Genomic DNA, 144179 nt, shown 5'->3' on the forward strand with positions numbered 1-144179 from the left:
ATTATCTGCCAATAACGTCCAAGACTGGCACGGGATGCGCAAGGAGTATAGAGAGGGTAAACCGACCTATGGCCGTTACGTTTGTCTCTACAAAAAAAATATTGAAAACATTTTCCTTTCTCTACAATGATGATTCAGTTCCATGTTCTTTTTATTATACTTTCAGCTACAATCCTTTTTTTACTTTGTCTTTGCATACACTTTTTCTTCGCATCTAATACAAAAATTATAGTTTCTCCTGATTGTAAACTTACTTCTTAAAATCCCATAGAAGATGAATTAATTAATGAGCTTTTTTTATGCTTGTATTGTTGTTTTGTCACGTTCAATTTCCTTCAAATTTTAATAAAATTTTATAAGGGCATTCATTTTTATACATAAAAATAGATCTGCATAAATATATAATTAATATTCTTTACATATTAGAGAGACAAAAAAGTATAAAAATTTAAAATGTATTTTTACTAATGTAACAAGTTTTCATGAGGTTACATATTAGAAGCATGTTAATAAATATAACAACATTAGCATATTTCTCTGGTAACAACAGAGAAGAAATTTAATGAGATAGCTTTTTGGATAGACCACCTACATGAAATAATCGATAAATAAAGACACAGAAATATAATTTGAAAATAAGACAAAAATAACACTAAAGAATACAGCATTAAACGCTTCGGACTATTTCATTAGAAAACTTTATTAAAAAAATTACAATACATATACCAGCAACTTGCTTTGAAAGAAATATCAATGTATATACATTGCAAATGAGTACACTCAGAAAATCAAAATAGTTCTGAACTGTACATTCAATAAAACAAAATTTTGTGAATGCCTTGCTTCCGTTCCAGAAGACTTTTCATATTTTATTGCTGACAAATGGATAGATTTTCAATGAGAGGATATTGATTACAAAGGATATATTACATGTGTTCAATTTTCTAAAAGAATGAAGACCATTAACAATATAATCATGATTTAGTTAATCCATCGTATAAAAAATGGTGAAGCAATATGATAATGAATGCCCAGAAAATTCTTATTATTTTTTAAAAAATGCTTACATTGCGATTTATTCATATACAGCTTGAACTTGACAAGAAAGTATTTGAATGTTGCGCAGTAGAAGAATAAACAAGAAAAACAAATATGCACCAGGCAGGAGAAGAGGAAAAATCAAACAAGGAACTTTGACGACAAAATCTAGAATAGGACAACAAATATGTTTTAAGAGGAGTAAACATCGGAGCATAATAATGATGGACTGATGCCAACTGTGATTTTCAGACTATATGAGATAAACAAGAAGAACGAAGTAAAACAATAGTGCTTCATTATTTTCATAATACTCATGCGAAAAATCTGACAGAATTTTTAATTTAAGAAAATCAGAATTTAATTATTTTTATCAATAATAGTTGTGTTTTGTAAAGAGTGATTTGAGCTATTGCTTTCTTCATTCTTAGATTATCTCCTGAAATATAGCAATCTTCCTGATATCAGAATACTCGACGTATGTGAAAAATACATAACATAAAAACTAGTATTACAATATTTTTCTGTAGTGAAATGATCTTTTTATTATTATTTTTAGTAGAAGACATGGAATGACCATATTAATAAATGATCTTTAATTGATTTATTTGTTTGTATTTTTCACTGACTTTCTTTTTTCTAAGTACTAATTGAAGAAAATTTCCTTTGTTTGTTTATAGTTCTGTTGTACACTTTTGTATTTTTCTAATATCAATGTTATTTCGTTCTCTTCCTAATGAACCATTACACATGAATACGCTTTTTTTTTTTCCAAAATTTCATGTCTTGCACTATATTTATGACTTCCTTGTTGAGTCTTATCTGATTTGATTGTTTTTGCAAATTTCTTATAGTTGGGTAACGTTTCCTTATTTAAGTGTACGGCTCGAGTTAGCCATTTATTCGTTTACGTTGATTAATTTTCGATCATTTTGCCTAAGTTTTCTTGACCAAATAGTGTTCCTCATGTTCATCCTCACAAATTTTTCAGATGCGAGATACGCATATAGTGACACTGCAATTCTACCTGCAGATTAGGTTGGAGGAAACATTCTTATCTGTAAATATTTGTGAAAAATTGTTCAACTAATTTAACTGACTACATAAAGAGAAGTATGAACTTTTATTGCGTTTATTAATGTCCTATTAGTTTTTTCATTAAGTAGCGTTAGAATTTGAATGCTTTAAATAGTTTCCTTTGATCGCAATCCTTATGCGCTTAAGTGGTAAAGTATTCTATCATGGATTAGTTGTTCTTCATGTGTAAAACGAAATCAGAACTATCAATAGCATTTATAATAAAAATCTGCAATATTATAATTTACAATTTATATAATATACATAACAATTTTTTCATTTTTTATTCTATTTTAAAACTACATCCAATTAATATTTTCAATGATTAAAAGTAATAGTAAAAAGTATAAATAGCCGAGTCTATGTAATGTTAAAGTTCTATGATTAAAGGTGATATACTTTGCTTAAGACTGATATCAGGAAGCCACCTACCTAAATTTTAGTTTTCTTTGGATAACTTTAAATGGTGGAAATAACTTTTTACCTGTTATTTGTCTTTTAGTTTTATATTTAATTTGCATAAAGACATGTAATGTATGTAATAAAGTATTAATTTATATTATAAAGACGATTAGCTCTTAATTGACAAAAATAAATTAGTTTTATAATTTATTCTATTGATACTTCACTTTTTTAATAAGTGTTTTCATTATTTGCAAAAATATGATTGACGATGCAACAATAAATTTAATCGAAAACTAATGTTTCTCATTTTTCTGATTAAAAATATGATTAATTTTATTTAAATTTTCGAAGTGACATTTCGTATCTGTTTCACACAGTAGCAAAGATAAGATTAGGGTTTTTAAATCTCACAAACAATTATTAATTCCGGATATTTTCAAAGCTTATAAATAATAATAAGATTATTCAAATAATTTATTGTATTATACAAACAAACATATTCAATGATCGAAGTAATTAATTTGACAGAAAGCATTATTTTCACTAAAGAGAATATTCACAAAAATTTTATTTACATTTATTAAATTTATCCAAATAAAAAAACTACATTTAATTAAATATGCACTGTGTATAAGATTAATTAATTATATGGTACCTGTAATTGAAAAATTCGTGAAGTTGAAACGACATCAGAAATGAGACAAAACACTGTTTCAAGTTTCAATATTAATAAATGCTTTAGGTAATGTCTTATGACTCGAGGATTAATAAAAAATTAATTTATATAATAATACTGAAAGTAAGTTATATACAGTGGACTGAAAAAATCGACAGTAGTAAAATACATTTTTTAATGTTTTTATCTATATTTTTAAGCCCGTTTACATTTTTATATAGAAAAGTTACAATCTTACTTTAATAATGCCTTAGTATTACTTGTGAATTTTTCATATTACAATTAAATTATTAAAGTGATATTAACTATGCAAAGTAACGTTTACCGCACGACAAAGAAATTTTTATATGTTTGAACACGATTAGTGATTTGATATATATAATAGTGATGATGATGATAATAATAACAATAATAATAATATGAATCAATCAATTTAGTAATCCAATAAATATCCCACTAACATACTATGGAGTATTTTTGCATAATTCTAAATATTCACTTTAACACTATTATCAAGGTTAATAAATAATTTCAGTGAAAACCTAAAAATTCATGTAAATTAGCTAAACTTTTCCTACAAGCGAATTTAAAATTAATTAATAAATAATGTCGTTGAATTTTCTGTATACAGTATTCATAATTCTTTTATCGTATTTGAAAAGACGTGATTCCGTGTAATTAAAGTTACAGTACCTTAGATAATTAATTTTTTAATTCACTTACTCTCTCCCAATATTCTGAAAGAAGTGTAAAATTGACAACTACTAAAACTCTGGTTTATTATTATTCGAAGTTAAATTATTAGACAGAAAAGTTAAATTACACGACATTTGTTTGTTCATCACTCCAGTTACTTGCACTACAGAAGAAAATATTGAGTATAAAGCACTCGCCATCTGTAATCAAAGACAATTGTTTATTGCATAATAGATAAGCATTAACTTACTGACTTACCCGAATCAGGAAATTTTTTCGAATGTAGAAAAAGTCGCCAATAGAAATTCCCATTTTAGGTTTTGCAAATCTTTTCATAAAACAAGTAATCTTAAAATAGAAAATTAAATAATTAGTGAATTAAGATTATAATTAAATAACTATATTTCACTTATACGTCACCTTAAACTTGAATTCAACTGACAAGTTGTTTGAATAAAATCTTTCTATGGAAAGGAAGTTATCGTAGATCTAAAGTAAACAATAATTATTTAGCAATTGAAGCTTTATCACGTATGTTTAAAATTTGCCGTTTCAGTAGAGTTTCTGCACAAATAATTTTGGCAGCTCGCAAATAATAATCCGAAATATGGTATCTCTACATTGTTATCTTCGAAACTTTCAATTGTGCTCTTCAAACAATTACTAAAACATTAGTATTATACGTAGAAATTAAAAAGTAAATATAAAATATTGTACATTATACGGCAAAATAAAGGGAATGATTTTCTGCTCTAGAATTTACATTAAAAAGAAATATTTAACGGAAAAACTGAAATCGTTATTTATATTTTCTCGCGTAGCAAGTGTAATACGTTTACTGGTATAACTACATTTTTTCTGTTTTTATTGGAAAACATAAAAAACGTGACGTAGCGTAACGTGATATGGCAAGTGGAACACAAGAGCGCTCTACAAAGAAGAAACGTATCCTATGTGAAACCTCCACGATTTGTTTTACACATGTGACAGGAGCACGGATAATAGAATACGGCCACTACGACAGAAAAGCAGAATGAAAGTACGAATGTTCACTGGTATTATCGTAGAATTCAGAGAAAAAAATTAGACAATCAAACGATGTAATGTATTTCGACGTGCGAGCGGTTAAGATGTTAGCCTACTCTCCTGGAAACTTGAAATTCAATTTGGAGGAGACTAAAAATTCCTGGAAATTTTTCAGGTAATTCGGTCAAATATGTCGAGCCACGTCTCTCATCATCAGGCCGCCCCATTGTGCACCTAGTTGAATCCATAATGAGCTTATTGCAGTAAATGTACTACTAGGTGATCACAGGGAGATACAGTTATAAAATGTAATGTGGATTTGAATATTATCAGTAATAAGCAATGTAAATTTATACTGTCTATTGTCGAATCACGAAACTATAGACATTTTTACGTTAAAATTAGTATTTCAAGAAATGCTTTTAACATAAAACGAAAAATTGTTTATGGAAAAAACAACTAATCAGACAGAAGGATTCGTTGCTTTGAATGTAATCGAATTTTATAAAGAATACAATTTTAACTGAAAATTGTATCTGTGGGTTTATTGACGTTATCATATTAATAAAGTACTATTGCTTCTTCACTCTGATAATGCTTTTTGTTTCGGTTAATGCTTCTTCATATACATTAAAGACGGCTGATTGCACAGACTTATCACACATTGTAATAAGTCTGTGTAATTAGCCAACTTCGGGCTCCTTCAGGAAATACTAGTCTTAAGTTATTTTTTTATTTAATATATTTGCAACGTATTAAAGATAAGACATTGTTTCATGTTTTCATTCATTACAATTACTAGTTTAAAACACGTTTTTATCTTTAGGGCTCATGATCAGTCAATTAGATATAACCGTTAATCATTGGCCATGAGTTCACGCATCACAAACTGGCAGACTATGCGGAGATCCCAGATTTCTTTACGTCTATAACATTTAAATGCAAATAAGTATTTTAAAGAACGTCTTTCCGCGACGCATCCCATAGACAGACCACATACATATCGCATGGCTACATACATTTAAATTAAACGTTTCTATTCTCAATATAAACGAACAACGATAGAATAATGCAGATCGCAACACAAAAGCAATCTGCAAAAGGAAAGTGCCTATTGGAAAAACTTGCATTACACAAAAATTACATAATATTCTCTACGTAGTTAAATAGTACTACCATAAAAATACAAAATAATAATTACCAGAGATGTCAAATAAGAAAGGCCCCATGATACAAGAAAACATCCTGTTAAGAACATCATCGAAATGCCGCCGAAAAGTACTCGAATTACAACATCGATATCGAAAAACATCGTGGCAAAGCACAGAAAGCATGTCTCGTATGCAAAGTGAGCGTAGATCAAAGCAAAGAAATTTTCCCATTGCTTGTTCATAATTTGAAAAATCTCCCAAATTTCCGTGTGCTTTTCGGAGATTTCTTGTAATTCTTTTTTCAGTGATAAAGAAGTAGTATTTGTTTGTTGTAATTCTTCAGATAACATTATAAGCCTTTTTCCTATGAATATTAAAGCCACTATGAATATAAGAAGAACTGAAAATATCTGTCCTATGAATTGCAGAAACAGAAACGACAAAAAAATAGAGCAGAACGTCGCTTCGAAATCACTTCCATCGTATCTTTTGACAGTTGGAAACACGATCATTGCCATGTTATTAGAAACAAACAATTCTATGAAGAATATGCTTACGAACAGTCCTAACATAGGCAATTCCATTTGCAGTGGCAAATATTTTTCACCTTCGTACGTGCTTTTCATGAAATGAAAAAATACTTTGTTTCGCTTCAATATTGAAAATTGAATAGCAACGTAGATATTTAGATTAATCATTACCATGTACATTTCTCTGGCATATTTTCCGAATGCGTATGTGGAACGGTAACAAAATAAATTTTCGTTGAACGTTAACGAAAATCGATAAAACGAGGAAAACCATAAAAACAGTTCAATTATTTTCACATAAAAGTCATAGAATGCATGTTTCTTATTTTGTGGCTTTTTGTGATTTTCTTCTTCGAAACAGCAACATTTTTCGAAGGGCTCGATGCCAAAAACTTTACAAACAGACAGTACTGCTTGAAAGTTGTAAGTAAAACAACGATCCGATCGTGTCCAAATGCAATTTCTATTGTTTTCATTATTGAAAATGTCTATGTTTCGAATAACGTTGTTGAATTTTGAAATACAATTACCCATTATTTATGTTAGAAAAGTTTTTTAAAACGTTAACAGAAGGATTAAAGAAACAGAAGTAATAAGTGTTGATTTGTGTTGATTTGTGCAATAGATTCTTTGCGATCAGAAAGTTAATTATATCTATTATTTTTATGAGCTATTTCAGAAACATGTCTACATAACTGTTTTTATTTAAGTTGTTCTTCATTCGGACTTCATCAACTGAAATTTCTTATAGGAATATTAGATAGAGGCAACTCTGCAAAAAAGAAAAAAATCGTTACTGTTTAAATTTTTTAGATTAGAGAGAAAATATATACACTTCGTTAATCAAATTATATTTTCAAATGAATTGTTATATTAATGTAATGTATTGTCAACATATATGTATATATATATATATATATATATATATTACTAAAGTCTCTCTTTAGTGAAATGATTGTAACTGAAGTCTTATAAAATTGTAGTTATATCTAATATAATTACTTTAGATTAAAATGAAGAGAGAGAGTAGCACTTAGTATTCTTAAAATTATAAAAATTTTATCTCGTAAGACGAACAGCTAACCTCTTTTGTCTAACCATCTCTTTTGTTATAAAGTCATTAAGTCTATTTGTGCAAAGCATAATCCAGATCAGTGAATGCTTAATAACTGTAAATTAGGTTTCTGAACATTCTTAAGATGAACATTTTTTTAGGACAATATACTATTAGAATTCTTGAGAACTTTCTACAAGATTTTCATTGAAAATGAAGACACCTTCCTTTCCAGCCCTTAACAAAAAAAAACTTCAACTAAAGAACTCACGTTAGTTTAAAGTTCATCGAGTCACGTGCCAATAGTAGTTTCGTGTTGATTTGGAAACGACCTAATTGGTAACAGACGTTAATCAAAATAATTCCTACAACACAACAAAGATATCCACTATCAACCCAATATTTTCCTGTTTCCAGTGTTTCAAACAAATTATCAACAATAAAAGAACTTGAAGTCATCCCTACAAAAATTTTGATTAATTTTACTAATTATGATTGTTTTATTTTATATATATATTTTTTAACATTTTGCTTGATATTATTTATTTTCACATTATTACTATTAAGTACAAATTTTAACCAATTGTAATTGCGAAAAAATTTCATTATTTTTATCTCGATGTATAATTACTTGATTAATATCTTTAATTAATCTACTTATATTATCAAAGAGAGAAAGAATTATAAGCATATATTCTAAATAACTAATTCCTCAACACCCATATACTACTAGACCTACATCAACGATACCAAAATAGACATTTTTGTTACTTTTCTGAGAAAATCGTGCCTTTTTAAATTTAGTGTGATTTTTAGAATAAGGGAGTAAATGTGAGATTCGTCCTATAAAGCAGTGGCGCGCCGTCATTGGAAGCGATGGAAGCGCTGATTCCACCTTCCAATGACCTTCCCTTGTATTTTATAAAATATAAATTTTCATATTTTAACGTACTTTGCATTAATTAAAATTAATATTTTATTATAACCGCATTATGTATCTTTTACAAATATCTATACTACACGTGAAAAAAACGATAAGATTGCTATTGTATATTCGAATAATTCGGTGGCAGAAGGAATGTCAAAACCAGGTCAGTTTCCAATCAGCCAGATTATATAGGCATTGACGCAGGCGGTTTACAGAGCACCAACTTCACCCGGTTTAGCTGGTAGAAGCAACACATACATAAAGCATCTAATTTTATATCCCAGACCGGTTCTGAGCTGCAGCCGCCTGCCTGTCAACTTCCAAGCAGCCAGATTATAGGCATTGGTGCATGCGCTTTACGGAGCACCAACGTCACGGTTTAGCTGGTAGAAGCAACACACGCATAAAGCTTCTAATTTTATATCCCGGACTGGTTGTGAGCTGTTAGCCGCCTGCCTGCTAGATGTTCGGCCTCCTTCACCCGATTATGTGAATCATGAGTAGACTAGATCAACAACGGACAACCCCTGGCCAGCGGACCAGGTACGGCTCGCAAAAAGTTTCTATCCAGGCCGCGAGATCTTTAATAGATTATTAAATTGGAAAAATAATTAATAGTTATTTTTTTAATTCTTTGTAATTTTCGAAAACGATAAGAGAAATAAATGTAGTAATTAACTTTTTATTTATTTATTTCATATTTGCAGACTAAAAAAATTACGAGTCACAAGAAAGCGTCAATTAACTACTACGGCCCGCGGAAAAAACGTAAAATTTATTCTGGCTCATGTTATGAAAAAGGTTGCCCACCCTAGACTGGATTTATAACTTAACCCGACCGATAGGAGTTTACTGGCACGTTTTTATGATAGTTCTGTATAGTTAACAGGAGTTTAAAAAAATCCATTAAAATATTTGATATATTTATTCCGCGTTTATTCTGCTCTCCTGTCTTATATTACTTACGGATTTCAATGTTAAACCGATGATATTACGATTTAGTACGTCCCATCTGTAAGGGGATGCAGAAAAAACATGTACAGTTCTAGTAGTGTTAAAAAATTAACTGTTACTTTGGCAGCATCATTTACAACCAAATTTAATGAATGAGACGTACAATGGTACAAAAACAGCTCTAGAATTTATTTTTCTTAAATTTACGATTCATGTATCGGTTGTCATAAAAATTTCTTTTCACTTCTTTCCCAAGACTGCAGATATTCAAGTACAAAGTAACCAGTTTCAACTTACTTTTACTTAAGTAGTTAAATAATTAAACGATTAGGGAATTAGAAACATAAATAAAACCCTGATGAAAGAGCCGAAATTTTACTTAAACAGAAGCTTAACCGAACCAATCTCTTGCCGAGTATAGTGAGGTCTGATTTCTTCATAATATTAGATGTAATAAAGACAGCAATTTTTCCAGTTCGACGAGAGTGACCGAAAAGTCGTAAATTTTGGAAATTTCCGCGAACACTCGGTCCTAAAACGAATTAGTTAGAAAACAAACGACAGACAATCTGTTAAGTTTAACATATTTAGATTTTTACAGCTATGGTGAGAAACGTTTAAAATCTACAAAAACCCTGTCGCGTCCTTTGATATATACTAGTGATGCGACAAAAGAGGCATTTGACATTGACCGGTATCGGCACCCTCGGGATTTGGCACGCACACAGCTACCTGGACCATCTCTGATTCCATTCATTAGCCACTTGTAGGGAGCTATTTCACTAACTTGTAAGTGGATTGTTTTAAGATTTAAAAAGTAAAGAATATTTTGTTATTTTTATGTACGTTTCTTCACAAAGTTATATTTAATTATAAGTTTCTTTAAAAGTATATTCATACAATTGAAGAATTTTTTGTACTAGGTATGTGTATTCGCCACACATTTTGTTTTATCAAGTAAGTTTTTCTGATAATTTTAATTTTAGCCTTTATATCGTGGCTAGTGATTCAAAAATTTATTTTAAAAAAGTTTTGGCTCAAGACCGTATAATAAAAAAGAAAACATTATTAAAAGAGAAAGACCAATGCCTAAATTAAATATAAATAGTCAGCAAAAAAATTTCGACATTTTGACAATAAAATTTATATCGAATGACGATTCTTCCGTAAAATTGAAGCAATTTGGAAATCAAAATAGAATAGAATTTAACATTGGTAGACAATATAAAACAAATATTGAAAATTATAACATATCTATTAATCGTAATTATCTTATCTAAATTAATAGATGTTATATGTTTTTTCTCAAAGCAAGAATTGGCATTTAGAGGACGTAGGGAATTTATTGAATCTAATAACGGAGGTAATTATATTGAACTCTCTTATTTATTAAGTACGTCAGATAATCTATTAAAAATACATTTAAAGAAGTATACGGTTTTTACTGGCTTATCGAACAAACGAATACGAACGGGTCCTGACGCGCAGTTAATTGATTGCCCATCTAAGTCGGCTTCTTACAGAAACACAGCTTCCCTATCATCAAATGTCACGGCACCCCACTGCTATAAAGTATATTTTATTATTTAATATTTTTATTCAAAATTTTGCCTTTATTTCGAAAGAAGTTTCAAGCGAAAATGTCCTGATAACGGAAGTACACAGAACTTTTGTTTCCCATGTTTTTAAAGTGAAATCCTTTATTTTAAAGTAAAGAAAAAAGCAAAAATATGACATCTCTGTGTATTAAAATACTGCTTTTCTTAAATTCTTACTAAATCAATTAACAAAAGAAACGAAAACCTTCTATTTTTCGGTTGAGGAAAAAGAAGATGTTTTGTCTATCTTTTGAAGCAAAGGAAGTTGGATTTCCTTTCGTCAATCTTTTATCATCACCGTTATCACTAAACTTTAGCATCATCAAAAGATTCACTCCTTGTGAACACCCCTCATACATCCTGTGGGCATATTAAAAATCCCTCAATTTATTGGAAAAGTCATTAAAATATACCGAATTCCTCACTTAGATCAGGGACGTTGTCGCCGATCCTTGAGAAGAGAACACACATTCCAAAACTGGAAGTTGTCACTCCAGTCTGCTATTGAAGATATCTGCCATTTCTCTAAAAAACTGCAACTGAAATTCTGTTGTTCCAGATCCATAAAAACCTAATTGATAATCATCAGATTTTGATGAGGTAGTATATAAATGCGAGATTATTGTAAACTCTCTCTCTCTCTCTTTGCGAGATAGGTTTTGAATAGATTAATTTGTAATTCATTTAAATTTTATTTTTAATAAATTCTTGTTATTGTTCTAACATGATCTCATTCTTGACTCGAATCCGAGCAAACAACCCTTCCACTTACTCGTTACCCTCCCACTCGAAATTCCTCGCAAACGAATATTAGCGTGCCTAACATTATAAATATTTTGGTGTCAGAAAAAAACAACTTACAGGGGATACTCACAAACTCCTGTTTTCTCATTAAAATCTTAGAAAGCCATCATTTGACTCTGCTGGCCAGTTTTCCCAACTGGACAGCCAGCGGTACAGGAGTCAAGCCAAACTCGATACCCCGGCTAGCCCCTCACAATTGTATAGATCTGCAATTCGAAAATTGCAAACCAAGTAGTACTATAACTAGATAGTTTTAGATCGAATTAAGACTGTTAAACCAAAAAAATTGAAATACTTACGAACATTATTCAGTATTTATAGTAGTTTAACTAATATTTGAAAATTTTGTAATACAGGAACTACAGCAAACTCGATCAAGTAACAATATAAAACGAAGACTTACAAAACAATATCAATGTCGCTCTTAAACGATACAAGTGAATAAATTTCAATATTGTGTTATATTCCTTTTTCCTCTTTATATTGATTTGCATGCATCGATACCAATAAGCCAATATCACGCATAAATTTCTCAGATGTAATTTATTATGTCTGCAAACAAACCATTGCATGCTCATTTGTATGTTAGTATAGAAATGAAATAACAGGAACAGAAAATTATACAACAATAACTTTTACTTTATGACTGAAATGAAAACACTTTGAATGATCAATACTATAATAAAATGTATTGCATCGTCCATTAACAAATATCCGTTCAGAAGGAATTAATATTTCTAATATTTCAATCATCCTGCCAAGTATCTTTATATATATAGTACAATTTATAATACAGAAACATGATTTATAAACGTAAGTTTTACCTCTGTACATTGTATATAGGTAGTAACAGAAATTCTTTTGAAAATTGCTACAAGATTCTTCTATAAAAACGTGTAATATTTCACGAAACAATTCACTAATATGATATATTAGGAGAATATTTGTAATTATTTATTATCTATTCATGCATTTATTATTTATAATATTTGTAATTATAGAAATATGGATAATTTAACGAATAGAAAATCTTTCCATTTTTAATTACTTCTCATAAGTAAATTCTAATTTTATATACAATAGAGCTACTCGACGATGGTCAACGAAATATGTTGAAATTTGTACAATTAAAAATATATGTTTAAATTTATTTAGGAGTTTTAGCACCTGAACTTTTACTGCTATGATTATGTAGGTATATCTCTAACCAATTTTAATTCGTTAAAAAAGAAAACAAGTTAAGACTGAGAATACTATTGATGAGAATAGTATCAGTCAACGTAGACATAAGCCATTTAGATCTTAAATCGCTACCAACTCGTATAGTAAACAGTAACTTAACCAATTATACTTCAGAAAACGTTTTATATCGATGTTATCAGCCAATAATCTGCCTTTTTACCACTAACTGTTGTAGAGTATTAGGGGGATGTGTTTACCGAAATATTTTTGGAAGGGGTCGGTAAAAATACGGCTAAAATACACTTATTGGCTTAAACAAAGTCAACCCACTTAAAGGAAAGCGAATCAGAGCTTACATTTCACGAGCCAGATACGCCCTACTTACCGCTAATCACTTTACAATGATAGGGGTCGGTCTTTTTCAAAATATTTATGGCCCGTAGGTGGTGACTAAACATTTATTGGTTGACACATTTAAAAGACACATACAAGAAAGCGAATCAGAGCTTAGATGGCTACAGACTTCATTACAGTTTGTACTAAACGCTTCTAAAGTTAACGAATTTTTTAATAAAAATTTCTGAAACGTAATACGTTTTTGTTGTTGTTATAAAATGAATACAAATGATTTATTTTGAGTAGTTTTCTTTATTGAAAATTTCAAAAAGCTTTAAATTGCTTACCTATTATTACAAATCCACGAAATAAACGTTGATTTTTATACAATTGATTTTTGAAAATGGGGTGCAGGTGTACCCCGCGCGCCCAACCATGCGTAAAACTCTCGCGCGCCTAACGCAGGGATTAGCTAGGTAATGTACACATTAAAAACTTTCGAGCTTTAGCGGTAACATATACATTCTTTCAAAGGATAGAAAACCTAACTGTAAGGCAGAGTTTCTCTAACTTTTTGGTCCGCGACCCCCTTTTGCACTTATCAATTTCAAAGGACCCCCAAAGAATGAGTATGTGTAGAAAAACATTTCGGAGGGTGGGGGTCAATTTAAATTCAGAAGGAGTTAATTTCTTTTGTTTAATTAATCTATTCCATGTTGAAATTTCTCTCCGTTGCGTGTCGCTTTGCGTTGAATTTTTGTCAATGTTCAGACTAACGAAATTTTTCTAAAAATTATTTCTTTATTTTCACAAACAAAATAAATATATTGAAAAATATAAAAACAAAAAACATTATATTTCGGAAGTTAATCTAGTCCCAAGACGTTTCGATTTAGCACAACATGGTCCTCAGAAAAACAAGCAAAACTTACCACTCACTACAGGAAAAAAATATCGTTCAAATACTGGCAGGTCCTTAAGTACCCTCTCATAGTCACGCTAGTGCTGCCAGCTAAAAACGCATATCAACTAAAATAATATCAGAGTATCCCGAGACAGAGCCAAATATTGCAGCTCCACGGCACTAGCAAAAATTCGAATTTGCCAACTGAAACGCTTTCGGTTGATCGGTTTTCGGATAAACGACACTCTACTGTATTTCTAACTCGACTTGCCTACAGATGCAACGCTGCTAGCGAACACCGTTCCAAATGACAACGCTGTTCTATCATAGTTTAGGCGGAGAGTGGAACTCGAAGATTTCCCAATAGCGCACAAATTTATGAATATTATATTTAGGCTAGTATTTAAATATTTATATTGTTTTTATTATTTATATGTTCAATTTATTTAAGTAAAAATTATTTTATATATTTTTTATTTCTATTATTTCTAAACATGAATCCATAGTAAATTTATAAAATATTTGAAAAAAAATTGAACTGACATCAATTTTCAGCGACACCCCAAATATTTTTTACGACCCCCATTTTGAAAATCTCTGCCCTAAGGCATAGCCTTTCAAAAGGAAAAATAAAGAGTTTAGCTGAAGTGAGAAGGATGAAGGAAATTATCCTCACTTTCTCAGCGGTTTACTTACAACTAAATTAAACACCAGAACACTTACTGAGCTTACTGCAATTTAATATTCGAACGTTTTCAGCGTACTTTTATAGGTCATCCTCAGGAAATTATAGTTTCATAACCGAACACAAAGCCTTCGAATACTTGTGAAATTTAAAGTTTTCGAAAATTTTAAAAAATTATTACATTAAATGGTTAAATATTAAATAGACAACAAATTCCTAATACATTATATAACCGAACAAATGTAAAAAAATACTACAGTATATCGAAAATACAATAAACTAGTTAAAACATAACTGCCATATCCTTTTACGAGTTTTTAACTTCCATTTCTTTTTCTATTACGTATTTCCAGGCTATTAGAAGAGAATTGGCGTTTTTTGAATTTAAACAATTATTATTCACTCTACTCTTATATATCTCTATTTTCTCCATACCTAACGCAATTGTCAGAGAATGGACTCTTAGCTATTCCCGCTTCATCCCATTTCAGGTTCGCTCCTTCTGTTTGTGACATGACTGCCAAAACGGTGTTATTATGTCCTTTATTCACGTCATATTTGTGCTCTCTTATACGTATTGCCAAGTTTTTTCTAGTGACCCCAATATAATCTTTTGTCACTCCCAACTGCTGATTCTCAAAGCAATTTTCTTGACCCCCACTTTATCTTGCATCTTCACTTCGTCTTTATCATTCCTTAGTAATCTGTATATGTTTGGCGCACATTTATATACAATTTTCGTGTTTTTATATTTACATAATTTTTCCAACACTCCTTCCATTTTCCTATTGTTTGTGAACTCGTGATTCTATCTCCCCTATTATCTCCTCTGCTTCCATGTTGTCCTGTATCTCTTGACCAATCCCTCGATTGCGGTTGTTCTGTATCCTTAACCTTTTGCCACCTTCTTAACTCTGCTAATTTCCCTAAGTTGATCTTGTACGTTGGGTCAATACAAGAATGCTCTTCTAATAAGCATCTTAAACGCTGATATCTTATACCTAAACGGATCATTTGACCATGCTGGTATATACAGTGGGGCAAGCCTGGGTTTTAAGTACACAGCCATTTGTATACTGCCTAGTTTAAACAGTATACTAATGTCTAAAAAATGTAGATGTGTATTCTGTTTCAGCTATAGCCTTAACCCATGACGATTGTTATTTATTGCAATTAAAAATTCCTCAATCCTTTGTTATAATAATTAGTAATTTGTTGTTATATAGTGTATTAGTAATTTGTTGTTCATTTAATATTTAACCGTTTAATATAATAATTTTTAAAAAGTTTCGAAAACTTTAAATTTTACGAGTATTCGAAAGCTTTGTGTTCGGTTAGGAAACTATAATTTCCTATGAATGGCCTATAAAAATAGGCTTAAATTGTTTGAATATTAAACTGCAGTAAGCTCAGAAAGTGTTACGGTGTTTAATTTAGTTGGGTGAAGGAACGAAATGAATGACAGGAAAGTGTGAAAATATGAGAACCAGAGTAGCCACCAGGTCCCGTTTATTTATTCAACAAGAGTTACAATAGAATTACAATAAAATACAATACACTTGAGATCAGTAAACAAGCCTCAGCACTTTGAGGTGGGGAAGTCTTAAATCAGCCTTTGGCTTTGAGGTCCCCCTCAAGGCTGCATATGTATAGCCCTTCCTACTTGGTGAGAAGGATGGAAAAACAATGAGAATGCTCCCTTGGCTTCCGTGGTAACAATTAGGAACCGACATACAGTACACGAAATGGCTGGAAACTGTGCGACAGATACAATGCTCCTTGCAGACCCACAGACGCGAGTAACAAAATACTTTCCCACTTACTCAGTGGGGAGAATGGGATAGGGGAAAGCGGGGCTAAAAGTTTCCGGGGTAAATTGTTCCGATTGAAATAGCTTCATAAGGAAAAAATATATATATAATTAGTAAATATGTCATGAAATCGAACGTTTCTGCGCACCGACGGCAGCTATCTTAATCAGGCCAGTGACGTCCGGTACATTGGAAAGAGAGCCTGTACGTCACTGATCCACATAAGTAAATATTTTCGTGTTTGATATTTTTGGTATATCTGGCGAATTTAAATAATTAGCGATTAGTTGTTTTTGTATTTTTATTCAAAAATATATCGAGTATCTTGATATACTACGCTAAAACTGTATATGTCTCGTAACCTAATCTAGTAGTTGCTGTTTTGAACCCATGTGTTATCGGGGCTAGATGTTCCTTTCTTTGGGGGCATGTTGTGACCTTGGAACAACTTGCCCCAGTTCATCTGTACCGGTAATGCAGTAAAAATAATGTTATTTTCCTTTTGCAGTATGCGGACTTATATTCGAAAAACAACACGGGGTTCTGTACAGTTCTCAGGAGTTGATGCAAAGAGCTGCAGGTGCAGTTATTAAAGATGGTTAAAAAATAAAAACTGTTGCCAGAGAATTAGATATTTGTCATATGACGTTATATAGATTTGTAAAGAAGTTGAAATCTGGACTAGAAAACGCTGCGATTGGCTACAAAAAAAGTAAGATTGGTCTTTATTGAATAACAGGAAAACAAGTTAGCAGAGTATTTGTTAAATGTAAGCTTTACTGACGAAAGACAAATCTTGGATCAGCCAGGGTCATCAGGAGTTGTAAATTTGCCTGCAACTTCTGGTGTTATACAAGAACTTGGAAAGGATGTTCCTTTCTCCCCTTTTCTTTAAGTAAAAGTTATAAATGTTGAAACGTAAAAATGTTTTCTTTATAATAAATTTAAGAAAAACAACTAATTATTGATAAGATATTATTGATTAGTCTTTAAATACATACTTAGTTAAATAAATTATTGTTTTTTTTACATATTACACCTTCCATAGATCTTGTAACAACTTGCCCCACCCTGTTAACAACTAGCCCCGAACCAGGGTAAGTTGTTACTTTCCGACTTTAGGTATTGTATTATTAATTATAAAAAGACTTACAAAAAATCAACCCCAAAAACTGTATTTATAGCAAAGTTAGATATATTACTAAATTTTAATCTCTTAATACTTATGCTAGAATTATGTTTCCTTAACAAAATATAAGGTTGATTAAAAAACGGAACTTGTAGCACCGCTTTCCCCTACCAGAATTACAAAAAAGTACATTACATACAATGAGCTAATAGGAAACACGCCTCAGTACTTTGAGGCAAAAGAAAACCCTAGGACAGATGTTGGCTTTGAGTTTCTCCAATGATATATATATATAGTGTATACAAAGCAACATTCCTTACATTGATAATTAGCCTCTGCAGAAGGCATTCCCTGAACAAGGAGTAAATGCATGTTCGTTTTTTCTCTTTATGTCTTCAGCAGAAGTATCTAAACTGAACTGGTTTTTGGCAAAATCTTATTCCGCATCAATTGTATGGTCTGTGTAGAAATTGTGACATTAATCTGTTTAATAGATACAGATAAAAATCGTTCTGCATAAGAAAACTTCAAATTAAATACGAAACTCTGAATATAAAAATTAGATTAATATTACCTATGGTATCGAAGATGGCGACGGGGAAATTTTTTTTCCTAGCGACTCGTCGGCGATGGGGAAATTTCTCCCCTCTCTACTTTCAAGATGGCCGCGTTTCCGGTAATCTCGAATCAGATTCTCGAGTGATAATCTCTACTGGGGGCGTACCCGTACTATCTGTCGCATTATGCAAATTAATACTAATTTTTCGACGAGAGGAAAGTTTCGACGTGCGGTACGTCTATCGAAACCCGAACATTTATTCGTAAGGGAAGTCTTTTTTTTTTGTGATTTAGGTTTGTATATTTCGAGATAATTCGCATTTTGTGCGTTAATATTATTAACGATAGCTTTGTTATTTAATTTGTAGTTTTTTTTTTTAACTCAAGATATGAGTGATATAGATATTAATTCCGAAGAATTTTGGGCGGGATGTACTTCCCAGACTTTTTTCCAATTGTTGGAACACGATTATACTGAACTTGGACTTGACTCGCGAATAGACAGAGGGTTTAAATTGGCTGTCAAATTGGGGTTACAGCACACTGTAGACATTTGTTCGAAATGTTCCAAACCGTGCAAAGAAGTATATCGCAACGACAGAAAATCGTGTGCGATGAGATGCCACAAATGTTGGAACTTCAGCTCTGCCTTCGACGGTACGTTTAAAGGTAAATGTGGAAACTTACCGTGGAATTCGATTTTGTCGTTTATATGGCATCACCTTGCGCTCGATTGCTCTACAAATATTTCTGCTAATGCCGCCGGAATATCTAACAAAGCTGCAGTCGATTGGTCGAACCATATCAGATTTGTAATGCTAGTAGCACTACATAATATTCTATCGTTCAAAACAGGAGGACCAAATAAAACTGTCGAAATAGACGAGACCGTTATTTGTAAAAGAAAATACGAAAAAGGTAGAAAGCTTAAAAGCACAAAATGGGTCGTCGGAGGCATTTGCCGAGAAGATAAAAGCTGTTTCGTTTGCCAAGTAAACGACAGGTCGGAAAATACTCTCAATTGGATTATATCGAAATTTATTAATTCGGGCACTACTGTATTGACTGACGAATGGAAAGGCTACTACAATATCGACAAATTGGAAGGAATCGAAATATCACACAGGACGGTTAATCACTCTGAAAATTTCGTCGATCCAAAAACGGGAGTCCACACCCAAAATATCGAAAGACTGTGGGGATATTTGAAAAATAAAAAAAACCTTCCAAAACACTATACAGAAGACCTTTCCGATTCTTACATGTACGCATTTATGTATAGAAAATACCTGAATTGGCCTTCAAAAAAACTAGGAGATCGTTTTTTTACCTTCGTTCGACATTTACGGAATATATATCCCGGACGTGGAAAGGAACCAATATGGAAGGAACCCGCGACAGTCCCAGCAGCCCCTATAGCGGAAAAACGTTCGGAAAAAAAAGGAATGCGGGGGGGCAACTAAGAAGATTGCAGAGAAAAGTACTACCAAAAAGAAACAGAAAAGAACGACGACATCAAGTATTTCCGAGTCTTCAACATCGATTTCAACAAAGCGTCGAAGGACCGCGAAGGACCAACGCTAATGTAAGTTTATTTATACCATCTATATATATATATATATATATATGTTTAAAATAGTTTAAAATATCTTTTAACATCTAGTTAAGTATAATTTATTGTCGTCGTCGTCGTCGTCGTCGTCGACGGTCGCCATCTTGTTTGCACGTTAGCTTGCGTGCAGACAAGACGGCGACCGGAAACGCGGCCATCTCGAACGTAGGGAAAAAAAATTTCCCCGTCGGCGTCTAGTATCTAGGGGGAAAAATTTCCCCGTCGCCATCTTCGATACCACGGGTAACATTAACCAAAAATTATAAATTACTAAAAAAATATTAATAAAGAAAATAAAATCAATTTTAAAATTCTATATGATGATTATTTCTATAAATGCAAAACTCATTTAATTGTTTTTTTTTCGTTTTAGATATATACTTTAAAAATATATTATTCGAAAGATACAGAGAACAACTAACTACATCAAACTTTCGACTGCATATTTCAGAATATTTACATCAGCTCGTTACTGATAAATATTGCGTAAGTTTTCAGTAAAATATAAAAAAAATTTTTATAGTGTTTACTTCAATAATTTAATATGAAAAATTTAGCCAACGCATGGCCACGATCAATTTCTTGTCCGGCATTTAACTTTAATGCAATTCTTGCTGTTTGCAAACTACTGGGCATCGATCTAGTAGAAGAGTGCTGTTGTGTAGAAAATATATACAATACAAATTACCACAGAAGATACAAAAAATTGTACAATTATTATAGAAATTATGTTGAATTTCTATTATGGTCATTGTCAATCCTTATTATCATTGTTGCTCTAAACGAAAACTTTATTTCTGCTCCAAGCCGTCATATGTTTGTTATATATGAAAAAGAAACGATTATTATCGTTTTCATTTTAATCTTATACGTCGTTCTTCAGTTTTCAATTTTAAAGAGAACGACGTTCTCAGCTCATATCATGAAAAGCATTTACCAGGGTGAAGAGAAGTTAGCAGAAAGAGCAGAGCTGTATTATTTAGGTACTTTGATATGTGTGTTTTTAATTATTTTGGTTGTTTCTAATGAACTAATCTTTATCATTTATCAAACAATTGAAGAAGCAAGCAGAAGTAGATACGAAGCGTTTATTTCTTCCGTTGCCATTTCAGGTATTTTTATAATTATTGTAGGACAAATATTTTCAGTTCTTATCATATTCAGTATTAATTGCATTATACTTGCGAAAAGTCTTATCAAACTATCTGATGATTTGGAATTTGCAAAGGCAACCTTTACAACGTTAAAGAATGAATTGCAAAACATCTGTGAACAACACACGGAGATTTCGGAACACATTCAAGAAATAAGCAAGAAGTTAACTGTTCTTCTTCCTTTAATATACGTCCATTTTGTGTACGAGACTTGTTTTCTTTGTTTTGTTTCTATATTTTTTGTCATGGACATTAAACTTCGAATAATAGTCAGCTCTGTTGCAATCGTTTCTTGTGAGAACTGTGGTGCTGTGTTGGTTGATTTCTTCTTTCACATCTTTGGTAAGCAAACATTCAATAATCTTGTTTTGTTTTTCGATAAAAATAAAAAATAACGTAAGAAATTTTTAAATTGAACGTTTTACATATTATTTACTAATAGAAAGTTTTTTAAAATTAGTTACATATTAAAACTTATTATTTTTGATACTTTAAAACAGCCATATAACGTTAGGTGTGTGGTATGCGAATATACTTACTCAAGATATAGTTATATAATATAAAGAATTCTTTTACAAGAATCTTTCTTTACATTATGTAGTCACAACAATCACCCTTATACTATGTTTATTTTGAGACAATGAATGTAATTACACAATTTTCCCAACAAAAATAAAAAAGAAACGTAAAATTCTATCCTATTCAAATTAGTTGAGTGCGACAAGATTATCAAACACGAGAAATGCAACCCATCAAACAGACGTAAATTGCGCATTATTTCAAATGTTCATAACAATTTCCCTGTTGCGTATTGCGAATAACATCATAATGTAAGGACTGCCGTAAGTAAGTTTTAGATTGAATTACATTGTATGGATCTACAGGTGTTTTTCAGTAGTTCACCTATTACACTGGTTTTATCGACACCGTGTCGTCTATACCGCTATCAACTTACGTAGTTGAGACAGATTACAGACAGTTAACATGTGGCCAATATTTTCCACGGGAAATTGTTGACACGACCAGATTACTCTTAAATTTGCTTAGAGAGATTTAATATTTTTAAGTAAATATAAAATGTAATACATGGCCGACGGTAATACATATAACTGTTGTATAAATATATAAAAACAACTTCAATTACTATGCCTTTGTGTCTTTTATCATAACTTAAATTTATCTTTGTATACTAGTACATTTATCAATTAACAGGACTTATTATACTGGAATATTATGGATGCAGATATTTAGTCTTACAGATCAGAAATAATATTTTTTATTTAGTTCACCTGAACACATACACTTTAAGCTTGTGTTTCGGACTTGTTTGTCCCTCCTCAGCAGGCATTCAAAAAGCACTTTCTACAATTAACAATTAAAATGTTTTTTTTGTTACAATTATAATTCAAAATTAAAATAAACAGATTAATTTAAAGACAATAAAATTATTTTAAATGACTACCCAAAATGTTTATTAAATAAATGGAATAAAAAATTACGTAATGACAATCAATCAAAATCAATGGACAGAGAAAAAACATTTGTTAAATTAAAGTATGTACCAAACTTACTTGAAAGAATTAAAAAAGTTGTAAAAAGTAGAATTAATTTAATACCTAAAAAAATAAAAAATAAGAATAAAAAAAAATAAATTCAAATAAAAAATATTTGTGTTATAGAAAAGAAGAAAAATATGATATAACAGAGGAAAAAGGTGCTGTATATTCATTTAATTGTAATTGTAACCCAAAGAACACATATATTGGAGAAACAAAAAAAAAAAAAAATTAAAAATAAGAATAAGTGAACATATTAGAGCAATAAAAGGAATATATGCAAATTCAGCAGTGGCTGAACATTGTAATATGGACGGTTGCGAAATTGATTTAAATACTGTTAAAATAAGGAAAAAAGAAGAAAATAATTATAAACGTTAATTATATAAACATATAAATATGATAAGACAAACAGAAAGAATAAATAACAATACCGGAAGGGAAATCCACCAATCCTGGAGAAGCATTATAGAAGGAAAGGGAAGGGAAAGTATAAAAGGAGAGATTGGAATGGAATTGTAAATATAGATTAAGTGAAAAAGAATAATCAGAGATGCAAGTTGTTAATGTAGAAATTTTAGATGAAATTACAATTATAAATTTAATAATATTAATTATGATGTATAAAAAATAGGTATACGGTTAGAATTATATGGTCGATGTAGATTACAAATATATTTGGATTTGTAAAGATGTTCGGAAATACAGAAACTGTAAGAATTTTATTATTTTATTGTAGGGAAATTAGTATACAGTCAAACCTGTTTTTATGCGGGGGATAGGGACCACATTAAAAAAAAAACGCATAAAAAAAATCTCACGAAACTTCACGAATGGCTGTAAATGATAGTTTTCGCGACACAATTAAAAAATATTTTTTTTATGCGGTCAACAGGGACCGCATAAAAAAAGTCTCACATAGAAAATAACTCAAAACCGTACGAAATAGAATTTATTGACAACAGATGTCAGCACTTGACTGCATCGTCTGGTCTATCGTCTGTTTTACATATTTTTGTCCAGGTGGTGTTTTGTTGACTTAAAAAGTAAATTATTTCATTTTTCGCATATTCATGCAATAATATTACTATAATAAGTGCATTTATGCTATAATAAGTTTATTTAGCTATAATAAGTCAACGTGAGACATGACGAATCGCACGAGACTAGTCGCCAACTATATCGCACAAATTAAAAATTCGCATAAAAAAAATCGCACAAATAAAAATCGCACATAAAAAGAGCGCATAAAAACAGGTTTGACTGTATTTATTTAAATTTTTAATTTCAGTTTTTCTTAATTTTATACGTTTTAACGAAAACAATTATATTTCTACAGTATTTCTATTATACTGTCTACTTATTTCGATAACATTTTATATTTATTTATTAATTTATTTTAAAATTTATTTCAGTGTTATTTATTCTACACTACGGTTTTAATAATTAATTATTTCAGCTGTCACTATTTTAATTTTTGAATAATTATTTTTTTTGCAAAAACAAATTGTACGCATGTGATAAATTTCATACATTCTGTAATTTCTTACATAGTTTTTTGCCGATATATTTAATAAAATAAAAACTGAATAGTGGCATATTGCCAAAAGTGCATATTCATTGCAAATTATATAAAATAAACCGACTTTTTCATTTAAAAAAATGTTTCTTTCTGATTTGTTTTCAACAGCAACATTATTTTCCCAAAAACTATAGAGCTACATTGAGAAATCAGTAAACAGTCAAGTATTTAATTCCTTTTTGAAAGCAGCAGGCGATTTCATTACAAACCCCTTCATTCAATGGAGTTTTTGAATGTATTTGCACTACTAATGAATGGATATACACTTCCAAAATTTAGATATTTTGAAATGCTCTTTTTCAAACATTTCAATTTTCACCTCCACTAGAAACAGGATTTTCATTACAAATAAATATGTATTTAAATTTTAGGACAATGACACTAAAATTGATCGATGATGCGAAAATCATAAATTTCCTAGTAACTCAGTTTTTGTTGTTTTCTGAAATATATTTTCATTCAATCCTTATATACTGCCCACAATAAAGGTTAAGTATCTCAGAGTTTGTTGTTTTGTAAGGCATTATTTTCCCATTAATCCTCATATACTGTTTACAATGAAGTTTTAGTAAGTCAGTGTTTGTTGTTTTGAGAAGTATGATTTATTTCACTTAATTTTCATGTACACAGTACATGAGGATAAAACAATACTTAGTATTTATTTTTGTAGTATTGAAGAAATCGTTACTGCTAATTTTTGAAAAACATATTTTTTTTATATTATTGTTGGATTTCAATTAAATGCTTTATGGTGGTTACTCGAAATTAACTGCTATTTATACAATGTTCAAGGAAAATAGTTTGTATTTAAAATATTTCTTCAAACCTAAAAAATAAGTCAGGCATTGTTCGAAAAATATCCTTAAGTATTTTGTTTTTTTTTTTTTTTTTTTTTTTTTTTATCTTGGAGAAATGGGTCAAGCCAACATTTTCTGAACAGCTTTCTTAACCCAGAAATATATAGGTTGAAACAATTTTTTTCTGTAACCTTGAGTTATCAGTTAACTAGTGTTTTGTTTTTTTTTTCTATTAGCAAGATATATAAGTTAACATAATTTTTTTTATTTACAAGGAACAGGATTAGATTACGTTTGCATATTCGTAACTATATTTTAATCTATAATATTGACATAAATATGCAGGGATTTTAATACTCTTTTAGTCACCGATCGTTCTTCTTGAAAAATAATAAAGAAAAAAATGTTTCAAACTAATTTGTAAGTACTGTGTGTTTAATTTTAATATTATCATTTTTATATTTATTAATAATAAACTTAATTACAGAACATGGTCCTGATATCAATAAATAATAAATTTTTTTTTGTAAATATTTTAGTTCAAATTTCTTAAAATAATTGTTTAACAATTCATGTATTCGGATATGAAGAACTTTAATCTATCTCATTTGTATAAGTGAATATAGTTTTTAAAAAACTAGTTTGTTACTACATAAATTAGATTAATTCATAATTAGAAACTTTAACTGACTAATGTCAGAAAAATCAAGAATACAAAAACTTTTTAAAAATGTTCAATGGCTTACAAAGAGAAGGCTTTAAATATACTTTTATGGTTTTTTGAAAGTATATTTAACGGAAATGTACTTTCAAAGAACATGTAAAAGTATGCTCTAATTATAAACATTGAATATTTTCTACTCTAAGCGGAGAAACAGCAATTTCTATATTTCACCTTACCTGTATATATGCAGATTTTGAATCAAATTTAGAAGTTTCTTCAAACACATTAGATCCTAACTCAAGTTTTACTAAACCTATTCAAATTCATATAATGTATACGTTATTCAAGTGTTATTATCGAAAATAGTAATACTTTATTATATACTAATTGCTATTATGGTAAAGGTGCTGTATTCATTTTTTATTTGATATTCAAAAAAGTATTAAATATTTTATTGATTAAAATAAATCGTTATGTAGAAATGGATATAGATACTTTTTCTAATAATTGTAATGAAGAATTTCAGGTGATGTTATCAGATCACGAACATTTACAGGAAAATTTGAAGGATAAACACGCTAATTGTAATTTAAATTATTGACCAAAAATTCATTCATTTACTTTAGATTATTTTAAATTTGTGTACAGTTATCAAGTTATAAATTCTTTCTTACTTAAACAAAAATGTAAAAAATTAAAATTATTCATATATGGAAATACTATTTGACATATCAACAATCATGTTAAGTGGGATGTTATAAGTCAAAGAACTGACTTGATTTGCAAGTTCATTTCTGAATTCGGATATGTTTTAAACTGAGAATTAATATAAAAAATTAAATATTGTCTACTTTATTTATCAAAAAACATTTTAGACACACGCAAAATTAAATTTAGTTTCAGAACATCAAGTATTAGACAAAAAATTCATAAATAGTTTTCTAAAATATCTCGATTGGAATAAAATAAGGAAATTTCAAATTCTCAAAGATAAATTTGTTAAGAAGCATAAACTTAAATTAGATATGAAAATAGTTTTAAAATACCAACTATTTAAAAATGACATTCTGCATGAGAACCAACCAGTGGCCAAGCAGTCTTCGTTCCCTGAACATTGGGAGTTCAGTCGTTGGTTTGCCTTTCGCTCGGACAGGCTGGCCATGTGGAGTCTTTTAGGTTTTCTCCATGTCTATAAAGCCTAAATAGGGGCCAGTTTCCCTTAAAAAGACCTCCCGGGAGGGACCCCACCCTACACAGATCACCCAAGTGTTACGTTGTCATAAGTTAAAATAAACAAACATTCTATATGAGCTAAAAGATCAGGTACAGTACATTAAGATTTACTTTTTTTGTTATCAAGTACTAAACAAACTTTAATTCATAGTTTTCAAAATTATTTTTCTTGTTGTTATGTTTTAAAATATCAAAAACTAGATCAGAAATATATTGTTAATAATTCACATAGTTTGTTAGTCAGTGTACTTTATCATATTTGTAACGTTCTTGGTGATATGACAAAAAAATTAAATAAGTTTAAGGATGAAATTAAAAGTATATGTTCTTATAAAATGTAAAATTACTTCTGTAATCCTATAAAATAAAAAATTATAGCAAAAACTAAAATATACTCCAAAGTGTAACGAATTACTAAAACTAATATTATCACAGTTTATCAGATATACTGCTATAATATTAAATAAATAATTTTCTAGTAATAGACCACAAATGTTGTTATGAGCTGTGATACAAACTTCTATTTATTATATGTTATCTGTAAAATATACATAATTGTATTACTACATTATACACAGAAAACAAATTAGAAAACAGTACATATTTCAATATATCTTAATTTATATTACACTTAATGAGTAAATATTGATGTTTCTTAAATAAGAAATAACATTTTTAAAACAATCCAATACACATATTTTTCCTGTCTGAAATACTAGATAATAGGAAAAATACATTGATTTTATTTCTATCAAATGTATTTTTTAAATATTTAATTTGAAAAAATATTTTGTTCCAATTTACAATAGAATACTTAATGCAAATAAAAATACTTTTATAAAATTTTTAAATATTTTCGTGCAATTCACCCAAAACAGTGATCAATAGCTTGTAAGTACCCCATGAGAGATCAGCACAATTGATTTTCTTAATGAAGAAATATAATGAAATTCAACAGCATTTAAGCTAATCTATATATATAATCGAGACGAGTTGATGATAATAATAATCAGTGCAGAGCTCAAACGGTTAGGAGTTGAAAGTTGAAATTTGGTACACAGTTAGGGTACGTCACGAGGACGCACACTAAGAAGGGATTTTTCGAAATTCCTCCTCACGGGGGAGAGGGACAGGATTAAGTCTTAACACTTCCATCAACAATGTAAGAGTTAAGTAACAATGGAAGTGTTAAGTAACAATGGAAGTGTCAACAATGGAAATGTCAACAATGGAAGTGCTAAGAGAAAGCGACGTGCAAGACGCATATGCAGTTTTTTCGTTTTTGTGGGAAATCGAACATATTTTTAGACCCATCTAAAAGTTCTCTAATTAGTCTGGAAACAGGGGTTTCAATTCTTGCATTCTGCGAAAACGGGTAAGGTTGACTATTACGTGATAATCTTAATTTTCGCTAAAACTGTTAAGAGTTGAGAGTTGAAATTCGGTACACAGGGTACCAAATTTAAGTACCAAAGTGTTAAGTACCATGGAAGTGTTAAATAACAATGGAGAACAAGAGAAAGCGACAGCAAGAAACGGGCACTGATTTACAGGCACTGAGAAAAAAAAAAGGAAAAAGAGTAATATGTTAGAACATATTGGATTTTCAAATTTAAACAAATTAGTTCGGTTTTTCTCGACTTTTCTTCTTTAGAACATTCGATGAAAATCAAACGATATAATCAGAACACGTCGTGAAAATTGAACAATATTTGAATATTCGATTTTGAAATTCGACCTTTATTTAGAATTATTTAGTTCGTTGATGAAATTACTCTTTTTTTGTGACTATAATGTAATAATCTTAATCTTCGCTATCGTTACTTAGGCCCGGCGTTGCTCGGGCAAATCTGCTAGTTATATAATAATTCAGTATCTCGTAATTCATTGCACAATAATTTGCATAAATAATTGCAGCCCGGTTTTGTGACAATGCAACAATACCGGGCTGCAATTAACTCATATTTTTTAATTATTTAATTTCAATTATATGCTCTCCTCAAATTAATACCATATTGCTCCTGTACATCATACATTTATTCTAGCAATTGAGTCGCGTTTTTCATCTATCTAACTTCTTTCAGAAAGAATTTTGAATTCATATTACTTCACTCTGGAAACTGACGGTTCCTGTATAGTTAGTTCGGGACTGCTCTTCCAAGGCTAGCGACATCTGTTTTCCACTTTCATGTAACTATCTCTGTTCTCGAGCTTAAAAATGGACAGACAGTCAGACAGACAATAGCGGGAATTTATACATCCACAATATTTTCAATTTTCATCCCAAATTAAATAACCTGTATTATTAGTTTTTAAATAATATACTTTGTAAATTATTTATAATTTTAATATTATATTTTGCAAAGGTGAATAATGTTTTTAAATATTCATACCACGTATTATATACTTTCTTATAGATAAATTTATAATTTTATTTAATTAATATTCGTTTGCTTGCATCGGAAAAAGTAAGATTTTCCACAACATTCATTATAATATTAGCTAACGTATTTTTTATTTAAATAATACGAAAAAGGAATATAATAATTCAGTTGACTTCAGATATTTTATAACCCAATCCAAAATTCCTGCAGTAAATAATATATTTTAATTCAAAAGAAATTTATAATTACTTTTATATAAAATGTATAAATTTCAAAGAAATGAAATTTCCATAACAACAATTATTAGTGTTAATTAACTACGAATATAACATGTTTAATTATATAAACATGTTATATTCATAGTTAATTTTAAACCATAGAAGCTATACAAAGGTATAGCTTTTATATAAACTTAAATTTTCCATTCATTGTGAAAAATAGAAATTTAAGTAACACTCTATACATTAATAATCCTAAGAATTTATTGAGTATCATTTATATTAAAACAATACCTATTATTTAGTGTAATTAATCGACAATGCAAAACGTAAAAAGATTAGTTTTATGCGTGCTAAATTTATAAATAAATTATTAAATGAAATCACTAATAGGATGGTTTTAGCAAATTTCAAAATTAATACAGCTTTTTGCAATTGATATTGTTAATTATATTTGCGAACATCAGTTCAAATGTTAAGCACATTAAAGACAATAAATATCCAACACCCATAAATAACAATGGACTCTTAATATCTTCGATTGATAAAGCTTGAAATTGCGATGACGACGGTAACGATTCCACAGCATTGAATTGTAATAATTTTTCTATAATTCCAGCTTCGAACAAGCGAGTTACTCTATTAACAAGATACTGTTATTAAATTAAGAAAAAATATAAATTGTATTATAAAAATAAATATATAAATTCGTCTTACATATTGGTTAAATTCTTCTTGAATGGAAAATTTTTTCTAATTGGCAAGGCAATCTGCACCGTACGAAGGTAATCTTTTGAAATGACATATTTATGCATTTCTTCTTTACTGATAAACTGAACAATCACAAATTTAGGCATTATGTAAGCAAATCGTTCTTTATTCAATTTCACAATGGCTTTTGGCACAGTCATTAAATTATTATTTTCTATGATATTTTGTTTTAAAGTTTTGATATTTTCAGACTTCGACAGCTAGAATTAATAATTACCTTGTCACATGCAAAGCCATTAAAAAGTATGAATCTTGTAATTCAAAACACTTACCAAGATTTCTTTCCATGTAGCAAGTCCTTGGTATGTTCCGCATGAATACTTCCCATTTCGTACAAAAACGGCAAGTTCCGGAAAATCTCTTGGAAAGGGTTCAGTTAAAGGACACGTCATAAATGACATTAATGCTCCGCTGTAACCACATACCAAAACAACAATCGATAACCACCACAGGCCTATCATAAATCTGGATGCAAACCTTTTTACTGTTTCTACGTTTAGTCCTAAATGGCATTAAATATATATTTAATTTTCAAACCATTGTTTCACCATAATTAAAGAATTTTACCTTGTCCCAAAAATGTGCAAAATAAATTCCATAAAGTTCGACAACGTGTCCAACGTTGTCGAGTTTGCTTTTCAACTAATTCCTTCTGAAGAACTACATGTAGGGCCAGACCGAATATGAATACAGTCAAAAATACTGCAATCCATATCTATTACATCAACAATATAGTTACACCTTTAGATAAATAGGGTTCAACATATTTTATAGTTACTTACTTCTAAGGAAAATGGCTTAGTTAGAGAATTCCAATCAGAAACTTTATCTGCTGCTTTGATGATAAAAACTTCTGGAATGGATGCATAAACAGACGAAAAATCCATCGCACAAAAGCGTTCATAGTTAACTTCCATACCAGAAAAAACCACATCAGCTTTCTAAAATTATAAATTTAATTATTAAGGAGAAACGTGTTTTAAATTTACATCTTAATTTTAATTTTCCAAACAATATTTTTCCTATTAATAAAATTGTTGTGCACTACGAAATTGTGATAGGTTTTCTGATAAATTTTCATATTATCGTACGATTAACAGAGTATTGAAATATAAATGGAAAGATAAATTTATAAGAATAAGACACGTTTTGTACGCAATCTTATATTTACATAGATTCCAGAAGTTTCTCTAAGTAAAATGAGTTAATAAAGTAGACCCCCGTATAACACGATAGATACGTTCCGTGTTATGAGTCCATGTTTACGAGTTACTTAGATTTTACAAATGCATGAGCCAAAGCGATTAACTAACTTGTTATATTTAATTAAAATAACTTTCTTTAGTAATCAGGTTTAAGGCACTACATGACAACAATTTTTATGGCCGTTGCATAATAAATGTTTTTTTTTTTTTTTTTTTTACAAGAAAACACAATTTTCATACTGCGCTGATTGGATGGCCGCTGGACAGCGGTCATCCAATCAGCATCCTCGCTATGCTGGTAGTTCTCAAGTAGCTCCGCTGCTCGTCCACTATTGGTCCAGATTCGACTAATCCTGTCGAGACACGAGTCGGCCATGACAATCTGTCTCATTTTTTACAGTGTTATACGAGCCTCTTTTAGCGTGTTATACGAACACGATCACAATTTTTCAGCCGTGTTATACGAATCCGTCTTATATGAACCCGTGTTATAGGGGGGTGTAATGTACTTCAACGATCGATGTTTAGTTTATTGCGATAATTATCTATCACAATACTTTACTCAAAAGAATAAACTACTTTATTTGCAATTTGACAAATTATATTGCTTGTATAAAAGAATAGATTTTGGACGATTATTTTTAATAAGAGAAACAATCAGATGTTCGTCGAATGATTATTTTACATGTTAACTTATTTTAGATACACGTATTTTATATTTACTCACATGATAAGCAAGTTTTCCTGATATTCCTGTCCAGGTTCCGTTTTCATTTAAATATCCTAAATAATAATCTATTGGATGCACTATAAAATAACTAATTAAATTCTATAATTAGAAATTTATATGATGAGATAAAGTTTCATCTTTAATGTTTAATATTAAATATTAAAGATGTATTTTGAAGTTTTTCTATATCTTCTTATACTATAATAGAGATACGTTGATAATAATAATAATCACCATAACTTTTATCACTCAAACTGCACTTACTGTCATAAATCAAAATGCTCCACAAAAACCTTTACCATACAGCTTAATTTTGCTACCAACTAACGTTTCCGGAAAGCTTCACAGACCTTCTTCAGGTTCGAACACAAAAACTTCACTCAAAGTGAAAGTTGTTTTTCTTAACGGAAAAATTTTCGAACGCTTATCTTTAACATGGTCCGCGTTCGTGGGTTATGCAGAGGCTCACGTTCGAAAAATAGGCCACAGTCTCCCTTGGTTACCGGTGGCGACAGCAGCACTGGCCCAAGCATGGCTACTGCAATGCCCTCAACAGATGTGAGGAACCAACCTAGCTTTGGTGTTTCTGTGGCAATGCATGCACAGACCACAAAGGCTGGCAAACCACGCCAACATATAAAATAGACAATAGAAATGAACAAGTTTATCATGTGTACTTACTACACCATCACAAAACTCGAAACAAACATGACCATACAGACAACAACTACACCATAAATTCACACAACAATATTCTCACCTCACTCTCACGGAACAAAGAGTTGTTGATCAAAAAAGAACAATTATACACAACAACCTTATCCCACAAACAATACTCAAACAACGGGTTGCTGATCAAATACACCAACACACAGAAACATTTAACATTAAACAAGTTTTTAATAGATTTTAGAATTTAAAATTAATCATTTTGTTCAAGTAAGGTTATCATCAAGTAAGTTAGTTCTCCATTATAATGAGAATTAAATTACTTCCCTGAGCAACGTGGGGCTCATCTGCATGTTTATTATAAAATAAAATGTAAATAATTGGTTAAAACACTCTCTTTAATAACATATTAAAATAATTTAAAAAATATAATTTTATTTGAATTTGATAGTGAAGATCAACATTGCACATTTTTAAATTGTATGTCGTGTTCTCAACTTTATGAAAACAATAGGCCTACATATTTTCATTTATTTTTTAATTGTCTCGGATATACTAGCTGTTACCCGCGACTTCGCCTGCACGGATTTTGCAAGCAAACACCATTTATATTTAGTATTTCAACAACCATAGTAATTATTATATAACACCTACCAATGAGAACAATGAAAATTGCTGAGAGTCAAACTGTTTTCAATTTGATCACTTTTCTAGAACGTTTACAATCGTTCTATAATAGAACTAATATGCAATAGCAAATTCCAATTTAAAACGGTTATAACATTTGGATAAAAAATCGAAATATATAAAAATATTTATGACAATGTCTAAAATGTTAGCAATTTTATATACCTAAGTACTCAATGAAGTATAAACGTAGTTAAAAATTAAAAAATCGCATCTAAAATAGTACAGTAAAAGCTGTTCTTCAGGTTAAGCCTTAATGCTCTCCCTCTCCCCCTGCAAGGGAATTTCCTCCTTCTTAATGTGCATTTTTATGACCTACCCTAACTGTGTATCAAATTTCACCACTTTAGGTTAAGCAGTTTGCTCTCGGCGATGATGAATCAGTAACCCAGTCCAGACAACTAATTTTATATACTTAAATTATAAAAGAAAGTCTTAATAAGTAAAAATAATTTTATTAAGTGTAAAACACGTGTCAATGGTGAGATAAAATATTGCGAACAGATGAAATATTTTTAATTGTAAACATTAGTATGCAACGTACCTAAATTTTAGTTTTTCCTGGATAACCTTAAATATAGGAAACCATAATCCACCTATTAGTTTCGTTTTGGTTTCATCAAATTGCATAAATAATGGATGCTGAGAAAAAAGACAGGAAGATAAACCATTTATAAAATACTATATATATATAATTTATCAATATTAGTCAGCTTAATCTGTTATTTATCTAACTATTTAAAATGGGTTTGTGTATAAATAAACAAAACTTGTTATGTTCTTCTAATCTAACTGTTCATCAGAGCTCAAGAATTATCCAGAAGCAATGTTAATTGAACTGTAACTAGCAGGTAGGCCCGGCGTTGCTCGGGCAAAAGTAACGGTAGCGAAGATTAAGATTATTACGTTATAGTTAACCTTACCCGTTTTCACAGAATGCAAGAATTAAGTCCCCCTGTTTCTAGACTAATTAGAGAATTGTTAGATGAGTCTAAAAATATGTTCGATTTTCCGCAAAAACGAAAAAATCCGCATCTGCGTCTTGCACGTTGCTTTCTCTTCACACTTCCATTGTTACTTGACACTTCCGATGTCACTTAACACTTCCATTGTTACTTGACACTTCCATTGTTACTTGACACTTCCATTGTTACTTGACACTTCCATTGTTACTTGACACTTCTATTGTTACTTAACATTACGTAATACTTTCATCGTTGATGGAAGTGTTAAGACTTAATACTGTCCCTCTCCCTCGTGGAGAGGAATTTCGAAGAATCCCTTCTTAGTGTGCATTCTCGTGACGTACCCTAACAATGTACCAAATTTCAACTTTCAACTCCTAACCGTTTGTGTTCTTAACATATCCATTGTTACATAACACTTCCATTGTTGACGCTTCTATTTTTAACGCTTCCATTGTTGACACTTCCATTGTTACTTAACACTTACATCGTTGATGAAAGTGTTAAGACTTAATCCTGACCCTCTGGGACGGAATTCAGTCTTAACACCCCGTGGGGTGGAATTTCGAAAAATCCCTTTTTAGCGTGCGTTCTCGTGACGTATCCTAACTCTGTACCGAATTTCAACTTTGAACTTTTAACCGTTTGGACACGTCTCGATAATGTATATAGAAGCTTTAATCCTGTCCCCCCGTGGGGAGGAATTTCGAAAAATCCCTTCTTAGTGTGCGTTCTTGTGACGTACCCCAACTGTGTACCAAATTTCAACTTTCAACTTTTAACCGTTTTGGCTCTGCGCTGATTATTATTATTATTATTATCAACTCGTCTCGATTATATATATAGATTATATTGATAGATTAACAGAAATAAGATCTTTAGAATTTTCATCACTTTTAGATGTTAATAGTTTTAATATTATGAAAAAACAAATTTTCCAAGAGTGCTTTAATTTTTTCAATGAAGTAAATTTTATGGAAAATTATTTAGTTTATCTAAATTACGTAGCGAATCGCAATATTTTTATTCGTGTCCGGACTATATTGACAAGTAACTCTTAAACATAAAACATATTATACTTAATGTCGATCCGAACAAAGACGTACTAAAAAAATTATATGATTTAATATCATTAATTTTTACGGTACCATCTACCAGTGGGTCTGTTGAGCGCGGTGTTTCGACCACGAATCAAATTCATACATTAGCCAGAAACACTCGGTCAGAAGAAGGATTGTCGTCGCTAGCGTTGCTTTCGATAGAAAAAGAGCTTTCAAATACGTTGATGGAGTCGACGATCAGCGACATTTATAATAAAGTAATTAACGACTTTGCGGAAAAAAATCACCAAATAGAGTTAGTTTATAAAAAATTAAAAAAAAAAGTTTTTCTATCATTGTTTGTATCATATCAATTTGTATTATGTATTAATAAATAAACACACCTGATTTGTATTCGCGAGCTTATTGCTGTATTTTGAACGTTTTTAGCCTACTATAATAGGCTATCTTCAGGCTTTACATTTTTTGTTCCAAATGGCATCATTCGAATTTATTTGAATTTGTACTTTAAGTTAACGGATTAACATACTCTCAAAACCCGTTGCTAGTTAACGAAAGACAAAAACATAAAGTAAAAACGTAAAAATAAATAATAAAATACAATAACTGAATAATAACAAAACATTTTACATCCAAATTAATTAAGTGTGAATACTAATTCCTATAAACTCCAGCCCATATTTTTATGGATTATCAAAACCCATACTCTTTTCAATTTTGTACTTCCAAGCCGATGGTAATGCATTCGCATCTTTTGAGTTTAAGCATCTGTCCCTCATTTTACTTTTGTAATTTTCTATTTTTTCCATTTCTATCGCGATGGATGGTGAATGTCTTGTTTTAACTATCTTAACATTTTGTATTCCAAATTCTTTGCTACGTTTTGGTAGCAAAGAATTTGGGATACAAAATGTCCACAATCAAAGGCCTCATCAAGAGTTACAGGAAACGAAAAAGTACATAACAGCAACGAATAACGACACCACAACTTTAAACAAGTTTACATACAATGAGCAAAGAAGGAAGGTGGTGAAGGAATTGGGAAAATACAAAAACACAAACATAATTTACAAACGAGCACCCAATATTTATAGACTATTAAGAAATGATAAAGACAAAATTAGAATAGAGGAACAAACGGGTGTATACAGTATACCGTATGAGTACCAACAATTAGGAATTGATAAAGATTATATAGGAGTGACAAGAAGAAGCCTCAAAGTACGGGTAAAGGAACATAAATATAATGTGAGTAAGGGACTCAACAGCACGATTTTGGCGAGTATGGCGCAGGCGGACGGAGCGGTAGTCAAATGGAATGAGGCAAAGATAGTTAAAACAGGACATTCACCGTCCATCGAGATGGAAATGGAAAAAATAGAAAATTACAAAAGTAAAATGAGGGACAGATGCTTAAACTCAAAAGATGAGAATGCATTACCATCGGCTTGGAAGTACAAAATTGAAAAGAGTATGGGTTTTGATAATCCATAAAAATATGAGCTGGAGTTTATAGGAATTAGTATTAACACTTAATTAATTCGGATGTAAAATGTTTTGTTATTATTCAGTTATTGTATTTTATTATTTATTTTTACGTTTTTACTTTATGTTTTTGTCTTTCGTTAACTAGCAACGCATTTTGAGAGTATGTTAATCCGTTAACTTAAAGTACAAATTCAAATAAATTCGAATGTTACCATTTCAAACAAAAAATGTAAAGCCTGAAGATTACCTATTGTAGTAGGCTGAAAACGTTCGGAATAAAACAATAAGCTCAGCGAATATAAATCAGGTGTGTTTATTTATTAAAAGAAAATTATAATTAAATATAAGTTTGCAAAAACACGTACATGTAAATAACATTGAATACTCTATTTTTTAAATCTTAAACAATTCATTTAGTCAGATAGCTTTCTGCCAGTGGCTAAGGCAGGGATGGGCAACCTTTTTCTATGTAAGGGCCGCATTTTAAGACTTTTGAACTGATGCAGGCCGAATACAAGAGAAAGAGAAAAAAAATGTTGGTAAATCAGAATTATTTATTTATATATAATTATAAATTAGCATAGGTATACTTAAGTTAGCTTCAGGAAGTGATGTAAACGTAATATATTGAAAATACAGTCAAACCTGTTTTTGTGTGGTGAATAGGGACCGCATAAAGAAAACGAATAAAAAAGAAGTCGCACGAAACTTCACGAGTGGCTATAAAAAAAATAGTTTTCGCAACACAATAAAAAAATATTTTTTATGCGGTGACAGAAACCGCATTAAAAAAGTCTCACGTAGAAAATAATTCAAAACCGTACGAAAAAACTAGGAATTGCTTTTTTAACTCCTTGGGCCTTTTTCTTCAATCCCTAATGGAAAAAATCCTCTAAGAATTTTATTTTTTATATTAATTAATTATTTCCACTTAAATACGAATCTAACATTAAAAAGTTAAAAATCATCCTTAAAAAAATGATCATATTTGATAAATATAGTTGCAGGAAGTGTTATTTCATTTAACAAAACGTGAAATTTTATACCTGCAGTCTAAAGCTGGAGGGGAGCTAACTTACCGCATCTGTTCAAATATAACATAATATTTATGATTTTTATGCCATTAAAATAAGAGGGAACCGAAAAAAGGTATGAGAAAAAAATTTTACTGAATAAAAAATAAAAAAAACCTGCTGATGTCATAGAAAACAACCAATAGAGTTTTAAAAAATTTTACAGGAGTCAATTATGTTCCAATTTGATTGAAATTTTTATATACCGCACAAAAAAAATCGCACAAAACAAATTGCACAAAAACAGGTTTGACTGTATTTGGTTAAATATTCGTCACTGGTAGTTTTAAATTAGTTCCGATGTGTCTGTTAGCCGGTTTCTTGTTTTAATTTTTACTAAATTCATTGCAGGAAAAGCTATTCACATACATGAGTTGTAGAAAATAACGTTTCAGTTTTTGCTGCATACTTCCTTAAGCTAGAAAATTGATATACAGTAGAACCTCTATTATCCGGACTAATTGGGGATGAAGGTAGTCCGGATAAGGAAAAATCCGGATAATCGAAGAAAATAATAATTGACAGTGCATATAGTATGAATAATTTTTTTTGTCTAGATTTACATATAGCTTCCATATTAAATTATTTTTTATTAAGAAATTCAATTAACGATTTTTGTTTAAAGCTAGCTGTTCTTTTTGAAGCTGCTAAATCGCGAATACTTTTAAGACATATAGGTGGTCCTGAGTTACACTCGTCTTAGCTCTCAAACCACTTCATGGCGACATCTAAGCACTGAAAAGCTTCAGAATATGTAGGACCAATATCTCTTACTTCGCAATCTCTTCGTCTTCTCGATCTTGTTCATCTGAGGCAGATATTTTTTTAATTAATTCCTCATCATTCAAAATTTAGAATCCAGGATCGTTCGCATCGCAATTTAACCACTCGGTTACATCTTCTTCGTCACATTCAACACATATTGAAATTTGTGCTATTGCTTCCACAATGTCTTCTATACCACTTTCTACTGTTACTGGAATTTACTAATGGTCTTTTCAAAATTTTGTTTTATGCATTCCATCACGTACGTACTGTACCTGTACATAAATAGTGTCGCAATTCGCCAAGTGCAAATCAGCAAATTCGTAGAATTTTTGTTTATTTTGAACAATCCGGATAATCGAAAATCCGGATAATATAGGTCCGGATAATCGAGGTTCTACTGTATTTATTTACATTTCATGCGTCACGAGCCGCAAAATGTATGAATGCCCAACCCCGGGCTAAGGGATGGAATCGTTGGAAGGGTTATGATGTAGCTTCTACTAGCTAAACCGGGTGGGGTTGGTGCTCTGTAAAGCACATGCACAAATGCTATAATCTGGCTGCTTGGAAGCTGACCCAGTTTCGACAATACAGCGCTTCCATTCCGCCACTAATATTCGAATATACAATAGCAATCTTATGGTTTTTCTCACATATAGTATAAAAATTTCTAATAAGATACATAATACGGTTACAATATTATAAAATATTAATTTTAATTAATTCAAAGTACGTTAAAATATGAAAATTTATATTTTAGAAAATACAAGGGAAGGTCATTGGAAGGTGGAAGCGCTGCTTCCACCACTTCCAATGAAAGCACGCCAATGCCGTCCTGTTTGATATATCAAATGTTATTTTTCGTTTCTTAGATTATCCGTTATTGCGACCGTTGTTGGCTAAATTTCGGCTGGCCACCTGGCCGATTTATTAGGCTGTTGGTGCTGTTAGTTAGTTACTGGTTAGATGGTGCTATATTACTAGTACCGTGGTAATTTTGTTTAATTTTATTATTTCTTGAGTTATAGTGACGACAACGAACAAAGGGTCAAAGGACACTGACCTTGCCACGTGGTTGACCTACTCCCCTACACGACCCTGATTCGATCACTTATTTCGTTCGCTATAGCGCTGCTTTTGGGTCGTTCTGGTCGTGTAGTACACCGTTTTATTCAGGATTAATTGCTCTATCTACTGATATCGCTGTTTTTGTTTCACTTCGTTATTTTATGTTCCCCCAACTGACCCTAATCTGGTCTCTTGTTTTGGTGCATGTCGTTCTGCTTCTGGTAGCTAGTGTGCTAGTTATATATCGTTTGTTCCGGATTAATTTAAGTTTCTTGTGGTATTGGAGCCAGCCGATCAACAACCGCAAATTGATTCAGAGACAGTGAAGATGAGTGTGCCTCTTGAACCTACTGTTGTCATTGGTTCGCTCGATGATACAATCCTTGAAGAGGCTAGTCGCCAGCTGGGGAGGATAATGAACCTTCTGCCTGAAACTTACAGCAGAAACCTTAGAACAAAAGAGAGAAAGGAAGTTAGATTGAGGGTGACACGGTTACATTCATGCGTAGCCCAAATGTTTGGGATCCAACGTGAACTACGCTCGTCTCAGGAGCCCGCTACTAAATCCAACACTAACAGTGGGGAGATGTCCTACTCTGCGGTGGTGCAAAAAAGTAACTGCATACGTCGAAGCGATACAGCGTAGGTGATAAACCAGACCCTCGGCCAAAAGCTGATTAAAGAGAGAACAAGCAGCAGTCATGCTGTTCTAGTCTATGCAAAGGGAGAGAGCGACTCAGAATCCACGCTTGATATCAAGAAAGTAAAGGCTATCATTATGAAAACCATCAACCGCAGCAGATTAAAGTTCGGGTTAAATCTGTTAGTAATATCAAGAACGAAGGGATCTGTGTGCGTGTTGGTACACATGAAGGGGGTGAGACACTTATGAATGCAATCAACAACATTGATAGCTCAGGGGCAAAATAAAATGTACTGTTTCTACTGGCAGACAGCCAAGAGTTATCTTACTGAATATACCAAACTCGATCGACGACAACAATGTCATTACAGTGGCTTATGAACAAAATAAATGCCTACAAAAAGTTAGCAAGGAGTAACAGCAGAACAAGTACTACTGTACACAAAGGAAGAATAAGAAAAAACTGCCAACATGTAATTATTGCTGATGTAACTTTTCTGATTGCAAAAATGCAAATAGTGAGCTGCCAGATGAGAGGAAACTTAGGACAGATCATAATGCTTTTGATCCTACCTGTCCTATAACTAACAGAATAAAATTCAACACAGTAAGTAGAACCAATTATGGTCAGTAGCTCACACTCCATCACGACTCAGACCAACAATCAATTGAAAATTCTACAAATCAACCTGCAAAGGAGCAAGGTCCCATCTTCTGTCCTGAACATTTTCTGATTTCAATTTTTATTAAGACACATACGCGCGTACTCAGTATTGTCAAAACATAGCTGAGTGTAACATTTTGCAGCTTTTGTGGTATATAAATATAAATAAATAAATAAATAAATAAAAAGAATTAACATCTAGATGGAATGGTCGTATCATAGTTGTTACATGAGTTGCAATGCGTAATGGAATTACAGAAGATAAGAATAAGTAGTTACATAAGGCATAATTTATACAAAAGGACAGATTGAATTGCAGGTATTTGTTTACAGATCGACAGAGTAGAATAGATGGTGAAGATTGTTATGATACATGGTAGTGGCATGAAGTGGGGTACCCAGCCAGAAGGCCTGGCAAAGTTACAATATAGGGATTTCCAGTAGGCATTTCATTCCAACTGGACTTTAGGATAGAATGATACAATACTATATTAAGAATAGTTAAATTAAAATAATTTAAACTTAACCTAAAAAAATTAAATTAAATTAAATTAAATATTAATAGTAAGAAAGCATGGCAACCAAAGACAGTCAATGAGCCAAGTGTTCCTGTATGAGTAGCGGTAGATATACGTATTATTATTCCAGCATACGTAGTACAGATGGTGATATGTTGAATACACGTAGCAAAACAGCGATAGCATTGTGAGATGCCGTAATACAGAGAACACCTGGAATGGTTGTCGTAGAAAGGCAGTGCATAGTATAGTGTATACTGCACTGCAAATTAGAATACACCAGGAGACGTCGAATTGTCGACTAGCAAAGTTCATTTCATTTAGTTGTCCAAAAATTCTTGCAAGGAATGTGAAGTGGATGTTCCAAAGTTCCAGAGATCCTGATAGCATTTTCTTGGAAAACATTCGAGTAAGGCTCACAAACTTGTTGAGTCCTTAGATATAGAGCTAAAAGGGTTTCTTGAATTCAAAAACTAGAGTCTTAGAGCAGAGCATACCATAGGAGGTGTTCTTTCCAAATAAGTGTATTAGTAGAGTTCTGATACACTATATTTATGATCTACATGGTCTCAATGATTGTTACATGTATCGTGTTTATTCCAATTAAGTTTATTTATACAGTTTCTGATAGACTAAATTTATGTTCTTCAATTGGTCACAGTCAGTATCCACATATCCACATGTGTTTGCGAGTAGTACTTATCTGATGAACCCTGTACTTGGGAAAGCTACCAGCGGCAGAGAATGACTACAATAGCAGCAGGATGTCCTGTTGTTATTATGCATCAGTTGATCCTAATAAGGTCCTATGAAGGTTATTGTTGAGATCAACTTTCTTGGACGACAACAGAAAGAAAAGCATTGGGTACTAGTGTATGACAGTTTATTCAAATAGCAGCAATGAAACGTAGTCCATTTTCCATTTCATATAGTCGCAAGGAAATGAAGTCTACTCTACATAAAATGTGTATGACAGTTTATTTATAGTGTGTGAAAAATTATTCATATAGCAGCAATGTAACGAAGTCAATTCTTCAGGAGATGTTACACAGTCCGCGAAGTAGGAGTTAGTGAAGACCAAGAGAATGATGAATTAAATAATATATGTTGTATTGTGGAAATATAAAATAGAAATGGAATCAAGACAATCCAAGTGACCAAGAAAGTGTTGCACAATGAAGGTGGTGAAGAAATGAAAGTGGCCGAGATTGCGTTTACAATAAGAATTTTGGAGTTTGAAACACATACAACATTAAAGATTACGAGGGTAGTTTCAGAGTTCAGGCGCAGCAAGTATACTCAGAAGCAACGAATATAAAGATATATAATAGGAGGATTGATTTTAAACGTACTCGAATCAATCCCTAGTGGCACGTGCGGCAATGGTCTCGTGTCTTTTAATGAGTTTGTAGAAAGCATTGAAGATTTCCTTGTTTTTAATGAAGACGTCGTGATCACATGCCCAATCAATATTGTAGCTGTTTATAGTGATTTTTAGATTGAGACGTTCCGTTTTGAGAGAAATGCATTCGAATATATAATGGTCAATGTTATCTTGAAGATTACAGATAACACATAAGGCATTGCTTTTGTTCGTAAAACGCTGAAGGTAATTGGAAAATTTACCGTGTCCAGTAAGAAATTGGGTGAGAGGAGAACTTGGTTTAACCCATTTGTATGTATCATGGAAATTTTTAACATTTGGTACGAATTTGAAAGTAATGTTATTATGTTTTTGAGTCCAGTTATTTTTCCAACGGTGAAGTATATCATTGTATAATAATTTTTTGACACTTCTCCGGCAGATCTTATTATATATAGTGCAAGTAGTCATATCCCTGGCGGCTTCGTTAGCTAATTGATCCGCACGTTCGTTTCCTATTAATCCCTAATGTCCTCTTGTCCAAGTGATGCTATATTCATTGGTAGAATTGTAGAATAAGTAATGAATGCGAGTGGCAATAGGGTGCGGTTTTCTACTACGAAGAAGTTGAATAGCAGAATATGAATCACTAATTATATGGACGTTATTATATTTCTTGTAGAGTTCGATCCAGTAGGTAGCCATGAATATAGCTAGCAGTTCAGCCTGGAATACCGTACTTGCTTTATGTAACTTGCCTTTTACATTGTGTATTTCCATGTTGTGTTCGTAGACTACAAAAGCACAACCGATGGAGTCGTCGATTCCAAAACCATCAGTATAAATTTCAAAGTCGGGTTGTGTGGGAGGATCAATACAAAATAGGTCGTTAATGTATGGAGGTAGACTTTCAGCAATTGGACTATGATTTTCATAGTTTTCCGATCTAATTTCACCGGTAGAAGTGCAAATATTTGTTCCTATTTTCAGTTGGTGTATGTTGTGTTCGAGTTGGGTAATCTCTGTAATTGGAGGTTTTCGAGCTAGTACCTGTAAGCTACAAGTAGGAGTTGTCCTATATGCTCTCGTTATTAAAATCAGTGCTTTCCTCTGTGAAGATATTACTTTTCGATGTAGGTGAACTTTATGAATGGCGTTACCCCAACTACAGCAACAGTAAGTAATAATTGGGATATAAATTTGGTCATAAATAATATTTATAGCGTCTAATGTGAATCCCCAATTTTTCCTAGCAATTTGCGAGAAAGCATGAAAGATTAAGGTTGTTCTCTTAGCAATATACTTGACATGATCTTCCCAGCCAAGTCTAAAATCTATCCCTACGCCGAGATATTTAATGTTTTTTTCAATTTTAATCGGCATATTATTCATTTTGATTGAAGGTTTGCGAAGGTATAAGTTGGGTTGCCGTGGCTTGTTGAATACGATTCTTATAGTCTTATTCAGATTAAAGTTTAATTTGTATTGTTTCCCCATTGATATATTTTTTCGAGTATCTCGATGCCACGTTTTTCCAATAATGCACGAGATCTCCCACCAATAAAAATTAGCACATCGTCTGCATAGGCGGTAGCTGAGTCATATCCAAAGTTGTTTTGTAAAATAGCATTAAAAGTTAAATTCCATAGCAGAGGTCTGCAAACTGATCCCTATGGGCATTCTCGTACAATGTTGCGTTCAACACAGCATGCTCCATATTTTAGTATAGCTTTGCGACATTTGAAGATAATTTGCAAATAAATGATATATATTTGATGAGCAATCAGTTTTCCTTAGTTGAAGGAGTATGAAAGGCCACCAGGCACTGTCGAACGCTTTAGATATATCCAAACTAACACCGAGCACGTATTTATGGTTATCTAGTAGATTTTTGATATTTTGTACAGCATCGTAAATAGCATCTAAAGAGAAAATTTGCTGCATAAAACCGTATTGAATAGTGCCTAAGGAGTGCCTTGTTCTCAATATGCCAAGTTAAGCGATCTGTTATTAGTCGCTTAAGGACTTTACCGAAGACTGATAGTAATGAGATCCGCCTGAGTTCATTAGTCTTATTTGGTTTAGGGACAGGTACTAATTTTGCAGTTTTCCATGGGGCTGGAAATATCCCCAAGCTTAAACAGGTATTATAAAGTTGCAATATTTGATAGGGAATAAGTTTTCATATGTTTTTGGCAATTGTGTCGTTTATGCCATCAATTCCAGGGGATTTACCATCTTTGAGTCTGCAGAAAGAGTTGTTTATTTCATGATAAGTAAAATCTGGAGAATGAACATTATTGGTGTAGGGGGTTCTATCCAGTCTTAATTTCCTTTGCCATGGAGTATCTTCTTTAGCATTGTCATTAATGTGGAAGGTATTTATTTACCGTTCTAAGGTATCTAGGAGACAACGGTCAGTTATCAGCTGATTCGTTGATTCCGGATCAGCAGTAGTTAAAATTTGGGTTTTCCGTAGTTTGTTAGTGCATAATTTTGTTAGGTATTCCCATAGGTTGGAGGAGGCAGCACTATAGTATTTCCGCCAGGATAAGATCTTGGCATCTTTTATTTTTTTTTGTAGATAACCTGGTGATCGTAATATTGCTGTTTTAAATTGGTTCGGTGTGGCTCAATTCTGCATGATTGAAATTGCCTCCTTAGAAGGTTGTTGATTTTACGTAATTTTGAGAGCCGACTGTTCCACCAAGGGACAGATCTATGTTTAGGAGAGGTTTTAGGAATATACCTATTACAGGCATAATTAATTTTGCGAATGTTATTTTCAAGAACTTAAGCGATTATATCAATGGAGTCATTGAAGTCATATGCTAGCATGTTATTTAACAGATAATTTATGCTGTCCAAATCGGCGAGGGCAATGTTGAATCTTTCCTTAGTTGTAGTGGTTGCGTAGTTATCATTAATTTTTAGATTAAAAGAGATGTATGCATGGTCGCTAAGGTTACTTTTACGGTGTACTCTCCAAATCCTTGACTTTAGCCATGCATTCAGGACTGCAAACTGAAATGTCGATCCATGTGGTACCATGTCTGGAGACATAAGTGGGGAGTGAAAGTGGATTGTTTAGTAGTTGTAGATCGTTAGAAGCAAGAAATTCCTCAAAAATTTATCCACGGTTGTCTTGCTGGTTTCCTCCCCATGTAGGAGAGTGTGCGTTGATATCTCCTACAATACTGAATTTTGCATGTTGGAATTTATTAATAATATTCTGTATATTATTAATCATTAAATTCATGTCCTCATGCTGTGGGCAATAAATATTGATAATAATGTAGGTGTTGTTATTAAAATATAATTCGTTACATACAAGGTGTTCATTTGATACATTCATTCGATGTAGAATAGAGAGGTTAGTATTGACAATGCTGTTTTAAATTGGTTCGGTGTGGCTCAGTTCTAGCCCAAGGATATAGATCAGTACCTTTTAGAATCGGATATCGAGTGGGTAAACAAGCCGGGTAGTTCCGTATACAATATGGCTCCTGTATAAATATAACATCGTATTTGTGACAGATGGATGCCAGTTGAGATGTTGAAGAAATTCCTCTCCCCAAATTTATTTGTAGAAAACGTAAGTAATTGCAGTTGTTAAAAGCCATATTCAGTACGTTCGATTATTGTATTTTTTATTCGTTGATAAACTGGACAGGAGCTGTTTCGAGCATTATGGTTTATATCGCTGTATTTATTGTGGTGACAGTTAATACATCTTGGTTTTGTGGATCTATTGGGACATTGTTTATACGAGTGTTCACCAGCACATTGGCTGCAGGTAATTGTTTCTTGCTCACAATATTTAGTTGAGTGTCCGTATTTGCAACAAAGAAAACATTGTAATACTGGACAGAAGTCCATTACACGACAGCGAGACCATTGCAGATTTATTTTACCCTCCGTAAGTAAATATTTTCTTAACTGTGGCGAAACTTCCACCGCCCAGTTTATATGTGGAGCGTCTTTCCCTCCCATGTTAATTTAATTTTAAATTGGTCGCAAAATTCTTTTTCAAAGTAATTTTTATTTATTATATAATTTTGTTCGTATATATGGGTTAAGAGTTCCTCACGTGATAAATGTGCTGGAGTGGAGTAAATTACGATGTGAGGATTCCTTCTTTTTGGTCTCTTAGCAACCAGTTCCGGAATTGTTTCCTGTATGCAATTTTCCAGCTTGTTAAGATCGTCTTTGTTGTGTAAATGTATTGCAACACCTCCCCCGCCAATACGACGAATTCTGTCGACTCCAATGCCTAATTTAGATGGGTTAATATGTTGTTGAATGATCTTTCGTGTTTCTTCACTGTTTTTATTTTCTTCTTTATTGTAAATTAAAAGAATGTCTTTGGAGGGTTTTACTGGGGTATTCAAAGAAACAGGGTGGATAGTCCTTCCAGATTGTAACACCGCACTATATGTAGGGGTGATTATTTCATTTTTGTTGATATTATCAGCTTTCTCATCGATTTTCTCAACTTTATCTTTTATCTCAGTTAACATAGTGAGGATTGTGTTATCTTCATATATTTCTATTATGCGATTTATACAATCGAAAGTGAAATCAGTATGACAGGGAGTGGAGAGTTTGCATTTAGTATTTATAGCTATGTAACCATTAAGCTCAGAAATTACTCCATTGGCAGCCATATGGGATGCAGAAAAAGGTGAGTCATCAGATGCATTCATATTGTAGCGATATGGCAAAAGCAATTTACTAAGAATGAAGTACAATAATTGAAATCAGCACATAGTTCTGTTTCCAAAAATATATGACATGCAATACTTCAGAGGAATAGGCAAAGAATGAAAGCAGCTTCTAGTTTATTACTCGAAGTTTCCAGACAGAAGGTCAATGACTGTTGTCATGGAGACTAAAAAAATGGAAATAGAATACTTTCTAAGAATTTCCATAATTTAAAATCTAATGAACAGAAATTGATGAAAATTTGCAATAATGTTAAATAAATGGTGTAGATGGTGACTCCAAAAAATTATTTGAAAATAATTAATCGGAAGGGAAAAAACGGCGTTCGATTACCGACAGTAAATGACACCAAAAACCAGCGATAAATCGCTGAAAAATGAACCAAAGTTTACCAATTTAGGCGATAGTACTTGTTATTACTGTACGCAAAAGGTGTCGTTACGAAAATCGATTTACCGGCAGCAGGAATTCCGGATAAGCAAATATAGAGAATTTTAGCTTCTAATTCAAAAATTTTTGAAAAAAGTGGTTCTACTTGACATTATTTTGTTCCCATGATCTTCCGAAGAAGAAATTTACATAAATTTAACATATTCACAACGATATTACGCACAAAACAACCAAAAATATGAAGAGCACAATGACAGCAAACCTATCAGTCTCACTTTCGAACGTCATCATGATCTCTCCTGATCAAGATCGCCGAAGATCACAACTCTGACATTATAGCTATACAAGAGCCTTTCTTACCTTTACAGTGGCAAGCTTTTTCACTTCAGTGGCTAGACTGCCATTCCTCCTAAAACCGCTCCAACGACTAAAACTGATATTCTGATCAAAAACGCTAACTTGATTGTACAATTTATGCCCCACCTCTCAACTAATTTTCATCACTACTGAGTTTATTTACATCCAAAACACCATCATATTTATCTCGTCTATATACTGCTCTCCCCTTGAGCGTATTAAACCACTTCTCCACGACTTAGACAGAATCAGCAACACTGTGGCTGACCTGCCATGAGCCATTTGTGGCGACGCAAACGTTAAGTCCTTTCTTTGGCATAGTCCCTCAGAAGATCCTAGGGGCTATCTTTTTCAAGAGCTTGTTGCAGCCCTTCACCTAACCTCTTGCAACACCAGTACCCTTCCCACATACTTCTCATCAAGGGGAGAGAGTTGGATCGACATTGCACTGGCCAACACCCTGATGGCACCAATAGTCAGCTTTTTCTCCACGCTTGATATTCTTAGTGCAAGTGTCCAGAGGTATATTGAGACGCACCTTAAGATCAATGTGGATAGCAGTAAGCCGTCTACTAACAGCTACCACACTTAGTGGCCACTTTTTCAAGACTTAATCCGGGACAATTGTATTATCGACACTCCAATCATAAATATGACCGAAAGTGAAATTGACAACTGTATTACTATACTGAACAGGGTTATCCTCCATATCCATCAAATGGCAAGTAAGAAAATCACCAATAAAATGTCCATGGCCCCTTGGTGGGACAGTGAGCTGTCTACTCATTGCACAGAGGTTCATAAGCTTAGAAAGCTATACCGTCGGTAGAACAACACACGCTTAAAGGAGGTTCTTATAGCCTGCAACATCGAGAAATTTAACGCATATAAAACCATGATAAACCACAAACGTCATCAGTTACTGTAGCCGTTTTAATACACCTTAGAGTGAGCCTTACCATATCGCCTTTAAGAAGAAAGGCAAGGCGAACACACATGCAGCAGTCTTAATCACTGATGGCAACTTTACAAATTTTCTCTCTGACACCATGAGGGAGCTGTTTAGTTATCACTTCCCACATGACATCCAGGACTCATTCAACGACCACCATCATTCTATTTGCACCAGCTTCAGAGACCCTCCAGATGAATGGGGTGACAATCCCTTTAGCTATAACGAAGTCTCCCATGCGATAAGGCTAATAAAAATAAAATAAGCACCAGGAATTGACAATATCACGGGGGAAATGATTAGGGAAGCTTAGAAAACAATCCCCACTACTTTCATCACCATCTTCAATCGTTGTCTCTCGCTGGGTTACTTGCCTATGGAGTGGAAGAGTGCCTCTGTAAAATTTATCAGCAAGCACCCTGATGTCGTGCCTACTTACCCTAGGGGCTACAGCCCAATTAGTCTCCTTCCTGTCATGAGGAAGGTTCTTGAAAGACATGTCAATAATAGGATTCTACATCATCTAAGGACAAATAACATTCTAAGTCCTCATCAGCACGGCTTTACCCCTGGAAAGTCGACTATTACTGCATTAACTAAAATTGTTGATCACATTCATCAGGCAAAGGAAGATGGAAAACACACACTTTTTTTTATCTCGATTGACTTCCAAGGTGCCTTTGACAATTTATGGTAGCCTGTGATTCTACATCAGCTTAGTATCTACTGATGCCCAAGGAATGTTTTCCTGACCTGTAGCAGTTTCCTAGAAGATCACCAGGCAGACATATACACCACCACTTACTACTATATTTACCATGTCACTAAGGGTTGTCCACAGTACTCATTGCGGGTCCTGGTCTCTGGACAATCATCCACAATGATCTGTTTATTTCCCTTAATGGCTCTAACGACACTTTAGTACAGGGCTATGCGGATGACACTGTCATCTTAGTGTCAAACAAAAACAGTGGTTATCTTTCAATCCTTAATAATGATATTCTCAACAAAGTCTCGAACTGGAGCAATCGTGTAAAGCTCCCAATTAACTATAGCAAATGTTCTTACATCATTTTCTCTAAAAACACTCCTCCGCAAAAAAGCCCAAGGATACTCATTGATGGGAACTGCATACCTAGAGTGACTGAATTTACTTACGTAGGTGTTGTCCTAGAGTAACAACTCCAGTGGACTAGACATATTGAATCAGTTAGTGCAAAGGCTGCTTGGGTCTCAAATGCTCTTTTGAGCATTGCTAAAAACACCTGGGGTGTTGGTTACAAGGCAGCTCGCCATATCTATCTTGGCGCTATCGAGCCGATCCTTTTATAGATATACCCAATCTGGGCTTCAGTAGCAAAAAACGTGTATATTCAGCGATAACTCCTAAAAGCTCAACGGATCGTCGCCCTGCATATCTGTAGGGCCTACCGCACAGCTCCAACATCGGCCTTGCTGCTGATTGCTGGTCTCATGTCGGCGCACATTAAGATGAGGATGGCTATGTGGCTGTGGCATGCCTGCGACCACTTAACAAGCTCCTGCAACAGCTGAAATGACTTCCTTTCCATTTTTGACCAATAAACTAAAGAGGACCTGAAACACTACACGATAGAAAGTAATTCCTACGAACTTAGCAATAGTCAGAAGTACCCATGGCTCCAAGACCGTTCCTCTCAAGTTGAGAAAATTGACATTTCCATCTACACCGCCGGCTTACTGCATGGCAGCAGTGTTGGGGCAGCCTTTGTTCTTTACAATCAGAAATTATTCTACTCATAAGTCTGCTTATAAGCTTGGGCCCCACTGCTCGGTTCCGCAGGCTGAGATCCTAGCAATCACTAAAACCATGGAGCACATACACGAGAAATCGTTCCCACAGCAGCTGAACATTTTTGTTTATACAGACAGTTTGACTGCCTTCAACTCAATCTGAACCCCATTCAAAAGGGGCGAGAACGTCGTCAAGATTCATCATCTGCTTTCCGCCAACACCCACCACCACACTGTTTATTTCAAATGGGTTAGTCACCATTCCAGTGTTCCCGGCAACGAGACAGCCGATCAGCGGGCAAAGCAGGCGGCCAGCTCCACATAGGGTTAAGACTACAGTATGATACTCATTTAGAAAATCAGGCTCTGCGCTTTCAACCAGGCCTTATCTCTGGCAGAAAGAGTGGGACAACGGTGCTACTGGAAGGACAACACACCAATTCATCCCCATTATTAGTGTGAGATCCACCAGGGTGGTTATACGTGATTTATAGTAAAATCCGTCCACCACTTACTGGTCTCTCTGACCTAGATCGACCTCACTGAGTAGGATGGCTTCCTATATTAGTTTAGAATTTGGACAGGAATCCATCAAGATATCCTGAAGTAGAGAGACGCCTAAGAGCCCCTGTAATTTAGTTTTCTCCTGATACCAGTTAACCTAGGAAATTAGCGGGTTAACGCGCTTTAAATCTCGCAGAATAACGAGTGGGAGGGTCGCGAGTAAGTTTGGAATGGTGCTGGATGATTTGAGTCATTTATGAGTCAAATTAACAATAACAAAATAAAATTTAATGAAATTAAAAATGGAAATACAACAAACGATCCAACTTAAAGCTATAATAAGTCTATATTCTGATCGCGTGAGAGAGCGTTTACATAAATGACTTGCAGATCGTAATACCTTATTTAATTAGCAGACTCGATGTCCTCAATATATTCTATTTAAAGTTCTTACTTTTTCCATAAGCACATTATTTCAGGTCTGTATTCTTCTACTTAGCAATCAGGCATTTTATAAATAGCAGACTTGTATCATGTCTAATGTATGTGGAGATTTCCTCATAGCTTTCCTTTGAAACCACATTCATCGAAGATCTCCTAGTTCTATTGGAGGACCAACCCTTGTTTCTACTTCGGAGACTGTGGCTGGACTACCCAATTTGGGCGCAAATTTCGATATTATCCTTCTGCTTTACCGAATCAAAACAAGAGATTTTCTTCTTACGTAAAAAGAAAAGTTAGGTCTCGAATGACGTTGAAATCTGGTGATAACAGTGGTGATAAAAAGTGTTGGGTTTCCGTTTTAACGGAAAAGGGGGATAGTTTCCTCCCCTTCACATAATAAAATAATTCGTTTAATTCAATCTTTAAATTATTAAATGATATCAATCTTCAATCATTACAATTAAATCTACGTATGATAACATAAATCAAAAGGTGTTTCTAAAAATTAAAATAAACAACTGAAGTTCCTTTGACCAGTGTGCTTCTTCTCTCAGTAAATCGCAAACGTTTTCGAACCTCGTCGGGTTCTCCTCAGGCGTAACGGAATTCCGTGTTCTAAAAATTTAAATATCTCGTCGAAGTTGACCGTTGATTCAGAAAAAATTGCATTCTGGAGTGCTGTCGCGTGTAGTCGATGTCATCATATTAGACTTGAGCGTTGAGAGTATAGTGCTACTTCAGGGATATTTTAAGAAAGGCTTCCCAAGCTGATGATAAGTTGATTTCCTTTTTAAAATTGATACAGTGCATATTGCTTCGGGTGTTGAGTAATATGTATACAGCTTCGAGCCATTTGAGGTGATCTTCTCGAAACGTAGAGTGAATAATTCCGGCACGGGTGAATAAGGTTCTATCTCTGGGTTGGATGAATAGACTGCTATGATGTAATATGTCCGCTTTGTGCTCGTTAATCCTCGTTTGTATGTTGCGTTTGGTGGATACGATGTAGATGGCTTTGCTGTTATCTCTGTGGTCGGCGATGGGTACAGAGTATATTCCCGGAAGTCTGTTTTTATCCGAAGCGTCTTTTCCGTTCCTAAGCCACTCGAGAATAGTTGGGCATCTCCTAAAAGCTAAGCGGATATCTTTTTTCTTCGCTATTCGGTAGTATATGGACTTCAGTGCCGGATTGTAGGTGATTGGTACATATTTAGGTGGGGAACCATTGGAAGGAGAGGTGTGGGTGGATGGAAACCGTAGTGCCTCGAAGTTGTTTTTGCATGCAATGTTGTGATATCCGTGTTGTTTAGCTATATTTTTGATGCGACGCATTTCAGAGTTGAAGGCAGAGTGTGAGGAGGAATGGGTGAGTGCCCTTTTAAGTAATGCCATAAAGGCTACCATTATGTACTGTGGAGTACCGCAGGAGAATGCGGGTATATATAGAGGTTCGGTAGATGGTTTGTGATAGGATTTTCTAAATTAAAACTTTTGATAAATACAAGTTTAAAGATGGTGAGGGGGGATAGACTGATGGATGAGTAAGTTCTGTTTTCAACAACAAGGAAGTTTTAGACAGAAACGTCTTTCTTGCAAAAAATGTTGGTTTTTAACAAGAAAATCAAATATTATTTTCCAAGTAAAATTACAGTATTAAATTAGTTTTTTTCTAAATAAAATATAAGTAATAAATCGTATTCTCACATTAGTGAAAGACTGAAATGGAAATTCTTCATTCCAAACTACTGTCTAACCCAGTTAATCACTGGGCATGGAAATTTTAACGTGTACCTGAAGTGCTTTCACTTCAAGACAATTGAGACCTGTTTGTGCGACAACACCTCTCCACAGGACACTCTATGCGCAACAGAAAATCATACTGATGGGCCACGTCCTCAAATCTAACTACAGTTGGCCTTGCCCTCACAACAAGCTTCTGCAGGACCGTAACATTTTCAATGCAGTGAATACCTTCCTGAAGACGGCGGCAACTCTCGACCCATTCCATGTCCAGCATCAAAGAAACAATGACTGAGTTCCCCTTCTAATGGACTTTGTTTAACAGTAAGTTGTCGCTCTTTGGATGGTAGCTTATTTTGTAAATAAAACCTGTTGCTTGGTTACTGGTAATATACTGTATCGCTGTTCGAGTATGTAAAGTCCCAAAAACGGGTTGACATTAATCATTTATTTTAGAAAATTGTAAAACAAATGTAGAAAATTGTCCATTGTTAAAGGAGACAAAAACCGATCAAAGATCGGATTAGACGCGTTCGTCATTTGAAACCGCTACGCCAAAAAAAAGAAAGATGTCGAAAGGCAATAAGGGCCTAATGTAAAATAAAACGCGATAATTGTAATAATCAAAGGTGGTAGACGAGTGTCCACCAGCAGTATTAAACCTTTGATAAGTTGCTCGTATACGAAATTTAGATCATCAAAAATTTGGAAAAAGGAAAAGGTTAATAACGAAAAGGAACATCGCGTCGAATCATTAAATTTCAAAAATATCTCAGACCAGACAACAATGGGGAAAATATGACCGCAAGTTTCAAAGTTCCATCGATTCTTCCCATCCAGAAGAAACGGACGGTGTCAAGTAGATTCTTCGAAACGGCTCTTTCTCGTGACTCGAACAGGGGTCGTTTTTCGCATAGAGACAAGCGAGGAACGAATTGAGAAGCGGGAAAAAGGGGGCGTGGAGCCAATCAACATGAACAATACGAAAAAGGGAAATAGATGTAATCGCCGAGCTGGAGAGACAAGAGGTCTTTTTCCTTATACGCGCGGAAAGGCCGGATAGAACTGTGAATCCGTTTATGGTTAATACGCACAAAGACGATTTATTTTTCGTGCATCGTGTCGATCTGCTAATTAGTGCCACTAAGGACAGACCACCAGTGACAAGAGGCGACCATCTCCACCTGTTGCTGCCTCGGGGCCTACAGTAGAAGACATCAGGAAAATGCCAGCGTGACTGAGACTTTTCGAAGTTTTTATCCGTCTAAGAAAAAATCTGTACTAGGTGTAAGTTCTTTTACGTCTAAATAAACTACTTTTTGTGAGACACTTGTCGTCTGTGTCACCTCCCACACCAATACGCAAACGACCCTAGACCATCCTATCACGGGATTAACGATTCCTTCTAGAAGTCGGCTAACTTACAAGTACTCCTACCTCCCATCTTTATTGTGTACCTTGGGTAACTCCACTCTCCCTGCTTTGTTATCGTCGTCTGTGTCACAGGATGTCAACAGTATTGATGCTCGGGATACGCACTTTGTATTATTATCGCGTGATTCTCATATACCGTTTCTGTTAGTACAATACCCATGCATTATTGTATGTTTTATTTAATGTTTGTATCAACGTTCAGGATCCACTGTTTGTACTTTACAGTAATTATTTGTTGTAATTTTATTCCCTCTGTTCATTTTCAGTGGTTGTTACCTAGTGTTACAGTTTAATCATTCCATATCTTAGCCCCACTCATGCGCAGGCAAGAGCTTTGTTTATCACACTACGGATCACCGTTAACGCGCGTACTTGCTTGTTTTTGTATGTATTGCTTATCACTTAATGTTATACGACTGTTGCACTGTATATACACTGTATAGCCACTTCCATTTGCACCCGTGTAACCATTTACTTGTGTAGTCAAATTTATTTACTTACAATGTATCATATTGTTTTAAATAAAATCCTGGTGCAGCTGGTGACCACCCCTTTTCTTTCTCACTTCTCTTTCACATTTTCATCCCCTTTGGCCTCGACCACAAATAACTTTTTCTTCTTTCTAACACCTTCTCAATACTTTTCACCCCCTTTAGAGAAAATACCATTGAGTTCTCTAAACTTTCCATATGCACTTACCAACGGAGGTAGGACGGAGTCGTACTTCTTTTTATCGCCAAACAGGTCAATGACCTGCCCACATGTTAGAGGATTGCTAGTTCACGTTTATATTTAACGGTGCCCAAGGGGTCAGGATTAATTTTGTCAGATCGAGTGGCTGAGATGGGTGAGGTTGTCGGTAAGGCGATGGCGATATTCCAATAAAGACACTATTTACAACAAAAATAAAAAAATTTATTATATAACAAAATCGTCAGTTACACGCTCTAACCTCGAAAACCATTTGATTAGGCTTGCGAGCTCAAATACCGGGGGGCTGAGAGAGAGTTTACATTAAATTGTTTAAATCGTCGTCATACCTTTGGGATGTATTGACAGAGTGGCGTATCTTGTAAAGAGGCTCTTCGGCTTTGTCCGAGAATAGAGTGGCATGGTTCCAGCTCCCTGGCAGGTTAGACAAATGTTTTCGAGGTGGACGGTTGGGCGGGGTCGACCGGTACTTGTCTTAGCCTTCACACCTTTCCTTTTCGGATACTTGATGACAGACGCTCTTCCTCCTCGCTTCTTGTGTCACCCCCTTTTTATACTCTGAATCACGTAACCCGGTTTTTCAATCACGTACCTCCAGAGATTAGATCTCGGTGACACATTTCCGAGTTCCGGGAGGAAAGGAAACTGCACCGGGGAAGGAAATGTAGTCATCCTCTGATTGTAAGATTTCGACAAAAATTACGAAAGAGGGCAAAAAGAGAAGGGTTTGTTTTCTTAAACAAAGCTTTTCCCCTAAAAACAAAACCTTCTCTCCTAAGAAAACAGAGGGTTTTCTTAAACAAAACCCTCTGTTTTCGTTATATCCGACTCTCACACTTCCAATGTTTTCACAAATATCAAAATAGGATTAGAAGGACATAATTTTTGTTTATTATTTTACAAACTTCTATTAAATAGTTATATAAATAAATATTATACAGTTATTATAATATACAGTAAAAAAATGGATACCTGGATTCCAGCTACTCTCCAAACGTAAGAATTGTTGGACATGCCTATTAAAAGTATATATTATTATATTAATTATAAAAGAATTCTATAGTTATATCGGGTAAAGTTTTATAATATTATTTTATTATCGCATATTACAACTTATACAATTAATGATAATTCATTTAAGTATAATTATTTCTTTGTCATATGAGCGGTAACAACATAACATTGGGCAGTAGTTTCATAGTGGTGTCAACTTCTTAACTCTTATTAACTTTTCCAAAAGTAAATAAACCAGTATCTATACATTGTTATCTATGCCTATGACTATGCCTATTACCTATGCCTATTTTTCGAATTGTTTTTGCCACGAATCTTATTTTGTAACGTTTTATTAATTAGCTGATAATTATTGTTATCAGTTGAATGTATTTAATACTGATTTGAATGTATAAAAACAATAGGTCAAATTGTGCTATTGTTTTTTTATGGAAGTTTTTTTTAAATCAAATTAATTAAATCGTTCTAAACTTGTATTTGACCGATTTGAATCGGTAGAATTTTTTAAATGCTATTGGATGTTTTCTATGACATCAAGAGGTGTTTTTTTTTTGTCTTTTGTTCAGTAGAATTTTTACCTATACCTTATTTTCTGTTCCCATATATTTAGCATAATAATCGGAAATTTTGTGTTATATTTGAATAGACAGTAAATTAGATACCCTCCTGCTTTAAACTGATCTTTCCCTGAGACGTACATTTGATCCACCGGGAAAGCTGCCATCAGTTGGTTTCAAGATCATCTAGATTGTAAACAATGCAGACTGCATGTGTGAAAATTCTTGCTTTGTAAAATGATAAATATAGCTGTAGGGAGTGTTTTTCTATAAAAAAAAAAAAAAACATTTTTTCGATTACTTTGAACTTTGTATACATATATTTTTTTTACAAATAACTTTTTTAATGAAAAAAATAAATTAATTGCGGAGATGAAAAACGGATTTAATTTTAAATTGTGAATTGAAATTGAGATTGAAAGTGTTAAAAATATAAAAGTTAATTTTTTTAATTGAAACTGTTCAAATTGCATAACTTTTGTTTACTGCACAATGAAAATGTTTAGGTTTTCTGTAATATTTCGAGCAATTATCATTGTTCTTATCTAGGCAATCGATTTTTTTGGCAGTATATGATTGTAACGAATAAAAAATTAAACATAAATTTTATGTAACAAGATCGAACGAAAGACATTGTTGAATGTTCAATAATATATTGTTTCGAGTCTAAAATATAATATAATTAAATATTGCAATAATAAAATTGCAACTTTACTCATTTACGATCTAAAAGAAAGGTATTGTAAACAGGATCATAACAAAATTAGCACCTTGTTGACATTCACTTAATTTACCTTTCATACCATGAACTCGAAAGACAATACATTCTTCTAAAATTTCAAACAAACCCTATGTCAATCAGTGTGGCATGAATAAAATTTACAAAAAGTTCATATTTGAGGTGTTTAGTTTTTTGAATTTTTATCGAATTACATTACAATAAATACAAAAAATGCATTTTTCTTAATCTACACGTATTCTATAGTGTTAGATAGTACACAGATTGAATAAATTAGAAATGTAATATTAATTTATCATATGATTTCATAATTTAATTATTATGGAATAATAGCAACAGACAAGTAGGGCTGTTCTTACATAGAAAGCAAGCAATGAAGTTAATAGAAGTTGATTAAATTAACCAAATATCTAACTTAGTTTTTAAATACTTAATGAACTATCAATACACATTCTGTTGCTAAGAAATGTTTATTAAACAAAACACTAACGTTTTCAACTTAATAGAATAGGCCGTCTTCAGGTGTGACTGAATTCGAACGTATTAAAATACGTTCGAATTCAGTTACACATGTTATTATCGTGTTTAACACTTTTTTAATGATTCTGCAGATGCATCTTTTTCAGAATGGATGCAATGACACTTTCCTTGCATCAGAGTGTCATTCACAGCACGGTGTTTTGTATTGTGTTTTTCGACATACGTCTTGTACACCACTGGTACATTTTGGCGGTGAGTTGTTTAATTTTAGCTATCAGTCAGCCCTCGGATACATTTAAAGCCGACGTTTTCATTCAAATCAATGGCACGAGGTGCTCCTTGCTGTTTGTTTGAAATGGTGTCATTTGTCCAATCACAGAATATCTTTATCGTAGCTACATTTAAACAGTTCAAATACTGCACAATATCAGAAATACTGTCACTCTTGCTCTGAAAGCTGATGATCATTGCATTCTGTACTGTGATAAATCGCGCATTTCAATCATGACAGCAATATTTAATATATTTGCACATTACCTAGGTTTTACCTTATCTACGAATCAATTCAACTCGCTACACATGCTTTATCTTTTTTTCGCTGTACGCTACTAACAACAGAAGTAGAAAGCAGTCATATTAATATAACTTAAGTGTGTATTAGTGTTGTATGAGTGTTAATTAAATTATAATTTATTAATTTTGTTCTATAATTATACAATATAATAAACCTGCATGAAATATATTAAACTCAAAATTAACTTACTAAATACCTGTGTTGCGTATGTGGCGATATACATAGATTCAAAAATATAATAAACCATGTTTTCATTTGTAAAATATATCGAAAATACTAAATATTTCTTTATATGTAAAATTTTATAATTTATTCTATCAATTATATTTACTTTCTCCCGCATCTAAATCATAATTGAAAACTTATGGATTTTCATTTGAAGTATATAATGGAAATTTTTCTCATATGCTTATTGACTGTCACAGTCATAAATTTACATTTTAAGTACCGTACCTAAAATATAAATGGATATCGAAAATATAAAGTAATAAATATATTTTTGGAAGAGATCAATATCAATTCTGTTTAAAAGAAACATAATTCAATTTTTTAAAAGCCATAAAAGTAATCAAAGTAAATAAAATTGAAGGAAAATCAATTGCAAAGTAAAATTATAAAAATATAATCATTTTGCTGTTAGTGTATTATGCTTTCATTTAAGCTTTCAGTTAATTTCGTCGAATATTAAAAACTTTTTTCGATATTTTTTAACGTAATATTTTGAATGAATAGAAACAAGCAATCATTTATTGTTACATCGCCACAACACTAGGCTGCAATTTTTGATCATATTTTTTAAATTTAAATAAATAAAACGTATGTTCTCTCCTTCAAATTAGTAGTGGCTTGCCCTTTACATCATACTTTTCATTTAAAAATACAATCGTGCAGGTAATTTATCTAACGCCTTTCAGGGAAAAACTTTAATTCAAATCAAATGCAAACCGAAAGTCATGTTAAGTCTATACACAGTTAATCAGGGGCTCGTGTCCCTAATTGTTCTACTTATGTTTTTTTCTTTCGTCTATTTTGTCTCTCGAGATTCAGGAATGGCAGCAGACGAACTGACAGACAAACAATGATAGTGGGACTTTATAAGTAAAACATTTTTCCAAACTGCAGCCAAATAAAATCTATAACATTATAAACTATGCAATATTTGAAGGAAATAAAACTGTAATAAATATGTGGAACTAATCATAGATTCAAAAAGTTACTAAAGAAAATTGTGTACATGAATGAATTTAGATATTATGTTGCTTTTCAAAGAAACTGAAACATTTACTAGACAAGGAATAAGTCAAATTAAAACACATAAAGATGTCATTAGTTTAAATTAATTTACGTTCTTTGTTATGAAAATTATTTAAAATTACAGATGCTGGAAATATGATAACACAGTAATTTTTTATTTTTAAAATCGAAAGATAGCTTACATAGTTGTAAACATACATACGAAGATAAAAGAATTTATGCTTGTTATTTTAAAAATATATTATATTATATTTTTTTCCTTTATTGACGACATATATATGACCAATTTATTTTCCAGCCTATGAAATATAAAATTTGCTGGAACAGAAGATTAAAATCTGTCTGTAGTAAAAAAATAAAAAAAACATTAACTTGAATTTATTATGTATCTTATTCTATATTTTATTTATTTACTTGATAAGTAAAATATCGAACTTACATAATAAATTCAAACTAATAATTTCATTTATTACTATAGATCGATTTCAATTTTATGTTCCTGCAAAATGATTATTGAATAACAATAAAGTAGATTAAAATTGAATAAAAATAAACTTATAAATGTAATGAAACACATTTATATCTTTCTTACAATATTTTACTGGTTTTTCCAATATATTTGAATCGCAATAATATTAACGAAGTTTACGTTTTTAGTCATTTGAAACATTCTTTCCAATTTTAAAAAATATAATATGTAACTTAAACTTACTTTTATAGAGTTATGTCAATTTCGTTATGTACAAAATATTAGTTATATCGTGTAAATATCAAATATGCATTTAAAAAAATAAGTAAAATATGTGTTTATGAGTTATTAATTCTAATAAATTATTTTACTAATTTAAGATATTTTACTTTTATGGCTTCTATGAGTTTTTTTTTTATCTCTTCGCGTGTAGAGATACATTAAACTTAAAAATGTCACCAAGCTTCAAAATATACACGATACAAAAACAAAATATTTATGAATATTGTGGTTTCGTGTCGTGTATATTTTAAATTCTATGTCTATACTGGGTAAACCAATACTTATAAAAATTGGCAGAAATATTACTATATAGAAAGTGTTAGTGATAATATAGTTTGATAAATAAAGGTGAGAAGAATAGGTAGATAGAGAATAAATGTCTCATATATCCAGTAGACTCAGACATAATGCAACTTTTACTATATATTATCCTTTATAATAATTAAAGTGTTAGCCTCAAAAATAAACTTTCTTCTTCTCATAATAATTAATATAACAAAGGTTTTAATGTAATCTAATAACAGGTGAAGCCAGACTTAACTTTATCTTTGAACTGTGAGGGCTGGGGCAGTCATGCAACAGCCTTGCATATTTGATTCTTCATACTGGAATAATTTTCTTCGGATTGATAAAACATTAGCTGTTACTAAAATTAACATTGTGTCAACTACTCTAAAATAAAATATTCTTGTGTGAAATGCAAAAGGTATTTAATTCAAATGAATTCCAAAAAGTAATTAATATTAATTAGATGGAGTTAAATAACCTAAATAAATAAGATTAAGCAATTTGGAGGTCTTATCACACCAAGGCCGACAGAATGAATGACCAGATGTTTTACAAAAAAGTTAGTCTTTAATAATCACATTCAAATTTAGATAAGGATGCATTTCGGGTACAAGGACCCCTCATCAGCTTACAAACACATGGCACCAACATAATAATTAAAACACTAATAGTTAGCCAATACAAAGTGATATCTAATATATATAGTGCACTGTATTTACAATATTTAATGTAACCCATATACTACACAACTAAAAATATCGAGCATAAAATTTTAATACAATGACAATGTGATATATCACATTATTTGAGACGGTAAATGTCTTAGTTTTTCTTCCACATGTTCCAAATTCTGGTAGACGGTTCCACTATTAATAATAAATATTGTTAAGTATATTAAAAACCAAAAAAGATTTATTCATTTGATTGCAGTTGTCCACATAATAAAAAATACATTTGTGAAACTGGAAGAAAATTAAAGACAAGAATTAAAGAAAGTATATACGCCATTAAATACAATTTGATATCATCATCAGTGGCACAACATTGTAATACCGAAGGTTGTGAAATTTTAAAAAATAGTATCAAGAGTATTCTGACAGAAAAAAATCAATTAAAAAAACTACAAGAACAACTAGAAATTCTGAAAATACAGGAACACATTAGAATTAATAACAACGTGGGGCTGAAGCTACATGAGGTGTGAATTGACATCTGTTTTACATAACCTTGAAACCAAAGCTGAACAGATATGGGAGTATAGTCATGTGGGAACGCCGAGAGGTAGGACGGAGTCGTACCTCCTTTTTGTCGGCGAACAGGTCGGCAAGACCCACACCACTGTCAACGATGGCTAAATTTTCTCGATATCCCGACTTGTCGGGATCGAATAATTATTTGTCAGGTCGAGTGGAGGAAGTGTGTGGGGTCGTCGATAAGGTTAAGGCAATATTCGAAGTAACGGAACCATGAGGAAAACAAATAACGATTTATTTAGACGGTAAACAGATACAAAAGATCTAACGCGTTCCGTTTCTAACCGCGAGAGAGAGAGTTCACAAATACGGGGGGATCATACCTCTTCCTAGGATTAGTCGAGGAATTAGCTGTAATCGTAGCGTTAATCGTCTCTGTTCTCCGGTCGTGGAGGGAAGCGGGAGGATCGGGCGGGTGGCTCGTTGTCGGCGGGCTTCGGTGACTTCGTGTCACGGCCCTCGCTTCTCGGGACGGATCCTACGGGTCGGGTGTCTTGTGCGGACCTTCAGCGACCCCGTTCTTAGCTTTTTTCCCCCTTATATACTCCCGGTCTCGTCCGCTAAGATCACCAATCGCGACGGAGGGCGATGATTCGGGCTCCGTGACTCAGAAGTCGAATCCGGTGAGAAGGGAAGTGAGTTTGACGGCGGAAGACTGTACATCCTTTGACTTGTGATTGTTAACTTTGATTTTGATTGTTATCGTGATTTATCTTTGATTTTGATTGTTATCTCCCGAGGGGATTTAAACCAAAAAATTTTAAAATCGGACTGGCCGGTTTTTGCCGGTCGTCACAGTCACATCACATTGTAAAATGAATTGTAACAAGACTTCACACAGTCTTATGGATCAGGTGTATTTTTAAAGCTTTGAAACCAATTGTTTTAATAATAGTAAGTATATTGTTAGCTTCCCTCTTTTTCAGTTTTTAATATACTTAACAATATTTATTGTTAATAGTGGAACCGTCTACCAGAATTTGAAACATGTGGAGAAAAACTTAGACATTTACTGGTCCCAAATAATATGATATATCATATTGTCATTGTATTAAAATTTTATGCTCGATATTTTTAGTTGTGTAGTATATGGGTTACATTAAATATTGTAAATACAGTGCACTATATATATTAGATATCACTTTGTATTGGCTAACTATTAGTGTTTTAATTATTATGTTGGTGCCATGTGTTTGTAAGCTGATGAGGGGTCCTTGTACCCGAAATGCATCCTTATCTAAATTTGAATGTGATTATTAAAGCTAACTATATTAAAAGATCTAGTCATTCTTTCTGTCGGCCTTGGTGTGATAAGACCTCCAAATTGTTTAATCCTATTTATTTAGGTTATGTAACTCTATCTAATTTATAGTCGTGGGCTAAAAGCGTTGTTTATTATTAAGTAATTAATATATAAATCAGTAAATATATGTCAACAATAAGTCATTTTATGCTAATGGAATACGATAAAATATATTCAAATTATCAGGAAAATATTGTTTTAAATATATAATCTTGAAATATAATCAGGGAAAAATCAAATATTATTAATTAAGTTACGTAAAAAAAACTAAAATTTCTTATTTTTTCGCCATGTCCAATCAACAGAAACAAAAGTCTTTAATTGCAGAGAGACCTTTTTATTAAAAGCTGTAATTAATTGGTTTTATTTGTTTAAAAAATTAATGTTCAAGGAAGAAGTTTAAAATAATTTATTTCGTATTAATTATACATTAAACTAAACACCGAATTATATTTAAATTTTCGTGTACACTAAAATATCATAATAATTAAAGTTAATTAATATATAATTTATGTAAATAAACTTCGCAACGTAATATTTATCACGTTTGAGTAATTGTTACATAATTCTTTAGCATTTATTTTAGTAATATAAATTACTTAAAAAATATAAATGTACTTGAACCCTCACCTTTTGATATTAAGATACGTTGAGAAAATAGAAATATCAGACTTCCAGCACGTGTCTTACTCAAACCTCGGACATGTAATAACTGCAATATCACGTGATCTGTTCATTGATCGATTAACGCATCACGCATTAACCTAGAAAAGTTATTTGAAATGTATAGTCTGAATTGAAAAGTACTTTTCTATTCAGATTTTTTTATTTTTGCTGCTATTTTCAATTATTTTATTTTTCAGCTGTTGTGTATTTAGAATTTTTATCGATCACATTTAAACAAGCAATCATATTTAATAACTTTATTTGAGAAAAGAATTGAGAGAATAAGTACTACAAAAATATTAGCACCAATTTAATAAATAATAATTACATTCGTACATAATTACATTAAAAATAATAATCTCGATACAGAATAATAATATATTCACACAAATAGGAAATTTATAAAGTTAATAATAAAATACAAATTAACATAAACTATTTTATTATGTAACATTTTAAGATACAAAATATTCACTTTTATCAAAGTTATCTAGCGGTTCAGTCTGTCTAAACTGCACACTAGAACGATAACCGAGAAATTAAGTAAAATAATACTAGTGAAGTTCAACACATTCGCTTAATGCTGCTGCTATAAAAATATTGAAAAGTAGCAAGTAAAAGTAACGATAGTGAAGATTAAGATTATTACCTTATAGTCACAAAAGAAAAAGTATACTTACATCAATAAACTAAGTATTTCTAAAGAAAGGTCAAATTTGAAAATCGAATGTTCTAATATTGTTCGATTTTCACGACGTGTTCTGATTATATCGTTCGATTTTCATCGAATGTTCTAAAGAAGAAAGGTTGAGAAAAACCGAACTAATCTATTTAAATTTGAAAATCGAATATGTTCTAACATATTACTCTTTTTATTTATTTTTTTCTCCAGCTCCCGTAAATGTTGTATATCGCTTTCTCTTCTTCTCCATTGTTACTTTACACTTCCATTATTGACACTTCCATTGTTACTTAACAATTTGGTGGAAATTTGGTACACAAGGGACTAAATTTCAAGTTTTCAACTCCTAACCGTTTGGGCTCTGCACTGATCATCATTATTATCAACTTGTCTCGATTATATATATAGATAAGATATTAAACAGTAGTATTAACCACATATGGTCTCAACTAAGGCAAAATTCATATTCTTTTACTCCTCGTGCAACTTCTGTCTTTCTTAATAAAACATCTCTCTCATGTCGCTTATTGTTCAAATTATTAGTGACGATTCCTCATCGATTCCTATTGCTGCGATTTCTACATTGGATTTTTGTGACAAAAAAATTTAAGTTTAAAATCGTGACGAATTCCCGCTTTATAATTTATATACGAATGTACAGAAGATTTTGATTATAAAATATTTTCGCTACAATCAATCGTAACTTTTTGATTTGTCTTTGTAATATTTTTAAGGTATAAAAAGGTATAAATTATATTTATTTACAATGGAAAAAATATAAAAGTTACGTGTCACAATTCTTATAAAAAGAGCTTGCTACTTTTTATTACTAAGGGAAATCTATACATATAATCGAGACGAGCTGATAGTAATAATAATAATAATAATCAGCTCATAGCCCAAACGGTTAGGAGTTAAAAGTTGAAATTTGGTACACAGTTGGGGTACGTCACGAGAACGCACACTAAGAAGGCATTTTTCGAAATTCCTCCCCACGGGGGGGACGGGATTAAAGCTTCTATATACATTAATCGAGACGTGTTCAAACGGTTAAAAGTTCAAAGTTGAAATTTGGGTACAGAGTTAGGAATACGTCACGAGAACGCACGCTAAAAAGGGATTTTTCGAAATTCCTCCCCACGGGGGGAGAGGGACAAGATTAAGTCTTAACACTTTCATCAACAATGGAAGTGTTAAGAACAATCTAAATGTTAAGTAACAAGGAAAGTGTCAACAATGAAAGTGTTACGTAACAATGGAATTGTTAAGAGAAAGCGACATGCAAGACGCAGATGCAGTTTTTTTCGTTTTTACGGGAAATAGAACATATTTTTAGACCCATCTAAAATTTCTCTAATTAGTCCGGAAACAGGGAGACCCAATTCTTGCATTTTGTGAAAACGAGTAAGGTTGACTATAACGTAATAATCTTAATCTTCGCTATCGTTACTTTTGCCAGAGCAAGGCCGGGCCTACCTGCGAGTATTCGATATTTTTAATTTGCTTTCTTTGCAACTTGACAAAATATGTACGATTCCGTGCTGGAAAGCACGTAATCGTTTATTTATTCAGTGCATACAAGAGGTTCTTTTCAAACGCAATCTTAAAAGATAAACTTAAAAACTAATAAACTGCATTACAAAGTAATAAGCAACATTGATTTTAGTTATAAATATAACATTAATCTTTTTCCTATATATAAATATTCAAAATTGAATATATATTTATTTATTCTAATGAAAATAATCAATGCAAAATAATTAGGAAAATAGAATCGATCACTGAAAAAAGTGTTTACACAATCTTTCTGAATGTATTTTTTGAAACTATCTCCTTCTCAGCAATATTAGTCAATTATAATAACAACACATCTTAATATTAGTTGCCGAGTCTTTTCTCTTTATTCCAAACGTTTTCAGCCGAATTTTGATAGGCCATCTTCAGGCTATCATTCATCGTTCCAAAATGGAACCTTTCGTTCGAATTCATCTCATTTGAATTTCTAAAAACGTTAACAAAACTATTTGTATATTACATAACTAGAATAAAATAAAATAAACATGCTATAAACTTAACAAAATTAAATATCAAATTAAAAGAACCTAATATTATTAATAAATTATAACATATAAGTTTCAGTTTATTCTTTACGGATTATTAAAACCCATAATTTTTTCTATGTTGTATTTCCATGATGTTGGTAATGGATTTGCATCCTTTACATTCAGGTAGCGGTTCCCCATTTTAATTTTGTATATCTATATTTTTTCCATTTCCATCGCAATAGATGGTGAGTGTACTTTTCAAATAATCTTTGCCTCATCCCATTTCCCATTGCTCTATCTGACTCTGCCATGCTTGCCAAGATCGTGTTATTCAGTTTTTTATTAACACTGTATTTGTGTTCTTTTACACGTACCGATAGGTTTCTTCTGGTCACCCCTACATATTCTTTATCAACCACTATTTGTTAGTTTTCAAATGGAATTCTGTACACCCAGGATCGGTTCTAGGGTCTTGAGCGCCCCGGGCAATGTCCAATAGTTAAGAAAGTTCATTTGGGGTAAATTCAAATAGAATTTACCCCAAATGAACTTCCTTAACAAACCGATTTATAGTTTCTAATTTCAAAATAGAAAATTCGATATCTCGTAATATATATATATTTAAGGACCCATTTAATAGTAAATACAGTTGTTACTCACCTTTTACTAATTGCAAGTTTACAAACGGCAAATGATGCATCAAAATTTACACGACTTGCTCTAAATATTTTAACCGCTAATTAACGGAAAACAATGCAACGGATATTACTCGAATTTTGGTGATGTAGGCGAGCGGTAAATGAACCTGCTCCTAGATGACATAGTCATTCAGTTTTGATTATATACGCAATATTTGCACTGTGACAACATGCCCCCTTGTGAAAACTATCCCCGGTCTCCCCTACTATTAGCAAACATAGAATGATCAACATTAAGAATCAATGATAATAATGATCTTATTACAGTAATGTGTCGAATTATCATTTACTGTGTGGAATATGTATTATGTAATAGCAAGGTTGAGGACGAAGGTTTAAACGCGAATACGTGTACATCGGACGTTCAGCGCCGTTTTGCTGTAAGCCTAGAAGTTTGACAATGGCGTTTGAAATGTCGGCCATGATTCCATTGACTTTGCAAACATTATTGTCAAACGTCTAGGTTAGGTTTACACGAAAACGGCGCTTAACATCTGACGTAGACGTATTTGAGTTTAAAACTTCAGCCTCATCCTCGTTATTAGTAAGTATATGTAATGCAGAATACATTAACCTCTTAACAGTGGAACAGTCAGCCGTAGCACTTCCACTTAGTTGTGGAGCTAAAGCGTGGGAAATTTTTTAAGAATTTTCCCACGCGTTTTTCTCGTTTCCGTTTAGGAAAAAAAAATTTTAAACAGTTACGTCTAGTAAAGAAAAAATCGTTCTTTATTGTCATATAATATTTTTATATATGAATTTTTTTCGCGGTAATTTTTTGCAAAATTTTTTAAAAAAAATTTATAATAAATTCTTTTTTGATTTTCCATCCGTTACGATTTTTCCAAAAGTTTTGAATTTATTTTCAATTTTATATAATTTTTTAAAGTTTTAGGCATTTAAGTAATGACGATTTTTTCCAACTTGCGAATCAAATTCAAGAAAATGTAATTGACAGTTAACGAATTTCATCCACAACAATAGATGACGTAAAGGTTGTTACGTTTACAACTACGACGACTGGCGGCCTTTCCCCCCAGACTGAAATGTGGGTGAAGGTCGTCTCGTGTTCTACATTCTGTAGAAGTGACGTAATCATTGTAAATAAAAGAAAATTTCAGTATATCTTTTATTTAAAATTTTAAAATTCGTTGTTCAAATTTACACCGAAATATTAAAGCGGATTAAAATATTAGCATTTTGTAAATAAACTTACTTGACATATAATAAATTTGAATAAATTAATTTTTAAGAAACAACAAAAAATGTAGAAATATTTTTATATTCATCTTCACATTTATAACATATGTTATCGTCATTGACCGATATTTAATTTTAAAAACAATTTTCATCATTGGCATGCATCAGAAATAAAAGCATAACTTCCCTAAAACACACTTCACTGAGAGGGTCCGCTTCACTCTGAAAAAGCAGACAGTTTTATGTCAGAAATCCAATGTGTGACCTACTTTCTCTAACATAGTAAAACAAACTAAGTTACAGTACAACAATACACATAAACACAAATAAATTAGTAGCCCAATAATACATACCTTCATTTATATCCATATGTAATATCCAAAGGTCAGTTCTCGCAAATTGTCGAAAAAATAAATTATTTTCAACTTTCTTTCTGAATTTAGAACTAATTCACAGTAAACTTTACGCCTTTAAATATCCATTGCAATCAACGCAAAATGTATGAATCCACGTAATAAAAAATTATCGCAGTGAACTTCGAAAAAACGAGAAACACAGAAGCATTAAACCGCACTTCACGAACTGATCATATACAATAGACAAAACGAAAATGCTCTTGTCCAATGTCATCAGGTGACAAAAAGTTTCTAAATAAACGCTAAAAGTTTTAAAGAATTCTTCCACAAAAACCGATGAATTTAATTAATACACAATAACTAAATCTGTTTAATAAAGATTAATAATTTTCCATTATAATTATGCAAATTAGATATAAAAAAGATCATTGCGCAAATTCTCCCGCGAACCATGGATGACTCTTACGTCATCCTGGATTGAAGTTTTCCTGAAAAATACTAAAAATTTTATATAATTATTTTACTAATCCAGTCAAATTTAAATAATATAAAATGTCTAGATCTGTTTAATAAAGATTAGTAATGTACTATCACTAATATGCAAATTAGATATGACAAAGATCAATGTGGGAAAACTCCCGCCAAAATAAAAATAGCTTTCGGTCACGTGATCACCAAGAAATACGAAGAAATATGTCAAAAAGTTTAATGTTTGTGTACAAATTAATAAATTTTAACTAATGTCCTCGTTTAAAATTTAATGTTTCTGTAAAAATTAGTAAACTGTAACAAATTTCATCAAAGACAACAGAATAATTTTCAGCTTATAAAAACTTTACAATAAATGATTATTTCTTCGAAAGAAGTCGATATGCACGAATAAATAATAAATATGTAATAATGCTTTTATCCATTTTAAGTGGATATTGTAAAAATTAAGCTATTTAATTTGTTTGGCTTTTATAATTTAGTTTCCGAATATTTTACTGTGAAATTCCATTCAGTAAACAGAAACAAAGACAAGCTATTAATTATAAACAGGACAATAGAATAATTTTTACGTGAATTGAGTGTAAATACAGAAAAAAACGAATTATATCAAAGATGGGACGAATAAGCTGACATCCCTCGAACAGAGCTCATATACTCATTGTCATTTTCAGCCTGGTTCCCACTTCGACTGTTTTATCTTGGGAAAAAGTTAATTTTTCAAAATAAAAGTACTTTGTTCTTAGTGAAGAAAGATAAAAGTATCGAAATATAATATTCAGAATTAAAAATATTGATGTATGTCCATATTAGAAATGTATATTTTTTTCCGATATTAGAAATAATATCACGAGAAAAACATTATATAAATGAAATACGGCCATAAACAATTTCTTTCTGTCAAATAAATTACGGATTAAACAGGCTTATTTAGAAAAATTCAATCGCGAATAACTGACTTTAAATATACAGAGGATACAGTATGCTTGTTATGTGATAGTATCTGCGTTTACAAATTAACAGAATTTTCCATTTTTTTTACACATTATTATGCTATAATCTAGGAAACTATGTTTAATAATAAGACATACTACAGAAAGGGTAAGAAAGGAACGTCAGTCATTGTAACTAATGTATTATTGAAAGTTTCATTCATATAGATAATTAATTTTATCAAGATACATTTCTCCAAAAGAAAATTATCGATATTTATCGTAAATATAAGTAAATTTTATTATAATTTAGATAAAAACTCATTTTTTCCCCACGCATGGCTTCTTTCCCCTCCCTCTTACTCCTATACTTGGAACATTCCATTTCATAATTTGATGTAATAATAACGTTTAAAATGATTCTAAATAAAATATTGACACTTAAAGTAGGTTAATATAGGCCTATATTGTCACGAGTCTCAGGTGTATTCATAAAAATGTAATAATCTATACAATAATACTTTCTCACATGCTCCATGTGTTAAAGTTTGCAGCTGTAATTGAAGGTAATATATAAAGAAACAAAATGTTTATATTATCAATAGTTATAAAAGATATCTTATTTTCACGTAGAAAAACAAAATAAGACAGAAGAAACAGACAATCACACGATATCTCTATCCAGGACATTCTATAATTGATTTCAAATTTCTAATGTCGACATACATGAATATTTTTGTGTGTGTGAATATTATATTTCGATACTTTTATGTTTCTTCACTAAGAACATCTTAAAACATTAACTTTTTACCAACAAAAAACAGTCGAAGTAGAAACAGGCTGAAAATAACAACGAATTATAAGCTCTGTTCTGGGGATGTAAGCTTGTTTGTCCCATCTTTGATATAATTCGTTTTTTTTCTGTATTTACACTCAACTTACGTATAAATTATTGTATTGTGCTGTTTATACTTAATAACCTAACTTTGTTTCTGTTTACTAAATTGAATTTCACAGTAAAATACTCGGAAACTCTAAATTATAAAAGCCACACAGATTAAATGGCTTAATTTTTACAATATCAATTTAAAATGGATAAAAGCATTATTAAATAATTATTATTTATTCGTGTATATCGACTTCTTTGGAAGAAATACTCATTTATTGTACGGTTTATGTAAGCTGAAAAATTAAATTTTAAACATATTTCTTGGTGAACACGTGACCGAAAGCTATTTTTATCTTGGCAGGAGATTTCCTAGTGACCTATCTCATATCTAATTTGCATATTTGTAATAATATTTGTGATAATCTTTATTAAACAGATCTAGACATTTTATATTATTTAAATTTGACTGGATTAATTAAATAATTATATAAAATTGTCAGTGTTTAGTGAAAAAGCTTCAATCGCATTGACATCGTAAGTTTTTCCATGACGTATAGTTGGCGGGAGAATTTGCGCAGCGATCTTTTTTATATCTAATTTGCATAATTATAGTAGTAAATTATTAATCTTTATTAAACAGATTTAGTTATTGTGTATTAATTAAATTCATCGAATTTCATGAAATAATTTTTTAAAACTTTTAGCATTTATTCTAAAACTATTCGTCATGTGATAAAATTTTTACAGGAGCATCACTATATTAATCAATTGGCGGGAAAATTTAATAGCGTGCGGTTTGGTGTTTCTGTGTTTCTCGTTTTTTCGAAGTTCACCGCGGTAAATTTTTATTACGTGGATTCATAGATTTTGCGTTGTTTTTAACGGATAAAAGGTGGAAATTTTACTCTGAATATAGAACTTGTTTTTCAGAATATGCTACTTTACAGAAAGAAAAGTTGAAAATAATTTATTTTTTGACAATTTGCGAGAACTGATCTTTGTTTGGATGTAAATGAAGGCATGTATTATAGGTTTACTAATTTATTTGTGCATATAATTATGTAGTTCTAGTTTCGAGACATAGTTTTGTAGTTTTTTATAATATTACGATATACGAACTTTCGATTTTGTAAATTGTATTATACTAAAAAATAAAGTTTTTCGTTATTCTTCTACTTAATGATGTATTTATAATGTTTCTGAACTAAATAATACTTATTAAATTGAAATCCGAGCATTACAAATTACTATGAATATTAGAGAAGACCGTTTTACTATAAACTACTACGTTTTACTACAGCTTACTCCAATGTTGATTCTTCGAAAAGTAGGTCAGACAAGGACCGTTAGACTAATGACGTAGGCTGTTTACTTTTTCCGGTTGCATCGGTGCACTTTCGATAGCGTCATTTACAGAAGTCACACCTACTTTTTTCTGACGCGAGCCAATTAGGAATATTAATTTTTTTAACCAATCAGATGACGGCGGGAGATTTAAATTCGATTTATGTCGATAGATGGCCGTCTAAAATTTCATATTTATTTTAATTTTCTTTCTTTTATTGTAAATTCTCGAGAACTAAAGGATATTCCAAAACAAAGTTGGAGAACCCAACTACTCGTGAAAATTCTACGACTTCACGAAATGGTCCAGGTATTTTATAAGAATTTTTTAACGTCTATTGACGTCTCTCACCACTGCCACTCGATCGCCTTGGACGTCTATTTACGTCCCTCACTGTTAAGAGGTTAAAATATATTTAATAAATTTTCTCTAAAAAGATATCTATATATAATAAAAACTTCGTTTCATTCTACAAATTTTGTTGTTCATAAATGTATACATACATTCTTCCGTATTTCATTTCCTACAGACTTTCTTTCTAACTTTATGTACTTAGCAGTAATATATTCAGATATTTAAAAATTTGCTTTAAATTATGCTCACTATATGGAATCTCTAACAAATTATATACGGAAATAGGTTAGATTGAAATTTATTAAAGCCAACACTTCGTTTTTTCACTATATAAAGTAAGTATCAAAATCCACCCAATAAACGCAGGAGACTATTTTAAGAAACTGGAAATTGTTGCAAAGCACATTTAGTACGATAAACTTTAAATTTATTTGCATACTCTTATGTTTACGTATATAATTATTATATAATTATCTGAACAACATAATTATTTTATTAATAACGGTAATATAAAAATAACAAAGCATTGAAAAGATCTTGAAGCAAACAAAAATTTATTTCATATTCGTGGAGTAAGTACTTATGTACCAGAGCCCCTTTAGCCGTCATTTGAAAACATCGAGTAACGTTTCCACTTCCAAGGACGAGAACCTGCGGGTTGGATTTTGGGAAATAGTGTTGGTGTTATATGATGGTGTCATTTTACGGTAACGAAGTGTGATATGTGAATGATTGGATGCGACGAACTACAGACTAGATAATAATTCAATTGTGTATGTTATCGTGGGGAGGTGTTTGTAAAGGTGTGTTGTAATGAGACTGATGAAACCGTTCAATCTTAAAATAATGAAATTCATATTACTTCGTGTTCTTTGCCCTTAAAACAGTAAAACCCAGGTTGGGTCAGGAACTAAAGAATTTAATATCTTTCTATCTTTCCACTACTCTTCCAACACCGTTACACCGTTACATCGTCAGTCCTGTTTCTTAGATCTTTATCAATCATGTCCATTTACCTTTTTCTGGGCCTAAAATTCGTGCTGGTTAATAGATTATTACATACCTGCAGCCAAGAACATCTTATTACACTTCAAACTGGGTCGAACATAACTTGTAATTTGTGGTATATCTGTTGCTAAATACCTAGCAATTCTGTAATAATAAATGTCATATTAATTACGTAACAATATTAGCAAACCTTGGATTCGAGTTCTCGGGTTTCACGTTAAATGAAAGCTTGCTCCCGGGTACTGAACTATCACAACTACTGTAAGAATTTATTCCACTGAAAGTCTAATAGCCCTACGACATTCTAAAATAAAAGGTACTAAGTAAACGGCCTTACAATACAACAATCATCTTTTTTGTTTCTGTAATAATAATTTCAAAACAATTATCGAAACAATTGTTACATTTTCAAGTGAATTATACTAATTATTAATTTTGTTTTTCGTTTCAAAATACTGTATTTTTTTATACATTATTTAAATAATATAATATTAGTTTGTCTTCATACAGTTTCAAATACCTGACAATGGCTTATATAACAAAAATTTTACTTAACAGTTTGTAACCTACTTGTAAGCTTGTAAACTACTCTATCTTACTTGTAAGCTAGATGAAACAATATAAAAAGAGTGAAAGTTTTATGAAAAGAAAAGTTTCTGGTATGGTTAAATATAAGGAAAGAGGGTTTTAATAATATGAATAGGAAAAAATAAATTAATTATTATGCCTTTGTGTCCTTTTTAACTCTATTTAAAATTTATTTTGTATACTAGTACTTTCTATACTTTAACAGGACCTATTATACTGGAAATTATGGATGCAAATATTTAGTCTTACAGATCAAAAATAAAGTTTAAGTGTTCTTAAAACCATTCTTATATTATTCCTAAAACTTTTCTGCTTGCGTAGTTCTGATTTCAGACAATATAAATATATATTTTTTAAAATTTTCTGTGACTAACGAATGACAAATTATGCACGAGCATGGATTACTTGAGCATGAGCATTCCAGTAGTGAATCTTGCTAGAGGTGCTAAACTCGATCCTATTGACAATAAAAAGATATAATAAATTGTTAAAACAGAATTAATATCGCAGTATTAAATGGCACAAAGCCGGCTTTTGCGACATACAACTTCTACGTGCTACACTACAAGCATGTTTACTTGATCATTCCTATTATCTACAATCGATTCTCTTTAATCCAGGAAGGAAATGACAAAAAAATGAAAATAATTACTAATTATCGAAACTTCAGAATTTTAATAGGGCATAATCAAATAATGTTAATAATGAAGTACATTGAATAATTGTGTAGTTTCGATTTTTTTGCATATGCAACTCCCACCATAAGTATAATTCACATAATTCACTTTGAATTACCTTTATTGAACGGAGCAATAAAAATTTGTTTCGTATGTAAAAGTTATTTTGTAATTTATTCGGTATACATTTCACATTGGCAGACGTTTTTTTCTCGATGCTGTTTAAGAAATGTTTAGAAGTTACGAAAAATGATTACACAATTTATGTATTTGTAAATACAGGATGATCTATGTCCTAATTTTTATAATTTATTTTTTCGTTTGTGACGATCAAACATGCTATCAGTTTTTAAATAATCGTTCTTCAAATATTTTGCAATAAATAAAGACAATAATAATGTTTTTAAACATTTAAATTAGCTTAAAAAAGGCAAGTTTCAAACTGCACCAGACATTTCACCATGCACAGGCACGTTGATAGACTATCATGTTGCAGTTTCCACGTGGCACACTACGCTATAAAGCAGCTTGCCAATCTGTCCGCATGCGTAAAACAATGAACGCTATGATTTCAGCAAGAAGAAGCGACAGCCACGATGTATCTCTCTGCATGAATAAGTAGACTCTGGCTTTCACGATTACCCAATTTAACATCATACGATTTTTTGTTTCCGGATATTTAAACTAGTTAAGTAACGCTGTATCTGCGTGTAGTCGAAACGAAGTTGCTCGCACCTTTATTTTTTAGATTATGAGGGAAAAAGAAACAAAGAATCATTCGTTCTCAACAATATATTTGATTTCTACTGGATCATTTAAAGGTACAAATGTAAGGTCAGAATAAGCCATTAATTAATTGCTATGCCGACGTCTCACGAAATTTTATCACTATGGGCATTGGACTTACAGATTGACTCGTAGCGATCTTTATTGTAACTCTTTAAAAATACTGAGTCAGTTATTTTTTTCACTCGACTCAATGTAACACAGGTAAGACCGATAGCTGTCTCTTATTTCCCTATATCTATTTTGATTTTTGGAAGAGTTAATTCCTGTGATTTATGTATAGTCATGGAGTGTGCTAAGGTAAGGGAAAACTGTCTACGAGATCGCAATATACTGCCACCATTCGAAGAGCGTGTTATGGAGATTACTGGAAACAGATTACCATAGATAAATTCCACTAAAATTAACAGAAAAAGAACTGGAGGGCGAGCATCATAATGTAGCGTATAGTTCCTAGTGAACCATTGACGAGACCTCCTTGCACCCATAAGTTGACTCTCAGCATGATTCTGGCATTAACTGAGAGATTCAAATACTTGGAGAGATCACGAGCCGAGTCATCTTTGGACAAAGGTGGGGCAATATCTGAAGTGTTTTCAGATGCTATGTAAGCAAGAGGGTACCCAGTTGACTGCAAGTAGTCCTCGTTGCTTTGTTTAACTTGCTCGTTTGTTGGATATAGCCGTTTGGAACTGATCAAGTTCATCTCTGAATAAATAGGCTCGATTACTTGTCGTCAGAGTGTTCAGATCTGTATCAGAAAAATCACCTGAAGCTAGATGTTGTAAGATTATCTGCGCTATTTTGTCTGTGATAATTACTAAGTTCAAGGAACTTCTCAAAAGAATCAAATGCAAATGTAAGGTAATTGTACATTGTACATTACAATGTAATTAGACATTACATTGTAAAAAACACTCGAGTAGAGAGAAGTATTTTTAACAGGAGGAAGCTGACGAAAATCACTAAACAAAAAGACAAAGAATCCACCAAACGGCTCATCTTCCTCTGGGTTTATCTCCCTCAATCTTCTCTCGATCATGTAAAGCATTCTTGCACCAATCATTGACATTTCATCGATGACGGTGAATTTGAGCGACTTCATCTCAATCTGGAATCTCTGTGCAGCTTCTCTTTTTAGAGATCAAAATTTCGTACTAACGATAGGAAGACGAAGAGAATGGATGGTAAAGCCATCAATATTGATCGCTGCTGCTTCCACGTTTAAAAAAGAAAACTTATCTAAACTTATTATTCTATAAAGATTCTTTATGTTTGCTGTGTATCTAGTTAGCGATAACGTTTACCTTTCAAAATTACCGTTTTAATGCTTGTCATATTTTCCAACCACTAGATGACGCTTCTACACGTGCGTGCAGGAAGCGACTAATACTTGACTTCATGCATTCCTTGTCAACAAAATAACTCTAGAATGAGTTGTCCGATCTTGATGAAATTTTCTAGAATGACTCATCATCACTCATAGATGAACTGATTAAAATTTCAACTCTAAAAAGTGATCCATACTGAAGAAAAACCGCTATCTCCAGTTCTACAAACACAGATCATTTTTGAGAGTTGAAATTTTAATCAGTTCATCCTTGAGTGATGATGAGTCGTCCTAGAAAATTTCATCAAAATCGGACAACTCATTCCAGAGTTATTTTGTTGACAAGGAATGCACGAAGTGAAGTATTAGTTGTCACTACGTTCCGACAATAAAGTAACCAACCATCCTCCTTTAGGGAGGATAGTCTTTCTTTTGTAAGTTCTGTCCTTCCTCAAAACGTGTCCTCTTATATGCCTTCCTTTTTGATATTTGAAGACTAATCTGTAAATCTCCATATTTGATTGATGCCAAACCGATCTGTTGCATGTAATGTGATGTGATATGTTTGTATTTGACATGACGGTTCATCAAGGCTCTGTACAGTGCAGCAAAACGCGATTATGAAACGCATGTGCTTTGCACAGGAGACCTTGAGACAGTGCGCTGCATGCAAGTAGCTTTGTTTACTTCTTACCGAAACACAACACGGCACATACGCATGCAGTGGAGATTATTATAGTGTATTATTGTTGCAATGAATAAAATGTTTCTTCTATTTACAATATTTTATTCTTCAATTCATATGTGTCCTCCTTTTCATTGTAAAAAAGTTGGTCACCTTAATTTAAAGATATACACTTGCAGGAAAAATCCTAACACCCTTTAGTGCTTGAAAAGGAACATTGCCACTATTAACAATTAGATTTGTTTAGTAATTTTATTGATAGATATATTGCTACAAACATTTGTCATCACATGAGTTTATGTGTGCAGGAACATGTTGAACACTTTCAATGTTATTGTTATAGTATTTTCAAAGCTAAAGTTATGAAGTACCCGGTAACTTTTCTGGCAGAGTTACTTCCTAACTTTGATTTCTGTTACATAGGTATGTGTAGTTACGTGTTGACAAATAATTTAATATAGTTTGAAGTATGGAGCTTGCTGGTACGAACGGCGAAAACTCAAGCGACAAAATTACTTTGTAAAGTCCGTATTATATTTTTATACTATTAAATTAACTCATCTTTTACTTATACCAGAATTCTTTATGTGGCCCCTTGTCCGTTGACATCTGCTATTAGGAAAATCAACAATATAAAAACAAGTGTAATTTTTTCATTAGACGTACGTTTTGCCATTCTTGAATTTTGGTACGTAGAGATGTCAATTTTTTAAAATTTTATACATTTATAATTATAGTTTTAAGCTTTTGATAATGAGAAAAACTAATAACAGGAAAATACGTTTCGAAGTAATGCTTGATGTTTTGTTAATAAACGTGAATACAAGCTGTTCAGTAAATATGTAACTTGAAAATTGCTCTAAACGATCTGACTGTTTTACGTGGTGCATTCAAGTTATAACACCTCCGATTTTTTTTCTCAGGACTGGAAACAGATAGAAACATGCTGTTTGTTTTAAAATACGCGTGCACTCGTTGTGAATGCGTGACATAGATGGCAGCACTGTATGTCACACCGAACTCTAGCGGCATTGGCGAGAGTGAGGACTGTTTTTATACTTAAAATGGCAACGTTTTCATTATAAGAATAGCGTGTAATCATTTTTTTTTCTGCATTTGAGTGGTGTGACACTGATTGAAATTCATCGCCAGTTGAGTGAGCCATGTTGTGATGGTATCATGGGTGTGTCTAATGTGCATTCGTACGTGCAACATTTCAAAAATGGCAGAACGTCGTGTAACACCTGGAGGACACTTTTCGCATTTTCAGGTCTTCCTGCAGGATCGTGTGCACAGATCCTACGGAAATGCCAACTTTGGAGGTGATGTGTTCCACACTTATTTTCGTGTTAAATTACACGTCCCGCCTGACGAGAAAATAAGTTTATATAACTTTTCTCGATAATTATGCATAGAAGGGACAAAATGTAACCTAATACAAGTAATAAGATAGGGCTGATGATATCATCGATGCATAAAGCTTGGAATTCTGAAGTGTTGATCATGTGACGATCGCTAGCGTAGTCGATTTTTTCAATAATTCCTGCTTCGAATATACGCCGAATTCTGAAAAGTAAGTTTTAATACGATTGTTACAGAAAAAAAATATGGAAAGCTTATATTAATATTAACTTACATTTTGTTCATTTGATTTGAAAAGTGAAAATTTTTCTTTACTGCGTACGCTTCCATAAAGGTATAAAATTTGTTATTCGAAAATACAAACTTGTGTGAATCTTCTTTTGGTATATTTGTTTTAATCAAGTCATAACTATATATTAAAGCAAACTTTTCTTTCTGAACTCTATTTATTCCCTCTGTCAACTTAACAAAGTTATTGTTTTCTATAATATGGCCACTTATTATTTTAGCACTTTTTAATCTGGAATGCTAAGAAATTACTTAACATCAGTTTAGTTTCAAATTTATATATACATATATAATTTTATATTATTACTACACTTACCAGAATATTCTGCCACATAATAGATGTACTGGCTATTCCACAACTATATTCACCTGCCGAAACGGAATTTGCCAATTCATCGAAAGTTCTTGGAACTTTTCCAGTTTTAGGATATGTCATGAACGACATTAAAGTACCGCTATAACTGGATACCAAAACAAAGATGGATAATAGCCATATTCCTATAAGAAATCTTGACGGGAACCTATTTATACGATCCAAATTTATTCCTGCATATACAAAATTCGATATGTGAAGAATAACATTGTAAAATAATTTGTACAGAACTAATCCTTCCAGTACATGTGAGATAATAACTAAATTTATGAGAAAAATTTGAGATAATTAAGATTAATCTAATTCTTGATTTATTTATTTATAACGTTATCAGCACAAATTACATTTAAATTAACATCAAAAAACGCATTTTGTTTTTTAGCTCCATGTTACGTTGTTAGAAAAAACGCATAATACAGAAATTATAAATAAAATTATACTTTATGATGCAGGAAAAATAACTGAGAATTTTTGAATGAAATGTGGTGTCAGTAAGGAATCACGCACTATATTACGTATATGTTTTTTACATGCCAACTGGAGAATAAATATCCTTACCTTGATAAACAAAGGTACGAAACAAATTCCAGTAGACCTTACTAATTGGCCAAAATCTATTTCTTTCTTCTAATGCAAAGTCTTGTTCTAACACTTTGTGTAACGCAAGTCCAAACACAATTATAGTTACAAATATCATAACCCAAATCTAAAAAATTAAAATATCTAACTTATGACAAACTTTTTATATCTGAAATAAGAATTACTTGCCATAAATGAAAACGGAGCGATAATAGAACTCCAATTAGAGAACACCTCCGGGGCTTTGACAATGAATATTGTGGAACTAAATCCCACAGTTGCAGAAAACTCCAGGATTGAAAACATATCGTATCTAATATAAATTGGAATAATTCCCATATCCACTTCCTGAAAATAGAGAAATTAGTTATTATTATATTTCTGCAATTAAAAGGGCGTATTGATGAATAAATAATATAAGAATGTCTTTAAAAATTACTGTTGTTATTTGGTGTACTAAGATAGAAAAAATTTTTCTTTCTCGAAAACTTGATGGCTTTAACACATTGGCACTACATTATGTATCAGTTCGCTTTTTATAGAAGAAAAGTAAATTTTTCCACCACATAATAGTTATCTGATACTTTATAATGCATTTTTCTACGTTTTTGCAGAGGAACTTTACAGATAACGGTATATTGACATATATGGTGATTTATAAAGTTCCTTTGCAAATGTTCTCAATACGGAAGTTACGTTAAACTTCAATCTCTCATAAATTCTAATAAATAAATTTTTGAAAGAACTCTTTAAAGTAGTATTTATCTAATTTAATATATTACCGTAATACGCAATTTCAACACGGATTTCTATTTATAGGGTTTTGATACATCTGTAAAGTCCAAAATTTTAAATGTTCAAAAAAAGTGAAATGATTTCTCAAGTCAGAAACATTAAAACAATTATTTTCCTTGAATGTGTTGTTAATTTCGAATACTAATAGGGAGATTACAAGTAGCTATCTGCAGGTGGCAAAAAGCTGTAAACCAGGAATCAAGGTCTATAAACATAAGGTCTAGATACGAAACCGTGATGCATCGCGGGAGTTGCCATTTTAGATCCTTTTCAGGTTATGCGTTTGGGTTTTCTAGAGCGAAGATGATTGTTCCTTTCGATCTCAATTAGTTAAATTTCTTGTTGATGAATGGAAACCGACTGAGAATTTGAGGTTGTGTGAGGTTAGTGGATAATATAATGTTGAAGATAAAAATTTACAGTGTTTAAAATAACTTTTGTAATGTAATGTAACTAAGTTTTTTAGATACTTTTTGAGTAGTAACAATTTGAAATTAAAAGAGCGGATGGACGAAAATTATTGAAATAGAATGGAATTTTCACCCTTTTTGTTGTTCCAAATCCTCCACCCCGTCTGTAATTAAGGAAAATCAAAGAAAAGAAAACACCAAGAGAAGTAGAATTACCTGTAAATAAGTGCAGCTTTAGTTTAGCAAATGTTTTTAGGACATTAAACATTGCCTTTTCAGATTTAAAAAAAAAAAAAAAAACATATTTATCACAAGAACCAGGTGACATTGTCATAATAAATATTCACTAATCACTTATTTTTCAAAAACATATTATTTATATTCATTAAGTTATTATTAATATATATTATTCATTGTGAAAATTTACGCTGTATGAGTTTTGTAATATAATAATAAATGATTACTTATTTAGAAGACTATAGAAAATTATTTTCCTCTTTTAGTTGACGTTTTCTTTTATCAGAAACAACAGCCATACAAGATTGCTTGAATATATTCAATAAGAAAATTTCAAGTGAAATTAATGCATATTTTATAATTATTATTGCTTATATAAATTCATATTTTAATACAAATAATGCTATTTCCTGCATATACTGTTATTTGGTGTGAACATGTTGCATTTTCTAAAGTAACAGTTTTGATGAAATTGAGAAATACAGTATCAAGTTACTAATAAAGATTTAAATATTTTGTTGTAAAATAAAATCAAAAATCTATTATATAAACTGCTTTAATATTTAACACTTATTCTAAAATATCATCATTAAACAGGTTTTGATTAACCCTGTTTAAATAAATTAAAATATTAAAACATGGTTCTCAGATCAGTGAGAATCTAGAAACTGTTTGTGGTATACTAAACATTTTTCTGACAGGTTTTATAAGAACATTATGTAACTTATTAATTAAACAGAAGAAATGTTATAATATACTTGTGGACTAAAAACAGTTTAAAATTTAAAATAAAGTATAGTAATTCAATTTAAAACTTTCAGACATTTAAAGTATAACTCAATAATTGAGAGTAATGTAACATACAACAAATTGCATATTCTAATTAATAATTGTTGTTTAATAATCATTTTAAAAAATAAACAATAATGGTATTTGTATCAATATTTGTTGGTATTGTGTACTGTTTAATTAATTTTTATAAACATACTTATTTAATTCATTATAAAAATAAATAAATTTAGTTTATATGTCTAATAAAGTTCCTATATTAAGGAAATTATTATCTCTTGCAAATATTTTTGAAGGTTTACTTTACATAATTGTAAAGTTTGTGAGAATGGTTTTCTTTTTTCTTTATGTAATTTTAATTTATAAAATTGTTTAATCCTAGCTCTTGTTTGCAAAAGTGCATGTAAATATAGAAAACTAAATATATTCTTATTTTCACAAATATCTTCAAATTTCCTTTCTAATTTTGCATTTCAAATCTGTACAAATTTATGCTCATTCTTTGTTATACGTACCATTCACATACCTTTTTATTCTGAAACCTACTTTGTTAAAGCCCTTAATTATGTGTCATAGTAACCTCTAAATCAGGCATGTCAAAGAAACGGCCCGCGAGACAATTAGTTGTGGCCTGCGACATCAATACAAAAATGGTATTTGTGTATGTTTTTATTATTTTGATACGAAAGAAAATGGGATATTTTGTAAACAAATAATACTTAATAAACAAAATTGTTGAACTCAATTATTATTATTATTGTTTTTGTTTTTATTTTTATTTATTCATATTACTTAGAGATGTTTATTATATTTGATTTAGTTTTGTGTTTAATTTCTTGTTTACATTATGTTTTTCTTTCTATTTCATTTTTTGAATTTCGAATTAAAGTCCATCTTGGCAAGATCAATTATTGCATAATTTTCACTATTTTGCACATAAAATGCGTGTTTTCGACGTATTAGTAAAGTACAGTTTATGCTTGAATTTTGAGTATTGCCATCCTTATTTCCAGATCATTTTACAAACCTGCTTCACACCTGTAAATTGCCCGAGAACAATATTCCTCCTAATTTTTTTTTGTAGCTGAGCGGAACATGTACTTCTCTGAGCAAAAAAAAAAATTTTGCTAAGCAAATTCTGAACAAAAATTTTTTCTGAGCATATATAAATAAAATCTTATTTTTTCCTATAAAAATTAAAATAATTAATTATAATGTAGATATTAAAATTCATTTTAAAACATAATTCCATACAAAATATTATCTTTTCTCGATGTCTTAATGTATTTAATCGAAATATACGAAGCAATAATCATGTTGCAAACAGAATGAAAAATAAGTAAACAATAATTCAAATCAGTGTGCATGCTCGCCTGCGCTGCACATAAATTCTTGTACGCGGCAAGAATTTGAACAGTGCGCAGATGCGCAGCCGTGCAGTTTAGAGGGAACATTGCCCGAGAATGTTTGTTCTGTAATTAAAGTTATTGCTGGAAAACTAGAAATGGTGATTTTTATATTTTATTGTTAAATCTCGGGTTATTAAAGAAGAATTTTTGTGTCGGCTTCTTTTGGGCTACTTTTTAGAAAAATTTTGGCTACAAAAGCTAATAACATCTGGCCTGCTGTTATACTTCAGACAAAAAATTGGCACTTAAGCAGTTTGAGTTTAACACTCCTGCTCTAAATGAAAAGATACTCTGCTTGAAATTATAAAAGGAATTCTGTGCCTCGAACTCGAAGGAACGTGCAGTTTACAGCACGTAATAGCATGAAATCTATACCCTGACCTTGAAACTGTGGATGCAAAAATGCAGCTCCATAGGGAACATTGGCGATTTGACTTATGTTTATAAATCTTCAGGAAATTATAAGGTTCAAATTCATCTAAAATAAAGGAAATATTTTTATCAAAGATTTCAATAATTAAAATATACTACATAAAAATTTGAGCATATACTACATACAGGAAAAAACGACATGAAAAAAATGAACCGAAATAATAATTGCAGCCTAAAAGACCTTAACCCAATACGTACTGACATTACTTTGACCGTTTAGACAAAGTGGCAGCCTACCTCTTTGGAGGACCCTTGTTCGAATCCGGAAAAGTCGAAAAATCCCCAAGATTATTTAGAGGGATTATCGACCAAATATCTCGGTCCCATAATACGACTGCTAAAAAGAAACACTATTAGTGTCTACAAATCACAAAGAATTTAAAAAATACCCGACCGTAGAATCAATATTATACTAAACTTCGTTGGTTATTGAAAAATTTTCAATAATAAGGGACTCTTCTAGACGTACACATCTATTTTTTAATTTTTTATAGTATTAATCGTTATTTTTTAAATTTATGAAAACTTATGAGAAGGAAAAAGTTTGAATAAGTATGCACTCTCTCTCTCTCCTTCAAAAAGACTGACGACTTATTGAAGAGGCTCAAAACTTTAATTCCAGGAAACAGGTAAAGTAATGTATGCCTAAAACTAGATAAAAATTAGAAAGTTTAAATTTTTTGAGTTATTAAAATTATTTGCCTCCATGTCTATTTTCTCTGTACTTTCTCTTCTATGATTACGGGGATTCTGTGATTCGCCCTCTGGTAGTTTTTTCTGAAATTTTTCAAAAAATTTCAAAAAATTTAAGTTCTCGAATTTCTTTGAGCTGCAAAAAATGCAATAAACAACGTTTTTTATTACGCACTGAGTTTACTCGTAAAAAAAAGTCGAAAAAGTGCTCCATCTCACAGAATCCACGCAACTATGCGGGTAGGAAAATATCAGGAAAAAAACATGCTCGCGATAACCGCTATCGTCAATCGCGACCATCGCGAGCACCTTCTTCGCTTTCAATTCTTTTCTCCCAATAATTTTTTTTTATTTCAAGAAAAAAATTGATTTTAGTCCGATTTTGAAGCGGGATGTCGCAACTGATTATTTAACTCAGCGAAGTCTTATTATACGCTGCAAGAAGTCGAGTCGTGGCACGCGAGAAACAACAGCAACAAGAATTTTCAAAATTAATTTAGCGAATACAAATTGCGCTAATTGTACAAATTTTGTTTTTTGCGTAAGAATTTCATTTAGGTATTGTCACAAATGCATTTTTTTGATGAAATTTCGAGAATATTTTTAGTTATAAATAAACGGATTTTCGCATTCGTCATCATGTAAATTGCCGAATTTTTCATGGTCCACCCGTTATTTTTTGATTGCTTCATTTCGTGCACAGAAAATATTTATATCTAAACTATCAGCAAAGAATTTTGATCGATTGAATAATATTTTGAGCGATCTCAATTTTCATATTAGTTAATCGAGTTAAGCCTAACACAGGACTATATCACATAAAAATTTAAAAATGAAATTCATGTGTAAAATAAAATTCATAAAATTCATGTAAAGAAAATATCTGTTAAATCTTAAATACAACATTCCTATGAGTGAAACAAAATAAAAATTTTGTCAATTGGTCGATTCACAACTCAGAAAGAAGCTTTTGAGAAAAGGGTCATAAAAGAATTAATGTTTATAGACATTCGTAGTAGGAGGTATAGCGAGGTCCATTGACAAATTTTCTCGCAGTAGTACGAAATTTCTACTAACTTCACTTGAATTAGTCATATTTCTTCCCCATTTACAAACAAATCCGATGGCAATCGGTGAAACATGAGATAAATTACAGTGAGTTGAAATTTGATATGTTTATTTTTCGCGTTTTTCGTATCAAATTGCATTAAATTCGATGCAAATAAAGCATTTGTTTCAATATAAAAATATTTTACACTGTTTAAAAGTAGAGAAAATAAAGAAAGCAAAGATGTAATAATTTTTGAAGCGAAGCCAAAAATTTTATAATTTTAAGATAAAAAATGGAGTCTGTTGGAATCGTGGTAACCGAAGATTGATCGAAAAGTCACGTGACTAGTGAACTGGTATTGAGCATAAACTCGCTAAATGAATATCCCTATAATGCAAGGAGATTCGTGTTGAGTGTGTCATCCTGGATAAAAAAATAATAATACACAACTTCTATAAAATATAAAAGGAAAAAAGTGAATAAAAAAACCTCAGATATGAAAACTAAGTGCGAATATTTCATAATTAAGTCACTTACCTGTCTTGAAATTTTCCCAATCATTTCGGTCCACGTCCCGTTCTTGCTTAACGCACCAAAGTAATTGTCTATTGGCTTTGCTAAAGAGTAACTAATTGCACACACACACACACACACAAAAAAACAGATTTTTAGAAATATGTTTGGGAAAATAACGTCAAAATTTACTAAAATGTTAAATGTTGTACAAATGTTGCGTTCGAAAAATTCTTCAAACTAAGTAGAGAATTTTGCTTTGTGATACTTAAACTCGGTGTTTATCGCATTGGTACGAGCAAGGTAAAGAAAATGTTTTTAATATTATTATTTAATTGTAATTTTATCCGAAATCGATACTGAACACATTTTCTGAGATGCTGTCAGAAGTTATGCTTATGCAATTTTTCCAATTTTTTAATTACGAATTTAGTCGCTTAGTTTTGTAAACAAGGCATATTTTTTACATAAAAGTTATTTTGTAGTGAAAAATGTATTAACTGCATGTCAACAAAGTCAAAGAACTAATATTTTCAGCCAATTTAACATAAAGAATATTGACACATGTTATTTACAACGATTGCACTTATGTACTGAAAGAAATAGTGTTGATTCATACTAATCATATATTTATGATTACACAGGTTAATATGTAACTAGAAAATTTTTCATTCTTCTTGTAATTGACTTTGTAATTTTTGCTGTTCTCTAACATTTTATAAAAATAAAAAATATAACTAATTCAAAGAAATTACGAAAACTACCGAAATTTCAGTTTTTGCTGAAGACATTTGAAGACTCGAAAATGACGTCCTCCTATCATTTCATTCTCGGCTTCATCAAAAGTCGCAAAATTGGGATTCTTTAAAAAAACAGATATTTTTTTTAAAATGTACAGTACATAACTAAATTATAGATTTCACGTTATAGGTTTTACCTTTATTGCAGCAATTTTCCATTCGTTCGAATCCTTTAGTTCAGCTATGAAAATGAAATTAATTTTTAAATGTATAATTTCATAAATGTAAAAATAACATAACATATAAATTACATTACAAATATAATTTTAATATACTTTCAATGACATAAAGTTATGCACAAAGAAGGATACAGTACAATTAAATAAAAAATTACATTTCTAAACTTAATGATAATTGCAATAAATAGATAGAACATTCCAGCAAATCAAACAACTTCTCGTGGAACAACAATATAGTACGAAAAAATCTTTAAGTCCTTATACATTTTCTATTTTTCCGGATACCCATGACAACATTGCAAGACAGGAAGCCCTACACACACGGTAAGGTATTTGGCAAGGTAAGTTGCAGCTGCCCTTTTTATGACTTATTTCATTGGAGTAAAAAACTGTAATTTCATCCAGTTACACGTAATTGGGCTAACTTGAACGACTAATTTAGTCACTAAGCAGGTATTGAAATTTCGCAACATGACGAAGATAACTTGAGCAAACTCTGTTGTTCTTCAGCAAAACTTCAGCAAACTGGTCGTTGTGGCTGACTTTGTCTTTCTGTAAAATGGTTGTTTGCAGCTCTAACGAAATTCAACGCATGAACTTTTACAATTTTTCGAATGTACAAGTGTGCTGTCAATATCCTTCCTGCCATTACTTAGTCTGTTTAACTATTACACAGGGTGTATCAGAATGGCGTTATAAAATTTGGGGGATTGTAGAGGATGGAATTTTGAACGTTTTGAAATAAGGAACCCATAGCCGGAAATGTGATATAAAGTCTCTGACAGCTTGACCGCCCTTCATTTTGGTAGCTACCCTTCTGTCCATTGACGTCGTGTTATTGTTTTTGACTTCTTCCCTCTGAGGTTATGTAAAGTCCCTTGTGTACGCAACACCTGTAGGAACAGTTCAAGAGCTTACGAAGCGCATCTCTACAGCGTTTAATACCATCAAAGAGGAGCATGGCAACTTGCAGAGAGTTGGAAAAAATATGGTTCGTTGTTGCACGTGATGTAAAGAAGTTGGTGGTCGTCACATTGAATATTTACTCTAAAGTAGTGCAACCACTGATTCGAAGTATAGTTTGATTGTATAGTTTGTGGGACCACCGCGAGGTCGGACGGAGTCGGACCTCCTTTTCTCGGTTCACAGGTCAGTTATGACCTGCCCACTGTCAAGGATGGCTTGTCCAGTCTGGAACTAATTAATTGTCAGGTCGAGTGGAGGAGGAAAGAGCGGGATCGTTGATAAGACAGAGGCGAGATTCGAATAAATGACACCAGTTACAAGAACAAACAGAATTTATTACGAAACGATAACGAACAGTTACACCGAATAATATTGACAGAGATATTACGTACTAACATAGGAAAGTTCGAACCCGAGAGAGAGTTTACAAACAAGTGGTCGTCATACCTCAACAAGTATCAGAGTCGGATGACAGAGTCAATACAAAGTCCGTAGTGGCGTAGAAATTCGGCGGAGAGGCTTCGAGTCCGGCTAGAGGCGGGAGCTACGAGCGACGACGACCCCTTGGTTCTTGCTCCCCTCCTTTTTATTTCGTCCCCTCGTTAATTTTCTCGCCAATAAGCGAATTTTGTCTTTAGTTCCGAGTGTCTCGAGTTTCGAGTTTCGAGGGGTGGCGATAGGTACGGTCAATCCCCTAAGACGGGTCAGTTCTTGGTTTGGAATTTGGTTATTGATGTCAAGATAATGACTAATTTACATTTTTATTTTGCCGGTCAATTCGAACTCTCACAGTACTGTACTGTTTTGTCAATAAAACTTGTCATAAATATGGTATTCTGCTGTTTCATTCAGCATTCCGACCGCAAAGTGCAAAGTGCTGTAGAAACTTTATATCACATTTCCGGCTATGGGTTCCTCATATCAAAACGTTCAAAATTTTATCCTGTACAATCTCCCAAATTTTTAAAACGTCATTCCGATACCCCTGTATAAGACAAGTATGTGAACAATAGGACAGAGTACCGTTCAAGGCAGATTTGGAATTGCATCACTTTCCTATATTTTTCCACACGTTTTAATATTGTCTGTTGTCTGTACCCAAATAGAACTAGAATTACCTTGGTAAAGACAATATACTGGTCATTTGCAACAGTGCATGTTTTATTGCCAGGATTCACTATAATTGAGAATGACTATGCTGTAGTGTTAATGATTTGAAACATAGTTGTGTATTTACTATATTTGCACTTTCCTTTTTCCAATTATCTGTCAATATTGTCAGAAGAGGCAGAGTTTTGTAGCGAGGGCTTCAGTCGTCTCTGTATGAAAGTAAAATATGCCGTTATAACTGTTTTTTACTTATGTCATGATCAAACGATCAACTTTTAGTGTTAAGTTTAAAATCTCTAGGCATTGCTTCAAATGAATATGTCCCAAAAATGTATAATTTCCACAGTACATAATCAGAATAAAATCACAGGATTCGAAATAGGAGAAAATTCGACAGAAACCGCATCCTGGTTCGATTAACGCAATGATGAGCATATCTTTAACTGCATTATACATTACACATGCTTGACATTTAAAGCTTCCAACCACAGGTAATCTGACACGTGAAAATGACTTTTATACAATGCTAGATCAGTAATTTTTAAGTTTCTGGTTGCAATAGGCTCGCATTGCAATGACACCACATCTTCAATCCTTTATATATCTGGTTGAGCCATAGCTGTCTCCCAAGTTTTGAAGTTATTAAAAACTTTGCGGGCTTTTAGAAAAACAACTTATATTATATTATGAGGTTACAAGAGAAAAGAGGAATTCTGTCTCATTCAGCAACATTTTAAATTAATTTCTTGTGTTTTTGATGTAAGTATTGAACATGAATGAATGTAGCACAAATATAAACTTAATAAAACTACTCTATTGTAATATTTAATTTGCGATAATAATATTATATTAATTGCATGCAGACAAAATATTAAAAACAGCAACAGATATGGGGGTTAGAAAGGTTGCATTTAAAGATACAAATCTTTCAACTAATCATTGATGACTAAATTTTTGAACTTTCAGCATCGATAGGTAATACGTCTACAGTAATAAAAATGAGATGTTTCTACATATTTAAACATCATTATATATTACTTATAATTTACATGTTACATATAAAACAGCGATATAAATTTATCGTTTATTATTGTAAAATTTGACACTTGAAAAACCAGTAAACTACTGATGTGATTGTATACTTTCATGATAAGAGTTGCATTCGTCCTGTAAATCGCGATTAAAATTTACGAATAAATATACACTTAATACGTAGTGAATTCCAATTTTTACTAAGCACGAGGATTAAAATGTTATTTCATCCCCCCTTCAACCGTGCTTCTGAAAGTAATAAAAGATCCATTAATATGTGTAACCTTTCTGATTTACTTGTGCGTAGCGGGTTATTTTGAATTAATATAATGGTATAATAATAACTATACAAATAACACTGTTTTGTGTAAAATTCCATTTCGTAATAAAAAACTACCTTTACTTGTAAAATAAAAATAATCTCGGCATATTACAAAAGTAGACTTCAAACTTGGTAGCTTGATAACAGAATATTAATTTCACGAAATTATAAGTTTTGAATAGCAAACTGATTTTGGTAGTTACACTACGAACAAAGAATAGCTGTTATAGAATAGCTGAGAGTAGAAAATTGTGAACACACTCACATCGCAGTTTTGCAAACATTACACTATTTTGAACATCAGGAATGAAATTATCGCGTACTTAACTACACGACGAATTTAATTCGATTTTTTTCAAAACTGTTAATATTACAATAATCAGACATAGGTTTCGAAAGCTGAAGACAAATGTTGTTAGCATAGATATATTAATGAATATCTAAGAGCTACCTATTTCTGCTATATTGAAGAATAGTACATTTTATTATATAGTATAAGAGTATAACATAATATAATATAATATAAAAGTACATTATATTCGTCATTGAATCCTACGACTGGATTTACAGACAGGTATTCAGATGTAAATTATATAAAAATAATTACAAGTTCGGACGTAAGAATCTGATAGGAAATGTGCAGCTGTATCCGTGCACTGCAAAATACATCAATGGTCTCTTCCGTACTGATGAATTCCAATCTAAAACTAGATCACAGTTCCATCTCACTTTTTAGAAAAACCGAAAAAACATCTGGCATATCTGAAATATACCAATGGTAACATGGCGAATTTGAAAAAAAAGAGTGAATTAATAGAACTAAAAATTGATGAAAACTCTGCCTTGGTTATAAAATTATTATGTTATGTTTTAATTAGATTATTTTTTAACTAAGCCTACAGTTCCATACAGATACATGTAAACAATGAACTCTGTAGAATTTATTCACATGTCTCTGTATGAACACAAAAGACGCAAAAGAAAAGCAAAGATGTCTCTGTATGGAGGCAAAAGATGTAACTGATTTTACTTGTGTCATAAGCAAACGACAATTTTTTGTTCTGTTGGATTTAAAATCTTTACATCTCGCTTCCCAAGAATATACTCCTAAAATGCGTAATTGCCACAGTACATAATCAGAATAAAATTACAAGATTTGAAACAGAAAAATTTCAAAATTTGTTCACACGATAAACGATTGTTTTAACTTATTATACAGTCAAGACATTTACAAAACATTTCATTTCTGTAAACGATTCATTTTATTTGTTAAAATGAGAGTTACGTTAGTGCAAGAAATTTTGAAATATTGTTTATATATTCTTTATAGTTAATTAAACATTCCGAATTACATTTGGATTTTTTTTATAATCAAATATCATACAAATTAAAGTAAATTACTATAATTAATATATATGAGTAAACTTTGCAACTTAGTATTTATAACGTTTCGGTAATTATCACAGATTTTTAGCTTCGTTTTAGTAATGAAATAAAAATTTGTTAAAAAGTATACAAGTATTTCAAGTCTTACCTTTTGATATTAAGATATGTTGAGAAAATATAAATAACAACAAATTTAACGTGAAAATCATATTAATTAAATTTGGAGATAGAGAGGAGAAATAATTGACTTAAGTTTATGTGGTAAACGACAACAATGAATTTATTCTAAATATATTTTCTATACTTAATGACAGATAAACTCTGTATGCTTGACCAGGAATTAAAAAATTCAATGAACATATCTGTTTTTCCCTCGGATTTTATTTGTGATTATGCGGGTACTGTTGATAAAGGTCACGTGAATCTACCGACAAACCAGCACGTTTCTTTACTGAGATCACAGACAATGTTGTTATACTCTAATGACTGCAGTAAACGATCAGGTGATCTTATTGATTGAGTACCTTTAATCATATTAACACGAAAGTACTTTATTTCATGAAGGTTTTTCTGTTTTTTCCCTTTAGTACAATTTTCATGTTTTTTGTTTTTTAGTTTTCGACGTTTTTAAACTTTTACCGATCGCATTAACTGCAAATTATTTTTCGAGTACAAGAATTAAAGCTTTTATATTCCCAGCACCGAACGAACTAATTACAATAAAATAATGCTTCAGTGAACTCCATTCGCATGGCACTCCCGCTATAAAAATATTCGCAATAATTCACCAGACTACACCTTTATTTGTTGCTAAGATGGTTTTATTGAAAGAACTAACGTTTTCAGCCTTCTCAATAGGCCATCATCAGGCTTAACTTTCGAAAACGGAATTTCGGCGTTCCATTAAAAAAATTCATTTGTTTAAAAATTCAAAGCATCAGTACATAGGGACATGCATAAACGCGAGGGACGCAGATAGCCTACCGACAGCTTGGAAATTTGTAGTCAAGAAATTTAGCACGACCTTGTAGGCTTGCCTTGGTTTATATTTACACTTTTCATCAATTATTCCTTAACAATTTGCTACTACGGTTATATAAAGTATTACCAGTAGATTTATTTTTATTTTTTATTTTTTTACTTCTTATTTTCACTATTTTGATTTTATTGTATATTTATGTTTGTATATATTATCTTGTTCAGCTTTTTTTCTCGTTACTGAAGCTTTTGAATTTTTAAACAAATGTATTCTTTTAATGGAACGCCAAAGTTCCGTTTTCGAAAGTTGATCCTGATGATAGCCTATTGAGTAGGCCGAAAACGTTAGTTCTTCCAATAAAACCATCTCAGCAACAAATAAAGGTGTAGTATGGTGAATTAAGCTAATTATTCGCTAAGCATGTATCTGCTTTATGATATTGGCAATTAAATATTAAATATTAATATTCGAAATATATGCTTCATTAATATTAATCGTATATTTATGGTGTCAACTAATACGACATTCGTATTATATTACCTCTTATTTCTCCTAGTGCAACTCCTGTTTTTCTTCACTGAATCTCCCACTCACTTCGCTTAGTTGTTCAAATTATTTGTGACAATTCATCGATTCCGTGAAGAACTTTCTTTTTTGGTTTGGTGACTAAAAAAGCTCTACTATTTTAAGTTTAATCATTTTTGTACAGGTAAACAGAATAGATTTTGATAAAATAATATTTTCTCTGCTATCAGTCGTAAATCTTTTATTTATGGTTTTTCTATTTTATAAGCGATAACGATTGAAAATAATATTTAAGTTACAGTACGTGTCTCAATTCTAATCTCAAATGTTTGTTTTTTAAAGTCGTTCAGTTGTAAAAATGTCCACGCGATGTTTTACAATATTTTCTTCTTTTCACATTTAAATTATATTTTTAGTTTTCAAAATACGGTATATATATTTATATAGAGTTATTTAGAGCACAGAATTTAAAATATATGTTTGGTTAGCCATTTCAAACGTTATAATATTGACTTAATAAAATTTATACGTATACAAAAAAAGTAAGTTCAGTATGCATTACTTGATTAATACCAATCAATGGCAGCTTTATTTAAATTTTTAATAAAGTTTTTATAATATAAATTGTTCGTATAATTATTATTTTACAATTTATAGTTTGCTGTATAAGAAAGAGGTTCATAAAGACGCATATACTTGGCTTTCTGTTCACATACTCGATAGAGCGATAAGAAACTGCAGTGTATCAAATGTTTTAGAAATTATAAAAGTGGAAAGAATTACGCTTTCACAATTAGGCATTATAAGTAAAATAAGATCGTATTCGAAATATTAGTTAATATAAGTTGAATACTTCTTAATTTAATAATTCATGAATCAATGTCAACGGTTTGAGTCAAGTTACTTGGAGTGTTTAACTAAGTTACATTATTTTAAATTAATATTTTTTGAAAAATTGTTGATATCCCTCTGTGATAATCTCTAAGATTCCTTTTTACATCAGTATTGGTACACAGAAAATGTATTAAATTAGAGTTTTTAATTACTTCTTCTATGAAACATTTTAGCACGAATAAACTAGGAACTTTTGTACGTAGATTCCAACAATTACAATCCTTATTTCTATCCTTGTTGAATACACATGCACGGTATAATGTGCAGATAGCATAATCTGAACTTTATAAATATATCAGTATATTTTTAATCAGCATCGCAATGATTAGAATAAGATATAATGTTAAGTTGTGTATTCCCGGAACACAGGTTGAAGCCAGATATAGAACATTTTATTAAATATGTTTGGCAGCACTATCATGTTGTGTTATGTTGTCAGCACTATATTATATTATTTACCATTTTCTGATAGAAAGACCTATGCATATGGACTATGTCTACCTCGAACTGAAATGAAGCACTTATAACTTTATTGCACGCTTGTCATTGACTGTCTCAGTGCATTTTTTCTAACTACCCCTGCAAGCAATTGAGTGCATCCGAAACTTTTGGAAACCTGTTTGTCGTGACATATTTCTACACCTATGATAATAATAAATGTTGGGCTATTTATTTACCATATATTAAAAGTTAGAAAGGTGTTTCGTCACTCTTACCAAGCTGACTGTAATCAAATGCGGGAAATCGTTCAAATGCGGTACTTCTTCGCACGTTACGATAACTTTATGACATGTAGTTTTCGCCGTTCAGTTCATTTTTCGGTATATTTACTCGGACCTTGTTAAAATACTCTGCAGTATTTGCCTACCGTAACCAGGACTAGCCCTAGCCATAACAGTATTATAGTGATCTAATGTTTCTGATGTTTGTTGTCTTTTGTCTGAAAAATTGAGGGAGTTCCAAATTTCAAACAAATATGTGTAGGCCTAAATAAATATGTTCCATTCCTTTTATTTACTTTTTCTGCAAAATTTAACATTTGATGGCTGTTTTTTGATTACACTACAAATCAGACATGAGCAAATGTGGTCTTTTTGAGTTACATGCGGCTCTTGCTGAAAGTGTTAATTTCTGGCTTTTTATTATTATTTTTACAGTTTTACTTCCACAATTTTGTGAAAATATGTTTATTAAAAAATTTTAATGTTTGTTTTATATTATATTTATAATATATAATAAAATCGCGCGCATTTAGATTTTTGAATGCTGACGCCATCTTTTGGCGTTGTGTAATACTATGACCCTCACGTACGGTATGTTACGTATTGGTGTTGACACAGTTGACAATATGTGATGTTTGACCTTTCGTTGTAGTCGTATTTGTTCTGGTGTATCTCGTTGTCAGTAACAGTTATCTGGTAAGTAGTCTTTTTTATTATGGATAACGAACATAAAAAGGCATTTATGCGTTAATTAATTAATAAATGTTTACATTTTTTGTGTGCCATTTTTCTATCATACCTTTATACATGATGATAAAACAATTTCCGTATTAAACTTACTGAAAGTTGTCGCGTCATAAATTACAGTAGAGCATCGATTATTCGACCCCCGATTAACCGTCACATCGGTTAACCGACCGCGTTCTAGTCATCAATTTCAAATGTCCGCTAGTGATGTGGCGCTACAATATTTGGTTATGTCTTGGCTACTTTAATATTATTTTTGTTAAATTTTTGCCTGTTTTAGCTGGCAACACTGGCTCGACCATAAAAGAAAGCCAGTATTTAAACCATGCTTAATTTTTATTTTGTCTTTATTTTATGGAAAATAAAGAAACCATTTTATAACGATACAGGAGCGACGATTATTATTTTATAAAAATTTTGTTAGGCTTAACATCGATGAAAATTCAACGCGAAGTAGGTTAATAGCGATATACTAATAGGCCTATACAATTTACATGGGATATACTAATATACTAATAATGTATTTTTTAATACTTTTCGGTTATCCGTTTTTTTCAGTTATCCGACCAACCCAGTTTCCAATAGAGTCGGATAATCGATGCTATACTGTAATTTCACATTTTATTTAGTTTGTTTTAATTTCAGGTATTTTGTTTAAAATCATTTAATTTTAATACCATGAGCATGACTTCGTAAGACAGTAAAAGACGAAAATATAAACTAGAAAGTAGAATCTTTCAAGAAGACTGGTTCGAAAATTTAGCTTTTATTGATGACTAGCAGACTCGAAACGCAATCAAAAACACAAAAACCGCATCTAAAATAGTTTAATAGAAGCCGAGTTTTCACGGTAAGCCATAATCCTGTCCCTCTCCTTATGGGGGAATATTGAAAAATCCCTTTTTAATGTATATTTCGTGGCGTACCCTATTGAAACGCAATAAAAAACGCAAAAAACCGCATCTAAAATAGTATAAATAGAAGCCGAGTTCTCTAGGTAAGCCTTAATCCTGTCCATCTCCCCCAGTGGGGGGAATTTCGACATGTATATTATATAAAAACAAGTGCGTATTCGAATGAAACGTTGTGTCAAAATTTTAAAGGAATCGGTAGGAATAAACGAACATTACATTTTTATTTATATAGATAGATAAAAGATGATCTGCCTTAGTTCATCCTCACAGAGAAGCAAACTTAGGTCGTTGGAGTTAACGCCATCTGTTGGACATAAAAGCCTCAATCCTAGATGATATCATTTAATTTATATAATTTATACGAATGTTTAACGGAATAATATACAGCCTATGTCTACCCTGAAGGTCTATTCTAAATATTGGTGAAAGAATTTTTGAAATCGGATGAGTAGTTTCGGATTACCTGTTACATACGAATAGGATTACCTGTTACATACAAACTTACAAACATTTCCTCTTTATTAGTACAGTCAAACCTGTTTTTATGCGGGGGATAGGGACCACATTAAAAAAGACGCATTAAAAAAATAGCACGAAACTTCACGAATGGCTGTAAAAAATAGTTTTCGCAACACAATTAAAATTTTTTTATGCGGTCAACAGGGACCGCATAAAAAAAGTCTCACATAGAAAATAACTCTAAACCGTACGAAATAGAATTTATTGACAACAGATGTCAGCACTTGACTGCATCGTCTGGTCTATCGTCTGTTTTACATATTTTTGTCCAGGTGGTGTTTTGTTGACTTAAAAAGTAAATTATTTCATTTTTCGCATATTCATGCAATAATATTACTATAATAAGTGCATTTATGCTATAATAAGTTTATTTAGCTATAATAAGTCAACGTGAGACATGACGAATCGCACGAGACTAGTCGCCAACTATACCGCACAAATAAAAAATCGCACAAAAAAAACCGCATAAATTAAAAATTCGCATTAAAAAATCGCACAAATAAAAATCGCACATAAAAAGAGCGCATAAAACAGGTTTGACTGTACATAATAATAGAAAGTCAATGTGTCTTAATTGTAAACTTACAATTACAAGTTGAAAAATAAATAAACAAAAAATAAATAATTTATTAAAATTTTGGATGCAGACAACAAAAAATTGCATGAATTGATCGCACAGACCCCAATATCACGCCGTACAACCGAGCGTCGTTGGTGCAATTAGTTAAAATGTTGAAAGTAGTTCGATATGTGACTTAAAACATTGTACAGCGTTTAGTTTAGCTCTCCACAAATTTACAGATATTCAAGATATTTCACAATTGGTCGTTTTTGTCAGCTATGCTATCTGAAGACGTAATTGTGAAGGAAGAAATGTTAGACCTAGTGGCTCTTACTGAAAGAACTCGTGGAATCGATATTATATACGCGCTTGACGGTATAATAAACAAATTTGAATTGTCTCGTGATAAACATGTAAGTGTTGCGACTGACAGTGCGCCTCCAATGATAGGTCAACATCAAGGTCTTTGTTGATTTTACTGAACAATGATCCTAAAATACTACGTTTCCTACCTCTTCACTGCGTACTTCACCGCGAGCATCTCGTAGGGAAATACTTAAAATATGAAAATGTTTGAAAGATTGTTTTGCAGATAGTGAATTTAATTAGGACAAATTCAAAACACATCGTCAATTTAAGAACATTTTAGAAGAGCTGCGATCGAATGACAAAGCAGAAGAGTTGCCTAATGATTTATGCTTATGATGCATTGTAAAATGGCTCTGTACTCACAACGTTTTGAGCCGTTTCGTGGAACTTTAACCTCTTAACAGTGAGGGACGAGTATAGTCATCCAAGGCGATCGCGTGGCAGTGGTGAGGGACGACTATACTCGCTAAATTCTTTTGGGGGTATTGCCAAAAACTAGCCAAAAACTACCGGAAAAAAAATTCACATAATAATGAATTATGTAACAATAAAAAAAGACTTTTCTTTACTAGACAAAACTGTTTACAAAATCTTTTTCCGAAACAGTAATGAGAAAAAACACTTGAAAATATACTTTAAAACGAAAACAAAACAACACCTGATCATTCGCTGAGAGATATTTATTCTTAACACAAACGTTTTCAATCCAATCAATGGATCATCATCAGGCGAAATTCGAACATTACAAAAATAGAACAACAAGTTCAAAATACAGAAAATATATAACGGCTAACCATATACGTAACTAACATTTAGACCGTTATATATTTTTGTATTTTGAACTTGTTGTTCTATTTTTGTAATGTTCGAATTTCGCCTGATGATGATCCATTGATTGGATTGAAAACGTTTGTGTTAAGAATAAATATCTCTCAGCGAATGATCAGGAGCTTGTTGTTTTTCGTATTATTTTCTGCTGAGCACACTGTATGGTCTTGAAAATATACTTTAAAAATTTCCCACATTTCTTCTCTACAACTAAGTGATAGCCCCACACCTGACTGTTCCACTGTTGAAAGGTTAAGTTATATCAAAATATTTGCAAAGGAAGTAAAAGGCAGAAGTTATGCGCAATTAGAATATGATACGTGGCTTTCCGACATAAAGTTATTCACAGATACGCTCGAACATTTGCAATTTTCTAATTTAGCTTTGAAAGAAAAAACAAAAATATCATCCATTTATCACAAATTATATTCAATTTTGAAGCTAAGATTATGTTTTTTAAAACGAGCTCAAAAATAAAACATTTATTCATTTTCCGCGAGTAAAAGCAAATACAAATATTGTCAAAGATAATAAATTAAACGATTAGAAAAGAAAGATTAGAGAATTTGCAAACATTTAAAAAAAGAGGTTTGAAGATTTAAAAACTTTGAAATCTACATTCTCATATTTTGTGAATACATTTACTTGTGACGTTATTAAAGATGGATGACTAATTTCTGGGATAATACTTCCTGAGAAAGAATTCGGGGAATTAGAATTACTGGAAATGAAAGTGGATCAAATATTGCAATTGCAGCAGAAATCAGCTTCTACAATTGAACTTTGGAAATTCGTTCCAGAATCCAAATATCCACATTTAAAAAAAAGATGCTTGTTGTCTACGTTCTATTTTGGAACCACATATTGCTGTAAATTTCTTATTCCACAATAAAATATTTCAAATCAGAACATTGTTTGCAGCTAAGAAATGATCACCTAAAAGAATTTTTCGCCAAATTACAGAGATTTGGTGAAAATAAGAAATTATTAAATATTAACATAAATTCCTGTAGAAATAATTTTTTCGTTTTCATTTCTTTTTCTATATCTTGTTTATTTATAAAAATTTGTACACATAGCTCTTATGTTTGAATGTGAAACAGTAATATGTAATTATATATATGTAATATTTAGTAATTTATTTCCAAGTTGGTGCAATAAATTAAATTGACATTTCGAATCTATTTTTTTAAAACAATTTCTCTACCCGGATGGGGACCCTATCCTTCCCAGCCTTTCCATATTCTCCGCCACGACAGTACAGAACTGCGGCTTTCATGCATTTTGCAAAACCTACATCTCGGCTCCCACTGAACTCTTGCTTGCACACCTCTGCTATATATCGTCCTCTAGTACCCTCTGCTACAAAAAAATATCGCTTAGTGCATAGTTCCACACTTTTAAATTTTTTAATGAAAAAAACAAGTTAAATAGTCTTAAGACAAGTACATCGTACAGTGTACGAACTTAAGTTCGTACACTGTATGGATAACAATTTGGGCTATCAACTTATGTAAAAAATTTAAGATTTTTCTAATGAATCTCGTGATACAGTCTATTCTTCCTGTATTTCTGATCTCTCTAATGTCTATTTCAGTTTTAGGCAATTTACGTATATGCTGTTTTTCTAAACCAGAAAGATGTCTTTTTCTCGCTCCATAAATGTTGTTCTATTAGAACTTGCCATGTAAATATTTTGCTTTTACATCATATTTGGATATGTTAAAATCTGTTGGTGACAATTGTTGTCATTCGGCACCGAGAGTGAAATTTTAATACAAGTATTTTTATTTTATTTTGTGTATAAGTTATAATTTTTCGAATTTAGCATAATGTAATAAATGCACTTTTGTTCAAAAATTTTCTTATTATTAAGTTGCAAAACCTGTGTCTATTTTCCATGATTTGCGAAGGGTTTTATTTTTTCTCCTCTGGCTTTGATGTGACGTGTAATGTCTAAGCTGATAAATACTTTCTATACGTGATCAACGATATAACTGTATAACATGAAATATTCGATATGATATAAATTTGATTTAAATATTAATATATAGTCCAGACATGTAATTATTTGATTGTTTTAATTTTTTATTATGTGTATACGAAATATGTGAACATAAAACACTATGTATCCTTTTGTATGTTTCATTCCAACTTTTTCAATTGAACAAATCTACATTAATATAACAATAGCTATTATCAAAAAACATTTTAAATCAAAATAGAATATATTAGTACTAGCAGGTAGGCCCGGCGTTTCTCGGGCAAAAGTAACGATAGCGAAGATTAAGGTTAATACGTTATAGTCACAAAAGAAAAAGAGTAATTTCATCAACGAACTAAGTATTTCTAAAGAAAGGTCGATTTTGAAAATCGAATGTTATAATATTGTTCGATTTTCACGACGTGTTCTGATTATATCGTTCGATTTTCATCGAATGTTCTAAAGAAGAAGAGTCGAGGAAAACCGAACTAATCTGTTTAAATTTGAAAAACGAATATGTTCTAACATATTACTCTTTTTCGTTCTTGTTTTTTTCTCCAGCGCCCGTAAATCTTGCACGTCGCTTTCCTCTTGTTCTTCATTGTTACTTAACACTTTGGTGTAACACAACTGCTTAAATTTGGTACCCTGTGTACCAAATTTCAACTTTCAACTACTAACCGTTTGGACACGTCTCGATAATGTATATGGAAGCTTTAATCCTGTTCCTCCCCCCCGTGGAGAGGAATTTCGAAAAATGCCTTCTTAGTGTGCGTTCTCGTGACATACCCTAACTGTGTACCAAATTTCAACTTTCAACTCCTAACCGTTTGGGCTCTGCGCTGATTATTATTATTATTATTATGTTGGGTTAAGTGAGATATACTCGGTTAACACCGGTGGCTGTGTACTATGCCGGACCAAAGTCAAGGCATAGTAACCAAAACAGAAATTAAAGAAGTGTATCAGTGTGTGTGTCTGTATTCAGATTATTATTATTATTATTATTATGTTGGGTTAAGTTAGATATACTCGGTTAACACCGGTGGCTGTGTACTATGCCGGACCAAAGTCAAGGCATAGTAACCAAAACAGAAATTAAAGAAGTGTATCAGTGTGTTGGGCTCTGCGCTGATTATTATTATTATTATTATTATTATTATCAACTCGTCTCGATTATGTATATAGATTTGTTCGATGTCAATCAACTAATGGATACATGACCTACTTTTCTATATGCACATACACATTGCATTAGGTTGATTAATATTACAAAGTTTGTGCACTTTATTTAAATTGTACGTAAATATTCATTCCGTGATATTATTTTTCAAAGTATCTAATAATAAAAAACCCACACACAAACATGATAATGATATGAAACGTTATTTTAAGACTTTTACATGATTGATCGATTCAAATCTATTACATTATTATATTGCATCAATATTTCTATTTTGATAATTATAAACATGCTTAACTTACAATAAGAATGAAACTGCGAAATGGAAAATGGATATTTGGTGAAAAAGGAGTAGTAGTAATTTTAAGGTCGGTGCTTTATTGTTCTATACGTAAAGAAATTATTTTTATTCAAAGTAAAATTTGCAATTTCATTCCAGCTTCAATTATAGATTCATTCAGAAGTAAACTAGAGACATGAAGATTATTTTGCGCCAGTTAAACTTAAATACTGTTTAGTTTTAAAGTTGCAACTTCTAATTTATAAAAATTTACCGAAGCTAGCTTAAATAAAAGGTGTACCATTAATAGCATTCAATTTTCAATATAAATGGACACTAGAAGTAAGGCTAGGATAATCCCCATAACCAATGGTGATATTCGAAATATTTAACAAGGGGTTCGCTAGCAGAAAATTTTTCCCTGACAATCACGGACAAACAAAATGGAGGTTTTAGCTAGAAATAAATACAATACCTTTTCTTGCGATATATCTAACAATCAGTGGAGTATTTGGAACGTCACGAGCCCTGGGTGAAAACCATGTAACAATAGTATTTTAATGCTGTCGACCTTTTTTATTTTTTATTTTATTTTTTTTTTTTAGGCAGAGAAATTCTTCACCGCGAAATGGCACTCCTCGTAATAGACAGACTCTCGAGATGATGTCATCTGTCTATCAATCGAGCCATATTGTATTATCTCGCGCGACGTTCTGGGATCTCTCTTATGACTGGATCTACTTTCAAGAAGTCTCTTGAATCGATCGCGATTAATCCTCGTTTCGGTCGACATTGAAACGGTCGAGAGAGATCGCACCAAGACATAGTCCCCTGACTATGCTCACAATCTAGATTGAAATGCTCGGTGCGAACGGGGTATAAGGCCCTAGTTTAGTAGTATTACAGAGTATAATACGTATATTTTAATATATTTTTTTAAAAAAAGAAACCCACTGAGAAATGTTTCGTGTGTTTAACAAGGTTCGGAAAACTGAAAATTTTAACAACGGGTTCGCCCGAACCTGTGCGAACCCGCTGAATATCACCACTGCCCATAACACTATCGGAAATTTTGAAGAAAAAGCTGTAAATGAGATATTTCTTTCAGAATCATTGATTTAAAATGTCTTATTACTTTATTTTATGAACAAGAAATTATAATTAAAACAAAACGATATTGATATTAAATGGAACGACAACGAAAAAAAAAGAGAAAATTTAGGTTTCTTTTTATTAAAATAATTAACATGTTTGAAACGACGTAAATTATAGACAGATTTCTCCCTATGAACACGTCATTTCGGTTCCGAAAAAGTGCCACTTTATGAAATTCAAATCATAGTATAATACAAATTTCCGAAATTTAGCAAAATTATACTATTTTTCGTAGTAGTTAAAATAATATAGTTTATATAATTAAAACGCACTTTTATGTGATTTCTGTTTTAAGATTTTACTTTTATTTTGTATGTTTAATAGAAATATGTTTATTAAAAAATCATAATCACATTCATAAAACATTCATAATCAAAAGTATTGCATTCGAACACTGATTTTTCTTCACTGCTAAACACCATTAAACGAAAACGTTTTCTTTTTGATTAAATATCGTCATTCTCTGAACTTTATTCTTGTGCTTAATATGAATTATCAAAAACATTTTAATTTTTCTGTACATTTTTCATAAAACTTGACATTATTTTCCCGGCTGTAATAAAAACATAAATTATGGAAATCTGGCAAAAAACACCACCCTAGAATACTTTTACATTTTGGAACTTAGGACACCTTAAAACTCCGAGAAATGCGAATAAATTCGTGTGTAATTTCTGTATGTATAGACGTTAGTTTGTGTAGGTGTGTGTGTGTGGCACAATTTTGCTAATCCTGTTTGTAGCTTAATAACTTGTGTTTTTTGTCGAAAAAATAGGAAATGTTGCAGGGTGGTGTGATTTTTAGGATAATTGATGCAGTTAAGATTTGTTGGCTAAAGGTTGAAAGCGTCAAGAGACAATGGAGATCGTATGTATCTCCGGAAGAGTCGGACTTAATGATTATTTTACTCGTTATTAGCATTTACAATCTTTTATAAAATCCACCCCTTTATTAAAATTAAGCTTCTTGACATTTTATAATAGTTAAAAAATATAAAACATTGTTTAATAAATTATGATAACAGATAACGCCACAAAAATTTTAAATGTTGCTGAGAAAGCTGAGCAAGTCGTTTCTAGGTTATTTATACTTGTGCAATCATTTTTCATTTAAAATCGAGCAAATACCATGGAAAAACATTGAAAATTTCAATACTGTAAAATCCATGGTATTATACAAGATTTCAAACATGCTTATTTGAAAAAAATATCAAAGTACAGTGCCTGCACTTGAAAATTTCGGCGTTTGTATTTGGATATCCCTAATTCTTGTACCATGTTAGTGTAAATCGTGTTGCAAGGGAAATGTGCAACTACTGGTATTTGATCTTTTGAGCTGGTGATAATCAAATATAAATGACAAGCTAATTTAAAAATTAAAGAAATTGTAAGGATGAAAGAGAATGAACATTCATTTCAATAAAAAAAAGATATTAATATGACATCCTGCTAACATTATAGAATCTCTTAGTACTTGAAGAACAACTTACTGGACTAGTAGTCACTGTAAAGGTGATAGAAGCGAGAGATGGTTCTAAAGGTCAAATTAAATGTCACAGAAAAATTGGAGTAGCAAGTTTCATAATGGTGGTTGAGAAGAGCGTTTTTGACTTTCGTCCATTTTCAAATGTTTGCAATGTATATAAACTCTCAATTGTCTTTAATTCGTTACGATTAACAGATAATGTCTAAAACTATACAATTAACTTATACGTTAGTGTCTAACATTTTGAAATTTTTAAACATATTTAGTATTGTCGTTTGTTGCAGGCAGACTTGAATATTTTCCGAAATGGCGATGTTTCTAATATGGAAACTTATTGTGGTAGTAATATGAACTCGGGTTTCATATGTAAAACAGTTTACAAGAAGTGGAAATACAAGACATTCAGATCCATCATCTTTACAAAAAAGCTTTCGTAGAATATAGATAGTGTATATAACTTTTGCAGAAAGACGAAAGAAAAAAAACCGAACGTTCGCTCTCAATCCTTTTCTTATTATTTTACATTCTACCAGAAAAGCAAAGTACTGTATAGATTTAAGTTTAATGTAATAAATTTTAATATATAAAGTACTTTGCAACTTGTGGATTGACTCAGTTGTACGAATTGACATTTGGAAACATTTTAAAATTTCTTTTAGAAAAAAATTTTTCGTCTAGAAATTTCTTTTTCATTTAATTTGTAACAAATATGGCCATATTAAAAAAAAAAAATTTTCTACAATACAATGTAGCTGGACAGCTTATTATGTTCTACTGTTAAATTATTTTGCCTGTTGTTCGTCTAGAAAACATATTGAGTAAAGTTGTTTTGTTCAGTTATCCCAGGTTCCTGTGTGATTACTAACATGACATCTCATTCATTAACCTGCAAATAAATATAACTTGAAACCTATGATATTTTTTTTGCCAAACGTGCTGTGTTAAGTTATATAAATCAGATTTCAACAATTCTTATATATAAAATTATTTCATAAAAATATATATATTCTTATTTGTTTTCATTACTAATTTTTGTAGTAATTCTTCTGAGAAATCCGATGTTAATCTCTTTGTTACATGTGAATGCGATTGCCATATTGTTATCCCATGCATGTCACACAACGTTCAAAATATGGAAAAATACGTTTATCACATTGAAGGTACTATTGGGTCAATTTTACCTTAAGCGGAAATAAACATAACTAAAAAATAAGCGGCAAGACTTTTTAGTTTCGAATATAAATAACATGATTGATTATACGAAAGCCAAGTTTCTGCTTCCGGAAGAATTTACCATACACTATTCAACGCAATAGAGAAAAATCACAAAAATGCTAATTTACACTGGTTATTTATTAAAATAACTAAGTGTTTTAGAAAGCCTAATTGTTTCTCCTCAGCTGTACTTGTTACAAGTTGTGAGTCACAAGTATGTAAATTACTTCAAGTTTACAATCATTATGATATGTAATTAAATTTATTTCATTAATGTGTAATAATATACATATTCTCTTCTTTTCCAAACGTGCCTTCCTTTATCAGTTATTTTTTTTTGTGTATAATCTATTTATATAATATTTTCCATTGTTTCCATAGAAAGTTTCAATGGATACTCGTTTTCTGCTTGAAATAATTGTAGGTTTGTTTGATAGCCAAAAGATGCAAAATGCAAAAGTTTAACGCTTTTGTCTGCCCTTGTGTATTTCTTCTTCGTATTATATTCGTAAATAAACTTGGTATAAATGTTATAAATTGGTATAGAAACATATAATTTAAAAATTTATACAAAGGACTACTGAGTGACAGTGGACAATAAATAGCTGTAAATTGTTATTTTCCTTAATGTTGAAACAGGAAATTCTATTGTCTGCATCAACTTTTGAGTATTATTCATTTAGGCCTATATCAGAAAAGTTACGAAAATAAAAGACTTTTTCAACGTTTTGAACACAAATATTCTCTTGTTTGTCGCACGAAACAAATGAAATTGCATGTTGGTTTGGATTCATTATAAATTTCGTCACGACAAATACTTACTGTCTGCTGATTTACTTATTTTATAAGTATTTTCTATGGTATACACTGAAGTTTGTAAATATATTTTTGTAAGACAACTGCAAGACGTAAAATTGAATAACATTAAGTAAGATAGAGGTTAAAAATTATTGGTGTTTATTTTATAGAACTAGCATATAAATGGATTACAAACTTATCATCATTTCAATGGTGCGAACAAATCTTGTTAATTGCATGTTTGGCAGAGGTAAGTTAATGTATAATAATATGTTCGTTTTTTACAGACACAATATAGTGACAGTTTTCAAACACTAGGCAGATTATTCATCCTTTATTCACTATATTGATATGTTTTTCTGTTTTACTTTCTAATAAATGTTTTTAATTGAATACATGAAATAATTCAATTATCCCTTATTAGTATTATCTAATGTACTGTAGTAATTAACCCTCAAGGTGCCTGGTGAAGAAATTTCCGCTGAGCGCCTGGTGGGGTCCCACAGACCCCAAAATAAAACACTACATTATATGGCTTGTAAAAATAATTTCAATGTTATGTTAATATATATATATATATATAATAGGTTTATTAAGACATGTTTAGAATAAAACAATCATTGATTTACGTGAAATATTTATTCACACGACTACATAATAAAAAACATTAACTTTTTTTGTTGTAACAAAAATATTAACTTTGTTTCTCTAGAAATCGTGATGTAATCTCATTATAATTAAAGTATTTTGGGTTCATTTTAATGGCACTTTATATAATTATCTGTTAAAGCATAAAAATTAAGCCTCTACAGTTAAAATTTGAAATTGAGAATTCAGGCATTTTTCCCATAGGAATTTCGCATGTCCCATGCAAATAAATTAGGCTCATTTTTTACAGACGCTCACTAGCTGCTTAAACGTTTATCTACTGACAACGTAAAAGTGTTATAAATGAAACAAACACAAAAAATACGAATTTTACACAAAAAATATTAGTTACAATTTTGCAACGCCGCGCGCCTGTTGGGGTCTGTGAGGCCCGGCACTTATTCAAACACGTCTTGTTCACAGAGTATCGCGCGATGAACTGAAAATTTTGTGTGGATCGCAAACGCATAAAGATAACTGAAGCTACTAATAATTTTAAGTCGCTAACGCAAATATTAACCTCTTAACAGTGAAAGACGAGAATAGTCGTCCAAGGCGATCGAGTGGCAGTGGTGAAGGACGACTATAGTCGTTAAAAAATTCTTATAAAATACCTGGACCATTTCGTGAAGTCGTAGAATTTTCACGAGTAGTTGGGTTCTCCAACTTTGTTTTGGAATATTTTTTAGTTCTCGAGAAATTACAATAAAAGAAAGAAAATTAAAATAAATATGAAATTTTAGACGGCCATCTATCGACATAAATCGAATTTAAATCTCCCGCCGTCATCTGATTGGTTAAAAAAATTAATATTCCTAATTGGCTCGCGTCAGAAAAAAGTAGGTGTGACTTCTGTAAATGACGCTATCGGGAGTGCACCGATGCGACCGGAAAAAGTAAACAGCCTACGTCATTAGTCTAACGGTCCTTGTCTGACCTAATTTTCGTAGAATCAACATTGGAGTAAGCTGTAGTAAAACGTAGTAGTTTATAGTAAAACGGTCTTCTCTAATATTCATAGTACTTTGTAAAGCTCGGATTTCAATTTAATAAGTATTATTTAGTTCAGAAACATTATAAATACATCATTAAGTAGGAGAATAACGAAAAACTTTATTTTTTAGTATAATACAATTTACAAAATCGAAAGTTCGTATATCGTAATATTATAAAAAACTACATCGAAACATACAAAGTCACCTAATTTACTTAAATTCAGTTCATTATACAACTGTAGATACTCTTGCCTTCCTCAGTTTCCTCAAACAAAATTCGAAAACTTCAATTAATCCTATAAATATTTAAGCGCCATTACTATTCGAATTAACTGTAATTACAAATATAACTGAAAAATATTTTCGACATAAACCCTAGGCAATAATTATCAAAACAAAATTCTTCAAGTATAAATTTTTCTGATCGAGTAATATGTAATAATAGTTTTATCTATTAGTCTTGCCATATTCTACTTTCTATGTTCACATCCATTTAGTTTCATGTAATTACACTTTAAATGTAAAAAAATCTACCAACAAATTAGTTTGCTAATAAAGGGACTACTTGCTAATTAAAGTTTGTATTCTTCTTTGACGTAGTTCTACGTTTTAGCACTAAATTGGTAGACATGTCTAAATAACACGCTTATAAACACTAAAAACCATAAATGTCTCGAAACTAGAACTACATAATTATATGCACAAATAAATTAGTAAACCTATAATACATGCCTTCATTTACATCCAAACAAAGATCAGTTCTCGCAAATTGTCGAAAAATAAATTATTTTCAACTTTTCTTTCTGTAAAGTAGCATATTCTGAAAAACAAGTTCTATATTCAGAGTAAAATTTCCACCTTTTATCCGTTAAAAACAACGCAAAATCTATGAATCCACGTAATAAAAATTTATCGCAGTGAACTTCGAAAAAACGAGAAACACAGAAACACCAAACCGCACGCTATTAAATTTTCCCGCCAATTGATTAATATAGTGATGCTCCTGTAAAAATTTTATCACATGACGAAAAGTTTTAGAATAAATGCTAAAAGTTTTAAAAAATTATTTCATGAAATTCGATGAATTTAATTAATACACAATAACTAAATCTGTTTAATAAAGGTTAATAATTTACTACTATAATTATGCAAATTAGATATAAAAAAGATCGCTGCGCAAATTCTCCCGCCAACTATACGTCATGGAAAAACTTACGATGTCAATGCGATTGAAGCTTTCCCACTAAACACTGACAATTTTATATAATTATTTAATTAATCCAGTCAAATTTAAATAATATAAAATGTCTAGATCTGTTTAATAAAGATTATCACAAATATTATTACAAATATGCAAATTAGATATGAGATAGGTCACTAGGAAATCTCCTGCCAAGATAAAAATAGCTTTCGGTCACGTGTTCACCAAGAAATATGTTTAAAATTTAATTTTTCAGCTTACATAAACCGTACAATAAATGAGTATTTCTTCGAAAGAAGTCGATATACACGAATAAATAATAATTATTTAATAATGCTTTTATCCATTTTAAATTGATATTGTAAAAATTAAGCCATTTAATCTGTGTGGCTTTTATAATTTAGAGTTTCCGAGTATTTTACTGTGAAATTCAATTTAGTAAACAGAAACAAAGTTAGGTTATTAAGTATAAACAGCACAATACAATAATTTATACGTAAGTTGAGTGTAAATACAGAAAAAAATCGAATTATATCAAAGATGGGAGAAACAAGCTTACATCCCCAGAACAGAGCTTATAATTCGTTGTTATTTTCAGCCTGTTTCTACTTCGACTGTTTTTTGTTGGTAAAAAGTTAATGTTTTAAGATGTTCTTAGTGAAGAAACATAAAAGTATCGAAATATAATATTCACACACACAAAAATATTCATGTATGTCGACATTAGAAATTTGAAATCAATTATAGAATGTCCTGGATAGAGATATCGTGTGATTGTCTGTTTCTTCTGTCTTATTTTGTTTTTCTACGTGAAAATAAGATATCTTTTATAACTATTGATAATATAAACATTTTGTTTCTTTATATATTACTTCAATTACAGCTGCAAACTTTAACACATGGAGCATGTGAGAAAGTATTATTGTATAGATTATTACATTTTTATGAATACACCTGAGACTCGTGACAATATAGGCCTATATTAACCTACTTTAAGTGTCAATATTTTATTTAGAATCATTTTAAACGTTATTATTACATCAAATTATGAAATGGAATGTTCCAAGTATAGGAGTAAGAGGGAGGGGAAAGAAGCCATGCGTGGGGAAAAAATGAGTTTTTATCTAAATTATAATAAAATTTACTTATATTTACGATAAATATCGATAATTTTCTTTTGGAGAAATGTATCTTGATAAAATTAATTATCTATATGAATGAAACTTTCAATAATACATTAGTTACAATGACTGACGTTCCTTTCTTACCCTTTCTGTAGTATGTCTTATTATTAAACATAGTTTCCTAGATTATAGCATAATAATGTGTAAAAAAAAGGAAAATTCTGTTAATTTGTAAACGCAGATACTATCACATAACAAGCATACTGTATCCTCTGTATATTTAAAGTCAGTTATTCGCGATTGAATTTTTCTAGATAAGCCTGTTTAATCCGTAATTTATTTGACAGAAAGAAATTGTTTATGGCCGTATTTCATTTATATAATGTTTTTTTCGTGATATTATTTCTAATATCGGAAAAAAATATACATTTCTAATATGGACATACATCAATATTTTTAATTCTGAATATTATATTTCGATACTTTTATCTTTCTTCACTAACAACAAAGTACTTTTATTTTAAAAAAATAAGTTTTTACCAACATAAAACAGTCAAAGTAGGAACAGGCTGAAATTGACAACAAATTATAAGCTCTGTTCTGGGGATGTAAGCTTGTTTGTCCCCATCTTTGATATAATTCGTTTTTTTCTGTATTTTCACTCAATTTACGTAAAAATTATTCTATTGTCCTGTTTATAACTAATAGCTTGTCTTTGTTTCTGTTTACTAAATGGAATTTCACAGTAAAATATTCGGAAACTAAATTATAAAAGCCAAACAAATTAAATAGCTTAATTTTTACAATATCCACTTAAAATGGATAAAAGCATTATTGTATATTTATTATTTATTCGTGCATATCGACGTCTTTCGAAGAAATAATCATTTATTGTAGAGTTTTTATAAGCTGAAAATTATTCTGTTGTCTTTGATGAAATTTGTTACAATTTACTAATTTTTACAGAAACATTAAATTTTAAACGATGACATTAGTTAAAATGTATTAATTTGTACACAAACATTAAATTTAAGGCATATTTCTTCGTATTTCTTGGTGATCACGTGACCGAAAGCTATTTTTATCTTGGCGGGAATTTTTCCACAGTGATCTTTGTCATATCTAATTTGCATATTAATGATAGTACATTACTAATCTTTATTAAACAGATCTAGACATTTTATATTATTTAAATTTGACTGGATTAGTAAAATAATTATATAAAAATTTTCAGTATTTTGCAGGAAACTTCAATCCAGATGACGTAAGAGTCATCCATGGTTCGCGGGAGAATTTGCGCGATGATCTTTTTTATATCTAATTTGCATAATTATAATGGAAAATTATTAATCTTTATTAAACAGATTTAGTTATTGTGTATTAATTAAATTCATCGGATTTTATGAAAGAATTTTTAAAAACTTTTAGCTTTTATTCAAAAACTTTTCGTCATGTGATGAAATTATTCACAGGTGCATTAAAATATGAATCAGTTCGTGGGAAAATTTTGTACAGTGCAGTCTGGTGTATCTGTGTTTCTGGTTTTTTCGAAGTTCACTGCGATAATTTTTTATTACGTGGATTCGTACATTTTGCGTTGTTTTTAACGGATAAAAGGTGGAAATTTTACGCTGAATATAGAACTTGTTTTTCAGAATATGCTACTTTACAAAAAGAAAAGTTGAAAATAATTTATTTTTCAACAATTTGGGAAAACTGACTTTTGGATATAACATATGGATTTACATGAAAGTATGTATTATTGGGCTACTAATTTATTTATGTTTATGTGTATTGTTGTACTGTAACTTACTTTGTTTTACTATGTTAGAGAAAGTAGGTCACACATTGGATTTCTGACATAAAACTGTCGGCTTTTTCAGAGTGAAGCGGACCTTCTCAATGAAGTGTGTTTTAGGGAAGTTGTGCATTTTTTTTCTGATGCATGCCAATGATGAAAATTGTTTTTAAAATTAAATATCGGTCAATGACGATAACATATGTTATAAATGTGAAGATGAATATAAAAATATTTCTACATTTTTTTATTGTTTTGTTGTTTCTTAAAGATTAATTTATTTAAATTTATTATATGTCAAGTAAGTTTATTTACAAAATGCTAATATTTTAATCCGCTTTAATATTTCGGTGTAAATTTGAACAACGAATTTTAAAATTTTAAATAAACGATATACTGAAATTTTCTTTTATTTACAATGATTACGTCACTTCTACAGAAAGTAGAACACGAGACGACCTTCACCCACATTTCAGTCTGGGGGGAAAGGCCGCCAGGCGTCGTAGTTGTAAACGTAACAACTTTTACGTCATCTATTGTTGTGGATGAAATTCGTTAACTGTCAATTACATTTTCTTGAATTTGATTCGAAGGTTGAAAAAAATCGTCATGACTTAAATGCCTAAAACTTTAAAAAATTATATAAAATTGAAAATAAATTAAAAACTTTTGAAAAAATCGTATCGGATAGAAAATCAAAAAAGAATTTAATATAAATTTGAAAAAAAAATTTAGCAAAAAATTACCGCGAAAAAAATTCATATATATAAAAATTATATGACAATAAAGAACGATTTTTTCTTTACTAGACGTAACTGTTTAAAATTTTTTTTCCTAAACGGAAACGAGAGAAACGCGTGGGAAAATTCTTAAAAAATTTTCCACGATTTACTTCCACAACTAACTGGTAGCGCCGGGTCTGACTGTTCCACTGTTAAGAGGTTAAAATAGTTATGAACTTTTGAAAATGAGTCAGGCTTTTGAGACTCCACCAGGCACCTCGAGAGTTAATAGTAATATAACAGGATAATCGACGTTATCACTTCTAAATATTGGCATTAGTGTTAGCCATTTATAGTGCATACATATTACTTTAGATTATCGTACCCTTTTATTATATTCATAAAATGAATAAAATTTTGACAATGCATAATTTTCTACCACGGTTTTTAAGCTGGCTGTGGGGGCTATAGCCACCGATCACTTCAATACTATTGCAACCCAATTGGAGGTTAACCCCACTGTTACGAATATTGTACAGCACCTGTCAATCTTTAAATTGGACCGCGACTTACAACATCATTATGATTTCCACTGATCTATCTCAATAGACGAACTTTTCTCTCTGGAAAATGCTGGAGATCCCACCGGCTTTTGTCTCAACACTGGTCAGGTCGAAGTGTGCTCTGGGGGTGGGCTGCTCCGTGGTAGTGATGTACAACGAAACCAATATCTACCAAGCACAATTCAAGCTGGCCAGCCATTGCACGGCAAAACAAGCGGAATTTCTGGCCATCTACAGGGCCGTGATTTGGATAACAAACAACAGAGTTCAGCACCACAGTTTGTCTGCTACCATCCTGAGCGACAGCAGGATTGCATTATTGCAACTTAGGAAATTCAACACCAACCTAACCATAATTAAGGACAGCTTAAATCTTCTGCTTGCTTTCCGTGACAGCATAAATATGAAATTTACTTGGGTTAAATGACACTCCAGTGTACAGGGGAACGAGAGGGCCGATCTCTTTGCCCAGTCAGCCCCAAAAAAACTCTTAATTGCTTGTTCGACTCGACCCCCATTTCATGGATAAAAATAAGATTCGCACATATGCTTTGAGTACTTGGCAAGCTGGGTGGGACAGTAGCCCCACAGGCAGGCTCACGCACAATTTTATTTCAGATGTTCTCCAAAGGAATGGCATCCACTACCTGGTACCCTCCTTCTGGGCCACTCAACTCATGACTGGGCACGGTAACTTCCGGAGTTACCTCCGTCGGTTCCTACAAAAATCTGACAGGTTATGCCCGTGCTCTGGCAATGAAGATGAAGACTCAGAGCACATTATCTTTCATTGCCCTCTTTACACTCGTCAAAGGAAGGACCTAATCACTGCTGTCCACAATGCTAACAAACTGTGGCTATGCCACTTAAAGGCTTTCACCATCAACAAGGCGCTTTCAAAGAGCTAGTAAAATTTGCCAGAAACATAAAAATTTTGGACTAAACTCTAAGGCTATTTCCTTTAACAAACCTTGGTTTCTTGGCCCGGCTCCTGTAAAGGGGTATCATCCTTTGCTGCTTACTCCTTGTACAGATATGTATCACTTAGTCTACTTTCACCTCACTGTGCAACAGACACTGGAAAGTGCTTTTGGCTCGAATGTGTGACTCTACTCAACAAATGTCATACATCTGTTCTGTTGGTACACCCATCCCTAGTGACAATAATGTTATATCACTTCGTTCGAAACAATGCAGTCAGTCAAACTTTACTATGGGAATACATTTAGTATTTTATTAATAATTAATTAATGAATTAAATTAATTATTTAATTTACATTATTAAAATAAATATTATTTATTGTAACAAATGTAAGTGTTTTGGACAAACTAACTGTTTCTCTTTTGCCGTGCTTGTTATAAGTATATAAATTACTCCACGTTTACTTTACAAACATTATGATGGATAATTAAATTAATTTATTAATTTATAATAATAAACTCATTGTTTTCTTTTACAAACGTGTTTCCTTTATTAGTTTTTTTCTTTGTGTATAATCTATTCATAAAATATTTTCTATTGTTTCTATAGAGAGTTTCAATAGTTACTCGTTTCCTGCTTGAAATAATTGTAGGTTTGTTTGATAGCCAAAATATGCAGAATGCAAAAGTTTAACGTTTTTATCTGTCTTTGTGTATTTCTTCTTCGTATTATATTCGTAAATAAACTTGGTATAAATGTTATAAATTGGTATAGAAACATATAATTTAAAAATTTATACAAAGGACTACTGAGTGACAATGGACAATAAATAGCTGTAAATTGTTATTTTCTTTAATGTTGAAACACGAAATTTTATTGTCTGCATCGACATTTGAGTTTTATTCATTTCTATTAGAAAAGTTACGATAATAAAAGTCTTTTTCAACGTCTTGAATAGAAATATTCTCTAGTTTGTCGCACGAAATAAATGAAATTGCATGTTGGGTTTAGATTCATTATAAATTTTGTGACGAAAAATACTTACTGTCTGCTGATTTATTTATTTTATAAGTATTTTCTATGGTACACTCTGAAGTTCCTGGATATAATTTTGTATGGCAGCAGCAAGATGTAAATGTTAATAACATCAAGTAAGATAGAGATTAAAAATTATTGGTGTTTATCTTCTAGAATTAGCATATAAATGTATTTTAAACTTATCATCATGTCAATGGTGCTAAGAACGCTTGTTAATTGCATGTTTGGCAGAAGTAAGTTAATGTATATTGTTGTTTTTGCGTTTCACTTTCAAATGAATGTTTTTAATCAAATACCTGAATAATTCAATCATTTATTATTATTATTATCTAATCTATAGTAGAAATTAATAGTAGTATAAGACGAAAATCAAATCTTCGCTCTCAAATATTTCGGTAAATGTTAGTAACCGTATAGAATGCATACAAACATAAAACCATATCAATTTACTACATTAGAAATAGAGACGAAAATAACAAACCCTTCAAAAAATTTATAGGCGGCGGTAGGAAACGAGGAAACAAAACTACGACAACAGCTAGGTGGGTCTTTTCCAGCAGCAGCTTATACACTTCTTGTCTCATTTCTTTACTGGTCTCTCTTCTTCATCGTAGGCCACGTACGAAGACGAGGATGTCAACAGTGACGTTACTTTCATAGATTTCGAACTAGCCCTAGATAGGGACTGTAACCTAGTCTTGCGAAATTTGAATAGGGTGCTATTCATTTATATATATGTTAGGCTCACTAACCGAAATCGTTCATTGAGCGAAAAAAAAGACCACGATGCGTTGTGGTCGTTTGAAAACGGCCACAAAGCGAAATTCGCGTCGTGGCTGTTTGTAAAAACGGCCAAAACGCGTTGTGGCTAACGCAAAACGACCACAAAGCGAAATTTGTGTCGTGGCTTTCATGATATTTCACCACTACGCGTTGTGGTGATTAAGAAAAGCGATAACGCATTCTGAACGTTAGCTAATGCAACCACGATACAGGGTCATACGACGCATAGTGGTTTGTAACTTTAAAATATGGATCCTAGGTTCGAAACATTTTTATTTACAATTTTTAATGCTGAACTACATTACTGTAGTTCTACAAGTTTTCCTAGAAATTTAATTTTCATAGTTAAAAAAATTTCAAATAAATAACATATATGGAGAAAAACACACATTTGTTTCTTTTGTTTTGCTGAAAAGTGCTAAAGATCTAATTACATATACTTGTAGGTACTTGATATACTATACACGATGAAATAAAAATCAGCTGCTAAAGTTAAAAACCACTGCACGACAGATTTATTATGGTTAAAAACTACCACACATTCTGGATGTTAACTAATAACGAAGAGATGATATGAAAATAAAACTTTCTTTTTCATTATGATTTATTTATCTTTAATCATCTTATATACGCAGGTAACAAAACGTGAATCCATAGATTTTGCGTTGTTTTCAACAGATAAAAGGTGGAAATTTTACTCTGAATTTAAAACTTGTTTTTCAGAATATGCTACTTTACAGAAAGAAAAGTTGAAAATAATTTATTTTCGACAATTTGGGAGAACTGACCTTTGGATATAATATGGATATAAATGAAAGTATGTATTATTGGGCTACTAATTTATTTCTGTTTATGTGTATTGTTGTACTGTAACTTACTTTGTTTGACTATGTTAGAGAAAGTAGGTCACACATTGGATTTCTGACATAAAACTGTTGGGTTTTTCAGAGTGAAGCGAACCCTCTCAGAGAAGTGTGTTTTAGGGAAGTTATGCTTTTTTTTTCTAATGCATGCCAATGGTGAAAATTGTTTTAAAATTAAATATCGGTCAATGACGATAACATATGTTATAAATGTGAAGATGAATATAAAAATATTTCTACATTTTTTTATTGTTTTGTTGTTTCTTAAAAATTAATATATTTAAATTTATTATATGTGAAGTAAGTTTATTTACAAAATGCTAATATTTTAATCCGCTTTAATATTTCGGTGTAAATTCGAACAACGAATTTTAAAATTTTAAATAAAAGATATACTGAAATTTTCTTTTATTTACAATGATTACGTCACTTCTACAGAAAGTAGAACACAAGACGACCTTCACCAATATTTCAGTCTGGGGGGAAAGGCTGCCAGGCGTTGTAGTCGTAATGTAACAACGTTTACTTCATCTATTGTTGTGGATGAAATTCGTTAACTGTCAATTACATTTTCTTGAATTTGATTCACAGGTTGGAAAAAATCGTCATTACTTAAATGCCTAAAACTTTAAAAAATTATATAAAATTGAAAATAAATTCAAAACTTTTGAAAATATCGTATCGGATAGAAAATCAAAAAAGAATTTAATATAAATTTAAAAAAAAAAATTTAGCAAAAAATTACCGCGAAAAAAATTCACATATAAAAAATTATGTGACAATAAAGAACGATTTTTTCTTTACTAGACGTAACTGTTTAAAATTTTTTTTTCCTAAACAGAAACGAGAAAACGCGTGGGAAAATTCTTAAAAAATTTCCCACGCTTCTCCATAACTAAGTGGTAGCGCCACATCTGACTGTTCAACTGTTAAGAGGTTAAGAAATGACGAATTTTCAGGTTAATAAACCATTCTACTCATTTTTTTATTCAAGAATATGACGGGTGGATGAATCTTACAAGCTCAATAAGTTTTAAATCTCTAGCATTAGTATTTTTAAATAAAAAAATGAATTTTGATTACTTCTTAGAAAAACTTCTAGATCGAAATTCCAAGCGTTTCTTTACAGCAAATGTAAAAACTAAGTTTGTAGTTTATGAAATTGATATTCGGTTTGTCAAAACTAGTTCTGTATTTACTAATTTGACAGGATTTAATGTTGGAACGTATAACATACGCATGCTTATGCAACATGCAAAGGTAAAGCTGGGTGTTGGCCTGACGTTTCCTCTTTTCTCTGGGGAAAGCTTTTGTGTTTTATCAAGGCTTTTTGTATTGCTTTCATTTAACGTCCCGTTTTTATATTGTAAAAACTATTTTTTTTTTCTAATAAAATAAAGTTACAGTAGTTTGTTCTTACACTTTCTGGAGTAAAGATGTGTTTTTTTTTCTTAATATGTTATTTCACTATGTAAAACATTCAATCTATTATATTGAAGTACTATAATAATCAATTAAATAAAAATTATCATATTTGTATTATTGTATGATAAAATGTAATTTAATAAAATTTTTTACAAGTTAAAGTTTTTTATATATGCAAAATAATTACATAAGTTCATAGTGATAATGCATATCAAGATCAAAAGGATATGCAGATAAAATATAAAAATTGATTAAATGAACAATATATTTTTATTTGTAACAGTTTCATATTTTATTACATCAATAATAAAAAATTTAAAGGTCAAAGGCCTCTTTAATTGCTGGATTTGAAATTTAAAACAAAACAATATACTGTATAAAAAAGTACAATACAAATAGTAGACTTTTATGTTGAGTTTGCAGTGGTATTTGATGAACTGGAGTGCAAAGTGAATGTGGAAAAGATATGGCTAATTTTGTAGCTTACTCGTGGATTTACTTGCATATGGATTTGTTAAATTTTTCATTTTTCTTTTGCTTTTTATTTTTAACATGAAATATATAAATCTTGTCATGATTTTTTTTTAAATTTATGGCAATCTGGAATATGGTCATTTGTAATATATTTGTTAAATTTTTCCAAATAAAAACTTTTCATATCAATGTTTTGATTTTCCACATTATAATATTGGTAGAACATATCTTCCATGTCTAAAAACATATCAAAAGTTGTATTATTACAAAAAAACATGGAATTTTTTTAAAACTTTTAATTTCAACTAATTTGTATATTCTAATAGAGGACTTTCTTTGGATCCTGCTGATGTAATACATTTGTTACAGGTTTTTAAGGTTTTTTTCTACACTTGTTATTAATTGTTATTAAATAACCAGATATAAAAATTTATTTCTGCATTGTTTAGCGATATATTTTCAGCTTCAAAATTTTTTGGTATAACAATTTTTATCATATTAATAATTATACAAAGTGAATCTGCTTTATTAAGTAAATAAAGTTTCAAGTACGCGTAACAAAATTGTTGAAAGACAATGCGATTTCCCCTTCTTTTTTGAAGGGTCGGTTTCCGAACGGGAACAGTTCAGCAGGTGGAAAATTAGCAGGTTTGGTGGGAGTTCCAACAGGAATAGACCTAATGGTACGCAATCTGTCCAACTTCAAATTGGACAACTGGTAGGCCTGGAGAATCCCTGTAAAGAAGGGACGATGATCGAAAAAGAGAGTTGTAAAATTAATTTTTGTTTATTTCTTCCTTCTTATAAAATGTACATAATTAGAAAATTGTATTTTAGAATAAACGAAAGTATGTTTGAATATTATAAATAAGTTTTACGTTAATTTGCGATATATGTAATTAACGAATGATTAATTTTACATGACAAAAGTAGTTGTTATTTAAGCAAGGTGAGCTATATAAATGTTTCAAATACAGCGATTTTACCAACAACAGATATTTCTAAATCCATAGGAATTTCAAAAAATTTTCATGCAAATGGGAGTGCTTCTATGAAATTTTTGGGATATTTTTCACATAAATCAAAGTTACACAATGTATCGTATTGTGTAACTTTGATTTATGTGAAGTTGATTACTGAATTGTAAATGTTAAAGTTGATTATTTTATAAAACTATTGTTTTAATAAATTACAATATTCAGAATCAGTTAGTATCAATATCGTAATAAATTTGAATTTTCCGTAAAATACCAAGTAGAATTTTGGGCTGTCTAGAATAAAATTAAAAATATTAATCAAACAATGCTCTGTTCTATCGAGTATAATTAATAAACAGAATGATGAAAATATAAAGTTTTATCTTGTATGTGTAAAAATGATGAGCGGAATGACTGTAATAGGTATTTTTCAAAATTTTGTATTAACAAAGTACATTTTAGGAAACAAATTTCATTGCTTTTGTTGATATTATTTCAATGGTTAAGCAAATTAAAGACACTAGATATCCAATGCCCATAAGTAACAAAGGACTATTAATATCTTCAATTGACAGAGGACAGAATTCTGATGATACTTTGAATTCTTCATCTTTTCCAGGAAACAATTTCACAGAAATTCCAGCTTCAAACATCCTAGTTACTCTAGAATATGATTGTATTAAATATATAAAAATAAATCTTTATTATGATATAAAATATAAACGAATTTATTAAATTTTTACGTGTTAGATGTATCCTTTTTCAATGGGAAATTTTTTCTGATTGGATAAGCGAGCATATATGTACGAAAATAATCTTTCGAAATCACATATGTATGCCTTTCTACTTTACTGATGTACTGATTGAACACACTTTTACCAATTATATATGCAAATCGTTCATTCTGTACCTTTTTAATGCCAGCTGCAATATCCATGGAGTTATTGTTGGACAAAATGTTTTCGCTTAAAATTTTAATATTTTCTAACTTCGATTCCTAGAATTAATAAATATATTAATATTAAACACAATGGTTATAACGAACAAATTATAAAATTAAAAAAAAAAACACTTAGGACAACGTCTTTCCATATATGATTTATAAATCTTTAAATTCAAAACACTTACCATGATCTCTTTCCATGTAACAAATCCCTTGTATGTTCCGCATGAGTACTCACCGTTGCGGACAAAAACAGAAAGTTCCTGAAAATCTCTTGGAAAAGACTCAGTTAAAGGACGTGTCATAAAAGACATTAACGCTCCGCTGTAACTGGATACCAAAACAACAATCGATAACCACCAAATTCCTATCAATAATCTGGATGCTAATCTTTTCACTTTCTCTAGATTCAATCCTAAATAAAATTAAATAGACTTCTTTATAAAACCTAGAATTTGAGTTATGTCATAATTAAAATATTTTACCTTTTCCCAGAAATGTACAAAGTAAATTCCAAAAAACTGTATATAGAGTCCATCGTTTTTCTGTTTTTGTAGCGATAAAGTCCTTCTCTAGCACTTTATATAGCGTTAATCCAAATATCAATGCGATAGAAAATATAGCGATCCAAACCTGATTACATAAAATGTAAGTTAATCTTTACGTTTTGATTACAGTTTAAGACTTGTTATTGTTACTTACATTTAAGGTAAAAGGCTTCGTAACAGAATTCCAATGAAAAATCTTATCTGGAGCTTTAATAAGAAAAACTGTAAGAGAAAAAGAAATTACTGACGTAAACTCCACTGCAGAGAAACGTTCGTGAGTGACGGCAACAGGTGCAAACGCCATATCTGCTTCCTGAATTAAAAAATTAATTATAAAAAGCTGAAGTCATAATAAATGTACTTTAATCCTACAATACCCTTAAAAGCCAATACAAAATGAATAACAGTTTAATTTGATATTTTGTCAATCAGCATTTTAGTATAAACCGTATGTTTCAATGTCACAGGAGGACTAAGAAAGCAACGGAAAAATGTTTGAAAGAGGGAACAAGTGGGTCATTACGTAATTTTGAAGGGCACAGGAGAACGCAATGTATATATGTTATCGGCCAAACCCGAGTTTCAGGCCAAACGGGTTTATCCTACACGTGTCAGGATATAATACTTTAGCCCAGATCAATCTAGTTTGGCCTAAATACTTTAGGCTTAACTAGTTTGACCTACGTGAAACTGGTTTAGAATTATTAAATTACATTAATAGTTAAAATAAAATTAAAAGGCAATCAATTAGATGAAACAATATTTATTCAAACATAGTCTACTTAATTATAAAAAAACGGTATTCATTAGAAGTGACACGCCACTAGTACAAAACTATAAAATAAAAATAAGCTACTCAGTACTTATCAGTTTGTATTTTTTCATTAAGCCATGCACTTTTAAAGGTAATTAACTTTCGAAAATATTTTCAAAAATTCAAACGATATAATAAAAATAATTTTTAGAGTTAAACTAAAATTAAAAACAAACTTATTTGTGCTCCTTAGTGTACCATATAAAATATTTAATCTTTTATTTATTTATTTGTACTGTGGTGGCTTTTCGAATTACACAAAATCATTTTTTTTTTACACTGGAACCTATTTCTAGCACAGTTTTTGGTACAGGTGCACCTCATAAAACCTTTTCCTGTCCCAACTGAATGTTTGGTAGCTGCAGTCCTTAGTGAGATTTGAACATCTTGATTAACATCACTTTCTTGTAGAAAATATTGAGTAGAAAGGTCGAATTCAGTTCTGTAATAAACAAATATAGTGGTGCCTCGTATTACGTAGGCCTCGAATAACGGACGCTGCGAACAACGGACTTTGTTTGGCCGTTACGTGACTCGAGCAACGGACTGGCTGCGAACAGCGGACTTTCCGGGATAATTGGTGAGTGCTCCATGGGTGCGTTCTTTAATAGAGGTCGCTCTGCGTTTCCGCTACTACGGGAGAGCGCTGCTGTTTGTAGGCATTTAGGAACGACTGTGAAAGAAAAAAAATGGCAGCACTTGCACTATCGATAGTATCGTGATGGAGGAATCTATAATTTTAAAATTTAAGCTTTTAAAAGCAAAAGAAGTGTCCCAATTGTAAAATTTAACCATAAAATGGATTATTTGTTGAAAAAACATTCAAAATAGCCACGAAAAAAATTTGAATGCCAGCTACCATTCGAAAAAAATTCGTAAAGACACATCACCGCGTGCACTAACTCGCTCTTTCACAATTTCTAAATTTTCATTCATAAAACCGCATAATGGATCACGAAACGAAACTATCTGAGTCATGGAGGACGCCATGTTGCTTTTCACCGTAAACTACTGCTACAAGCGGCCGTTTTTGCCGTTCGACGAGGCGCACTCCCACCGGAATTTAGGAACGCGTTCTGCAGGAATTTTTAAACGGATGTCGCTCGCGCAGAGTTACGTGGAGGAATAAAAGAACGCACCCCATGTTCATTTTTTTAATGATACAGTACGGTTATTTTATGCTGCGGAACGAATTAGATGTTTTAACATGTATTTCGATGGGAAAATGCGTTTCGTATAACGGACGTTTCACTTAACGGACGTGCACCTAGAACGGATTAAGTACGTTATATGAGGCACCACTGTATTTTGACCAAACAAAACGGCGTTTAACATTGCGCTTTTTTTCGAAGATTTTTATCAGGCCTTCATTATAAGAAAATATTATACAAAAACTCTATCTGAAAAAATTCATAAAATCTAAAATCATGTTTCAAATATAAAGACAATAATCGTCGAAATCAGTTCAGATTTGACAGAGAAATAGAGTAACATGGTCATTAAACAATAATTTCTTTTTTAAAAGTAATTTGAGAAAAAATAAACAATAAAATGCGTAACTAACCTGCAATAGAGTGTCTGCAATATTCTATGCTTAACTAAGCAATTCTGTACAGGAATAAATCAGTTCGGCCAACAAATAAATCAGTTCAACCTAGGTCAAACTAGTAAAATCTAAAGTATTTAGGCCAAACTAGATTGTTCTGGGCTAAACTAGCATATCCTGACACGCGTAGGATAAACCCGTTTGGCCTGAAATCGGGTTTTGCCGATAACATATAGGTATACTATTTTATGAAAAATTGCATGACAGGTATATTCGGTTTAGTTAATTTCCATTAAGTGAACTGTTGTACTTTTGAAAATAATGTACACTACATATAACACTTTAATGTTCTCATCTTTGCTGACCTTCTTCTGCATTTGTTATTATTTCTGCAAGTTGAGAATACAATACCCAATTCAAAGAAAGTATTTATTTCATGAGTGTATTGAAAAATTTGATATAAGTTTTTTTTGTTATCTGTTTGCCAATATTCCGAGAATTGTGCGAAATTCGATATTTCATACGTTTTTTAATATTTTATAACTATTTTTCAACGAGTTTTATGAGACCATTAGCGGCCGAGTGCATAAATTCACTGAACACTGGTAAATGGGCATTGCTTCGTCCGTTGCCAATAGACGGGCCACGTTGAGATTTACGTGTTTTCTCCATGTTAGTAACATCTAAATACAGCAATTTTCTTTTAAAACACCACCAGGAACGAATCTAAGCTTGTCAAATCGCCCAAGTGTTGGTTTGCTGTGCAGAAACTGTCGAAAACAAAACTAATAGATCATTTAATAGACATACCTGCTTTTAATGCCAGACATTGTCCGAGATTATATAGTGCCTGTCACAATAATTGTAATACCCTGCATTGTTACTCCTAAATTTTAAAACTGTACGTGGTAAAACCCATTTTCAAAACATCATCAAAATGCTTATAAAGTTTTTTGATCGTAGGTTTTAGTAAATAGCGAGTTTATAAAAAAATTAATATATTTAAGGGAAACTGACTGTATTGAGGAGTTAGATACTCATCAGTGTAATACTTTCCACTCTATGCAGGTAAATGCTATGTGCTGTCAATCGCAGTAATTATATAATGCATCAAATTAATTCAGTATAATTATATAATATTTGTCTTTTTAAATTATATAATTTTCCGTATAAAGTATATTTCCTTTATTACTTTTTGAATTTTTACCGCTAGATGGCGCTATATGTGAAGTCAGCAAATACAATGCAGACAACGATTAACTTCCGAATTTACCGACGCGAGTTAAAGTTAAAGCCGGACCCGCTCTAGCAGTTACTTCGTCCCGGACAAAAAGACAAATTGCCGCCCCTTAAGAATATATATATATATATATGTATATTTATTTTTAAATAAAGGGACATATTTTTTTATTTTCAATATAAATCGAATTATTTTATTTAAATTTTAATAAAAGCATATATTTAGAAAGAAACATATAACATACCATTGATAATCAAGCAGTACAAAACAGTAAAAATTAATTAAGAAATATCTGTACCTAGCCACAAATTGTTAACCATATAAATTTTTACATTTTTGAATGCTATTAAAAATGTATTATTGCACAAACAATCAAAACGCCATTATTTTGAAAATAAAACAAGGTAACATCAACTCCGCTAAAATCACAAAAAAAACTTTTTTCTTACTCTCAGTTCAGTAAAGTTTTTTATTGCATCTTTTAAATTTACTTGATCAGCAATTTCATGCTCAATTGCCAACACGGCGAAACCATTAAGACGATTTTGTGTAGTAGTCGAACGTAGAAAGTTCTAAATTAATTTTATCTTAGAGAAACTCCTTACGCCAGTTGCTAGTTATTGGTATCGTTACCAATATTCTTAAAGCAATAGTAAGATTTGGGGCAAAATTTAACTTTGTAATTAAGCTCAGTACATTGCTTAGGCTTTCTTTTTTTGCCCAAAAGTGCAGATACTGCTGAAATTTCCTCTGCTAATTATACCCCACTTATGTCAACAGAATTACCATCAGAGAAAAGGCATTCTACATTCTTACAGTGTTTTAGTGGCATTTCTTTGGACATGATATTTAAATCGTATATATTATATAAGAATTGAAAATAGTTACTATGATTACGAAGTTGTTCAAATCTAGCATCTAGTGCGTTTAGTTCTTAATTGATTGTAAAATTTAAAAAGTCTATTATGTATATATTTGGATCTTTGATGGGTTCATTTCGTGCTTCGTATGAAAAGTTCCTTTTCCTTCTTCTAACGTGGTGTTGTGTTATTGTTGATCCAAAATTAGCTTCCACATAAACTTCGGCAGCAAGTTCTTTTGCATCAATAATAGTTTCATCGAAGAACGAATCTGATCGAAGATTTTTAAAAAATATTTTGCAGTTCTTTAAAAAATCAAGTGCAAAGGCTAGATCAAAATATTTTGTTTGCATCAACTTGCTTATTGGATTAACGGAATTTAGTATTTTATGCCAAATAACTAATGAACACAAAAAACTAAATTGTTTAATACAATTTAACAAACCCGAAGCCTCGTCTCTTATTAAATTATCAATTTCTTGGTTTTCGTAAATGCTTAGCAAGGCATCGGATACATCTCCCAAATGAAATATCAAAGGCTTTAAGGTCTATATCAGGCATGGGCAAATGCGGCTCTTTTTGAGTTACGTGCAGCTCTTGCTGAAAGTGTTAATTTCTGTTTTTTATTAATATTTTTACAATTTTATTTTTATAATTTTGTGAAAATATGTTTATTAAAAATTCAATATTTGTTTTATATTATATTTATATTATATAATAAAATATAATATAAATATAATAATGCGCGCCTTACCAGACTATCCACCACGACAGTACAGAACTGCGGCTCCCGTGCATTTTGCAAAACCTACATTGTGGCTCCCACTGTACTCTTGCATGCTCATTCCTGGTCTATATCCTACTCTCCCATCTAGTGTCAGTCACTGAATGGTTTCAATGTTAAGCCTGGAACATATTTTAAAAGTATTGCCCATCGAAAACTAGATTCCGAAAAAATAGATATATTTTTTGGACCGTGTTGAAGAAATTAGTGGTTTCCAATAATGCATTTCTCATATCAGTAAACACGAGATGAGACAGTGGCTACTACATGGCTACGATGAATTCTGCCAATTACATTGTTTAATTCTAGATTGCACTCCTGCTTTATCGCTCTTCATACTGGACCCGTTGTCGTATCCCTGCCTCTGATATCCTGCAAATTTAAACCTATGTCATTATCTTATTCAATTATAATATCAGACATTTATTTTCTTGTGGATATTTCGACTGGTAAGAAGTCTAAAAAGCTTTCATTAATTCTAATTTCAACATTAGCGTCAACTTTATTGATTGAAACATATCTGATTACAAGAGTCATTTCCTCTATCTTACTAAAGTCAAGAGTACAGTCTAAAATTATAGAAAAATATTTTGATTTTTTTTATTTCATTAATAATATGAGACTTTACACTTTGATGCAGCAGATCTATTATTTCGTTTTGTATACTTATTCCGAGACAGTGTGCTTTAGTCTCTTCTTTCTTTAGCACTCTACGAACGTGCTTTTCCATAATGGGGTCAAATTCAGAGAGCAACTCAAGTATTTTTAGGAAATTGTCATATTTATACTCAGACAACTTGTCGTTTGTGCCTTGAAATGCCAGACCACTTTTCCCAAGCATTTTAGTAATTGCTACGATTCATAGAAGCACCTCGTTCCAATCATTTGTTTAGGCATTATTAATTCTTTGAGAGGCCGCATCTATAGTTTTACAACACTTTAACCTTAGGTTTACTTCTACTCATGATTTTTGAGCCTGAATATGATTTTTGGAAATGCTCTTTTAAAGTTTTTTGCCGAGGTGCTTCCTCCTTTGAAAGAACTAACTACACAGCCGAAAATTTTGCAACAGAAGCAGTAAACGCAGTTTTGTGGAAAAGAGTACACTAGCCAGTCTACTAAAACTTGCTCTCCATTGCTTAAAATTCGTGTATAATAATTTACGCTAAAATGTCGACCAGTGTCATTGGAAGGAAATTTGTAATTATGCAATGGTTTAGCTGGACCTTGTCTTACTAAAATACTTCTTTCGGCATCTCCTAAAATTGTAGGCCACAATGCTGGATCTGTACACAAAGTTTGTAGAACGCTTTCCGTGGAAGTAACGTTGATGTCAATTTTTTCAATGCTTTCATCTGGTGATGATATAGTCAGTGTCGTCAGTTCCAATTGATTTATAAACTTGGTCCATTTGTTTGTCATCATTATCCTCTGACGGTTTTGTATTTTTTTTTATAACCCCACTTGATGTTAAATTTTTAGAGTCTTCATTTGTTTTGGTACAACTCTGGATATAATTTTTTAACGCGCCAGCTTGTTTTTACCTCTTGGCTTTCTTTTCCAGCCTTCTTTTGTACAGGTAACCACGCAGGTTTCTTTGATCGTTAGACATTCTGGAAGAGGCACGCATATAACTCAAATTAAACAATGTAAACTATAAAATAGTTTTTTAAGAAATAAAGATTTATCCTTGTTCTAAATAAGTAAAACTGTAATTAACATAACTTCAAAATTATATTCTGTCAATGGAGATAAAAAATATTTATGGCTTACACATAATATTTTTCGTATCCTCTAAACATAAAGAAAGTCTACTGTTTTTATATATGTATTTTATAATAACAAATATTTCAGCAAACCATAAATAGTCATTAAAAACAATTTTATAATTCTTAATTTTGAGATTTTGTTTAGTTCAATTATTTAAATACATTATCATAAAACGCGTTTTATCGAAGCAATTAACTTAATAAATGTCTTATATTATTGATTTAAATAATTATTTTCATAAAAAAATATAAATAATTATACCTATAGAATACATTTAAATGTAATACAATATTTTATTGATTTAATAAACAACCTTTTTGGATAAACTAAATATTTATTTTATTTAAAAACGCTTTCATTGTTTCGATTTGATTATCGATTTACGATAAACTGGTATCTATGAAACTAAACAACAGCTTAATTATAGATGTAAGGTACTTACCTTTAAAAATTAAGAAATCGCACTTAAGTAAATTTTATGAACTTCCACTCGTCATCACTACCGACGTAATAGCGAGAACAATGCTATTATGTAATGAAACCACTCTTTTATAATTAGAGGTAACTATAAGCGAGTCTATGCGTGTTCAAACACAAGCTGAAGCAGCGCTCTGCACGCGTGCTAATGCTACTCTGTTCAGAGAAGTATATGCATGTTCAATAAAGTTCAAGCATCGTCGTTTACAAATTCTGCGTTAATTTTTCAATAATAGTGTAAATATTTTTAGCTGTTAGACATAAACAATATAAATATATAAATGCGATACGCACTGTAAATTTTTAGAGAACGAAAAAATCGATACGTGAAATTTTCTATTAATTGAGTATTTAACACATCAATAATTTTCTCACACTTACAGCCAAAATGGCGCCCCGGACAAAAGTCCGGGTTGTCGCCGGGCTCTGGTTAAAGTTACGGTTTTTTCTCGAGTTATTGGTAAATTCGTACTTACCAACTCCGAATCTCGAGTCAAACACAATAACTTTACTCTAACTCTAGAAAATCGGCGAGTAGACGATAACTCTTGGTTGGATGCATGCACAAAGCTATCTATTTCAGAGAAAAATGGCCACATTCGACGATAACAAAAAACTGAGATGCCAGAAAATCTGAAATATCTAGATTACATGTATATAGATCGAATAAAACGAAGATGTCGGCGGATTATTTTTCCAAGAAGAAATGACCTTCAACAATTAGACGAATACGATTTTCTTTGTCGATATCGTTTTTACAGAAGAGAACGTAAGACATACTTGAAGGAATTGGTCACAATTTAGTTTCTACATCATCGAAAACATATGCGATGTCGCCGATGGACAACTGTTGTTGGCTCTATGTTTTTATGCCACGGAAGCATTTCAGTTGGTCGTACGCGATTTTAATGATTTACGTCAATCATCTGCTTGCAGAGCGATTAGTAGAGTGAGTTTTTTAATTGCTCAAACCTCAGCAGATTCTATGTAGTTGCCTACAACAGAATCTGAAAGAAAGCAAGTATGTAGAGCTAATATCCCTTTATCTTTCGATACTATAGTAATAAAATAACTTTATCTTGTTTTTTCACAAGTTTCTATATATATATATATATATATATATACTGTATATATAGAAACTTGTAAAAAAACAAGGACTATATATACATAGTTCTTATTTAATTAATTAATACATTACTTTTCAAAATATAAACTGTTTTGAAATATAACATAATAGATAATAGATAAATAAAATAATAAATCAAGTATATACTGTATTTATATTTTCAAATAAGTCAAGACTTTGTATTCTTTAAGTGATTTTCCACGTGTGCATGGAGCCATTGACTACACCCACATATCAATTCAGTTACTGGGAGGAGAAACTGCTGAATTATTTCGAAATAGAAAAAGATATTTCTCTATTAATGTTCAGACGGCTTCAGATAGCCAACTTAAAATCAGAAATATAGTAGCCAAATGCGAGGTGGTTCTCATCATAGCACTATATTTGCCAATAGTCACCTGTGTGCTAGTATTAAGCAGGAGACATTCCATCGAAATATCATTTTCTTGGTGACAGTGGATGCAAAGCATATTAGCAACAATATTAAATCGACAAAGTGATCAAGATAAAAGGTAATTATTAGTTTTATAATATATAATATATTATAAAAATATATTTAGTGCATAATATAATTTCAAATGATCATATATATATATTTCAAAATGAATATCGATTATATTTTCTTTAAAAGATATAACAGAACACACACACAAGCACGAAACACAGTGGAACGGCAATATGGTTTATGGAAACGACATTTTCCCTGTTTATCAGTAGGTTTACGTTGCAAGGTTCAAAATGTTATGGCTGTCATAGTTGCCACTGCAGTCCTTCATAACATTGAAATTTCACCTGAAAATATGACAGTTCCAACAGGATTTGATGATACTTCGATGAATGAAGATGTTCCAGTGCCAGTTATCAGAAGTCAGAATGCAGCTGGATTTGCAAAGAGAAATGTATTAATAGCAGATTTCTTTAGAATTTAACACCTGAAATGTTTGCATAACCTTAAAAGGTTATGCAAACATTTCAGACATTTCAAACATTATTATTAAATTAAAAGGCCTTTTTCACGGCCACAAATTTTGCTTAAATTTAGCCAAATTTAAATTTAAATTTGCTAAATTTAGCAAAATCAATATAAGTAAATAATGTATAACAATATTAAGTTTTGATATGAAATTTTGTTATCTAATTGATTTTTTTTTTTTGAAATAAAAGATATTATTGTTACTCAGAAAACTCTTTTATGTTGAAGGAAATAAATTATTGTTAATTAGTTTTTGGGCTTAGGACTAAACATGTTTGTAAAGAAGAGGATGTGGTAAATAAACATAATTTTTTAAATGAAAAATGCACAATGTTTGGTAGTTTTATTTCACCTAGCAAATGAAAAGTAGACAGCAATCCTGTTGAAAAGCAATACGGTTTATGAGAGACATTTCCCATGCCTTTCTGTTGGAATACACTATAATTTGCAGAATGCAGTGCATATTATATTTCTTCACAATATTGAACTACAAGATGGAAGTATAGCATATTTCATGATGATGATGATGATGCTCATTTTTTTAACTTCAGATGTGCTTGTACAAATATTTAAATCCAGAAATTGCAAGGTTTTGCTAAAAAATGCAATAATTCAAAATTTTTTGTTAAATGTTGTTATAAAAATTCATACATTTTAAGTAAAATTTCGTTTTCCAAAAAGTTTTATTGTTATTACTGTATTATTATCCTAAAAAGAAACAATATATAGAGGACACAAATACTTCATAGAAAAAGTTAAATTGAAACATAAAAACACTTTTAACACTATATATAAATATATATTTTGCAGAGTGTAATTACAAATTTTTTAATTGCAGTCTTAAACTGGATGGATTATTTCTAAAATTTTCAATAACTTTTCCTGCAATTTTAACTGTGTTTTGAACAATAGCGTTTTAATATTTTGCTCTTCCGTCATAAATTTGATTTTTAATTTATGCTCTTCTTCAATAGTTTACTTTCTCTTTTTCGCTTTCTCATAGATGACTTTAGTTGCTTCAGGCTGTTTTCTTTTCTTTTTATTTTGATTGTTTTTGTAATTAGTGCAACATTAATTGAAAGGTAATTATTTTCTTATAAGCTAAAACAGTATTTTCATGTAATACAATTATTTTTGAGATTCACGTGCTGATTATCAATATTTTGAAATTCTTCTATATAAAAATCTACAGCGTTTTCAATGACATTCACACACATTACATTAGTAATATGTGGTATTTGCGGTATAGCTCGTATAGCTGAAACCTGCAAGACAAAAAATTATGTTATTTGAAAATAAAATATGTGAACTTGGCATTAAAACTATATTACTAACGACTAATGTTAATATTAGTTCTTTGAAAACTTTCAAGACATTTTTAACTGAAAATTATGTAGACTTTTTTGATTTATAAATGAAATGTCAACCGAAAGAATGTGTAACTGAGAACAATATTTTAAATTAGCAAGATGTACACAATTTGAATAGTACATACAGTATAAACATTTATACAATTCATATATTTCATTTTATAGTTTTACATTTAAATTACATGATGTAGTTTAAATTATAGGTGTAATTTATACATGAAATGTATGTATATTCTTACTGTGTATTGTACAGTTAAGTACAAACTTTATATTCAAAGTAATTTTCATGTATACTATATATATTAGCACAATTGTCATATAAGTATAAAGTAATTTGTTGATAACTAAATAAACATTGACTTATTTCAGATGCAGATACATCAGATAGATCTATATCTTGAGCATTTACTACTAAACTTGTAGCTATTTCTGTTATTAAAATATATTACTAATTAAATCAAAATTTAAAAAAAATTATAAATTTTAATGCTTTAATACTTACTTGTTTTAGGTTGGGCATCACTCTCAAAGTCATTTTCTAAAGGATGAGTTAAAATTTCCATTGAAAGTAGTTTTTCATCCATTATGTCCGTATTATTTAAAACAGGAGGAAGAGGAAACCCTCCTCCTGTTTTAAATAATTCTGATTTGTCTGCGACTGTTTTTTACGGCTTTCTTTTTTAATTATTTCTAACAGTTCCATAGCTGTTTGCTTTTACTGATCGTGACACCTGAGATACCACTGTATTCTTTGGTTAATACTTCCTACGTATCTCTCTTCCGTTTGGAAGAAACCGTGTTCGTTTTTTATTTTACATTATAGATTTATATTTCTCGACTAATTCGAGTAGAATTTCCTTTCCGAAATTTATGAAAATACGGCGTGCACTATTGTCCATTTGACTTTCCGCCATTTTCGACACGTGTTTGCTTTCAACCAATTAAGATGCTGCTTACGAAAAGAAGACTTGTTCAATCTCGAACGCAGGGTTCTTTTAAAATATTGATATTAACTCTATAGTAGCGAAACTCTAGAGTTATATTTTTATTTAAATGCGAAAGAAGAGTAACTTGCCATTTGACTTTGAGTTATATCTGAACTGGAGTTTCTCAACTCTGTTTAACTTCAGTTAGTAAATACAGAGGTAAGTGATGTATGAAAATTCATTCAATATGTTAGGGTTGCATATACAACATTCTGAGTTTGGCATATGTTAAGCATCATAGCATACGTCGAGTATTATAGCAATTGGTCGAATTGTATAGAAGTACATGGTGAACGTAGTAAACAAACAAATAAACAAACATCCTCATAAATAGTATAATACATGCATATATATATAATATATATTCTGATACTAACTGATTTGCACTATATAGGTATATCTTCAGATTCGGAAGACTAGGTCATCAGCGTAAAAAATGTGTAAAATCTTTATTTCTGATCGGGACTGCTACGGGTATATTCAGTTTCTACCTGACATGTTTTTCTAAAATCTACATAGAAGTTGAAAAACAAAGGAGACATCTTCTTTTATTGTCGATTGTTCTGATAAGCTTTAATTAGTTTACAGATCATGTCTTTTGATAGTTTCATTTGAATGTGCACTTGAATGAAAACATATTTCTATAAAACTTTTTAATTTAAAAAATATTCGACCTGTGTCCCAAATATTAATGTACTGTACAGAGTCATTATAATTAAAGTTCCACTTTGAAATGACCATAAAAGGAAAACTACTAGACAGAATATTATCAAAGTTGGTAACAGTATTCAAAAGTCATGAGATTTTGTTTTCCGCAAAAAATAGTTCAAAAACTCACCACCAGCGGGAAATGGCGCTGTATACAATATTATTAAACGAAATAAGACATGAAGACATCGGTTGAAAATGTTTTTAATCGCTTCTAAAACGTATTACAAAGCATGTTCAATGTGGCGACCACCATTTCCTGAAAGAAAGTTAAATCGCATTACTGTTTTCTCGACAGTGGCTCTTAGCATGTCAGGAGGAATTTAACTAGATTTCAGAAAATGGTGAATGCAACATTGAACATGCTTTGTAACACGTTTTAGAAACGATTAAAAACATTTTCAACTAATGTCTTCATGTCTCATTTTGTTTAATAATATTGCAGACAGCACCATTCTCCATTAATGGTGTTTTTAAACTAATTTTTTTTTTTGCCAAAAACAAAACCCCATGATTTCCTATAAACGATTAGCAAGTTTGATAACATTCTCTCTAATAGTTTTTTTATGCTCATTTCAAAATGGAACTTTAATTATAATGACCCTGTATTTTGAAGTGAATGTTCAGTCTGTGCATGATCTATTTTTTTCAACTAATTTAAACTATGACTATTATAAATTTAAGAATGTATATCTGTGAAAATTTTTCTTCATTTTCATACTAATACATTCTATTAGAAGTCCATTTCGTTTTCGGTTATAACTATATATTGGTTACCAATCAATCAAAGATTATGCAGTGACTGACATGGCATCTCTGATCATATCTGTTCGTTACTCTATATAACTCAATTTGATTTTTGACAACTGTTTATGTTCTAGAGTGCAATGTTTAATTCTTGAAGTGGAATGATAAAATATTTATATTAATGATAAAATATTTATATTAAATATTAATATTAAATTATTAATATTAAAATTAATAATTTTTCTAAATTATTAAATTAGTTTTTTATACATTAACTTATTTTAAACACTTGAATTTTATATTTACTCACCTGGTTTGCAACTTGTCCTATCATTCCGTACCATTTACCACTTTTATCTTTATATCCTGAGGCGTTTTCTATCGGATGCACTACAAAATAACTATTAAAATGTGACAATTAAACATATGAAAAATTTAACCTAAAAGATAATTTCATGTCTTATAATCTATATTTAGTTAAAACATTGCTCTAAAACTAAGAAAAAAAGTTTAAATTTATTCATAATGTAAAAGATAAGAGAATTTTACTATTTCTAAATCAAACCTATACTTTTAAAACGGTAATATACATATACGCATTAAAAATTATATAAAAAATTATACCAAAATAAATATATACTGTATTTTAATGATATAATTGCGAAAACTAACTTTCGTAGGTGAATTACGACATCGGTAATATTATGAAATGTACATAAATTATACAGTTTGACTAAAATATTTATGAATATCAAATTTACTTAATTTTTCGTAGCAACATTGTATATTTCGACAACTGTAAGTAGCTTTTATTTTTGTATAATTTGTTGTTTTCGCGTTCTGAGATTCGTGTTAATTCTCTCTTTCCTTGCACTTCTCTTTTTGTGTAGATTCTACTCTAAGAAAACTCTATAACTATCAGCCAACATAGCGTCATTTCCGAACATAACATAGTCTCATATGGTACTATTCCGTATTTATATACAGTAGAGACTCGTAAATCGGCACCCCGGTAATCAGAATCGCCGGTAATCGGCATGATTTTCAGTCGGACTGTGTCGTGCTGAATCGAACGTTTTTGATACTAAATTTACTTCTAAAGTATAATTTTCATGTTTTTATATTCTTCAATAAATTTATTTTGTTTGTGCAAAATGCAGAAATAATTTTTAACGATACGATAGCCTCGATTATTATTATAAAAATTTTCGTTAGGCTTAAAATCGACGAAAATTTAACACGATGCGACACGCAACGGAGAAAAATTCAGCAGGAAGCTACACGCAACGGAGAAAAATTTGAACATCGGACAGGTTAATATATTTTTTCGTACATAAACCGTAATCGGAACAAATCCCTAATCTGAACAACCCCAGTCCCCAATTGATTCCGATTTTCGGTTCACTACTGTATGTATTTATACATTCATTATTTTATAAAATATATATGAAATCAAAGGAAGTCGTTTAGATGATTCTACTTTTACTAGAGCTTTTTATTATTTTTCAATGCTTTAAATATAAGTGCACAATACTTTATATAAGCCTACATTTAATGCACTATACGTAAACAATATCTGATGCTTAAATCTACAAAAGCATGATATCAAGAAGATAAATAATCTAATTTCGGATTCCAACATTAAGTTTAAAAATTACAAATTATGGAAACTAATAAAGAAAAGAAAGAGAGAAAATATTGAAACAAAACACATAGGTAAGTGTTTTGAAAATAAATATAAGAAGCTAACCAAAAAGATAGGTTATTCCACACTTTGAGAACGGAAAAAAATGGAGAAATAAACTGATAGTAAATAGAACAGATGTAGAAATACTAAGCATTATAAGAAGAAAATTAGAGCTAGGAATCAATTTCAAGGGGCCAACAATAATGAAAAAGGAAGACTTTGCTGTTTTCACGGAACATCTCTTATGGAGAATACCGGAAGAAGAAAGAGAGTCAACGAGAAAATGTATGTAAAATATAATAACAAAGTGTAAAGTTAAGCAAAAAAAAAAAAAAACAAACAAGGTAAAAACCTATAAAAGACAGTGAAATAATGTTAAAAAATTTTTAACAGAAAATAATTTCGTATTTCTTGAAAGTGATAAAAACGAAAAAAACTATAATTATGAATGAGGAAAGGAAAAAAAAAATAATTGAAAACCTAATACAAGACGAAGGATACAAGCCACTAGAAAATGATCCAAGTAAAGTTATGACAAAAAATCTGGAAAACTTTTAAAAAAAACCTGATAACAGAAAAAGAATTAGAGAAAATAAGAAGAGAAAATAATAGAAACCTAAGTTTAATATAAGAGTCAAAACTCACAAGAACCCAGTTAAGTATACACCTTTAATTGACGTTAAAAACTGTATTACAATTTATAAAAATTTTTAAAAATTAAATTAAATATGATGGAAACTTCTATAGTTTAAAAAACGTAAATGAGTTATAAATAGATTAAAAATGATAATAATTAATAGTCATACAAAACTCTTATTTTTAGACATTAAGAATATGTACTGTACCCAAACATAACTAAAAATAACATTGTAACTTTATTACAGAATATTAAAGCCCCCGAATGGATCATTAAACTTTGCATCCTTGTCATAGAAAATAATTATTTTGAGTATGACAATAAATTCTACAGCCTAAAGGAAGGGATAGCGATGGGTACCTGTATAGGCCCAAGACTAGCAGAGATTGTTATGATAGAAATAGATAGTGATGGTGTGCGAAAGACATGGCGTACCCAGGGGTGTTGCCAATAAGAAAGAGGGTGATAGAAAGGGTGAGAGAAGGATGGGGGAAGGGAATGGGGTAAGGGAGAAAAAGGGGGGGGGTAAGAAAAGAACAGTAGAGCGATACGCAAGGACCAATTGGATGAGATCCTGAAAATAAAGAGTGGTGCGAGCAGTACAAATAAGCGTGTAGTAGACAGAGAAGGTACTCTTCTCTGTCTACTACACGCTCTGTAAAGGAACAGTTGTACAGTAGAAAACAGATGTCCGCCCACTAGAAAACAGGATTGATAAGCGGGGCAGATTGGAGGAGGACACAAAGGGGCTAGCCCTTATAATGGAAGCAGTAATAAGTCCGACAACTAGGTTATCGTTCTGTGTCCGTTGTAAAAGTTCATTAATGGAAGATGCTTACAGAAGTTTTTTAGTCCATGGAAGATCCGTGTTGAGGAGAGGAAGACACTGAAGATGCAAGGCCAATGATGTCCTTCCGCTTGCACTACGTTACGCAGATTTCCGCGGTAGGAGGTGTACTTAGGGCAGGTGAATAAAACGTGGAATGGATCCTCTTCTTCTACGATGTCACAATTGCACTTACCGTTTCCTTTCTTGAGGAAACGATTGAGGTACGCCCGGAAGTTTCCGTGCGCCGTCATAAGCTGAGTGATGGCATGGTTGGTGTGGAAGAAGGATAAGTTAAGACGTGTGCTGACACTTGGGAGAAATTTGTACGTGTGCCGGCCGGTAGTGCCCGTATCTCACTCTTTTTGCCAGATGGTAGTGAGTAGTTCGTGCAGTTCTCTGCGAAGAGTAGAGAGAGGAATGGCCTCATAAGCATAGGAGTCAGCTATCTTGTAAGCATTCTTAGCCAGCTTGTCGGCCCTTTCATTACCAGGATTCCCAGAGTGACTCTGAACCCAATAGAAATTGATGTTGGCTGAGTTATTGATTTTATTAAGGAGATTAAGACTTTTGTCAATGATGGGCAGTTTTTGGTTCCGATTCTTTATCTGATGGAGTGCCACACGACTGTCTGTAATGATGTTGACAGATTTTATCGAAAAGCAAGAGATATTTTGATTGATATACTTCAGAGTGGCAAGGATGGCCAGGGATTCCGCCTGGTTGTTAGAGCATTGATTACGCAGGCGAAGAGCAGTTTGTCAATGATGTTTCTTAGTGCTATCGACCAGGCAAGCAGAAGCGCCCACAGCATCCCAGGTTTTTGAGCCGTCAGTGAAGAAATTTACTCCAGTAAGTGAGGGTGCTAAATTAAAGTTAATCCTATTGGTAGGAGAAATTGCAGGGTGGAGTTGGTTAATATTGCAGTTGAGGTCTATCCCGTAGTTAGAAATGTCATTAATCAATTTGTTAAAGGAGTCAGGAAAGTCAATTTGTTAAAGGATGCATTTTGGAGATCAACTTTCTTAGTTCAGATTTGGTGATGTTACGAAAATGAAGTTTCACAAGTAGATTCCTTGGATACTTTGCAAGGATTACCAGGTGAATAGGAAGGAGCCCAGGGATGACCAGGAGAGCATTGGTTGGAGCGGTCCTATAAGATTTGGTGATTGCAATCGCAGCTTTACGCTGTGCGGGCGGAGAGCAGTTTCCATCTGATATGGATGTTGTTGGCTGCGTAGCCCCACTCCTCGCTTCCATAGGTTAGAATCGGTTCAATTGCACCCGTATAGATGAGCTGGCTGGTCCGATGATCAAGCCCCCAGTAGTTCCTGGCAATACTCCTAAGGAAGTGGGTGACACGAATTGCCTTATTGTACACATATTGAGTGTGATCCCTCCAGGTCAGTTTGAGGTCAAGGATTACCCCAAGGTATTTCATACTATTGACACATTAAATCATTTGGCCCTTTATACGGATAGTCGGTTTTTTACGTAATGGATTCTCTTTAGGAAAGACCATACAGTAACTTTTATTATGGTTACTGATGAGGTAATTGTCCTCGCTCCAGTTGAGAATACTTTGTAGGAGATTGTTAGTGTGCTGTTGAAGAACCTCATGATTTTGGTGAGGAAGCAGGACAACAGTGTCATCTGCATAACCTTGCAGATAAGGATTGCCAGGAAAGTCAGAGGTATTGATAGAGTTGAGAAGCCCATCGTAAAGAATGTTCCATAGCGTTGGACGTGATTTGGAACCTTGAGGGCAGCCCCTAGTGATAGCGGTTTTGTACATTATGGTTCCTTGTTCTATTGCTAAGGCAGTTCGCCCTGATAAATAGAAATAGATAAGAAAATTAGAAAAATAAATGGAATTACTTTTAACAATAGGTACGTTGATGACTGCATAATCGTATTTGACGAAAAACAAACTAGCGAAAAAATACTTTTTTAATAGGTCAATGATATAGATCAGGGATGGCGAACCTATGGCACGCGTGCCAAAGTGCACGTAAGAGAAATCATCTGGCACGTATTGTGTCATATGATTTTTGTCTTTTTCAATCATCCTTTTGTTGATCATCTTTTTTTTCAATCAGATTTTTTACATTTATTGGAATTAAAGTGTGTTCGTTTAATTTTTTTAAATATCATTATTCGAAGTCTTTGTTTAACAATATTGCAGACAGCACCATTCCCCATTGGTTGGTTACGAATGAGGAAAGGAAAATGAATGCAACAAAAGACATTGGCACGCATTAACATCTTTGAAGCTAAGTATGCTTACAATATGGCACGCGGACTCAAAAAGTTTCGCCATCCCTGATATAGATGAAAACATAAAATTAGAAGCGGAAATTGAAGAAGATAATATGTTAAATTATTTAGATATTACTATAATCAGGAAGAACAATACTTTAGAATACAAAATATTTATAAAACCCATGCAGATACCGAAAGTTTTAAACTATAAGTCCAATGTCCCTCAATCAATGAAATTTAATATATTTAAAATGTATATTGAAAAAATCAAAAATAGAACAACTAACTTACACGATGAAAGTCTAGAAATTGAACAAATAAAAAAAATGTTTTTACTTAACAATTATCCTAAGAAAATATTAGATAAATGGAAAAACTAGGTATATAATCAAACTAATAATAATAATAGAAAGTTTAATAAAGATATAAAATGCGTAAATCTTCCTTATATTTCAAAAATATTTTAAAGGGTCAAAAATACCCTAAAAGATATAGTAAATTCAGTTCCTGATAGAAATAATTTATTTAAAAGGAATCTGTATTATAAGTCCTACAAAAAACTAGATTTAATAAATGAAAAAGAGGTAGTTTATTTTTATAGTTGCAGCTGTAGCCTTAGTAAAACATGTATAGGAAAGAGCAAACGTAAATTGGGAATAAGAATAAAGGAGCACATACGCGCCAAAAAAGGAAATTTTGCAAATTCTGCCGTAGTTGAACATGTTAATAAATACGGTTGCCAAATAAAATTAGATACAATTAAAATAAAGAAAAAAGAACCAAATAATTTTAAGAGCAAATTATTTGTGCATATAAATATTAAACAAGAAAAAATAGAATAAACAATAATTTATACAGAATAATTAACCAATCATGGGCAGCCATTCTTGATAACGACTGCAAGTAAATACGATGGTGCATTCAACACCCGAAAGTATTGTAAGTCATAGCAGAACATTGTAAAGGTAAAACATCTCCTTTCAACCGTATTTTACGAATTTTGCATTTGTTTTTAGTTTTTAAAATTTATTTTTCATTATTATATTAGGATAATGAACTTATTTATAAA

The 144179-nt window shown here is 31.4% G+C and overlaps 2 protein-coding genes and 1 long non-coding RNA gene across 3 annotated transcripts; all 3 read right to left on the reverse strand.

Moving 5' to 3' along the window:
- Positions 1-30158: 30158 nt before the first annotated feature.
- LOC136970890 (glutamate receptor ionotropic, delta-2-like) lies at positions 30159-65311 on the reverse strand. The gene is made up of 9 exons (XM_067265392.1): positions 65289-65311; positions 57418-57461; positions 34349-34446; positions 32446-32536; positions 31296-31454; positions 31081-31228; positions 30786-31015; positions 30460-30713; positions 30159-30381 (listed from the first exon to the last, which is right to left on the reverse strand). The coding sequence occupies exons 2-9, from the start codon at positions 57457-57459 to the stop codon at positions 30159-30161; spliced, it is 1245 nt and encodes a 414-aa protein (XP_067121493.1). The 5' UTR covers positions 57460-57461; positions 65289-65311.
- A 10058-nt stretch (positions 65312-75369) lies between these two features.
- LOC136970891 (ionotropic receptor 21a-like) lies at positions 75370-88367 on the reverse strand. Its single transcript, XM_067265393.1, has 8 exons — positions 88344-88367; positions 82180-82338; positions 81970-82117; positions 81355-81584; positions 81025-81278; positions 80821-80954; positions 76316-76367; positions 75370-75466 (listed from the first exon to the last, which is right to left on the reverse strand). Exons 1-8 carry the CDS (start codon positions 88365-88367, stop codon positions 75370-75372), a joined length of 1098 nt encoding a protein of 365 aa, XP_067121494.1.
- A 35545-nt stretch (positions 88368-123912) lies between these two features.
- LOC136970882 (uncharacterized) lies at positions 123913-124579 on the reverse strand. Its single transcript, XR_010880052.1, has 3 exons — positions 124452-124579; positions 124235-124382; positions 123913-124164 (listed from the first exon to the last, which is right to left on the reverse strand). It is a non-coding gene; the product is annotated as an uncharacterized lncRNA (long non-coding RNA).
- Between the last annotated feature and the right edge of the window lie 19600 nt (positions 124580-144179).

Source organism: Centruroides vittatus, unplaced genomic scaffold (assembly GCF_030686945.1).
Source record: "Centruroides vittatus isolate TY-2023 unplaced genomic scaffold, ASM3068694v2 contig_221, whole genome shotgun sequence".
NCBI classification, from domain to species: domain Eukaryota; kingdom Metazoa; phylum Arthropoda; class Arachnida; order Scorpiones; family Buthidae; genus Centruroides; species Centruroides vittatus.

What these genes read in the sequence shown, in the direction of transcription:
- LOC136970890 (XM_067265392.1), bottom strand. Translation starts at nt 57,459, where the DNA reads ATGTCCAACAATTCTTACGTTTGGAGAGTAGCTGGAATCCAG. An exon ending in CAGGAAAAACTAAAATTTAG is followed by an intron (nt 32,537 to 34,348) that starts GTACGTTGCATA and finishes GAATTTAATTAG; the next exon opens with TTATTTTATAGTGCATCCAA. An exon ending in CAGGAAAACTTGCTTATCAT is followed by an intron (nt 31,455 to 32,445) that starts GTGAGTAAATAT and finishes TTATAATTTTAG; the next exon opens with AAAGCTGATGTGGTTTTTTC.
- LOC136970891 (XM_067265393.1), bottom strand. Translation starts at nt 88,367, where the DNA reads ATGATTGGGAAAATTTCAAGACAG. An exon ending in TCGCTCCGTTTTCATTTATG is followed by an intron (nt 82,118 to 82,179) that starts GCAAGTAATTCT and finishes TTAATTTTTTAG; the next exon opens with ATTTGGGTTATGATATTTGT. An exon ending in TCGTACCTTTGTTTATCAAG is followed by an intron (nt 81,585 to 81,969) that starts GTAAGGATATTT and finishes TTGTATATGCAG; the next exon opens with GAATAAATTTGGATCGTATA.